The sequence below is a fragment of the Nycticebus coucang genome, chromosome 12 (assembly GCF_027406575.1).
Source record: "Nycticebus coucang isolate mNycCou1 chromosome 12, mNycCou1.pri, whole genome shotgun sequence".
Classification (NCBI taxonomy): Eukaryota; Metazoa; Chordata; class Mammalia; order Primates; family Lorisidae; genus Nycticebus; species Nycticebus coucang.
The window spans coordinates 64,205,294-64,349,472 of NC_069791.1; the positions used below are offsets into that span (position 1 = coordinate 64,205,294).

Below are 144,179 nucleotides of genomic sequence, written 5' to 3' on the forward strand. Positions count from 1 at the left end.
TAATTTGTCTTCTGAGGGTCAAAATGCCAGAAAAAGCTACGGGCCACACGGTATTGTTTTTTAGATTGGCTCTTTATTAATTGAGTTCTTTTATTAACGATTCATAACTTGCCTATGTGGCAGAAACCTAGCAGAGGATCAACCCATGCCCGTGATATTTGAAACTATTAAGAAAAGGGTTGCTCCTCTATCTGCTAGGAATTGCTTTAGGCTGAAAGTAACAGAGAACTAAAATACCAGCCACTTAACATAAGATAAAAATTTATGTCTCATGTAAAAAAAAAACCCAAGTAGTAGTCCTGGACTCCCAAGTGTCATCAGGGACTGTGTCCTCTTTCATCTTTCTGCTCCATGATCCTTCACCTGGGGCTTCCAACCTCACCATCACCTTGAGATCCAAGATCACTGCTAGAGCTCTAGACATTGCATCAGCATCCCAGGCAGAAAAGTGGAGGAAGTATTGTTTATCTGCTTTGTCTCTCCCTCAAACCTCCTATTCTATTTCCTCGATTACCCCAGCTATAAGGGAGGCTAAGAGATATGGCCTTTAAGCTATAAACACAGATGGCCAGAATTAAAACAGGATTCTGTAGGGAAGGAAGAGAGTGTGGATACTGAGCTGTTAACCAGCAGTTGCTCCCAACAAACCTGGCTTCTGCTCCCCACCAATTTCCTGCCTATGCAGTGTGGTGCTAGGCCTGGGGTGCTACCTGGCCTGGTTTGGCTGTGTCCATTAGGTTCACACTTGGCAAGGTTGCATTAAGGTAGTCAAGGAGAGGCATGGTTCTAGAACCAGTAGGGCCTTTGCTACCTGCTGTGGAGGAAGCCTTCTTCTGCACTGTCCTGGCTCCTGGGAGGTGAGGCACAGAGAAAAGCTATGGGTCTTACCTCATAGAGCCCCTCATGAACTGAAGGATGAAGCAAGGCTGCACAGCAGGGGCTATAAATGCATGGGGACAGGGACAACCATGTGCAGATAACAGAAGAGTAAGCAGGCCCAGCTTCAGGGCTGGGGTTGGGGGTACAGAGCATAAACAGCAAGACCTTCCCAGAACCCACAAAATGATGGTCCTTCCCAGGGTCATGGCATAATTTATTGTTGCATGTTTCAAATCTAGGTGTGAATCAGGCCTGTCCGGGGAAGCTGAGGTACATGGTCACTCCACCTTTACCCTACCCATGAATGTAGGGCTGGGTGTTAACTAAGCTTGCTGGGAGTAGTTTTCAGGTTTGGGAGGTGGTAAGAGCTGAAAACTGCTGCAAACTTTTAAGTAATAATAATTTTAAAAACAAAAAACAAATGGAGATAATTTAATGCAAAAGAAATAATAACACACCCCTTTCCCTGATCTGTCCTGCCTGGGAATGTGCTTATGGTGAGTTCCCAGGGCTGGCGGATGCCTGGCTGCCAGGGTCCTGTTCCTATAGGTAGCACCTGTCCCTTGCGTTACATTCAACTGTTGCTCCGCCTCTTGAGGGGCTGGAGGCCTCAGGGCTCTGGCTTACGTCCTCTGCTGCCCTGTCTCCCTGCTTAAGGCTAGACGGCTGGGCCAGCCCCGGGGTGGAACAAATGACGCCTGCTCCCCACAGGTATGTCTGTCTCCACGGGCTCTGAGGTGGGGCTCCACTGCCAGGTAAGACAGAGCCCTTGCCAGGCAGCTCTGCGGGTGCCTCTCAGACTTGAGGGCTTGCTCACAGCTGGTCCTCGTCCACCCAGACGGTCTTGCGCTGTTCCTCGCTGATCTTGTCCTTGATGACTCGGAGCAGCTCCTCCAGGCTGCCCCACATGTCAGCCTCCACCGTGGCATAAAGGCATGGCAGGGCCTCCAGCTCTTTCTCCCTTAGCCGGCACACACGCAACAGCTCCTCCTCCGTGTCTGGCCGGGGCAGCAGCTTCCTGCGGGAGACAGGCGGGGCTGTGGGGAGGCTGTGGGGCTGGGTGCTGGTGTGGTACCTGCCAGCCTGGTCATCACAATGCCAGAGCCACCCTGATTTCTCCACTGACTGCTTGGGGACCTGCCTAGCCCCCCGATTTCCCCACTGACTGCTTGGGGACCTGCCCTCTCTGCCTGGTGCCACTAGAGCACCAATGACCTCTTGGTACGTGCCCTTCTCTGCCTGGTGCCACTAGAGCACCAATGACCTCCTGGTACTGTGCCCTTCATGTTGTTCACTATGGAAATCCCAAGAGGTGGGCATCTAAACAAATTCTTATTGCTGATCACTACAAAATACACACAAAATGAAATTTATCATTTTAACTATTTTAAGCAGATAATTCAGTAGTGTTGGTAAATTCACATAGTTGTGCAACCAACCTCCAAGATGCTTTCATCTTCCCAAACTGAAACTCCATTAACCATTCCCTCTCCTCCCCCCCACCCCCACCCAGCCCTGGCACCCACCATTCTACCTTCTGTCTCTAGGAATCTGACTGCTCTAGGGACCTCATCTAAGCAGAGTTATACAGAATTTGTCTTCTGTGACTGGCTCATTTCATTGAGCACGATGTCCTCAAGGTTCATCATCTATGTTGTGGCAGGTGTTTGTTCATTCATTCCCCATTGACGGACCCTTAGATTGTTTCCACCTTTTGGCTACTGTAAATGATGCCACTATGAATTTGGATGTACAGGTATCTCTTAGAGACCCTGCTTTTAATTATTTTCGTTATATACCCACAAATAGACAGCTTGGTCATATGGTAATTCTGTTTTTAATTTTTTGAGGAATCATCACACTGTCTTCCACAGCAGCTGCATTTTGCACTGTCACAAGCCATGCACGAGGTTCCAGTTTCTCCATATCCCCCCAACACTTGTTAGTTTCCTTTTTTGGGGTAGGGGACATCCTGATGAGCATGAGGTAGCACGTTTGCTCACTGATGTCCCTGGCACTTAATGGATGCTCAGCAAATATTTGGTGAGAAAGAACAAAGTGGCCCAACCTGAGTCTTAGTTGCCCCACCTGTAAAATGGGGTTGCGATATTTATCTTGTAGTTGTGAGCAAGGAGAGGCCAGGATCTAAGATGATGCCACTTGTGGGCAAGTCTGTCCTTATTGCCCAGTGCCAGCCCCTCTTTCAAATCCCATAGCCCACCCTTTAACAAATCCCACAGGCTCAACCCTGACTGGGATCCAGAATCAGACTATTTATCATGCCCTTCCAGATAGCACCCCAGCCCCTGCCAGTCTCAACATGGAGGTGAGAGGTGCCTTTAAATTTGAAGCTGGATTGTGTCACTCATCTGGTAAGATCCTTCAGTGGCTTCCCATTGCATTTGGAAAGCTGAGTTGCATCTTTCCTATGGCTAGTGTGGCCTGACATGGTTTGGGTTCTTACCATGAACCCAAACCCTAGTTGGGGGTGTCCCTGCCCTGGGGTCTGGGCACCAACTATTCCTCTGTCCAGATGCTTCTCCTGTAGCATCTGCTGGGCTCACTCTGGCCATGTGGTGCCCTGCCTGTCCCTCCAGCACTCATCACACAAATGCACAGAACATGTGTGAGTTACTATTTCCGTAGCTGAGCTTGGTGTCAGTTCCACAAAGTAGGGGCCTTCCTTGCTCAGGCTGGGGTTCTATACTGAATGGGGACTTAAAGGAATGGGGGGATGGAGGGGGACAATGGCTTGAGAGCCCCAGGGCCTGGAAGGTGTGTGTGGGGAGGGGCAGTCTGGGGTCTGGGAGCCCTACCTGAATCTCTTGACATTCTTTTCCGACACCCGAACGAAGAGCACGATGGGGAAGATGTTGGACTTGATTAAGTCTCTAGTGCAGCCAATCCCAGCCTCCAGCAGACAGTGCTTGTTCTGTGAGCACAGTGGCTATAGTCAGTGGCCTCCCTCCTACCCTCCCCAAACAGTGTAGGCACCAGGACTGGGCTGGGACACAGGGCCAGGCTTCACAGGTGAGACTCGGCATCTATGAGAGAAGACCCTGGACACAGGCACCGCAGGACTCTGTCGGACACAGCAGTGCACCGTTGCCAGAGGCCAAGCCCCTGCCTGGGTGAATCAGGCAGTGAAAGTGTGTTTGAATAAAATACTGGCTACTTTTGTTGGCCTTGAAGGGCACCCTTGGTACTAGGCAAGAGGATGGAAAACACATGAAGGTGAGGCAGTTAGGCTGGCAGGTCCTGAGAGCACCTGAGAGGGTTCTTAACCATGAGCTCCTCTTCACTGAAGGCATTACTTTAAAAAGCCACCAAACTTTGCATTGAAATTAAACATAAACACAGCGTCCTAAGTATGCAATGAATTTCACAAGTTGCATACACCCAGGCCCAGAGGTGAAATGGCCGTCCCAGTGCCCCAGAGCCTCCTCCTGCTCCCCACTCCCGCTGCAGCCACTGCCCAGACTTTAACAGCACAGCTGCTGGACGGCATCACCTCAGCCAACACGCTCTCTCCACTCCAACCCTGCCAACTCATTCTAGACACTCCAGCTGTCAAAATTTCCTAAACTGCTACAGCCCAGACTTGAAAAAATAACAAACTGTCCTAGGATGGCTGATGGCTCTGCCTGTGCATTTTTCTGAATGTTTTAATGTGGGGAGGGTGTGGGAGTGATTATCGGCTGGACTGAACACTCAGAGTTCCTGGCTGGGTGCCTGCTCCTGCCCTCCCCAAGGTTCCTGTCCCCACAGAGCTGACCCTTACCCTCTTACCCCCCATCCTCCAGTCCAGAATGCTGGGGAAATACTGCCCTAACTTGGACTTTCCAAGTGCTTGAACAAGAGAGCTCTCACATGGCCTGGTTCTGGAAGACTTGACCTTGTGCACAGACAACTCCTCTGCCTTGCTGCCAGCAGCCCTCCTGATGCCCCCATCTTTCCCATTTGGTGAATGGGGTACCTGTCTCTTTCTCGTTCGTCCTGTCTCTCACCCTGACACACTTGCTGTCTATCTCTGGCCCTTGTTATCACAACCAGACACACACATCCCTAAACAATGTGAACTGGCATACCAGCGTCAGCAAGCCTTCAAAAATAGAAGGTCGTCCCAAAATATTAACCTACATCAAAGTCCCAAGAACAAGGGTACCGGGAAAGAAAGTTTATATGGGGCAGATGTGGAGAAAGTTTTTTGGGGAGAGTGAGAGCAACTCCTCATCCCACCCTTGCCTGGGGATGGGGGCCTCCCAAAGAGAAGAGGGCAATTATTCCAGCCCTGCTCAGCCCCACGGTGCCCACCTCACCTTGGCTGCCACAGCTTCAATGTTGGCGGGAACGATGCACTCGAAAGTGTTGGGGTTCTTCTCTCGGGAGTAGATGATGGTCTCCGTCTTCTGCTTTCTGAGGAACTCATCTCTTGTGACAATATCTGCAGACAGAGGGGCCAGTCCTGAGGTAGCACAAGGGGGTCATGGGATGATAGTCCCATCCAGGTCCTGCCCACCCCCAGTGGGCTCTGCAGAACTCCTTCCAGCCATGTTTAAATGAACCCTGTCTCTTCCACTAGATGTGCAGTCCCTTGAGGGCAGGGCTAAGGTCATACTTCCTCACACTCCCACAGCAGCCCACAGAGCAGGTGTTTAATAAATACTCACAGACTAAGTGGCTCAGGCAGTGGTGTAATGTTGATCACCAGTTGCCAACCAAAAAGAATCTCCTGTGCTACCCAACCAATTATCTGCCCACTCCCCCATCACCATCTTCCATCCATCCATCCATCCACTGACACATCCAGTCTCCCATCACCTATTCACCCATCTGTTTATTCACTCATCCATCTACCCGTTCACCCATCCATCCACCCATCATTCATTCATTTACCCATCTTGTTTATTCACTCATCCATGTATTCACCATCTATCCATCAAATCCATTTATCCACCCAACCATCACCTGCCCCCCCATTCTCCCATCCATTCATCAATCCATTCACCCATCTATCTATCCACCCATCATCCACCCACCCACTTGACCCTAGTAAGGGTAAGGCAGTAGGAATAGAAATATAATAAAAACACAGCTGCTGTACTCAAAATACTATAATCCAGCTGGGGAGAAGAAAGTAGGTTACAGATAATTACATAACTTAGTGGGTACAGTGATGGGGTACTTAATGTGGGAGCACCAAGGAGGTATGGGGGAGAGGAGTACAGGCAGGCTACTTGGAGGAGGGAGGAGGCTCCATCACTTGCTGGATGACCCTGAACATGCCTTTAGTCTCTGGGCCTCAGGGTCTCCATTTGCTAAGGAAGGAGTGTGGAGTAAGCTGAGGTCTGAAATTCTCTGCTTAGTCCAGGCTGGCCTGGGGAAGCCCACACCAACCCCCAGGTTCCAAGTGCAAACTCAGAGTGTGTGGGGAAGTGACTAGAGAGGAAGTATAGCAGCCAGTGGGTGGGGGAGGAACCACCCAGAGCTGTGAAGATACCAAGGGAAAGACAGGACATGCCTGCAGTGTTCAATGGGGCGAAGTGGGGTTTTCAATAAGGCTTTTTATCAAGCCTCCTATGGGCCAGGTGTCAGCTGAAAAGGGGTTGGGTCTCCAGGCAGAAGTGAAACTCTCTCCCCAGGCCTATCCCTGGAGGGGTGAGCAGCTCCCAGGGGTCAGGCAAGAGAAGGGCATCTGTGCACCCCCCCAAAGTATGTAGGTCTAGGGGACTGCTGGGCACTAGAGCCCTGTTAAGAGGGGAGGTGGGTCACAGCCACTGCTCAGAGAGGTGTGGAACCCATGTCTGTGCCCTGTCTGCTCTACCTGGGGGGTGAGAATCTGAGATCCAGGCTGGACCCTGCTGCTTGCCAGCCCCTGACCTCTATGAGAATAGGCTGCCAGGATCCTGATTTTACAGATGAAGACTCAGAGAGGTTGATGACTTACCCCCGGGCAGAGATAGAAATATAACTGTGGTTACCAGGGGTTGGGTGAGGGGGATGGAGACTGAGTGTTTAATGGGGAAGGAGTTTCAGTTCTGCAGGATGAAAAGAGTTCTGGAGATGGATGGTGGTGAGCCCTCAGGCTACCCAACAAAGTACATGTACTTAATGCCACTGAACACTTAAAATTGTTAAATTAGTAAATTTCCTGTTATATTTATTTTACCACAATTAAAAGAAAACCCCTAGATATCTGATGTTTAATTGGTCTGAGTGGGCATGGAGACACATCTTTTTTTTTCCTGAGATAGGGTCTCAGTCTGTCACCCAGGCTGGAGTATAGTGGTGCAATCATAGCTCACTGTAGGCTCAAATTCCTGGGCTCAAGAGATCCTTCTGCCTCAGCCCCCCACAGTGCTAGGATTACAGGTGTGTGTCACCCCACCTAGGTTGGCATCCATATGTTCAAACACTGATGATTCTGGTGGTGGATACGGCACAGCGGGGCTGGGTGTCTGTGCTCTGCCCACCTCACCTGAGCCTCTGGGGCGGGAGCTATCACCCCTGCCGAGCACATGGATATTGAGGCCTGAGGCCGAGAGTGATTCCTGGCTGGCTTTGAGCCTAGGGCCTAGAGTGGGAACCTGAACGCCTGGCTAACCCTGTGGTGAGGGGAGCAGCTGTCCCTGCTCCCTGGGCCACTGGGACAGTGTGGAAGTAGATTCACCCCCTCACCATTACACTTGGTGAGGAGGAAGCGCTGCCAGTGGAATCTACTGCTCCATCCTTAGGGATGGAAGAGGAGGAAAGAGGTGGGGGAAGGGGAATGGGTGGTCATCCATCCATGGCCTTCCTGTGGGGCTCCCCTGTAGGCTATCCCTGCTCACCTGACTTGCATATGGTGAACTCCATGGCGCCCCCTGAGTTGAGCAGCTTCTGGACCAGTGTCTTGGCCAGCACAGTGGGTGTGAAGAGCACGGGCCGGCGGCGCTCACAGTGGAAGGCATGCACCAGGCTGTAGGGGATGAGGCTGAGGTTCTTGCTGAGCTCGCTCTCTGGGTCCAGCTCTGGTGGGGGCAGGAGAGTGTGTCAGACCCTTCTTGCCCCTCTGTGGTACCCACTTGGTCCCAGGGCCTCGAAGGCCTTCAGGGAGGATGTGCCTCCTGAGGCTGGGTCCCAGAGGCTACTGCCCAGAAGGGCGCCCACACTCCACCAACAGCCCCATGCCACAGAGGCCTAGCCAGGAGCCCTGGGCATTCGGCCATGTCTTTGGGGGCCATGTCATTGGGGACCACATTGTGGGTGGCAGGTGGGGGGTGTAGGCAGACAAGGAGTATAGACTCTGGTGGGGCCTGGAAGGGAGGGGAGCTGCCTCTGTAACAGCCCGTCAAGGTCAATTTTCAGAGAGGCTACATGGCCTAGGACCTGCAGGCCCAGTTCAGCAGGTAAGGGGGAGGCACAGAAGCCAGGCTGTGGCAGGCTGTGGCACCTCAGTTCCACTTTTTCAAGTCCCCTCTGGCTGGTGTGTGGGGTGCTAGGCAGAAGCCTGGAGCTGAAGGTCTGCTCACACTGCCCAGAATCCAGCGCCTTGTCCCTTGACTTCATCCCTGACCCTTCTCTGACCATCCTGGGGTTGTGGCCTGCCTTCCCCTGAGCTCAGGCATCTGGCTGGCCATCAGCCAGGCCTTGCCACAGGGGATAGTGTACCTGGTGGCCCCTCACCAGCTGGATAATGGCAGGAAGTGCTCTATGGGTGAAGAAATCACCCTTGACACTTCACAGCAAACAGCCCAGTTAACATGGGCACCTGGGCTCAGAGTGACCATGATGCCACGAAGGTTGTACTTGACAGGATGATACCCCAGGAGGCTGCATGATCCTCCCAGTCAAGCAGAATTCCAGACCCGTAACAGGGAACCGATGTGCCCGTAAGTGGGGCTGTGTGGTGTGTGTTGGTGGGGAGGGGCCATGTGGTCATGGGGTACCTTCCTGCCTCTCGGTCAGGAGCTTGGTGGCATCCAGTGAGGTCCGGGCCAGGCTCCCCAGTGGGCTCCCAGAGATGATGCGGACCCGCTCGTTACTGTTCATCCGCTTGTACTTATTCTCAGACCTGCTGACGAACTGAAGGAACATAGGGAGGGTCCAGTTGGTTGAAGCCACCTTGATCTGGACAAAGCCAGACCTTTGTTCAAACCCCAGCTCTGCTTGTCAGGGTTCCTGGGCCAGTCACTTCCCAGCAGGTGGCATGAGTCCTTCAGCTCCTGGGTAGGTGTCATTAATGAATAAATGCCCGAGCTCTCAAGTTCTCTTCTCCAACCAGGCCCTTAATGGCCCCTTGGCCAAGTCTGCCTACATTGGGGAACTTTGGGTACAGTCCCTGTGGGCACATGGGACCTGATTTGTTCTGGATGGTGAAAACCTCTGGCTGGATGTCCTCTTTAGCAGGGATAGCTCACAGACTGTACACTTAGTGGTCATGCACCAGACAGCCTCACCATGGCCCAACCCCTGCCTCACTATCCCCAAGTCTTTCGGGGGGAGGGATCCACTTCCTTCCACAGATCATAGAGTTGAGTCCTAGAAGGCAGATATGGACACCCCAGCCGTGGGCACAGAGCCAAGTTCCCACCACATTCCCTGGGCTATGTGGGGTCTCTCCCCACCCTTCCTTCTGCAGGAAGGGAAATGCAGGTGAGTTGGGACCTCAGCCCAGTCCTGGTGCTAGCTGGTGGCATCCCTTTGGATGAGACTCTCAAGGTTTTCAGGCTTTTGCATGACATGTGGATTAGATAATGTGTCATCTCAGATATTCTCCCTTGAGGAACACCTCAGTCTTCGCCAGGGTTCCCTTTCGCCTTGTGTCTCTCTGCCACCTGTTTGTGTCTACCTGGGTTCTAGGTCACACCGCTAACCATTTCTCTAGGTTTCCTCTGTTACAGTGTTGGGATGGAGCAGTGCAGTGACACACTGGCTCTGCTGGGGTCTAATTAGTGTGGCAATTACAAAGGAACATGCTCATGGGGGCACATTTTAATATTACTCACTTAGCTTTTGTCAGCTGAAAATATAAGAAATGGTCACAAAGAATGCTCCTGTATTTATGTGAAATCACTTCTGAAAATAATACATACTGTGGCATCTTGTGTTTCTTACATAATGAATCCATGCAAATAATTTTTTTTTTCCTTTTAGAATTAAGTACAAGGAAAAAAATCTTTTTTGGTCCTGAAGAACCAAAATGTTTCCATAGACAGATAAGACTTAAAGAATCTGCTAGGTTTCCCTTTTTTCCTTGGCTGCCAGGATGCTCAGATAAATTTAATGGTTAACCTGAGGAACTACACTGGCCTAGATATTTGACATGCTTTCTTCTCCTGATACATTGTTTCTGATTTTTCTATTAATATTTGAATAGCCAACTTAAGTTTCTTTTAGTCACAAGTTTCCTAAACTCTTTTTTTTTTTGGTTTTTGGCCGGGGCTAGGTTTGAACCCGCCACCTCGGGCATATGGGACCGGCGCCCTACTCCTTGAGCCACAGGGGCCGCCCCCTAAACTCTTTTATGAAAGCAGAACTTGCTTCCAACAGGCACAGGGACTGTCTACTGACCTGTCACTGAGAGGATAAAATGGGACAGGAGATGTGAGGCACTGCGAAAAGTTGCAAGTGGTGTACAAACACAAAGCATTGTTATTTTCATACAGGCATTTCTTCTCAGCAGGGAGAAGGCAAAACCACAGCAAAATGTGATTGAAAGTCAGTAGGCACTCTGGAGAGCTTTACCTGAAGCAGTTGGCCGAAAAGGAAACTTGCTCGAGAGAGGCGGGGACTGACCCGGGGATCACTTGTTGAAAGCAGCTCTTCGGGTTGCAGGGTATTCTGAAATGAGTTTATCAATCAGTCAGACCCAGCTGGGCTTGGCGGGATTTGTGAGCACAATGATGCTGTTGAGAACCAGCGACCTGTTGTCAAGCCCCCTCTGTGCTGAAGCTTTAGTTGTGGAATCAAAGAGTTTCAGATGGAGAGAAGATGGGGAGGGGTGAGAGAAGTCCTGAGACTTGGGAAAGGTGACTTGTTTCAACAGAGGCCAACAGTCCAGCCAGAACTGGAAACTGTGGCTCAGACACTATCCTTTCCCTGCAAAATTGGGGCCTGGAGGAGGGCACAAGAGGATGGGGCTCTCCTGGGGTGGGGGCTTCCTTCTAGAAGGGGTGTCTACTTAGGAACTGAGTCCCCTATAATTAGTCATCTCAACAATATTTTTTTTTTTTGTAGAGACAGAGTTTCACTTTATGGCCCTCGGTAGAGTGCTGTGGCCTCACACAGCTCCCAGCAACCTCCAACTCCTGGGCTTAAGCGATTCTCTTGCCTCAGCCTCCCGAGTAGCTGGGACTACAGGCGCCCGCCACAACGCCCGGCTATTTTTTGGTTGCAGTTTGGCCGGGGCCGGGTTTGAACCCGCCACCCTCGGTATATGGGGCCGGCGCCTTACCGACTGAGCCACAGGCGCCGCCCCATCTCAACAATATTAATAGGTCCCACTCTTCACTCCCTCAAAAAAAAAAGACATGATGAGGTACTTTGGGGCTGGAGAGGTTTGCACCCTGCTACCCCAAAAGGGTACTGGGCACACCTACCCGCAGGGCCTTCAGGGTGTGGTGGGCAGGATCTGCTTCATCCCGGCCGCCTCGGTGCATCAGGCGCTGTAGCTTGACCAGGAGGAGTTGCTGGGCCCTGCAGAGAAAAAAGGGGCAGAACCTCAGGGCTGGGCCTAGGGAAGCAGCCCGCCACATGTGCCCACATCGGTGGCGTACATGCCTGGCTCTGCACAGGATGGCCCTGTAGCCAGTGTGAGCTCTTGAGCCCCTGGGGCATCCTGGGGAGAAGACGGTGCCTCAGCTGTGCATCTGAATCCTACCTCTAGCTCTGAGTCACCGTGGGGCTGTGGCAAAGTGGCTCAACTTCTCTGAGCCTCAGTTTCCTCACCTGGAGATCTGGTCTGATAATGCTTACCTGACAGGACTGGCCTGAGAAGCAATGTTTTAGTCTTACAGTCACTATATCCTTTAGGTCTCAGAGATGCTTCCTAGATGCCTGCCATGCTACCTGATACTACCTGTGCTTAATTCCTGGCGATTACCCCTGTTTTAATCACTTAACGTGGTTGGAACATGGCTTCTGGAAAAGAAATGACTAGTGAACATGTTAAGAGAGCATAAGATGGACTGCCAAGCGGTCTGGTCACCACCAGCCTGAGGAGGTGCAAGAATAGTGTCCCTGGGGAGGTGGGGAAGGCTTCTTGACAGGAGGGATTGGGGACCTCCTTGTTCAACAGGCAAAGGAGTGGACTTCTGTGCCCAGGCTCCTTTGCGAGCCCCTTTGCTGATGTTTGCAGCTTCCTCAGCCCCTGCGTGGTCCTCCGTGGGGTCAGAGTCTGGCCTCACCGGCTGTAGCTGGGAATGGTGCCCATGTCCAGGTCCTGGTCCGTGAAAAGGTCCACCCGTGCACACAGCCATTCATGCCTGTCCTGATACATGGTGTCTCGGACATGGACGACATCATCACACTTCAGGGACATGGTGCAGGCATCCAGCTGGCTAGAGATATTCAGGTTTAGCCGGATGTAGAATGAGTCCCCTGATGTGATCAGGCCTTCCTCCATGTCCTTCAGCAACTTCCGGTACCCTGTGGAGGGAGAGATGCTCAGTCCATCTACGGGCCCAGGGCTGCACCTGCCAGGCACCTCCCTGAGCAAAGTCACTCACTGGCACCCTCAGATAACGTGCCCATGTGAATTTTCCTCTTAGAGTTCATGGCTGGAAAAAGTTCTCCCTCCCTAGGGACTAGGTAGCCGTGTCATTTGCCATTTTCCCTTTTTGTCCTGGCTGCCAAAAGGTACAGAGCTAAGGTTTGTGCCAAGTTGCAACCAACACTTTTATAGCATTTTGGCTGCAACTCCATGCCTTTCCTACCACTACATGGTGCTAATTTTTGTTGTTGTTGTTATTGTTTTTTTGAGACAGAGTTCTACCCTATGCCCTGAGCAGAGTGCAATGGCGTCATAGCTCACTGCAACCTCAGACTTGGGCTGTGGTCATCCTGCTGCCTCAGCCTCCAAAGCTGCTGGGATTATAGGCGCTCACCACAGCGCCTGGCTGGGTTTTCAATTTTTTTCATGAGTCGGGGTCTCACTCTTGCTCAGACAAGCCTCAAACTCCTGAGTTCAAGCAATCCTCCTGCCTCAGCCTCCCACAGTGCTGAGATTATAGGCGTAAGCCACCATGTCCTGCACGGCACTTGCTTTTTAAAAAAATTTTTTTAAATTAGTATATAACTTATATACAGTTACCTGCATACATTCTTAAGTATAAAATACTTAAAGAATTTTCACAAATGCATGTGTGGGTAGCCACCACCTGGCACGCTCTCTGTCAATAATAGCTCTCCCCAAGTTAAGTTTTATCCTAAGTGTTGTCACTATGTGCGTACAAATAAATTGCCCCTACTTCATTCATATAAATGGAACCAAAGAGTACAGACATTCCCATTTGCTTCTGGCTTCTACTGTTCAACATTATGCGCCTCAGCTCTGTGAGGCCGCAGTGTAGCAGCAGTGTGTCTCTTAGCACTGCTGTCCCATAGTCCACACCAGGTGCATTTATCCATTTGCTTGTGTGCACACATGCATTTTTGCAGTTTTTGGCTATCGTGAATAACTCCACTATGAGTAATCTTATACACTGCTTTTGGTGGACATGCTCCTCTTCTTGGGTGCAGTGGTATTAGTAGGTCACTGAGTGTGTGTATATGTATGTGTACGTGTATATACCTATTCAGCTTTAGCAGATACTGTCAAATGGTTTTCCAAAGAGGTAGGGCCATGGTAGGCGTTGTTTTAACCTTAAATGTCATCATCCTTGCAAGTAAATTTTTGCAAATACTTTGGAAGGAACCGGGGCATAAACAATGAATACAACAAATACAGCAAACTCTAAGTGAACATCCATGATATGAATCCATAATATAAATCCCCAAATCATTCCCAAATGCAGAGGGCGCATAATACAGTGGAAGCTAACACAGTTCTAACAGCCAGACCTAGAATAACTCATCAGGTGTCTATGCCACACATTCTATTTTTTATTTATTTATTTTTTATTAAATCATAGCCGTGTACATTAGTATGATCATGGGGCACCACACACTTGGTTCATAGACCGTTTGACGCATTTTCATTCTAATGGTCAATATCCTCACTGGCTGGGGATAGAGGGACAGGGATTCCCTATTAGATCCTTCTGGGGATCTGAGTTTGTTTGGTGCATCTTAAGAATCCTTCCCACTCACCTTGCTGGGGTCAACAGCAATTTCTATCTGAGCTCTCTGTATCCTGTGGAAAAGGGCTTAAAAAGAGGTCCCTGCCAGAGTGAACCTTCTCTCCCTGGACTTCCAGACTGCAGAGCTTTGCTGCTGCACAACTCTGGGGGGTGCTGTGGCACTACCGACCAGTGGGCAGGGAGGGCACTGACTAGGGATTTTCTTCCTGGCCACAAAGCCAGGCCACAGGAGTGGGAGAGCAGCCGGTCCCGCGTGTGGGGACGACTCAGCCCGTGTTTGGGGTCAGCGTGTCATTATCATTTTCTGCATAGGCAGGGCACTGCTGGGAAGGAGTGGAGCGGGGACACTGGAGGGTGGCTAGAAAGAAACGGGCTATTTATGTTCTGCTGAAACATTCATGAGCCCTAGTGGTTAAAAATAAGTTCCAGCTGCAGAGATAATCATGCAGGAAGACCTAAAGGTGAGAATGAGAACTCAGACATCGGGAATACAGGAAATAGGAAACAAAACTCAGTGCTCCGTCCAGGAATCTCCGCTGAAAAAGAGGAGTTAACAGAGGTGATAAGGAGTCAAGGGTGCTGGGGCCAGGCGGGAAGGGAGAGCCAAAGGCTGGTTGGGAGGTGGCTCCATGGGCTTGCTTGGTGGTGAGGCCACCAGGAGTGAGCGCACCCCAGAGGTGCTGCCTACATCAGAGCCACCAGGAAGCCTGAGAGAGGAAGCAAACTTCAACCTGTTAGGGAGGACTGATCCTGGCAGGGCCAGGGCCATTACTTCCTCCTGCCTGGCTTTGACGTGTGTGCTTGAGGCTGGGGATGCTGTGTTTGTTGTGGCAGGGCATGCAGCCCAAGACATCTTGGGGCAGGTGTGTGGGGACTTGGCAAAGAGCTCAGCAGCATGAGACCGCAAAGCCTTGCATAGGTTGCCAGCCATCCCTGCCTGCTCTCCCATTCCTGCCCTTTGATGGAGATGGAAAGGTGGCGTTCCTCCCACTGAGCAGATGAGTGGAGATTCTGGGCTGTGTGGGGTTACTTGTCTATATCAGAAACCTCTTGTGCCGCCCCCTCCCCCCCCCCCCATTTCCCCCAGCCAGATCTGGAGTCTCATGCTGGCTGGGCCTCACCTTCCTGGTTGACCTTGTAGTGTAGCGTGACAGGGCCGCTGCACCTCTGGATGGTCCAGTGGGCCTCTTCCTTTGTGCACGTGTCCAAGGGAACACTCTGTCTCTCGCCTCTGATGCAGCCTTCCAGCTAGACAGTAAAGACAGGCCATTCTGCCCTAGCTCTGCAGGCAGCAGAGCCACGGGGCAAGACTGATCCACTTGGGGAATCAAAGCATCTCTTCCAAATAGTTGACCGGCTCAGTTCCACTGAGGGAAGAGAACATCCTGGGAGCTTGCATGTTCCCAGTGTATGTGTACATTGGCTCCAGAAATGGAGAGTTGGGAGAGAAGGGCCTAAAGGTGTTGACCCCTGGGCTTCTTCCAGCTCCCACCGAGGGTCTGCCATGAAATGCAAGGCTTAGGGCCCCCCCTACCCCTAGCAGCAGGGGCATGCCACGTGACCCTGCCCAGCCCCAGCCCCTTACCAGCAGCAGCTGGTGGCCCTTGTGGAGGCCTGCCTTCTCGGCCAGGGAACCCGGCTTGACCGAGTGCACGAAGCTGCCCCGAGCGTTGCCCCCCAGCAGGGTGAGCTGTGTGATGAGGTTGTCACCATTCAGCGTAGTTTGTTGCACTGAAGGCCCGGGGCCCCTCACATGTCCCACAGATGTGACTGAGGGCCGGAAAGGTCTGTGTGTGGAAATGAAGTGTTAATTAGGCAGCTAGGCAGAGAGAAGGCTCCACCAGGACACAGAGGGGTGGGAGGGGGCATGGGGATCCTGGCAGCACAGCCTCCCACGTCCATCAGAGGCTGGGGTGTCCTAGCCCCCTTACTGGTCATGTGATGTGATGTGTGGGTGAGCGAGGGTTGAGGGGCCTTTGTCCCACCACCGCCCCACCCGGCTTCCCCTGTGCAGTGATGGCGGAGGCACCTTTCCAGGGAGAACTTCCTGAACATGAGGTTGACCTGCTCCAGGTCGTAGGCATCCAGGCCCTCAGACTGGTGGGAGGAGGAGGAGGAATGGATAGAGGGGGGTCCGAAGGAGCAGCGTTCGTGACTGTCATCTGCAAGGGAGAGAGGTGCCTGTTAGACCTGGAACAGCCAAGGGAGGCTGGCCTGGGCATAGCCTTCAAGGCCCTCCTGCCCGTGCTCCTCCCTGAGTTCAGTCCCTGAGGGTCCCTGAGGAACCGGGGCACAGGTGGTCCAGCCCTGGGTCCTCTCCTCTCTCCCAGAGCCATTCCTGCTTCCAGGAGTGCCCATTTAGTAGGGATCTAGTTTTTAAGAATCCTGTTTTTCCTTTTTTTGTATCTGTTAAGGTGTGTGTGTGTGTGTGTGTGTGTGTGTGTGTGTGTGTGTGTTCATTAGCCCTTGCTAGGTCTGTGTTTGAATTGATTCCTCAGATTGTTCATTTGGGGGGCCACTCTAGGTCTTCCCACCACCCACCAGCTTCCTGGCCTCCAGGTCTGGGCTGGACACAGATGACCCTGGGGGAGAAACACCCACTCCACACACTCCGGACCTGAGTATCCTGCTTGCGGCTGATAATAAAGGCTTCTCTGCATAAGGATTTTTTCCCGACACTGCAAAATACCTTGGATAGTTGCCCAGGACTCTCTTCCAAGCTCCCCCCTTTCTAAAAGTCTTTCAATTCTTCTCATTACCCAGCCTCAATTAGGTGCTAACTTCTCTTTAACACTTGGTAGCTCTGATGGTCCCCCATTAATGAGGACCACTAATCTTTTCTTTCATCTGTTGGCAGCCTTAGCTGGCCCAGGGTGGAGGAGCCTGGACACGAGGGGGCCAACAGGGCATGCCCAGGGGCTTCTGAGGCATACCCGGAGTCATCTCTGGTGGGCTAAGTTTTTCCTACTTCTCTCCCTCCCATTGACCCATCCAGGTGTTCCTTGGGTCTATGAATCTATATCCATCTGCCCCACTAGTCCACAGCTATAACCACTGTCTCTGCCATGGCGGAAACTTGAGACATGAGTCTCTGTGTCTTGTGCTCATAATGTGAGGGCTGGCAAGACGAGCTGGGCCAAGCTGGACTTCCTCACTGCACACACACTTCCCCTTGGAAGCCAAGCCTATGGTTCTAGGCTAAGGGGATGCCCTTGCCCTCCTCCATGACACCGGCCCTGCCCTCAAGGCTATTTCAGAACCATCCCACAGCCTCAGCCCTTGTGTCACCTGCCTTACACCTCCAATTTCAGGGGGTGAGAAATAACTTTGTTTTCCCCAATCTATACTCATTTTGTGCAGTTGGTTAACAGCTTAACATATGAATTTCTTATGAGTACTCCCTGCTTCTCATCCACCCTTCACCCTGCTGTTCTCGTGTCCCCTCCTGTGTCCTCTCCTGTCTCCTCTCTTTCCTCATCTGTGAAATGGGGATAACAACGGTATTTCCAAAGGCAGCTGCTGAGGTTAAACTGGAGAAAGTGTGTGTGCCAAGCACCTCTGGGAGGCCTGGCTGCAATGCACAGGAGCATTTCTCTTAATTATGACCCCTGATCACAGCAGGGAGGGCATCCATTGCCTATGAGATAAAGAACATGTTTCCAGGGTGTCTCCTGGCCATAGGCAAGCCCATCAGAGGCAGAGACTCTCCTTTGCTGTGAGTTGTTCCACAAGCATTTCCTGAGAACCTACTATGCATAGGCCCCTTCCTAGGCAGGCCGTGCTGTTGGTCAGAGGTGCGTGCAAGGTGCTGTGTTCTTCAGAGACATACCTGTGACCCTCTCTGACCTGACAGACACCTACCGTCCAGGTCTAAGGCGTCAAACCCACCGCTGTCGTTGTCTTCTTCAACTGTGCTGCAAAACATAAGAGAGGGCCAAGGAGGGCGCTTGTGTCAGTATGTGGGCAGATGGGGGTGGGGGAAGCTTCTGAGCAGCTCTGGTTCTGAGAGTTTGTTTCTCACTCACTCTTCCCTGACCTGGCACATGCTGAATGCCTGTCTACACTTGGCCACATCTCAGAATGGCCCTAGAGCTGAGTGCTTCTCAGACAGGAGGGGACAGGAGCAGATTGGTGTGTTCTGGGGTTCTCAAGTATCTGCATGCAGACCTTGCAATAGTGTCACAAGGTGGAGATGGCCTCAGTACATGCGGCTTCCAAAAAGCACCTCTAACACCTGCCCAAGGGAGGGTAGCCGGCACAGATGGGGCTGGTGGGGGTACTCAGTGAGGGATGGGATGTGTATCCAGTTCCCTCAGCCACTCTTTGCTCATGAAACTTCTGAAAACTACCTAATAATCTCTGACTTCGAATATACCGAACACCTGCTGATTCAAAATGTCTGGATGCCAGGCAGATCTCTGCTGTGGCTCTCCATGCCAAGGACATGCATGGTTTTCAGGAGATGAGGAAGATGGTGGGTAAAGGGGTGGGGAGGCCCTTCATGGGCCTCTCGCTCTTTGGCAGAAAAAGCCAAGCTCTGGACCCATGATTTCTGGGTGATATGGGGTCATGTGGTGACCCCAGGGAGGCCACTTACCTTCTCCTGGACCCAGCTTCCTTATTTGCACACCCCACCTCCTTCTCAAGGTGGCTTCAAGGATGACTGAGTTCTTAAGCATGGGCTAGCCAAGCAAACTGGCAGATGGTGGGGCCTGGCAGATGTCCCATCTCCTGCCTCCACCTGCCACCCACCTGCGATGAGGCACATCTTCCTTATAGCGCCTGACAATGGAGTCATTTCCTGGGGGCTCAGCGGTGATTGACATGATGCTGTTCCGGCTCCGGTGGGGCTGCTGCAAACACACACGGATGTGTTACTGGAGCTGGATGTTTGTATGCCTGCACCTCCTTGGTCTTAAATATTATATACACAGGGACTAAATTTAACTTGGATTGCCTCTCCCCTCTGACTCAGGCAGGATGGGTGCAGAAGGTTGCTTCTCAGAGGTGACCTTGGCCAGAGAAAGCTTGAGCTCAGCCTGGGGTGCTGCAGCCACTGAGTTGGGAGCATATATGATCACATATCTGGTTGCAGGGAGGACACAGGTGGGAACCAGCCATGGCTCTGGAGGCCAAGGGGTGCCTTGCCACCCACACAGGCTGAGCTTGATGTCCCCTGGTTGCACTTGCTTTGGGTACCTGCTGTGGACACGATGGACAGTGTGGGCCTGAGATGTGGGGGGAGGACAGCAGAACTGCTAGAAGGTGACCTCTGAAACTAGACCTTGGCTCCTGGGGAGGGCTGCCTTAAATAAGAGCCTTGGATTTTGCCACCCAGAGCTGCCGTCAGATAGGAATCATTCATTATGAAATCTCTGCCTCCCCTAGGGCCTGATTTTGGAAGCTGAGCTGACAAGCTTCCTGGGGCTTCCCCCTCGGGGTTAGAATTTTCAATCCTGTGCCTTTTGCTGGCTGGCTGGGGTGAGCGGCACCAGATGTGGTGGCTGGGACCCTGCCCAGCTCTGCCTAGGTAGGCTGGAGCCAAGGAGTAGGGGGCATTGGGCCAGGAAGGGGCCAAGCTTTGCCTTCATGGTGGCTGCTGCATCCCAGGCCGATGGAGCTGCCGGGGGCAAAGCTGCACAGAATTTTCAGCCGCTGCATGATTTGCAACAGCCCCTCAGAGGCCTGGCTCCTCCTCCCACCAAGTGTTAAATTGGGAAAGGAGGTGGCAGGAAGGTGTAAATACATTGTGAGGCTGCAGAAATGTCTTTAAATAAACATAAGGAAGGTTGGGTTGCACCCCAGCAGTGGAAGGTGGGGGCCTGGGCAGACTCTGGGGGGCAGTGGGCGGGGCAAAGACGTACCATCTTGGAGAAGGAGCTGCTGACCGGCAGGGAGTTGGAGGAGCGGGGGCTGGTGTCAGTGCCTTCATCTTCAAGTCCTTTGACTGTCCTCAGAGATGCCCGAGGACAGGGAGCGGGGGAAGGACCAGGAGAGGTTGAGGTGGGAGAGAGAAAGGGAGCGAAAGGAAATCAGAGCCCATAGCACACAGGGCTCTTTTCTTGGCTGTCCGCCCCAAACCGCCTCCTCTCAGGTGGGTTGGGGACCCCTCTCTGGCATCTGCAGGAGGAAGAGCACTCAAACCTCTTCTCATCCCCACCCCAAATGTAGGCTCCCAGGAGCACTTTTGATTACCAACATGCTTCTACTCTCCCCCCCGCCCCCACCCTGGTCAGGGCCAGCCCAGCAGCCTAGGTCAAGGTGAATGATGTCATTTGTCTCTAGGGACATTCTGAGCATTATCTGGGAATAACGTATAGCTGGGGGCACAGGTCCTTCTGCCCAATTCTCCATCATTAAAACAGATTCGTTTTTTCCTGACAGGCAGGGTAGGCCAACATAGAACCAGGGCAAATGCGGTAGGGGCAGGTTGGTTCCCTCCTCAGTAAAGCTTCCCTTGGTGTCCCCCCGCTGCCTGGGAACTCCACGTATACTCCTCTTGGCCCTAGTCTGATGGCTTCACCATCTGTGTCCCCTCCTGGTCACTCCTTGCTGTGCTGTGCGTGCATGTGTGCATGTGCAGAGACACAGATAGATGCACACAGACGTCCCCATTGGTGGGGGCCTTATTGTCCTCCCGAGGCCCCCAGCACCTTCCGCTGAGAAGCCTGTCATGGTGTGGTGAGCAGCAATGAAACCCAATGACTTGGATGTACCCTTTCCCTTCCTTTTGGGGCAAACACCCTCTCTGCTTCCATTCTGATAAATAGGCCATTGAGATTGCTGACATAACCATGCAGGATAGACTGGGCCCCCAGCTCTCCAGGCCTGATGAGAACTGCCTGAAGCTTGAGTCTGGATTCCTCACTCTCCTGCCCTTCTCAAAGCCACCTGGAGGCCCTCGCCATGCAGAACGAGGTCCACATCTCCAGCGTGGCACCCCTAAATTTCATTCCCAATGTGCCACTACTCTGTGGTGCATGATGGCAGGGCAGCTTCCACTCTGTGCACTTCCTGGTCTCTACACCTCTATTTATGTGCCAAGATCTGTCCTAAGGAGTCTTTCCAGAGATCATGTCCATTGGTCAAAATGCTCCCTTTCCAGCCCCACGTTAAATGTCCCTTTCCTGAAGGTCCTTTTCCAACCTCCCTTGACATGCTTGCTTGGTGTCCCACATACTTTCTGCCTCCTGGCTATGGCCCTGCCTAAGTGCATGGACTCCATGGGTGACTACCAGGACCTTCTAGCACTTGGCACATAGTAGGTGCTTGATTTGCCTGGGCCACACCTTGGTAGCTGATCTGTCACTTCCAGAGACATAGGGAGGATGGAAGGGAGGATTCCGAAGGCAGCATGTCTCAGAGAACTGGAGGCTTAAGCGTGAACAGACAGCCCTTATAAATCTGGGGGAAGGGCATGCAACTCTCCAGCTAATAAGCTGTGAGCAGAGATGAACAGTTCAGTGGAAGAGTCAGGGGCTCTGGACAGACCCACCAAATGGGCAGGGCGGGATGATGTTTCTGCAGACCCGGCTCCTGCCCACTTCAGATGATAATGAACATTAGTTGCTATCTGGACAGATCCCATCACCTGGGGACCCCCAAGGCCTCAGCAGGTTTACCCTGTGGGGCTGATTGCTACAGTGGGAGAAACAGATGGGCCGAGAGAGTCAGAGTGACAGATGAGATGGTGAGAGGGATCCAGGCATCTCACTAACCTTGAAAATCTGATGTTCGCTTCAGGCTGATGGGGGATTTGGCTCTCTGCAGCTGAAGGAAAGGGGAGAGGAAGAAACAAGACGCAGGACACAAATCAAACAAGGCCCCAGACACGTGTCACTGGAGCTAAGGAAAAAAATGAAACGAGGCGCGCCATCCTGCCCCTCATCACGTGGCTGCCTGGGTTGGCACAGAATACACGCGGTACCATCTCCTGCGGCCGGGACGATGAGATGCAGTAGCTCCCCTGGGCTTGAGTCAGGCAGCTACTGGTGCAGACAAACAGCTTCCCAGAGAGGCTGTGCAACATGCCTCTTGGTAGAAGACAGGATGAGAGCCAAGAGCAGGAGAACAGAAGGGGGTAATGCATGGAGGCCTGAGGCTGAGCAGAGCTGGGTACACAGTGTAAAGAAATTCCAGGAAAAGATGAGGCTCTCTGGGAGCTGCCTGGGCTGCCCACGGTAAGAGGTGCTAAAGGTTCCCTGCTTGGGCTTCAGTGTGCTGATTCAGGTCCCTTGGCTCGTGTGTGCAAGGCTGGGAGATGCAAGGGCACTTTCAGGGCCTGGAAAGTGGTCTCATTTTCCCTCTCCTCATCGGGAGCCAGTCACGTGCCACAACTGTACAGGGTCCTGAGCAAAGCCATGGGATTATTGCTGTAACTCCAGCTCCCAGAATGGTTGTCTGGCACACGACAGGTACTCAATATTTATTTGGTGAATAAACAAATGAATGGAGAAATAATACTTATTTCATTTTTTTCCTCTCTTAACTCTGAGAGGGATTCAGCAAAAGCAAGTAAATGAGTAAAAAAGCATGAGTTGGCATGATTTATAGGGCTGAACAGGTGAAGTCACATCTGGGCCCCAGGCCCCACCCAGAACAGGATGGCCATGCTGCACCCTCACTTGCCTACAGGGCCGACTCCCTCTGCCCCTCATTCCTCCTGCCCAGGATCTGACAGGGCACCTGTGCCACCTGCCCTCTGCCACCAGTACCTGGATGCCCTTCAGGTTCATTCTGCGCCGTGGTGGGTGATAGGGCAGGAAGTACTTGCTGTCCTCAGGTGACTCCTCTGAAGTTGAAGAATCATCTGCTTCTTGGCCATTGGTCCTGGGGCTGACATCCCCAAAGTTCTGTGAGATGATGGTCACAGGCAGGTTCCTGGGCAGACTCTGGGGACAAAGAAAAGCTGATGCTGGTGATGTGGCTTGACAGGCAACCACTGGTTGGCAAAACAAAGAGGCTGACAGTGCCATCATCCCTTAGCCTCCCAAATTTGATAGGATGGCTGTCCTTTCGTGAGCCCGCTGTCCACCTGAGGCCTCTTGTCCTTGTCACCTGCCCACATAGCAGGGCCCTGGACCAAGCCTGCGTCATCTTTAACCACAGAAAGTGTACTGCCTCCTATTTTGTCTCAGTCCCTTACAACCACTATTATATTTCTAATTTCTAGCCCTATGCCTAAGCTAAAAATAGAGCAAATATTGCTGACTGACTGAATAATGATAAAACACAGTGTCGAGTATTGTCCTGAGGGCTTCACATTCATCATCTCCTTTAACCCTTCCTGACCAGTATACATAGTATTTAATAAGCACATTTTACAAAATAGGAAGCTGAGGTACAAGGGACTTAAGGAACTTCTGTGTGACCCTCCAAAACCATGCAATGCCCTCATGCTAGGCTGCCTCCAAATCTAACACTTTCTATCCTGTTTTCCTGCACAAAACCCTTCAGGGTCCCAGAATGGCATCAGAGCTCCCCAGCATGTGTACATCCCCTGACTTGTTCATAACTCTACCCCTGTCCCTGCTCCAGAGAGGCAGAAGTGTCAGCCTTGTGGCCAGGGATGCTGATCTTGTTCTCCTTCTCTAATCAGGCTCTTCCCCATGTGAACTTTGCTTGTACACCTGGAGGGCACCCCCGTGCCTGTCTCCGTCTTGGGTGTTGGAAACATTACCCTTCATGGAGCTAATGCACAATTACAAACTGTGGTACATACTCAAACAAGAGGTGAGAGCATGTCACAAGGACCCCTGGTTGGAGCTGGCCAAGGTCTTCTGGGAAAAGTGGCACTTCAGTCAATAGGAGGTGAGCGGACTTGGCCAGGTGAGGTGGGGGGAAGAGCACAGGTGGGGGTCTTGGGGCCAGTGAGAGCCTCTCCTGCTGCAGAGGATCTTTCCCAAAGCCTGGAGGGAAGGCAGGCCTCCTTTCCTGGGCTCTACAGCACTCCTTTAACCTGGAGTTTATAGCATCATGTTGAAATGTCGTGTTGCTGTATATGACCCCAGTGCTGGGGTCTGAGTTCTCTGTGCCCTCTGGCAAGCCTCCTCAGCTGCACATATCTGTTCCCCTTCCTTTGTAAATAAGGACAGTGCATGTCTTTCTTGAGAGAGGGTCTGTGGGTAAATGTGACAATGCATGGAAAGTGCTTTGTCGGCTCCTCTATGTGACGGTACTATATAAACCCACAGCTATGCTGCTGGCAAGAGCATCCTCATGGACAGCAGCTTTCATACATTTCTGAGCACCTGGGACCTGCTGGGAAGCACACATTGCAATTCACACTGTCTGTAAGTGAAAGTCTGCTCATGGGCACCAGCAACTCCAACAGAGCAGGGTGTCTTAAACCCAGTGACCGCTCAGTAAGTGGGGCAGTGCCGCAGGTGGTCAGCAGCTAGCTGTGGTCAGTTAGGAGTGCGCCGAAACCCCTCAGGGGGAAGTCACCCAGCTAGGAATTGGCCAGGACAGGCCTTTATCTGCAACTATCTTCAAAATGAGCAGACCCTACTTATCACCTCACAGAGGTGCACAGATTCAAGGATGTAGACTGCTCTGGTGTGGGAGGGAAGGGCATACTTCTGGCTTCCCATGTACAAAGAGCCACTGCATGGAGAGGTGGAGACTCTGGCCAGCTGTCTCCTGGGACGTGGGTACCGGCTTCAGTTTGGGGTACTCGGCCACCCTGGCCCACCTGGTCGAGGCAGCCGCTGTCCTTGGAGAGGCGCCGGAGCTTGCTCTCTAGGTTCACGATGCAGGCTTCTCGCCGCACCATCTCGATCCGCATCTCATCGTTCTTCTCCTCCAGCTCTCGGATCTGCTTCCTGTACTTGTCCTTTTCAATCAAGCACTGGGAGTACTGGGTTTGGGCTGCGTCTCGGGAGTGAAAGGCCTGAGGGGTGGAAGAAGGGTGAAGGCTGCTTTGGCAACCACCACTGACCCAAACGCACAGTGCCTGGGGGCAGCCAAATCTTCGTGGCTTCTACTTTGACCCAGACTACCTCCTTCACTAACACCATTGCAGAGCTGCTTGTGCAGCCCTGCCACACAGGGAGCACTATGTTGACAGCTTTGACGTGGCAACTCCAGGGGCCCACACCCTGCCCCCAAAGCACTGCAACTGTATTTACCCCCATTTTACTGATGAGAGCACTGAGGCATAGGGGGTGTGTGTGGCAGCTCCCTGGTGGGTATGCCTCACAGGGCTGGGGTCTGTAGCTGTCTCTCCCACTCCAGAGACCGGGCATTTCAGGACCATGCTTGGTTGTGGAAGCCGTCAGAGCCCAGCTAAGACGCTGCGATACCTAAGTGCCTGTGAATTCCAAAAATCTCTTAGGCTGGAATTTATCTTTGGAATAGAAATATGAAAGATGGACTCATGGGCAATCCCTGCATAGTCAGTGACTTTACACTGACAAGATACCCCCACCAGCCCTGTGGCCTGGGCCCTGGCTCCTCCTGCGTGGCCTCGTGTCCCTGTGCTCCAGCGATGCCCGCACCTGGTCCCGCTCCCGCTCCACCTCCTCCAGCTGCAGCATGACGGTGTTCATGCGGTGTTTGTACATCTCGCAGTCCTTCCCCAGGGTTGAGCACTTGAGCTCCAGGTCCTCCTTCTCCTCCAGGTACTGTGAGCAAAAAGGAGAAATCAATACATGCATTAGGCGATCGATAGGTCGAGGATAACAGCTGTTTTCTGGTCATGCCTTCCCGCTGGCTGGAGCTGGCTTGTCCTCCCAAAGCCATTACGGTCAGGATGTGGCCTGTCCCTCTGAGAGCCAGCTGGCTGAGTGAAGGGACTACAATAGTGGGACAACCACCTGAGCATTGTCACAGGCCTTGTATGAGCCAGGTCAGGAGGGGAGGACTGTGCTGGACTCCTGCGGCCTTTGGTGAGGAGGGGAGGACTGGTGCTAACATAGTTATTCATGCACAGCTGAAAGGAGGTTGGGTGCTGGGAAGGAGACGGAATTGATACTAGGGGTCAGACCTAGTCCCCTGAAAGGAGTACAGGTCAGGAGGTCCTGCTGACACACATCCGTCAGTGCCCGCTGATGCAAGGGGACCTGCACGAGGCACCGGCTGGGGCCACCACCACATGCACCTTGTCCCGCAGCTCCTCTGCCTGGCGGACCTCCTCCTGCAGGTTGTAGATCTTGTTGACCAGCTCCTGTCGGTCCTCCAGGGCCTCCTTGCGGTCGTGCTCCAGGATGTCCAGGATGGCCTTGTCTGAGTCAGGCAGGCTGCGCTTCCCGGCCTAGAAGGAGGTTTGACAGCGTCAGGGTGGGGAGTGGGGAGCAAGGTGGTTCTGGAAGGCAGGGGACAGAAGAGCCAGCAACAGACACTGACACAGCAGAGGGTTCTGTGCCAGAAAGGCAGAAGAAAAATAAAAATGTCCCTAGGGGTCTTTAAGCAGCTTATCATTTAAGAAGTTTATCACCTGGAAAGCAGCAGAAACCCCGCTTCTGCTCAGGAGCATCTGCTCAGGAATGTCTCAAGCCTATTGTTCTGCCCAGCTCTTATCGGAGCCCAGAGAAGCAGTTGCTGCTCCCCAACACACTGCACAGGTGACAACAAAGGGATGGCTGATTTACTTTCCAGCCATCCCTAAAATATCACCTAATCTGTTCCTATTAAACCAGGACTCATACTTTGTGCCAAAACAGAATCTGAAACCCCAGGCAGCCAATCCTAGGGGAAACGGCTTTAGAGGAATAGGGGAGGCGTTTTGTTTCCTTCCCTAAGATGTGTTTTGAGATGTTATTCCTCAGTGACTTCTTCCTCCACACCCACAAATGATCCTGTGCTGACAACTGTGGGGGCGTGTGTGAACAAGAGGCAAAGAATTAAAGTTGAGTTTAAAGTTGTCCTTAAAGTTTCCTCAAATCTTTAAGAGCAAGTTAGGTTTCCTGGATGGACTTTCGTCTTTTCACAGTGCTCAGGGCACTGATTTCCACGTGCATGGTGGAAATGGAAGGCTTCAAGTATTATCTCACAGAGTGTCACTTCTCAACAAGTGGGTGGTGTGGTTGCTTCTTTACAAACGAACAACTAAGGTACTCAGGGGTGATATGCATGTCTGTGGCCCTGCAGTCAGTGAGGTTTGAGGCGGGGCTCTGGGACACACACCTCCCAGGTATGTTTAGCCCCCTTCAGGCTCCCCCCACCACCTGCCCAGGCCCTCACCTGTATGATGGACTGCAGCTCCTGGTTTTTGGTTTTTAGCATCTCATTCTCTCTCTCCAGCTCCAGAACCTGCTCCTTCTTGGGCCGATTCTCGATGTCATTCTTCAGTTTCAGTGACTGGTTTCTTTCCAGCTTACATTCCTCCTCCATCTTATTCAATCGGTGCTTTAGTTGATCGATCTGAAACACCCCAAGGGTCCCCAGGGGAAAATGCAGCTGGCAAGGAACAGTCAGGAAACGCAATGTGTCCTCAGATCCCATCGGACTTCTAGCATAAGCTGTTGTGCCCCTCTCTCCTTCTAGCTGGTAGCAGAGAAGGGCTCAAAGAAACCTTCTCCAGTGAAACAAACCACTATTCCTCATTGATGGAGAGTCCCTGGTTAGTCAATTTGGAATAGTTTTAAAATGGTGATATGTCTAAGAGAAAATCCCCTCAGGTAACTTTTATGGGGTGGAACAGGTTATAGATTAGGAGAAAAGACACTCAACCTAATGTTTCTTCAAGGTATGTTACCCATGTCAATGCCTTTTTATAAACATGTTTCTAATTCTGATCCTCAGAACTCAAAGATTCTGTGAAGAAGCACAGGGTTATCAAAGGGAATGAAAAGAGGGTCGAGAAGTCAGGATTTTGGGCTCCCTTTCCTGCACCAAGTTTATTCTCCAGAGAAGCTGTTTGTATGTTTTATCTTCTTGGACTTCACACAAGATTTTATTTGAACAAATGGCATTGCTGCTAGAAACAAAACAAAACAAAACAAAAATATCCTCAGCCTGAAATCCATCAGACTCTAAGTTCATAGGATCTCTGGCCTAAAGGACCCGCCCAGATAAATGCCAGAAAGAGCGGCTTCCTGGAGCAGGGAGCTACTACATCTGGAAATGGGACAGACAAGTGAAGATGTGCTGATTTTCACCCTTAAAAGAAAAAACTAAGACTAGCAGAAAACTTTTTTTACCTTTATGACTAAGCCTGCCTGCTTTCCCAAACTAATTTGCTTTGGCAAAATATTCCAAAGAAGGCTGTGCTCAAGGGCTACAAAGGAGGCACCAAGGGGAAGTTATCTTTTTCAAATCTAGGCTTGTAGGGAGAATAGTTTCAGAAACCTGACAGGTAAAGGGCAGTGGCTTTAGCAAGGAAAGAACTGCCCCTATATCCAAGTGGCCTGAGACAAGGAAGGGGCATGTAGGGAAACTGCCTGGGGCTGAGACATGACCCAGGGACTTTGGCCAGATGTTCTTTCCAGTTCTACACAGGCTTTCTTACTATTAACATATCTCCAGGGAAACGTAAGACAGGAACAAGTTCTGGGAAATTGTAAGTCCCTGCCACAGTTTAACTTCTCCAAATACTAGGTAAAACAGTACAGAAACATCTCCTTCTGGGCATGCAAAAAAGAGATTAAAAAGAAAGAAACAAAACGCAAGAAAACCTCAGTATCAAAGACCAACTCAAATATCCTATGCTAGGATAGGATCCTGAGTTCCACACTAGAGGCCATGGAGTGTCAGCACTGTGGGGTGATTAACTGGGTCAGCCACTCTGCCAGACACTTATGGTTCACTATCTCAGCAATCCTAGGTAGAAGTATTAGTTTCATTATTGCCATTTACACATGATGAAACTGAGGCCAATAGCTAAGTAAGTGGTAAAGAGAGAAATCAGGATTCGAACTCAAAACTGTCAGACTTAAAAGCTCAGCTTTTTAAGAAAACACTCTGTTGCCTGCTATACTGCTGACTCAATTCACCTTAATTCTAGGTGATTGTTTACTGATCTGTCTGCTTCACTAAATTGTAAGTGACCTGAGCAGAGCTTAGGTTATTTATCCATGTGTCTCCCACAGCGCTTAGCACTGTGCCTTACACATGGCAGCTGCCTAATAAATACTCTGAGAGCTTATTTTCTACCCAGCAGCTAGAGTGATCCTTCTAAGATATAAATCAATTGCCACTCCTCAGCTTTCAATCCTTCAGTGGCTTCCCATCACAACTAGAATAAATTCCAAAGTTCTTACCATGCCTCCATATTCTGGACCCTGGCCATCTCTCACATCTCCTTTTGAACTATTCAGGGATTTGGCTCCAGCCTCACTGGCTGTCCTGCCATTTCTCAGAATAAAATAATAAAAACACTTGCCCTATACTTAGGGCCTTTGCATGTGCTTTCCCCTTGAGACTTGCACGGCTGCTTCCCCCCTTTCTTCAGATCTCTTTTCATGTGTTCTCTATTCAGAGACCCTTCCTGATCAACCTATTTAAAATAGAAGCCCTCATTCTCTGGCCTCATACCCTGTATTCTCTTCTTGACAGCACTTATTACTATCAGGCATTTATGTATTTGTTTTCTGTTTACAATGTGAGCTTCGTGACAGCATGGACTTGGCTTTGAGTTATATATCCCTGGAAAAGAGCCTGGTGCAAGGTGGTACTCAACACATAGAAAGAAAGAATGAATGAGTGAAGCAAATCCCCTTCCCTTTCTCCATTTCAGAGGTAAACTCATTAGTGAGGTCAATCATTTAGTGGGTGGGTCCTCCACAGGTAGATGTATCTACTATCCCACTGGGCCAGGAACCATGCTGAGCTTTGTGGATACAAAGATGAAGGTCAGAGTCCTGGCCCCAAGAAGTTCATGCTGCCATGTGGACAGCTGCTATGTCTATTTCCATGCTAATTTTCCCAAGTGCCAGTCCAGGTGACAAGGGCTGCCAAGGGTCCTGACACAATGCCTGTGCACGCATGTCTGCACACATGCATTGCTGATCTAGCTGGACTAAGCCAGAGGCTCTGCATGTGCATGGGCAGAGTGGATCTGGGCCTTGAGCACGGGTCCATGTGTGCTTGTCTGCACATGTGGATAGCAGCTCGAGGCAGCTGAGCTGGTGGTGCTGAGCACTATTAGGACTGCATGCATGTACAAGGTGGATCTAGGCCTCAGAGACCTGTAACCTCCATTTCCCCTCAGCTGGCTGGACACCAAGGTTGGATGGGTCTGTGAGTGTGTGTCTGCATGTGCTTGTGTGGGGATCTTGAGCCCCAGCGATGTTTGTTTCCCCCTTGCTCAGCTTGGCAGTGTAGCCCCCGGGTGCCCCTCACCTCGAGTTGGAGGTCGCGGCTCCTCATCACTGCCATGTTTTTTTCCTCGCTGAGCTGGGCGTAGCGCAGAGCTAGATTGTAGTTGTCGTCCTTCACTTTGACCAGCTCGTCATTGTAGCTGTCCCGTTCCTCCTTCATCTTGTAGTACCGCTCCTGGAAGGTCAGCAGCTCCACCCGGGTCAGCGTCAGCTGCTTCTTCTCGTCCTCCAGCTGCCGAGACTTGGCCAGCAGCTCGCACCGCTGCAGGTCCTTGGCCTTCATTTGCTGCTGCAGTTTGATGACCTCGTTCATCAGGAAGTGTGTGAGGCCCTCGTGGCCCTCCTCCACTGTGGAGAGGGGGCACCCAGTCAGGTCTGAGGGCTGGGAATGGGAAAAGGAGGTTCCAGCCGCAGGCAGGTGTCATTCGTTCACTCATTCACGCACCAGCATTTTTACTGAGCTCCTGCTACCCATTAGCGTGGGGATTCAGAGCAGAACAGCCCTGGTCCCCGTAGAGATTATGGTGTAGTGAGAGAGACGGACTTTAAAAAAATCAATGATCACCCACAAATTTAACAGGCTGAGGATTTCACAATGTAAAGGTGTAGAGACCTGCGAGGGTGTGTAGGAGTGAGAGAAAAAAGGGACTGGACGATGTATGGGCTTTGTGGGCCTCATTAAAGCCCAGAGTCTTTAAAAGTAAGTAATGGAAAACCACCTAAGGGTTTCAAACAGGGGAGGGGAATGAGAAGAATGGTGAAAACACTGGAACAGATCAGGAATTAATGTAGGGAGTTGATGGGTTGTGGGGGGTGGGCTTGGAGGTAGTGGTAAAGATGGAGAGAAGACTGAATATTGTTCAGGAGGGAAAATTAAGAAGACAAGATGCCCAAGGGCTTTGGCCCATAGGACACTGGCAAAAGAGCAGCCAAAGCAAGGACAAGATCCAGAGGGTAGAATCAAGTTTTGTTTTACTCTAGCACCATTCACTTTTTTTGTCCCCTGTTTGTTTGTCCCTCTGTTAACTGCATTTCATCATTAGGCAAAATAAGTGGTTGGCAGCCTCCAGGTCCAACAGGTCACAGGCTTGGAGCTGTCCCTCTGCTGAGGAGAAAGATACACACACACACCTCCTGTTAAGAGTGCATATGTTGCTGATGGCAAAGCCACTTACCCACAATGGTAGAGAATCTCCGGGTGGGCTCCTTCCCAGTCACCAGTTTGTACAGTTCTGGGTAGTAAAACTCCAAGCTCTCCAAGAAGACCACATAACCCCTTTGCCCTTTGGTATGTAGAATGTCCAACAATCGGCCTAGGGGAAAGACCAAATCTCTCTGTGAGAAAAATACATGTGTGAATGGATGCAAGTCTCTAAGTCTGGTCTTATCCTAAACTTAGAGCCCTCGATAAACTGTAATACAGTCTCACCACAGTCTATCACTCTTTAGTTGTATCTTGAAGTCCAGATAATGTAACTCAAGGTGCCAGGGCTTAGTAGTAGTTCAGTGAGTGTTCATTTCCTTTCTATAATAAATTGGTAGAACTAGGATAAATGGAATTGCAGCAAAGGAAACCAATTATTTCAAAGGGCTTCCTAATTGACCACAGCTAAAATGAACTATACAGGCACCAGCTCTTCTGTGACTGAGGGAGGCTGGAGGCACAATAACAGTTATAGGATAATATGTGGTTCTCTGGGATTCAGAGCAAGAAGGCAAATACTTGGTTGGGGAGGTAGGAAAAGTCAGGGGAAGCAGGCATACTCCATGTTCTTTGGGATTATTAGAGTCTGAAAACATCTTTAACCTAAATGTAATTTCCCTAGCAGTTTCCAGTGTTCATACTACTAGTTTCACTTATTGCTTATATTTCTTGGTCCTTCCTTAAACATTTTATTTTCAGATATATTTTTATTGAGGTCCTTAAACTCTACCTTTTTCTATATGACAGACATAATAAGTTTTATGTTATGTCAACCCTGATTGGTGAAGCTGTCTGGACTGTTTTAAGAAGGATTCCAAAGTTACATGGCAACCTCAGTGGGAATTCATACTGTGATTGATTAGTGATGTCTGCCACCGACACAAGAGTCTCAGCTTATGAGTGGTTTACCGCCAGCCATGTTGGGGGACAGTGATTCTCAAACCTTTTAAACTGTGATCCACAGTTTAGCTCAGTCTAGCTCACATTAACCTCAAAATCTTGGGCTCAAGTAATCCTCCTGCCTCAGTTTACCAAGTAGCTGAGAGTACAGGTGCCTGCAACCACACCCAGGTAATTCTTCTATTTTTAATAGAGATGGGGTCTTGTTTTACTCAGATGGGTCTAGAACCCTTGAGGTCAAGTGATCCTCCCAATAAGGCCTCCCAGAGTGCTAGGATTACAGGCATGAGCCACTATATCTGGCTAGAAATATACTTTACATTATGGCCTAGTGTCCATACATAAAGACTATAAACATACAGAGGGTGCCAAAAAAATGAATACACATTTTAAGAAAAGAAAAAGCTATTAAAATTATAATACTGGTCACATTTGACTTCTGCAATTATAAGAGATACAAGATACAATATACAAGATAACAAACGTTATTGGTATATATTGAGTATTACAAATTTAATATAGTTTTTCCCTTAAAATGTGTATACATTTTTTTGGCACACTCTGTATATGTGTGCATGCATATAAAACTAAAACAATTTTCACAAATCATACCTGTTTTCTTTACCGAATCTGATAAGGTGCCATACCCCCTAAGTCAGGTTAGAAAAGCCTAAGGACCCCTTCTTAGAACAATATTTTTAAGAAGATAAAATACATTAAATTACAGAGAAAACCAATTATAATAAAATACAGTTATTAAATATTAAATTTGTGATTCAGTAATAAATGTACTGCTTTATTAATACATTAAATAACAAGATCTCTTGGCAAGTCTAATAACTGCTGTAATTTCAAAGGAGAGATGTGCATAAATGGTATTTTGAGAGACTTGCAACAGCTGTAATGTGACATGAAGATATTTAGAATTTTTGTTGTTGACTAAATCACAGGATTACTAATTGCCAGTTGTAATTTGTTGCCTACTGACATTCTTAATTGAAAGCAATGCAAATTTCAGTTTAATTGTAAAATAAAGATGTGATTCCCACCAAGTTCATGGGTCCTCTAAGCTCTATGCACAGGAAGCTTGATGGGGGGGACAAGGGTAGACCGTGATCTATGGACCCCAGTTTAAGAATCCCTAACCTATGCACAGCTAATGGAAGGGTATGTCCTGAAGCTGCCACATGTGGTAACCACCCCTCCACCCCCTTCCCCCAAAGCACTTCTAAGGTTACCTGCCCGGTTGATCTTGGATGGCAGCATGGGAGCATTAAGCACTTCATCTTCATCTTGCTCATCAATGACCTTGCACTGGCGCAGGTAGGGGGTAAGCTTGGCGGGGTTGATGTAGCGACTTAGCATGTGCCGGTTGCACTCCACGTTCTCCCACAAGGCATCCTCCTCATCCTTCAGTGTTTCCATGTAGTCATCCATCTCTGGCCCTCCTCCTTTTAGACATAAACCCCAACAAGCTTAATGAAAGAACCTCACTGGGATGGCTCTAGAAACTCCTTTGGAGTGATCTGTACGATACATTGTTAAGTTAAAAAAAAGAATACCATACTGAAGAAATAGGTATATATGGCATTCTACCTCTTCTCTAAGAAAGGAAGGGCATATGAATATAAAAACTATACATTTCCATATATACTAAACATGGAAACTAACTTAATGGAAAGTTAAGCCATAAAAAATTTAGAAGATTATTTACAGGGCCGAGAAGGAAACCCCTACTGTTGGAGTATACCCTTTCCATCTGAGTTTTTATGTTTTCCTAAGAAAAAACTTAGTTTCCTAAGTTTTTATGTTTTATGTTTTCCTATTTCCTTCCCCAAATAATATATACCATTGCTTTTGTTTTAAAAATTCACATAAATGGGGTCATATTGTAGATTTCCTTTTTCAATGTGCTTTCTCCTCCTCCACATTTTTCAAGATTTATCTACATGGATACATATAGATTGAATTCATTCATTTTTAAAAACAGCTTTAATGAGATATAATTCACATACCATGTAATTACTGATTTAAAGTGTATAATTCATTGTCTTTTAATCTATTTGTGAGGTGTCAAATGGAACTTTACCCTGGAAGTGAGAACAATGAACCTAAGTATTGTACCCTTGTATTAATTTGAATAAAGTTTAAAAAAAAAAAAGACATTGTCAAGAAAATGAAAAGCCAAGCCACAAGCTGGAAGGAAAGTATCTGCAAAACACAAAACTGATAAAAGACTTGGTTCCTGAATTTATAAAGAGCTCTCAAAACTCAATAAAAACAAATCATCATCATCATCATCATAACAAAATACACAACTTAATAAAAAATGGCCAAAGATTTAAATAAACCATTCAAATGGCAAATAAGCCCATGAAAAGATGCTCCATGTCATTAATCATTTAAAAGATACAAATTGATGTGCTGGGCATGGTGGCATGTGCCTGCAGTCCGAGCTACTCCAGAGGCCAAGCAAGTTTGGATCTCTTGGGGCACAGTGAGCTATGTTAGTGCCACTGCACTCCATCTAGCCTACGCATGAGAGCAAGACACCATCTCTAAAAAAAGTAAAGAAGAAAAAGAAAATACAAGTTGAAACCACAGAAGAGATTACTACACACCTATAAGAATGGCTAAAAATTTTTTTAAATAAAACTCAAGTGCTAGCAAGGATATGGAGCAACTGGAACTCTTATACATTGCTAGTGATACAGTCACCTTGCAAAGTAGTGTAGCAGCAGCTGCTTCTTCTTTTTTTTTTTTTTTTTTGAGACAGCATGTTATTCTGTCACCCAGGCTGTAGTGCAGTGGTGCAATCACAGCTCATTATAAACCTTGAACTCCTGGACTCCAGTGGTCCTGCCTCAGCCTCCTGAGTAGATGGGACTGTAGGCATGCACTACGATGCTCCTTGTCTCACTACGTTGTCCAGACTGGTCTCAAATTTCTGCCCTCTAATAACCCTCCTCCTTAGGCCTCCCAAAGTGCTGGGTATGAGCCACCATGCCCAGACGGTTTCTTAAAAATTAAACATGCACTTACATAATTTAGGAATCCACTTTTTGGTATATATCCAAAAGAAATAAAAATTTGCATCCATACATCTGCAACACTAACATTCGCAGCAGCTTGATTAATAATAGCAAAAACTGGCAACAACCCAATTATCCTCCAGTAATGAGTGGATAAACTGTGGTGCCTCCTGACAATATACTACTCAGCAATAAAAAAGAATGAACTATTGCAGTGGCTCATGTTTAAAATCCCAGCAATTTGGGAGGCTGAGGTGGGAGTGTAGCTTGAGACCAGGAATTCAAGACCAGCCTGGGCAACACAGTGTGACTCCATCTCCACACACAAAAAAATTTTTTTAATTAGCCAGACATGGTGGCATGTGCCTGTAGTCCCAGCTACTTGGGAGGCTGAAGCAAGAGGATTGCTTGAAACCAGAAGTACGAGGCTGCATTGAGCTATGAGTACACCACTGTACTCTAGCTTGGGCAACAGATTGAGACTGTGTCTCCTAAAAAAAAGAGACAAGAATTACTGACACACAAAATAATGAATTTTAATGCATTATGCTAAAGAACACAAACTCAAAAGGCTACCTACTATATGCACAAGTCTTATCCATCCTTCAAGTCCCAGATTAAATGTTACTTCTTCTTTGCCGCTTTATCTAACTACCACCTCTCCACACCTACACAAAGACAAAAGTGATTTGATGTGCCTCTAAATTCCAAGGATTTTATGCATTTAAATATATATACATTATATATATTTATTATATATAATGTGTATATGTACATTATATTTATACACATTATATATATTAATGTGTATACATTATATATATATTTAAATGCCCAGGTGAATCAGATTTGGTGCTTTTGGTTGGTTGGGAAGACAGGATATTGGCACACACAGTTGTACAAAAGAAGGCAGTAAATGTAAGTATATACATATACGTATATATACACACGTACACGCTTGTGAGGTGCGCAATTCACCACAATCTAGTATTTCTGTCTTCCCTACAAGAAACCCCATTCCCATTGGTAGTCACTTTTCTTTAGAGATAGGGTCTCACTCTGTTGCCTGGGCTAGAGTGCAGTGGCATCATTATGGCTCACTCTAACCTCAAACTCCTGGGTTCAAGCCATCCTCTTGCTTCAGGCTCCCAAATAGCTGGGACAATAGGCATCCACCACCATGCCTGGCTGATTTTTTACTTTTTGTAGAGATGGAGATTTGCTGTTTCCCAGGTTGGTCTAGAAGTCTTGGCCTGAGGCCATCCTCTTCCTTTGGCCTCCCAACATACTAGGATTACAGGCTATCATGCCCTGTAGGTAGTCATCTTGACCTCCTTCTACCAGCTTCCTCATTTGCAACCACTGATCTATTTTCTGTCTGCTACAGATTTGTGTGGTCTTTCGTCACTAGCATCTTTTACTTAGCATAATGTTTCCAAGGTTCATGCAGATTGAAGCATGTGTCAATACTTCACTTTTCTTTAAAAAAACAATTTTATTGAGATATAATTCACTTTCAATGAGATACAATTCAATGGTTTTAGTATATTCACAGAGTTGTACAGCCATCATAATCAATTTTAAAACATTTTCATCAAGATACAATTCACTTTCAATGAGATACAATTCACTTTCAATGAGATACAATTCACCATAATCAATTTTAAAACATTTTCATCATTTCAAACAGAAACTCCATACCAAATTTCCCTCCAATACCTGTCCCCCTACCCCACCCCAGTCCTAAGGCAACCACTAATCTATTTTCTGTATCTATAGATTTGCCTTTTCTGGGCATGCAGTAATTATGTAATCATTCAATTTATGGTCTTTTGTGACTGGCTTCTTTCACTTAGTATAATGTTTTCAAAGTCTGTCCATGTTGTAGTACGTATCACTACTTCATTTATTTCAGATTGTCAAGTAAGCATAGGGACAGTGGCACAATGGACAATGTGCTGACTATGGATCAGAAGATTCAAATTGCCAAGTAATTTTTCATTGTATGGATATATCACTTTTAGTTTATCCATTCATCCATTGATGGACATTTGAGTTGTTTCTATCTTTTGTCTATTATGAATAATGGTGCTATGAACATTCATGTGCAAGTTTTTGTGTGACTGTATGTTTTTTTTGTTGTTGTTGGGGATTCATTGAGGGTACAATAAGCCAGGTTACACTGATTGCAATCGTTAGGTAAAGTCCCTCTTGCAATCATGTCTTGCCCCCATAAAGTGTGACACACACCAAGGCTCCACCCCCTCCCTCCATCCCTGTTTCTGCTTTTCCTCCCCCCCAACCTTAATTGTCATTAATTGTCCTCATATCAAAATTGAGTACATAGGATTCATGCTTCTCCATTCTTGTGATGCTTTACTAAGAATAATGTCTTCCACTTCCATCCAGGTTAATACAAAGGATGTAAAGTCTCCATTTGTTTTAATAGCTGAATAGTATTCCATGGTATACGTATACCACAGCTTGTTAATCCATTCCTGGGTTGGTGGGCATTTAGGCTGTTTCCACATTTTGGCGATTGTAAATTGAGCTGCAATAAAAGTCTAGTACAAGTGTCCTTATGATAAAAGGATTTTTTTCCTTCTGGATAGATGCCCAGTAATGGGATTGCAGGATCAAATGGGAGGTCTAGCTTGAGTGCTTTGAGGTTTCTCCATACTTCCTTCCAGAAAGGTTGTACTAGTTTGCAGTCCCACCAGCAGTGTAAAAGTGTTCCCTTCTCTCCACATCCACGCCAGCACCTGCAGTTTTGAGATTTTGTGATGTGGGCCATTCTTGCTGGGGTTGGATGGTATCTCAGGGTGGTTTTGATAAATAAAAAGGGATGATGAGCATTTTTTCATATGTTAGCCATTCGTCTGTCTTCTTTAGAGAAGGTTCTATTCATGTCTCTTGCCCATTGATATAAGGGATTGTTGGCTTTTTTCATGTGGATTAATTTGAGTTCTCTATAGATCCTAGTTATCAAGCTTTTGTCTGATTGAAAATATGCAAATATCCTTTCCCATTGTGTAGGCTGTCTCTTTGCTTTGGTTATTGTCTCCTTAGCTGTACAGAAGCTTTTCAGTTTAATGAAGTCCCATTTGTTTTTTTGTTGTTGTTGTTGCAATTGCCATGGCAGTCTTCTTCATGAAGTCTTTCCCCAGGCCAATATCTTCCAGTGTTTTTACTATGCTTTCTTGGAGGATATTTATTGTTTCCTGCCTTAAATTTAAGTCCTTTATTCATTTTGAATCAATTTTTGTGAGTGGGGAAAGGTGTGGGTCCAGTTTTAGTCTTTTACATGTAGACATTCAGTTCTCCCAACACCATTTATTGAATAGGGAGTCTTTTCCCCAAGGTATGTCCTTGTTTGGTTTCTCGAAGATTAGGTGGTTGTAAGATGTTAATTTCATTTCTTGGTTTTCAATTCGATTCCAAGTGTCTATGTCTCTGTTTTTGTGCCAGTACCATGCTGTCTTGACCACTATGGCTTTGTAGTACAGACTAAAATCTGGTATGCTGATGTCCCCAGCTTTATTTTTATTACTAAGAACTGTCTTAGCTATATGGGGTATTTTCTGGTTCCATACAAACGCAGAATCATTTTCTCCAAATCTTGAAAGTACGATGTTGATATTTTGATAGGAATGGCATTGAATAGGTAGATCGCTTTGGGAAGTATAGACATTTTAACAATGTTGATTCTTCCCATCCATGAGAATGGTATGTTCTTCCATTTGTTAATATCCTCTGCTATTTCCTTTCTGAGGATTTCATAATTTTCTTTATAGAGGCCCTTCACCTCCTTCGTTAGGTATATTCCTAGGTATTTCATTTTCTTTGAAACTATGGTGAAGGGAGTTGTGTCCTTAATTAGCTTCTCATCTTGACTGTTATTGGTGTATACAAAGGCTACTGACTTGTGGACATTGATTTTATATCCTGAAACATTACTGTATTTTTTGATGACTTCTAGGAGTTTTGTGATTGAGTCTTTGGGGTTCTTTAAGTATAAGATCATGTTGTCAGTAAAGAGGGAGAGTTTGACCTCCTCTGCTCCCATTTGGATTCCCTTTATTTCCTTGTCTTGCCTAATTGTATTGGCTAGAACTTCCAGCACTATGTTGAATAGTAAAGGTGACAGAGGGCAACCTTGTCTGGTTCCAGTTTTAAGAGGAAAAGCTTTCAGTTTTACTCCATTCAGTAAAATATTAGCTGTGGGTTTGTCATAGATAGCTTCAATCAGTTTTAGAAATGTGCCACCTATGCCTATACTCTTCAGTGTTCTAATTAGAAAAGGATGCTGGATTTTATCAAATGCTTTTTCTGCATCTATTGAGAGGATCATATGATCTTTATATTTGCCTCTGTTAATATGGTGGATAATGTTTATGGACTTGTGTATGTTAAACCAGCCTTGCATCCCTGGGATGAAGCCTACTTGATCATGATGAATGACTTTTTTGATGATAAGCTGTAATCTATTGGCTAGGATTTTGTTGAGAATTTTTCCATCTATATTCATGAGTGAGATTGGTCTGAAATTCTCCTTTTTGTTTGAGTCTTTTCCTGGTTTTGGTATCAGAATGATGTTTGCTTCATAGAATGTGTTGGGGAAGATTCCTTCTTCCTCAATTTTTTGGAATAATTTCTGCAGTACAGGAATAAGCTCTTCCTTGAAGGTTTGATATGATTTCAAAGAGAAATACATTAAAAATTATAAATAAATAAAAAAAAAAGAATTCTGGTGTGAAGCCATCTGGACCAGGGCATTTTTTGGTTGGATGATTTTTTATTGTTTCTTTGATCTCAGTGCTTGAAATTGGTCTGTTCAGGAGCTCTATTTCTTCCTGGCTAAGTCTAGGGAGAGGGTGTGATTCCAAATATTGATCCATTTCCTTCACATTGTCAAATTTCTGGGCATAGAGTTTCTGGTAGTATTTAGAGATGATCTCTTGTATCTCTGTGGGATCAGTTGTTATTTCCCCTTTATCATTTCTGATTGAGGTTACTAGAGATTTTACTTTTCTATTTCTCATTAGTCTGGCCAATGGTTTATTTATTTTATTTATTTTTTCAAAAAACCAACTCCTTGTTTCATTAATTTTCTGAATGATTCTTTTATTTTCAATTTCATTGATCTCTGATTTGATTTTGGATATTTCTTTTCTTCTACTGAGTTTAGGCTTAGATTGTTCTTCTTTTTCCAATTCCTTAAGATGGCTTGTGAGATTGTTGATGTACTCTCTTTCTGTTTTTTGAATGTAGGCATCTAAAGCGATAAATTTTCCTCTCAAAACTGCTTTTGCAGTATCCCACAGGTTTTGGTAGCTTGTGTCTTCATTGTTGTTATGCTCAAGGAAGTTAATGATTTCCTGTTTTATTTCCTCCTGCACCCATCTGTTATTCAACAGAAGATTGTTTAATTTCCATGCCTTTGGGTGGGGTCGAGCTTTTTTGTTAGAGTTGAGTTCCACCTTTAGTGCCTTATGGTCTGAGAAGATACAAGGTAAAATTTCCATTCTTTTGATTCTGTTGATGTTTGTTTTGTGTCCCGGGATATGATCAATTTTGGAGAATGTTCCATGGGGTGATGGTGATGAGAAGAATGTATATTCTTTATCTTTGGGATGGGGTGTTCTATATGTGTCTATCAAGCACAGTTGTTCTAGGGTCTCATTTAAATCTCTTATATCTTTGTTTAATCTCTGTTTAGAGGATCTGTCCTGCTTGGTAAGAGGAGTGTTAAAGTCCCCTGTTATTATGGTATTATCAGATATCATATTGCTCAGACTGAGTAAGGTCTGTTTCAAGAATCTGGGAGCATTTAAATTGGGTGCATAAATATTTAGAATTGAAACATCTTCTTGTTGTATGTATGTTTTTATTTCCCTTTGGTAGATACATAGAAGTGGAACTCCTAGGCCATATGGTAACTCTATGTTTAACATTTGAGCACCTGTCAACTGTTTTACAAAGGGCTGCATCATTTTTCTTTCCACTAGCATTGTATGAGGGTTTTAATTTCTCAGGGTATTAATTTAACCAGCACTTGTTGTTGTCCATCTTTTTATTATAGCTATTCTACTGGATGTAAAGTGGTATCTCATTGTGGCTTTGATTTGCATTTTCCGAAAGACTAACAATGCTGAACATCTTGTCATGTGCCTATTGGCCATTTGTTTATTAAGAAATGTCTATTCAAATCCTTTGTCCATTTTAAAATTGAGTTGTCTGTCTTTTTATTATTAAGTTGTAGGAGTTTGTTATGTATTCTGGATGCAAGTCCCTCATCAGATATATGACTTGCAAATATTTTTTTCCGTCTGTCCATTGTTTTTTCTACTTTCTTAAAGGTATTGTTCTTAGCACAAAAGTTTTAAATTTTGAGATAGTCCAATTTATTGCTTTTTTTACTTGTGCTTTTGGCATGAATCTAAAAAACTCAAGGTGATGAAAACATACTACATTTTTTTCTTAGAGTTTTCCATTTTAGCTTTTATGTTATGGCCTATGATCCATTTTGAGATAATTCTTATGAATGGTGTGAGGTAGGGGTGAACTGCATTATTTTATGTGTGGGTTATCCAGTTGTTCTAGCACAATTTGTTGAAAAGATTATTTTTCCCCATTGAATGATCTTGACACCCTTGTGGAAATCAATTTATCATAAATATAAATGTTTGCTTTTGCACTACCAATTCTATTCCATAGATTTGTATGTCTACCCTTATTTTAGTACCATATTGTCTTGATTATAGTAGATTTTTAGTAGGTTTCCAAATCATGAAGTATAAGTCCTCTAACCTTGTTCTTTTTTAAGATTGTTTTGGCTATTAGGTGCCCTTTACAATTCCATATGAGTTTTAGGATTAGTTTGTCAATTTCTGCAAAAAGGCAGCTGGTATTTTGATATTGAATCCACTGCATATATAGATCAATTTGGGAGAGTATTGCTTTCTAATAATACTAAGTCTTCCAATCCATAAGATGTTTTTTCATTTATTTAAATCTTCAGTTTCTTTCAGCAATATTTTATAGTTCTCAATGTACAGGTCTTGCACTTCTTTAGTTAAATTAATTCCTAAGTATCTGATTGTTCTTGATGACATTGTAAATGGGAGCTGTTTTCTTAATTTCATTTGTGGAATATTCATTGCTGGTCTGCAGATATATAATTGATTTTGCATATTGATATTTTACAATCTCGATGAAATAATTTATTAGTTCTAATAGTTTGTTAGTAGTCACCTTATGAAATCCTACATATAAGATCATGTCATCTGCAAAAAGAGATATAGTAGAACTTTTATAATTTGACCACCCAAGGGACTGTAACAAACTGGTCAACATACGGAGATGGTCAACATAAGGAACGAAGCCTTCTATACTGATATGTACATGTGGTGCATGTTCAGTCTATGATAATTAGGTCAATGTAAGGAGGTGGTCAATGATGGAGATTCTACTGTAGTTATATTTCTATTTTTCTAATCTAGATTCCTTTTATTTCTCTTTCTTGGCTAACTGCGCTGACTAGAACTTCTAGTACAATATTAGATGGAAGTGGTGAGAGTGGACATCCTTATCTTGTTCTTGATCCTAGGGGGAAAGCACCCAATTTTTTATTATGAAATATCACATTAGGTATATATTTTTGTGTTTGTTTTTTAAACAGATGTCTTTTATCAGATTGAGTAAATTTCATTACATTTTAAAAATGTTTTTGTCTTGAAAGGGTGCTTGATTTTTCTGTTATCTATTGAAATTGTCATGTAATTTTTGTATATTTTGACATGATATATTACCTTAACTGATTTTCAGATGGTAAACCAACTTTGTGTTCCTGGCATAAATACCACTTAGTCATGACTAAATCTCAGTTATCATTTTTATATGTTGCTGGACTCAATTAGCTGAGTGTTTTTTTCTTATTTTTGCATCCATATTCAAAACAGATATTGGCTTATAGTTTTCTTTCTCTGTGATGTCATTGTTTGGATTTGATATTATGGTAATACTGGTCTCACAGAATGAGTTAGGATGTGTTCCTTCCTCTTCCACTTTTTGGAAGAGTTTTTGAAGAATTGGTATTAATTATTCTTTTGTTAGGTAGAATTTACAAGTGAAGATATCCAGGGATGAGTTATTCTTTGTGGATCATGAGGATGGTGATGATGACAATGATTATTAGTTTTATAAATTGGTTTCCTTAGTTATTATAAATTTCTATTTTTTGTTTTTTCTGGGGCCAGTTTCAATAGTTTGTGTCTTTCTAGGAATTTGTCATTTTATCCAAGTTATCTTATTTATTGGAAGCAGTTGCTCATACTTCCTTTCATAATCCTTTTTATTTCTGTAATAACATGCCCTCTTTAGTTTCTGACTCCAGTAATTTGAATATATTCTCTTTTTTTTCCTTAGTCAGTCTAACTATAGATTTATCAATTTTGTTGTTATTTCAAAGAATCAACTTTTGGTTTCATTGATTATCTGTACATTTATTTCTGCACTAGTCTTTAATTATTTCTATTCTTTTTCTTGCTTTGAGTTTCGTTAGCTACTCTTCTTTTTCTACTTTTTGTAAGGTGAAAGGTTAGGTTATTTGTTTAAAATCTATATTTCTTCCCCTTTTTATTTCCTTTCTTCTCTTTCTTTCTTTGTTTCTTTTTTCGATGGGGTTTCACTTTATCACCTGTGGTAGAGTGCAGTGACGTGATCACAGCTTAGTGTAACTTTGAACTCATGGGCTCAAGTGATCCTCTTGCCTCAGCCTCTCAAGTAGCTAGAATGACATTATGCCCACATCATTACAAAAAATTATTTTTAGAGATGAGGTCTTGCTGTATTGTCCAGGCTGGTTGGGAATTCCTGGCCTTGATCCTCCTGCCTTGTCTTTTCTCAAAGTGCCAGGATTACAGGTGTGAGCCACTGAGCCTGGCCTTTTCTTCTTTGTCAATATAGGCAATTATAGCTATGACTTTTCCTTTGAGCATTGCTTTAGCTGCATCCCATGATATTTGGCATGTTGTGTTTTCACAAACAGATTTTCTAATTTCAAATTCCCTTGTGATTTTTAAATTCCCCTTGTGGATTTTTCTTTGATCTATTGGTTATTTAGTAGTAATGTGCTGTTTAATTTCTCCATATTTGTGAATTCCCTGAGTTTCTTTCTGTTACTGATGTTTAATTTAATTACATTGTGGTTGAAAAATGTACTTTATATCATCATAATCATTTCAGACTTCTTGAGGGTTGTTTTATGGCCTGGTATATAATCTGTTCAGGGATTTTTTAGGTGTGTGCTTGAGAAAAATGTATTATTCTGCTGCTGTTCAATGGAGTGTAGTACAATTATGTTATCTGTTAGGTCTAGTTTGTTTATAGTGTTGTTCAAGTCTCCTGTTTCTTGGTCTTCTGTCTAGTTGTTCTATCCTTTATTGAAAGTAGAGTAATAAAGTCTCCATTTATTATTGTTGAATTAGGTATTTCTCCCTCCAATTCTGTCAGTCCTTGCTTCATGCATTTGGGGCTCTGTTAGGTGCATATGTGTTTATAACTATTACATCTTGCTGGTGGATTGACCTTTTTATCATTAGGAAATGTTCTTCCTTAGTAATATTTTTGTTTTAAAATCTATTTTGTCTGATATTAGTCTGGCCACTCCAGCTCTCTTATATTGTTGTTAGCATGATATATTTTTCTGTCTTTTTTACTTTCAGTCTCTCTCTCTCTATATATATGTATATGTATGTATATATATATATAAACATCTATATAAATATAGTCTCTCTCTTCTGGTCCTTTTGTACTATATAGCATTTAAAAAGGATATGGTTATATGAAAACATCCCCAAGATACACTGTTTTTAAAAAAGTAAATTTCAGAATATATACCATACCCAATCATTTATATAATCCAACACAAAGCAAGACTATAATTATATAGATGTTTGTGTAAGTGTGTGGGTGTGTGAGAGAGAGTGAGGTTTGAAAGAATATTGTTACAATGGTTATATCTGGAAAGAGGGATGAGTTCAGAGGTTAGTGGTCAACACTGTTGCAGTATTTTACAAGTATGTTTGTATGTATTGTGTAGTTTGTAAAAAAGAAAAGAAAGTTTAACAGAGATGAAAGCTAAGTCTAGGGCAGTACCTATGCCAGTGTCTAATATTTGCCTTCCTACCACATCCCCTCTGAAGGCCAGAGCCCTGATACCTTGTTAATACCAAATAACCCCTCTGGCCACAGCCAACTGTCCTTCTCCAGGGAAGACCAGTTAACACTCTGGGTTCCCATAGTCATATTCCTGGATTTGAGGATTTCAGGTGCAGTGGGATGGATGAGTCTGATGTGGGGAATTGAGCTGGAAGATGTCATTAGGACAGCCATGGAGGCTGGAGCTGGGCCAGTGAAGACAGACACAGGCAGGTCAGGGATATGGGGGCAGAGGGGGACAAGTAGGGAGGACCAGAAGAGGGCCTACTGTGCAACGCCACAGAGGCCATGAGGCTGTGTGGGAAGTGGGTGGCTAGGTTTCCTCTCTTGGTGCAAAATTTGTTCTCCATCCCCATGAGTCTTGGCAAAATGTGGTTTCTGACCCACCTTGGCCTTCGATAACTTCTCATTAATTTGAGCTATTTAAAGTGGAAGTTTGTTAATATCTATTTGCTGTTATGAACAACAACCAGATTTAAAGTGGTTAAAAATGAGGATTTGGGTCCCCATTCAGCCCAATGAACTTTGGATAGACAGTAACAACTTTGCTTTGTAGACTTGTTTAATTTCTACAAGCCCTTTTGCTAGCACACAGCATTGGCTACGTGGATCACTTGGTGAGGGTTTGCAGTCCAGTGCAACATAAGTATACCCACTTTACTGGCTTGTTCTGACAATGTGTCAGCATGATCATTCTCATTCAGAAAGGAAATGTATTTGCCTTTATTATTTTTAAGGGGTCGATATCCTATGAATCTGATTCAATGAATTATTTATGGAGAAGGTGGCAGATACTGCTGGTGTCTCTCCACACCATCCTCCTACTCTTTCTGCTAATAGAATCCCATTTTTTTTTTTTTTCCAGGAATCGGCAACCTCATGCTTCAGGGAGGTCAGACATCTCAGTTGCAAGGAGTGGATCTCATTTGGTCTCTTCCAGTGGTTTAAGAGTAAGCACATGAAGTGCTTATGGACCATGTAACCTGCAGGGAAGTGCACTGGTGCAATTCCAGTGGTTTTCCTTGATCTTGAACAGGAACACCAAAGAGGGACACTCTTTTTTTTTTTTATTTTTTTATAGAGACAGAATCTCACTTTATCGCCCTTGGTAGAGTGCCGTGGCATCACAGCTCACAGCAACCTCCAACTCCTAGGCTTAGGTGATTCTCCTGCCTCAGCCTCCTGAGCAGCTGGGACTACAGGCGCCTGCCACAATGCCCAGCTATTTTTTTGTTGCAATTTGGCCGGGGCCAGGTTCGAACACACCACCCTTGGTATATGAGGCCGGCACCCTACCCACTGAGCCACAGGCGCCACCAAGAGGGACACTCTTCATTGAGCTTGTGGATGTTAGTGTGTGCAAAGGTATATGTGATGCTTTGGGTCACTGTGCTCAGCCTATGACCCGAGGACTCACCTGAGGGCAAATGCTAAAACCCTCAGAATGGCAGAGCTAAGAGATGGAGAGACTCTGGGTCCTTGATGTCACCTCCTGGGCCTGGAGTTTAACCAGCACTGGATGCTTCCTGCCTGTAGACTCTTTCATCTGTAAGATAATAAATTCCCTTTGCCCTAAGCCAGGCTTCCTCAAACTTTTTAAACAGGGGGCCAGTTCACTGTCCCTCAGACTGTTGGAGAGCCAGAATATAGTTTAAAACAAAAAAACTAGGAACAAATTCCTATGCATACTGCACATATCTTATTTTGAAGTAAAAAAACAAAGCGGGAACAAATACAATCACACCACCTCATGTGGCCTGCAGGCCGCAGTTTGAGGACCCCTGCCCTAAGCCATGTGAAGTTGGGTCTACTGTGAGCTGCAGCCCAAAGCCTCCTAACAGAAAATGCATCTACTTTGTGCAAAAGTTTTCCCAGTACTATGAATATGCACAGAAGAAGCCACAGTCTGGTGTTAAGAAGCTTCCACCTTTTGGAGAGTCAGAAGGCATGTGACTAGGAATTGTTTACATGGCAGCTCAAGGCAGGAAGACAGGTAGGTCTGAATGGACTGAGAAGCATTTCTTACTGGCCTTCATGGAGCAGGAAGTGGTAGCTGGCACATGGAAAGCCCCAGTTCCAAGAGTGCTCAGTGCCACAGAAACGCTCCCTCTGGGACTGAGGTGGCCAGGGCAGCTCCTGAATAGCCTGTCAGCCAAGCAGAAGTGACTAGGGAAAAACCTTATTTCCAGAACAGGGATGAAAGGAACCCTCCCATCTCAGATGCAATGAAATCATAGACCCCTTGATTTCATTGGCACCTGTGGCATCAGGAACAGCCCTGTGCAGCCAAGCTGCTTGGCATCCAGCAGTCAATTCAAACCTGGGCAAGGTGGCCAGTTCCCAGAGTCAACATGAGTGCCTGCCCTGTGCTGGGCTGTGCTAGGACACGGTCCCTGCCCTGCCAGGCACCCATTATGTGGTGGCCAGAGTTGGCTGCCCACTCCAGCCACTGCAGCACTCGCAGAGGCCTGTAGGGTGATAGCTGACAGAATGGGATGTGCTTCCTGCCTGGGCTGGCCCTGGATGCCAGGCACTATATCTGGTCCTTTCTAGAAATCATCTCACTTAATTATCACACCTGCTGTGACAGAGGGACCTGCTCATCCCTGTTTTGTAGACAAAGAACCCAAGAAACGGCCTACATGACTTGCTCAGGGGTGCGCAGCCAGTCTGACTGGAATCTCCGCCCAGACCTTCCCGAATGAGGACTCCCCCAGACTCCCCTTCTCCTCTAGCAGGTAGAATTTTGAGGGAGATATTCTGGATAGAAAAATAGGTAAAATAAAGCAGCTGAGTGAAGGATTAGAGTTCATATTACAAGAACCTAAGCTGTGAGGAGCAAAGATCTAAGCTCATCTGTTCCCACCTGGAGAGCAAAGAGTAAGACTGATACCTGATACTGCACTTTTCCCCTGCAGAGGCTCACCTGTAGACACCTGTTAGAGGTTGAAAAAACTTGAGGATTGGAAAACGAGTTGGTTTTACCTGGTGGGGTTGAACATGCATACTACACAACCCAGGTTTCCCTCCTGGGTATACCCCCTGGAGAAAACTCTACCCATGTGTACCAGGAGACCTGTGTGAGAATGATCAATGGTGGCATCGTGTATCTAAGAACCTGGAAACCACACTACCCTAAGGCAACCCTAAGAGTGGATAAAAACCTGGATATTCCATAAGGTATACTCGGTAGTAGTGAAAATGCAAAGAAATATAGCCACATGCATCAGCATGGAAAGACCACAAAACATGATGCTGAGTGAAAGAAACAAGTCACATACAAAAGGAAATGCTGCTGTTAAAGAAATGTAGTAAAAGCACACTGAGAGGCAAGGAACTGATACAAATCAGAATGGTGGCTCCCCTCAGTAGGGGCAGCCAGAGAGACATGACCTTAGAAGGATGCCCAGGGGACACAGGTGATAATAGAATTATGTCACTGCCTTAACTGGGCACTCAAGTGTCCATTTTGTTGTTCTTTGTTTCATAGGGACACATTACATATACATTTTTCTATGTATAAAGTATTTCATGGGAAAAATCTATGGAGAGTTTAGCCAGCTGCAAAAGAAAAAGAATGTCTCAGACACAATTTGAAATGTATTTCCCCTTCCAAACATTTCACTGTAACTCAGCCTGACTCAACCTCATCACCTGGGACAAACCCAGCGGCTTGTGTCAAGCTCTGGGCTGTTTCTTTGAAAGCAATTTTCCCATAAATGTACTCTGAGATGCTGGGGTTCTGAATTTTAACAGTCTTTAGGGCTGGATGGTCTGTCCCTATTCTCAGTCTTAACCGGAGCTGTGGCAACTCTGACCCAACCCTCAGCCGGGTTTGGCTTCCAGTCTGAGTCAAATCCTAGACCACACCAGTCTCTCTATAAACAGTTAGAAAGCAAGCTCAAGCCCCCCAGGCCAGGCTCTACTGGAAAGGCTGTGCTGCTCACCTTTACTTGGGAAGCATAGGACATAGAGATTACCCACCCAGGGATAAATTCTGTGATAACCAAAGGGCTCGTTTCCCTCACTTGTGCATTCAAGACATCAATGGTCTGGCTTCATCTTGCTGTTACACTGAAGTTCAACATCTTAATTTTGACCTACAGGCCCTTTGTGATTTGCCTCCTGCCAGCCCCACAATCTCATCATAGTTATATCCCAGGCATATCAGCTGCTTCTCTGTCTACCAAACTGGCTGGCGTCAGAGCCTGCTTCCTCTCCTCCTCCCCTCCCCACCTGGTGCCACATCTCAGGTGACTTTCATTTGCTATTTCATCAGGTAGAGGGCTAACACATTCAATGTACCTGGCATGGAGCTGGTGCTCAGGGCACAGTAGCTGCTATCCTGTCATTGGGTCTGACTTCTGCACTTTCTGGCTGGATCTTGTCTTCTCTTGAGCCAGGCTCCCACAGGATCTGGAGTGGAGATGGTCAGGATCTAAAAAGAAAACCATCATCAGCCTTGGAGCAGAGGACAGAGATTGGAGAGAAGGGGACCCATTCAAGTATCAAAGGGATGCTCTGCTTTGAAAGAAAAGGCCAGCAAGGACCAAGGTGCATGTGACCCTAAGTGACCTTGATGGGGTGGAATGCACATGCAATTCATGGGGGCTGCTGTGGGTAGAGGGCTTCTTGTCTGCCCAGTGGAGTGGACACTCAGAATGGCGTTGACTATTGGTCTTCAGGCCTCTGGGAATGGGGAGAAGGGCAGATGGTAGCCTTGAGGGCACTCATGGCAAGTGTGGAAGGTCTTCACAGAGCTTTGGGACAAGCATCTGCAGAGTGGAGTCTTCTAATCAGCCACTAATTCATTAGGTCAAAAGCAGCAAATCCTGTTTCCGAACCCTGAAGAGTTCCCTTCACTGTGAATTATGTTTTTAGCCTCCAGCCTGCCATGGGATTGGGCAGGGACGTGCCATCGTGTACACACGCTACAATTTCCCCAGGGGGACATTTGTTACGGACCATCAAGGCCACTGTTAATGCCCTGCTCAGCCACTCCCGGAGCCCAGCTATGCATGTGGTTTTCTGGGAAAGGGCCAGTTCTTCTGGAACAAGAAGGGTGGGCAGAGGGAAAGGTGTTCAAACCCTGGCCCAGTGAGGAGGCTGCAGTCAGAACCCTGTGGGGAGGCCGCAGGCTGCTGTTTCAGGACTGCCACATTCAGGAGCGATGGGGATGCTGGGACACTGCTGTTTAATCAGGAACTTGCTTGGTTTTGGCTTTAAGGACGAATCACAGGTGACATTAGATCTCCCAGGGCTGACAGAAGCTGCTCTTGTTGGGTGTCAGTTGAAGTGAGCTGTTAGAGGCCCTCGGCCCTGGGGTGGCGGTGCAACATAGATCTCTGGAGGACACCGTCTCCTTGGTCTCATGGACTCCTTGCTCTGTGGCTGGGACAGGAGCAGCTGTGTAACTACCCAGGGCTGGGGCCAGGGCTGGGGGAGGAGCTGGTCTGCAGGCCAAGGGCCCCGAGAACAGGAGAGCAGTTCATGAGTCAATGAACAAACAAAAAGGGAAATTAGACTTTTTTGCATTTGCAGTTTTCAAGTAGATCATGTGTTTCTTTTATCATTGGAAACAAAAAGCTTTTACAAAAAATACTGTAAGAAAGGGTTCAATTGGAAGAAAGAGAGAATAGATTTGCACTACTAGTCTTGCTATTCTGTCTTCCTGCCATGTCAACACAGGCTGGGAAACTGAGGCACAAGACAGGCAATAATAAAACTAAACTGTTTCTCTCCTTAGAATTTTGAGAACCTAGTCCTCAGGACAGGGAAGATTTCTAGGATTGAAAAGTCAATCTCTCATGGTGGTGCCTGTGGCTCAAAAGAGTAGGATACCGGCCCCATATGCTGGAGGTGGGAGGTTCAAGCCCAGCTCTGGGCCAAAAACTGCAAAAAAAAAAAAAAGTCAATCTCTTGATCCCTTGAGAGTCTGGCTTACAGGCCCAACATTCAGCTGAGCAAACATTATGCCCCGTACTGAGGGCCTTTGAACGGAATGCCAGGAACTTTGCTATGCATAACCGAGAAAACTCAAGAACGCTTTGAGGCAGATGGTGGTATCATCCGTCATCCATCATCATCATCATTACCATCTTATAACCAAAAAAGTAAGAGCCTAGAGAAGTTTAAGGTCATATAACTAGCATAAAAAGAATTTGGATGAAAGGTTCTCTGACCTTCTCTTAATTACTATCATATAGCACCTAGAACTGCTTTTAAAAATGATTACTTTCTTAAAGGGCTGTAATCAGAAAGTGTGTCTATGCAAGTTCCCTGAGATGTCACTTCAACATATACAAGGTCTGACAATTAAGTTCATGAACTCGTCCTAGAAAAAGTGCTACATACCTCGTTGATGAATAGCACTAAGGTCACCTTCGAAATACTCCCCTTGGCCATCCAGTGACCACACTGATATTCAGTAATGAGGCATGTAGCTCTTTTCTAGGACGAGTTCATGAACTTAATTGTTAGACCTCATAAACTTAAGATAGAATGAAAACCAAATTCTAAGATAGCAGATATTGGCTCAAGGTTAAAAAGAACAACTTTAGCTTCTCAAAAGAGGAATCAATTGCTTGGTAGACTGTAAGTTCTGTATCATTGGTGTTGTGGAGGTGTGGTCAGTGGCCATGCACCCTGCAGTGAACCCCTTAGTTGACAAACAGAATCCTGGTTTTTTATTGACTCCCATTTAAGAATAGATAATGAAAGGGACAAAATGATACAAGGGACAAAGGAACAAAGTGATACAAGGAACCTGCAGGAAGCAGACAATGCACAGAATCAGAGAAAACTTAAAAAAGATAACTTGAGAATTAAGATCTGTTGAAAAGTGAGATAAGACCTTGCATCTATGAAGTGATAGTAGATGTGAAGGGGACAACTGAAAAACAAGTTCTTGGCAATTAAAAATAAGGCAGCAGAAATTTAAAATCAATAGAAGATTTGGAAGGTAAATTTGAAGAAATTTTCCAAAAGTCAAATAAAAAGTTAAAGAGAAGGAATAAGATAAAGGGGGGGGGGGAGGGTATAAAAATGAGTCAGTTCAAAAGGTCTATTACACAATAAATAGAAACCTGAAAAGGAGATTTTAGAGATCATGTTTCTTTCCTTGTCTATCTTTTGGGGATATAATATAAATAAAGGAATAAATTATCAGAGAAATAATTTTAGAGAATTCTCTGAGTACAAGAACATGAGTCTTCAGATTTAAGAGGGCCTTTTGAATACTTAGTACAATAAGTGGAAAAGAATCTTCTCAGAGCACATCATTGTGAAATTTTAGGCCACTAGCAAATAAGAGAAGACCCCGGAAGCTTCCAGAAGGGAAAACCTCGGATTATATGCAGAGGAATGGCAGCAAGCATAGCATCAGACCTTTAATAGCAATACTGAGAGCTGAGAAATGGTGAGGAAATGCCTTCACATTTTTGACAGAAAATACTTTTAAACCTAGAATCCTGAACCCAACAAAACTATTATGTTTGAAAACAGAATAAAATTATTTTCAAAAATACAAGAACTCCAAATATTTACCTCTCTTTGGTAGCTACTAGAGGGTAAACTCCAGTGAAATGAGGGAGTAAAATTATAAAGAGGAAGATATGGAGCTCAGAATGTAAGGAATCTAACTGGAGAAAGCAGCAAGGAAAGTCCCAGGGTGAAAGTGAGGCAGCAAGGAGTCAAGATTATAGGAAGATCATGGAATGGGGTAGGGTTCACCAGCAAGAAGCTTCCAGGGGAAAAACATTGAATGGTTTTCTCATATACAGTAGAACCTCTGTAAGTTGACCATCCAAGGGACTGTAACAAACTGGTCAACATACAGAGGTAGTTAACATAAGAAAATAGGCCTGTTGTACTGATACATACATGTGGTGCATGTCCGGTCTATGAAAATTAGGTCAATGTAAGGAGGTGGTCATTGTAGGGGTATGGTCAACTATGGAGGCCACCATATTTGGAATTTTATGGAATAATATTGTTAAGCAAGAGACACAGTCCAATGGGGACAAATTAAGAATGGGTACATTAAAAAAAATGAGCTAATGAAAAATAATAGAGGCAATATTAACTCCAAGAAAAAACAAAAGTTCTGACAAAAGCAAACAATCACAGCACATAACCTGCCTCATCATGAACAATATTCACTTAGTCACAACAATGTAACCATCACAGATGATCTTACACAGATGATGAGAGAATGAAGGAACGTGAAGTGCTTAGACTGGATTAGTAAAAGACAGATAAATTCTCACCTACCTAACAATACATCAATCAATAATATCTTAAAACTAATATGAAGTATATCAGTAAGTAGTGATGGAAGCATATTGTTTAGTAATAGCAGGGAAATAATAGAAGAAAATAACACTTAAGAGTTAGAAGTGATTGTCTCTGGGGATCAGGACTGGGGGATGGTGATGGCCAGGTTGGGACTGCTGTTTTGATGTTATTCTTACAAGCCTGTTTTACTTTCTAACTTTGCATGACTCATATGTTACTTTGGTTAAAAAAACACTAATAAAAAATAACACATGTCAATCATTAGAAAAATGGACAATGCATTTTACTTTCTAACTTTGCATGACTCATATGTTACTTTGGTTAAAAAAACACTAATAAAAAATAACACATGTCAATCATTAGAAAAATGGACAATGCATTTAAGTATGAGAATCAAGACTTACTCTATTCTCTGTACACACATGTTCTATTCTTCATGGTGCTTGAAGGACAGCTCACTCCTTCATAAGCTGAAATGCTGGCTGTGTGCCTTGTTTAACCTTCACAGAAGCTCAGTAAGGTAGGTTTTATTATTCCCATTTTCTGGATGAGAAGGTACGACCAGAAAGTTAAATAATGGGGTGAGATCTCACAGGCAATAAATGGAAATACAGAGATTCCAGCACAGCCCTCCCAGACTCTATGCTGTCTGATCTTTATTAAGCTAGTAATCATCACAGCTAATATTTACTATGCATAGCATCTAATCTAACCAGTTAGATTCCATATCTTCCTCTATTAATTTAATCCCTCATTTTGCTGGAGTGTATACCCTATTAGCTGCCTAGAAAAGGTATATGGAGTTGTATATGCCAGATATGTGCTGAGTGCTCTAGGTGGATCTTCTCATTTAATACACATAGTGGCCTGTGAGTTAGATATGACTACTCTCCTCATTTTGTAGAAGAGGAAACTGAGGCACAGAGAGGTCCTACATCTTTCCATGCCTGTCTGCTCTCTATATCCCTGGTAGAACTTAGCATGCAACCTTGCTCTTGGTGGGTGTTCAATGTATATTTGTTGGGTGAATGAATAAAAATAAATACCAAATCTTTAATAAAATAAACAATAGTATTTGCTATTGCTTCAGATCCAGAAAGCTCTTTGGAAATGAGCTATCTTTGAGGGGCAAATACTTCTTCTCTCCAGGAACTGCCCCTGCACAAACACTTTGAAACCAGAAGGAAGTCAATAGTCAGTGAGATAAATGTGTCTCTGGTTAATTGATTTGCCTAGATGATTGGACCGAGTAGCCTAATGTTCAGGGTTTAATTATTCCAATGAAACCTCCACATAATTGAAAAGATTTCTGGCAAAAATAAAGGAAAAAAGATTATTTAAAAGATGATCTACTGCCCATGAGAAAGGACTGAAAAGATGCTGGTACACACCTGGTATCCAGCCTTCCACAGCTTTTTCAGCTCTGAAATGAAAGCTTTCTGGAAAGGACTACAATTGTCCCTTCATACACCCTCCCCCCTCAATCTCCTTCATTCCTACAAAAAGGGCACTTACAGAAACAGCTAGAAAATTCCCCCTGCTAGACTGTTCTCTCATATCCCAGTTAACTTTTTAACCTCCATCTATCCCAGCTCATTCAACCGAAATATTGAGATGATAACATTTCCCATCAATTAACATGTGTACAGCAATCAGTAGAGCTTCACTGATACATATTTTGAAAGCAGCAATTATCATTTTAAATTCAAAGTGGAGTGGCCAACACTGCCAGCTGCCGACCCAATAGCCATTCTCTTTTATTTATTAAAGAGCACTGAATTTGTTCAGGGCATTATTGTGCTCATCTAAGAAACTATTAATATTTACAGCCTCTCTTGCAGCTAGAGTTGGCCATAAGACACAGTTCTGGCCAAGGAGATTTAAGTTTCTGGCTGAGATGTCTATGAAGGCACTTTAAAGGGAGGGGGAAGATTCAAGTAAAAAGAGCTTTTAACTTGTCTTCCTACCTGGAATGTGGATGTGATGCTCAGAAGCAAAGCAGCTATTTTGTGACCATGAAGGTAAGGCCTCACTCTAAGGGTGGTCAATTAGGGTGCTACAAAAACCATGGGTCACTGGTGGCAGCCCAGGACAGGTAACCTCTGAGTTCTTGGTCCATGAAAAGAAAAAAATCCCTAATATACCGAAAACATAATGTATTTCTATTACTTGCAGCTAAAAACAGTCCTAACAAATACTCATGACAAATAAAACTCATATCTTCTAAGTCACATGGGTCCTAGCCACAGACATTTGAGCCCTAAAATCGGAGCAACTGCCCTATCTATCCATTCATTTTCTTTCCTTTCTTCTGGATGCAAAACAAGAGTCAGAAAGTGATCCAAAAGGACTAAGTAGTACTCGTGTATTAAGTGCTATGGGGGAGAGAAGCCAATGACTCTGGGGGTAGCAATGGCATGAGGAAATTGTAGCTAACAGGCAATACCACCATCTACTTGCTGAGTCAGTCCTGGCTTCTGGTACATAGGCACGATGATTTATTTCACATGCTGCTGTGTCAAGCCCTCAGTCATGCCCCTCATTGTTCAGTCAGTGTAGTCACTTCTCTAGCCTCTATGACACCCACTTCACTGCCCGGAGCACTGCTCACCACCCTCAGGCACCTCCATGGGCACAGGCTGCCTCTAATATTTATGCCCGAAACTCCTCAGGGGCTACATCCATCTACTTTAGGTGACCTGTGCAAAGGAACAATGATTTTTGTGGATAAAAATGCCTCAACTTGATGTCTTTTAGGAAGGGTTGGTGGGCTGGCATGCATATTTACTGAACCCTGAGACCAAGGGCATGACCAAACAACAACCCTCCCCCCCTCCCCCCTCCCCCCATCCAGGCCCTGACACACATCCAAACTTATTCCGTAGTGGCTCCAGATTTGTACCAGGAAGGGCATACATTTCCAGCATTACCAAAGGATATTGCTTTTCTTCCCCAACCTAACTCTCATTTGTTTTTAACACTACTGCTGAAAAGCTTTCAAAAAAAAAAAAAATCACAATTAGGAATGACAGATTTAAATTGTTCTGAAATGCGTATCAATTTATCACTTTGGCTCTTTATGAGCATTTGCTCCGCCTGGATCCCAGGACTGTGCACAGAGCAGACTGACAGCTCTGATGGCCATCAGCAGCCTTGGCTGGACCACTCTGCCAAACCCCAGCACAAGGCCACCCTCTCAGACTCCCATCTAGAGCAGCCTTGCTACAGGACTGCTGGGGGAAACACCGTCCTCTCCTGCTGCTGCCTTGAAATTCAGGTCAGCAAATTCTCCTTCACCATGTAGGGTTATGTACCTGAGACCACCAGCCGATTTCAACTCAGGGCCTCTCCAGGCTTTCAAAGGCAGGCCCTTTGCTTCATCTGTGGGCCTGATGCGTTTCCTTTTCACCAGCTAAATCTTCAATGTCTTGGCTATCAGTTTATTGTGTAGGTTGGAAGCAACTTGGGGAACTCACGATCACTCTTGCAATTGTTCATGTGACCATTTGACCTGGTTTGGAACCATGCTGTCTGGCATGTAGGGGGTTTTCAGTAAATGTTTTCAGTAAATGTTTGCTGAATTGAGTGCTCGGATGATCTAAGATTTTATGATAAAAACAGTCTGTTTTCACAGAATTATATTTGGTATTTGTCCACAAAGAATATAGTGCGCCTCTCTGTGAGGTCTCATGTCACAGGCCCAGGTGAGTGATGACTGCTCTCTTCACGCCACCTGTGTGCTGTGCACAGACCAATGTTCTTGTGCTTTTCACTGTCTTCTGCCACTGCTCATCCCCATCCCTGCTGTGAATTCCTCTGGAGGAGGCCTGAGGGCACCCATTGGTGTCCTCCTAGCATAATGCCCTGACACCTCTGCAGAGCAGGTGAATAAACCAGTCTCCCCTGCCAGAGTGCAGCTTGGAGACTTGATATAAAAACAACCCCAATGTGGGACACAAAGCAAGTGTTTTTTTAAAAATAACTTATAGAAAAAGTAATCTCTGCAAGGGGATCTGGAGGAAATTACAAGTTACTTTTTGATCTGAGGAACTGAGGAGACAGTTTGGAAGAAGCAAAATCAGACACAGGAAAGGTACTGCCCAAGATGCGCATTAAACAGCAGAATCCTGCTCTTGGGAGCTCTGGGGCTGGCGTGTGAGTTTGTGGGGAGGGCCCAGCAGTCCTGAGAACCTTTTAAGTGAAAGGCTTGGGCCCTTGAGTTTCATAGAAAAGGTCACTAGCATCATCAAATCAGAGTCCCACTCAGAGAGCAGCCAAGAACCAGAAGCAGGAAGATTCTGTGGGAGCCACAGCCAGACTTTAAATTTTTCCCTTCTATTTTCTTCCCTCACTTGGCTGCACTGGATTCCCACAAGGATAAAATGAGAACCAGGCCAGGGACCCAGATGTCTTCAGATGTCATCCCCAGAAATGTCTGCAAAGTGTGGCAATGAGGACATTCCAGGGTGGATTTGAGGCAGGGAAATGGGAGTCCCACTCATTCATTCATTCATTCATTCACTCAGTCACTCACCCATTAGTTTCAACGAGCATGACTAGATGTAGAAAGCAGAAGAATAAGAAAGGAAGGAAGGAACTTTGAATATAACAAAATGCAGAAGGCAAATAAGATAAAGACAAGTGACAAAAAGACATACATGACAAATGTCAGAATGTTCAGAGCCAAGGGAAGGAGGCAAGGGTGGAGAAACTTGAAGGCTTAATGGTAAGAAAGGCTTGGGAGGGGTGAGAGGAAAGGGGAAGGAAGAAGGGAGCCTGGAATTCAATACCATCTGGTCCATGTTGTGCAGGTGAGCATGAGCTCAGAGAATGCAAACCAGAGGCTCGGCACAGTGATTTAGCCGGGGAATGCAGAGTGATCCCTCAGGTCACTATCCGCAGCTCAGAGGATGTTATCTCCGGGGCCCAGCGCTGGCCCTGCCAGCATCAGACACTTCCTCTGAGGCCTCAGCCACCAGCGGCACACAGACCAAGAACCGCTGCTCATATCTGCATTTAATAAGGCACACTGAAAATATGCTTAGAATCAAGGCAGTGATCAATGTAAAATGCATTTCTTAGTTGTGGGGCATCTATTTTACGAAATATCGTGAGACCATGTAAATGCAGTAACATTTCCAAACACATTTCCATGTGTTTGAAAGTAGCTCTGCTAACTTTTTCTATCAACTAGAAGGTTAGTATCTTTAAGAAAAAAAAAAAGCAGATTTCAGATATTCTTATGTGGAACAGGGTGGTAAGGCTGTTTCCTGCCTCCAGCTTTCTACCCTTCCATTGTTATCCCGGGATCCAACAACCTGTGAGATTGGGGGAGTCTCCCGACCACAGTAAGAAAGCCCCAGGGAGGGGGCTCCAGCGCTGGCTGTCCCTGGGGCTGCACGGGGATCCAGCTGCCCATTCTCATAAGGCCTTCAGGTCTGGCCAAACCGCTGGTGCAGGAAGCAGCAGATCTGGGTTTTATTTAGGTCTCAGGCTTCCTTATTTTAACCCGTGGTGTTCGAGGCTTGAGACCAAAACTGCACTTTCATATATCGCATATATCAGTTCAGTGGGCAAATTTCCAGGCAGCAGAAAAAAAAAGAAGGAGGTGGTTTTTGAGGGCTAGGCTCGAGTGATTTTGTTAAAATGAGCGGTCTCTGAAGATGCCTTCTGTTTCAGATCTGAAGAGTTGGGTGGCTAGGGTACCAGGAGTACCATGAACAGAACATCCACAAATAAGGAAGAGATAACTCCTGCCCTTCAGAGGTTAAGATAAGTTGTGTGTTTTGGTATGGAGTGACGTTGTTTCTTCCCTCCCCAAAAGGGTAAAGGGGTTTGGGGAAGGATCCCAGGAATTCTAATCAAACAAAAAGTCAAACAAACAAACAAAATCTTTGAATAAAGAGATAAAACTACCTGCTCCCCTTTGGGTTCTAGTGGGTAAGAAAGCCCTGGGCTTAAACTCCCTTCTGCCATTTGTTGCTGTGTGGCCTTGGGCATGTTGCTTAACCTATCTGAGCTCCCTTTTACTGGTCTATAAAACTGGATGAGTAGCTGTAATACTTTAAGGCTGTTGTAGCATATAAGGTGAACACTTAACCAATATTGCATAGCCCACCTCTCTCAAAAGCCAGCAGTGAACTTGGGACAGAAAGTAGAAGTCACTACCTAGTCACTCTGTGTAATAGCCTTCACACTGAACAGTTCAGAGAAAAACTTCCAGACTTATCCTCAATGCTTCTGTCTGGGCTTCCGATTTGAAAATCACCCAATGAGTGGTGTCAGCATCTTTCTATACCACCCATGTTCCTTGCGATGTCAGCGCAGGGATCCACTTCCTATTTCCTTGTACATCCTGTGGTCTAATAAGTCCTTACATAAATAGGTATTTAGTATTTATTAACTGATTGATTTCCAATGGCTCAATGCCAGCTTTCTTTTACTTGTGGTTCTTCCTTTCAGCTGGTAAGGGCTTGAGCTCCGGGTGTGTGGTGAGAGCTTTCACCATGACAGCCTGTGGCAGGCTCAGGTGCGCTTGGTTTGCACCCAGGCGTTTTGCTGTGGCTGCTATCTGGAGCCCTGTGCCAGTCCGTCTCCATCTCTCTCTCCACCAGTCATGAGAAAGAAGTCTAGAAGAGATGGTTGTCCAATTTCTGACTGTCGGGGACACGGTTGTCTTGTCTTAGACTATCTTTACCGGGTGAGACATGGACAGGCCAGTGGGTTCTGTCTCCCCTCGGTGGAGCGCTCCATTTGCTGGTGTCACCAGAGAGGAGTGTCACGGCAACCATGGAAATCTGCAATGTGCCCCTTCCCTGGAGCATGACCAGAACCTATAGGACTTTCTGAACCTTCAAGAAAAGTCCATTCCACCCACTGCCGCATTCTCTAGTTCGGTTCTGTTTGTGGAATTCTCATTCTTTGAAAACCAATAACCTAATACTAGCCATCACATTGGGTATCATGCCTGACCTGTCACTCCCTCACTGTGTAAGGGAACAGGAGTGAATAGTAAGTTCTTTGCCAGGTGACATTCCTGAACAACCAGGCCCCAACACCTTTGTGCCACAGAGTCTGCAAACAGCGGGCCCTCCCTGGGTCTCAGCGTAGGAGAGCAAAATGACTCAGTGACCAAACCATAACAGACACGAAGGCAGAGGCTGGCTGGATAGGCCACCTTCCACTGTGCCATCAAGCTTAGGCAGCCTAGGACCTAACCTAGGATTTCTCTAGACTGTGGCCAGGCTTCCTGGGAAGAAAACAAAGAATCAAGATGCTGGGCATGGAAAACTGCAGGATACAACAGAGATTTTTAGTTTTTAATAAGATAGGAATATAGAAGTGTCTCAATCTTTAGCAAATCTGCTAATTTAGGAAAGGGCTCCCACGCAACCCACAAGGATCACTAACCACTGTCTCTAAATCCGCAGGGACTGGTGACCCTGTCTGTGGAGGTTCCAGAGTCCTGATTTGTCCACTTTCCCCTTCTTCTGGGTGTCTTATGGTAACATCGCTGTTTATGGGAGGTATTTCTAGAAGAATAAAGTGTGTTGCCCACATCTGGTGCTCTTATTAAAGCTATTATTATAACAATGAGCATTGCCATGGAGATTAGGCAGGCACAGACATGAAATTCAAACCAGTCAGTCTTTCTATCTTGGAGCGCTCTGCCAAAGAGATGCCAAGGGAGTGCGCTGGTTGAAGTACACTAATCGAGCATCCACTGGGTTGGGAGCAGAATAGGTTTATGCGTCCAATTAAATGTTAGGCTTCTGAGAGAGAGAAAAAGAGAGAGACAGAGAAAGAGAGGGATTCAGAAAAGGTCTATTTACTTAGAATTAACTACAAAATAAACAGCCCTCTCATGGAACAGGCCCCTCCATTCCTGCCACCCCTGCAGCCCCACATTTCAATTAGCTCTGTTATTCTGGTCCTCTATTACTTCAGATAATCAAGGGCTGGCTGTAATTAATTGTTATAATATACTCAGGAGCAGAGCCAGACTGCAGCTCTGAAGGGCTGGCTGTGGCTCTTCCTTCTTCCGACACGCCTTCTGGAAGGGCCGGCCTGGAGCTCAGCCTCCACCAAGACTCAACTGCCCTGTGGGATGAGGGAGAGAGGTGGGCAGGGAGGCTTGGAGCTGGCTCTGGCATCCTTGCTGCATGCAGTGCCAACCAAGTTCCTCCTGTCCCTCTGCCCAGTTCCCCTCATAGCCTGAAGCCCTGGATGCTTAATGCCAGGGACATATAAAATAGACATCTTACCCACGCACTGGAATATTACTCAGCGATGCAAAGGAATGACATTCTGCCATCTGCTACAACATATTGCAAACAATATGCTCCGTGAAAAAAAGCCAGTCACAAAAGCTCACATATTATAAGATTCCATTTATATGAAATGTCCAGAATAGGCAAATCCATAGAGAAAGAAGGTAGGTGGTTTGCCAAGGGCTAAAGGGAAGGGAGGAGTGGAGACAGTGACCACTAACAGGGATAGGATTTCATTTTGGGGGGATGAAGATGTTTTGGAACTACACAGAGCTTGTAGTTGCACGACACTGTGAACGTACTCAATGCCATTGTGTTGTTGATTATAAATTCGGTGAATTTTATGTCATGTGAACCTTCTCTCAATAACTGAATTAAATAAAAACAGCTACAATTTCTCGAGCACATGTGAGCAGGGCTAGGCTGACAGTAATGCCAACCCTTCAACAGCCCAGGCATGGGGGGTTGGAGAAGGGACATTTCTGGGTGACAGTAGGGATTTGAGCCCCAGGGTAAATCCATGTGCTTTTCATTGGAGGACTCCACAGCTTGTGGAACCTGAGGTCCCCAGAAGAGATGACAGTCCATGTGGGAACTGTAGGAATGACCTGACAGGGAAAAGGCAAGATTGAAGCAGAGGCAGGGGAAAGGAGGAGGGTGACTTAGAAGAGAGGATGGGACACGGGCTGGTGATAGAGAAAAAGGAACAAGAACTCAATGTTTTATTTAGTGTCCCCAGGTGCAGAGCTGAGAACAGGAAAGAGAAATGAAGACAGGCGATGCAGAGAGAGGAGCTGGAGGGGCAGCGTGGGCCGGGGCAGGGCAAGAAGGTGAGAGGGCGGGTCTAGTGTGTATGTGTGTGTGTGACTACCTCAGGCCACACCTCAACTCCTGAGCGTTCCTGAGACCACAAGCAACTTGCACATTTCCCATAGGCTAGCTCACTATTTCAAAGCCATCAGTGATCTTGAAACTTATTAATAAAAATACATAGACTCACACTTTCCGCATATCTGTGCAAGGTGAAAGGAATCAATCAGGAAGACAGTGCCACAAAACACCTCAAAGCACGTCCCTTTTTTTCTTCTTAGGGGATGGACTCCCTCAGTGTGCCCCTCCTTCCTGTCTCTTTTAATGATCTATTGTGTAGTGATGTCTTCAAATGAATTTGTTGAGGTTGGAGGCTTGTGGGTGTTTCTTTACATTGTCTCTGCTAAAATATGAGACTAGTAAACACCAGACTGCATTTTTCCACACCACAGCAGTGATGGAAATACGCTACCAGCAGCGGAGACATGAGCCTGGGACTGTGTAGGCTCAGAGATCATCTCTTGCTTCTTGCTGTGTAGGTGAACGACCATAAATCAGATGCAAACAGGGAAGCTTTTTTTTTTAGTGCTGGGAAGCCTTTTTTTTTATGTGTGTGTGCCAAATGATACAACCGCTAATAATGAAATAAGACCCCTGTCAAAGCTGCACCCAGAAACTGCCCATCTTTATGGGTGGAAGGCTGTTAGGAACATGTCTCCTCAGCAGGAAGGGGTGACCCAGCTGCTGTGTGACCAGCTGTGTGCCAGGGCTCCAGATGCACCCGCTTGGGAAGCAGGTGAGGAGGTGACATGGGTGTCACCCTGCAGACAGAGACAGAGACAGGTGGGGATCACCCTGAAATTTCTGCATCAAGGGATGTTATCTGTTCCATGACTTTGGGGCACCTTGAATGTGTCATTCTGTTTCTCACTTTAAAAGAGGCCTCTGAGACCTGGCTGACTTTTCAAATCAGCGAAGTCGGTTTAAACCCATAAAAGATCACAGTCTCTCATAAGCAAAAGATTCCAAGGGTTGTCAAAGTTTTTTCAACCCTGCAGGACTTAAAGAATTCCTGGGCCTGGTGCCGGGGCTCATGCCCTAACCCCATCACTTCCAGGGGCTGAGGCGGGAGGATCACTGGAGCCCGGGAGTTTGAGGCTGCAGTGAACTGTGACTGTGCCACTGCACTTTAGCCTGAGATACAAGAGCAAGACGCTGTCTCAAAAAAGGGAAAAAAAGGAATTTCTGAAGCATTTCATCAGAAATCCAGAAATCTTCAGACACTTTTAAACATTCAAGGGAATGTCCCACTTGGGGTCCACAGATCCGCTGACTCCCTGGGAAGCTCTGGGTCACCACAGTCACCTGGTTTGTCCTCAGTGTTTCTCTATCCCTTCTGCTGCTGTGTGGGACCCAGTGAGGCTCAAGCTCATGTCTTTCTGTCTGGAATCTCAAGAAACCCCAGAGGACCTGACTGAAGAGTGGTCTGGGGTGAGGGCAGGAACTCTTCCCTGACCCCAAGAGCGCCAGGCTCTAGGACCAGCTGCTTCCAACAAAGGTACGGCCAGGCTTCTGGAAACAAATACTGTGCACACTTCCTCTCCCTACACTGGGAGCCCCGGGCACTCAGTCCTTCCACAAGACACTGTGCATTGACCCCCCCCAGCCCCTAGTCCCTTGCATTGTCCTCAGTCAAGAGAAAATGAGACCCGGCCCATGAAGATGGAAGCACCCCTCCATGTGGGTCACCAGGCACTTATGGGGCTCCTTCTGCATACTCTGTCTGTGCTCTGTGCAATCCCAGTCACAGCATGAAACAGTTGCCCAACACCCACCGCTGAGATGACATGTTTAGGAAATTAAAAGAAGAAAAGGATCATGCATGAGGTTGGAGGAGCATGGGGGCCTGGGTGGCAGCAGCGGACCACGTGCAGGGAGAGGGGCCCATAGCAGCCCCTGGGATGGAGCTTAGCAGCTCTGCACATGCAGGCCTCTGCTGTGGACCAGCCAGTTGGGAAATATACTCACATGTATGGGTAACAAGCTCTGTCCTGGGGTCTGGCACTGCTCCTGTAGAATTCCCTTGCCTCCAGCCAGGGCCTGCGAGGCCCCAAGAAGACGCTGACACTTCAGAAGCTGCAAGCTTTCCCGGAAGCCCAAACCAACACCACACTCAGATGCTGCCTCTATTTTTAGCAGGGACAGGGGTGGGGGTTGGGGGGCTGCCTTACTTCCCCTCTTTTTTTTTTTTTTACTAAGCAGAGTCTGTGACTGTCCACTGCATGCAGCGGGAGGCTGGGAGGACAGAGGGCCCCATGCTATGCATGGCCGGAGGGTATAGCACCGAGCAGGCCGCATCTGTCATGGGAGGTAGGAGCCCAGCATTGCCATCACCGTCGCCCACCACAGGCAGTCCTGTTCTTCTTGCCGCCCCTGTGGTTCACCAGACCTCACTCAGGAGACCCCTCTGGCCTGCTCTGCCTATGAACCCCGTATAGGAGGAAGATTGGCCAGTGGGAAGTGTGGGGCCTAGAACTTCTACAAGCACACAGCATGTTATATCCTTCACCCCTCATGACTCTTCCATATTTGCAGTGGGCACACAGCCCGAAGTACATTAGATCCCCTGTGTGCAGCCACCACCGGTGTCCACCTTGGACCACTAACCATCTCTGACAGCCTGTGTCGCCACCCTCCACCAGGCCTCTTAGACCACAAACACCTGCATAGCCTCATTCCATTTGGAGGCCCTGGGGTATGGACACCCAAGGGGCAGATGGGCTGGAATGACCTATTTTTCACTAGGAACTGGGGGCCACAAGCGTCATTATGGGAAGGATGCACAGGGCCGAGTATCCTGCACGTTAGTGATCTGCAGTTGGCACTGTCCCCTCCCTAAAACTACCAGCACCACTCTTCCAATAGAACTGAATACAACTTTCCAACCCTTTGCTTCCCTGTTCCATGCAAGAATCCAAAGCTACCATGTTATCCTGTCTCCTCCACTTCCCAGCCTGTCCGGATTAGATTACTTGCTGTTCTCTTTTTTTTTTCCAAAAAAATTGGGGTATAAGCAGTAAGCTGCAAGCTCTGCAGTGCGTATGAGGTGTGAGGAGGGTCACAGTCCCTCCACGTCCCCGCAGATGCTTGCAGCATCAAGTCCCGTAATCACAGGCCTTATACTCAGGAGGGGTGATGTGGTTCCTGGACTCTGCATGCACCACACGTCTCTGCTTGCTTTCCACTCCTGTCTCCCTGGACTGCACATTTTTTCATGTCCCTCCTGTCCCAAACCCCACTTGGGGGTGGATAGTGTCCTCCAAACTCACGTCCTCTGGGAACCTCAGAATGTGATATTATTTGGAAATAGGGCCTTTGCAGATGCAATTAAAGTAAGATGGGATCCACCTGGATTGGGGAGAGCACAAAATCCAAGGAACGGTGTCATTCTAAGAGGAGATGACACATATAGACATAGAGAGGGACAAGTGGAGGCAGAGGCTGAGGTGGGCTGAAGGAGCCGCCAGCCAGGGAGCACCAAGGATGCGGCAAACACCGAGGCTGGGAGCAGCAGGAAGGATCCCCTTAGTCTTTGGAAGGAGTGCAGCCCTACTGATGTCTGGATTGCAGACTTCTGGCTTCCACAACTGTGAGAGAATAAATTTCTGTTGTTTTAAGCTGCCCAGGGGAAGGGGAGTATGGCGGAAGATGTAGCCCCCTGTTCTTCCCTGCTCTCTGGGACTCTGATTCTGGGGTCATTTGTTAAGGCAGCTTCAGGAAACTCATACATTCCATGACTCCTGCATGTCAGGCTCTTGTGCAGCCTCAGCCTCCTTGTCAGTGCTCCTCCTTCATGAAGGGGTCTCTGACTGCCTTCATCTCATACATCCCCCATCCCTGGGCACCCACAGTGGCTGGGGCAGGGCTCAGACCTTGGGTAAGATACTCCACACTGATTGACTCAGGTGCTGGTAGAAAATAGATGCTGTGTGAGCTGGGTCTGAGGGTAATTTAAACAAAGGGACAGTTTACAGAGGGTAGACGTGGGGTCATCAGGAGACCGTGCAGCACCCTGGGGCTGGCAACAAAGGCAGGGGTTTCAGCTGAGCCTGAAGGGCTGGAGGGAGAGAGTGGGCACAGAGGGACTGCCCACTGGGGCCAGGCCACCCACAGCCTCCCCCAAAGGGGACTGAGGACTCAATGCCCTCCCTGTGCTCTCCCATTGGCCAAGCCCAAGCAGAAGCCAAAGAGTGGAGGCCACAGATGCAGCTTACACAGAGCAGGACCTAGGCCCATCAGGTAGGTGGGTCTGGGGCACACGTGGGGACGATGACAGTATCCAAATAGAGCTCAGGCCTGAGAGCTGTGTGTTCCCCTCCAGGGGTAGCCTGGCTTGTGCTGCCTGACATCATGGCCCCTTCTTGAGGACAGAAAGGGACCACTCTTTCCTGACCGCACTCCCAAGTCTAGGTGCTCCAAGGGTACCTGCTGACCTGAACTGCCAGAACAAGTGGGAAGAAGGTGACCTGGCTCCTCTCTTGGGCAGGGGAGGGCATCCTCTTAGGAGACACAGCTCCCATTCTTCCCTGCTCTCTGGGACCCTGATTCTGGCAGCTGCTACCTTCAGGAACAACACAGCAGGAAGCCTGCTTAACCTGGTCTCCTTCCAACCTCCCCGTGGTCCTAACCAGGAAGCAGGCTCAGAAGCTGTAGGATTTGCTGAGGTTTCACTGTGGGTAGCAGGAGGCTCGTGGGGTAGCACCAGGTCCCGCTCCAAGTCTGGGACCATTGTTTGTGACCTGCTATGTGGGGGCATTACCCAGACATCATGGAGGGATGACACCCAGAGCAAATCAGGGGAAGGGGAGTATGGCGGAAGATGCAATCCTGTAGACTGAGATGAGGGAATCTCAGAGCTGGGAGAGGTCTTGGGCGACATTACACCCATCCAGCTACTGTTTCACAGCTGGTGGGGGGAAGCACTGAGAAGCTAAGATGTTCCTGACTCGTCCAATGTCACTGGGCCCCGCACACACGTGTTCTCACACTGTCCTTGCTGTCATGGCCCTGTGAACCAGGCCCTGTTGCCCTCTGCATTGTAAGAGGGTCTGGATGGGGAGGGCCTGGATTGAGCCCAGGGCTGCCAGAAGGGTTGGGAGAGGCAGGGACTGACCCTTTTCTCATGCCTTTGCTCCCCCATCTTCCCATCACTCACACTTGCTGCCCTGGGAGAGCTGATCCTTCCCAGCTCAGGTAGGAGACTCAGGAGTGATGATACCTGGAGGTTTAAAACCTTCAAAAGACACTGAGGGAGCTGCCTTGTCCTGGGGAGATTCCAGGGCAAGGGATGTCTGCCCACATTCAAAGGTGGGGCCAGACCCCACTGAAATTCCTTCCAACTCTGGGACTTTTGAGTACTCCCCGTCAGCAAGACCAAAACATAAATGGCAAAATTCAGACTTAATTCCCTTTTCCTCATAAGAGGGCAAGGGTACACCAGTGCTGCAGGATAGGAGGAGTTGGGCCACTGAGAACAGAAGGCCACTTGAGGCCACGGAGAAGAGGGTACTTTGGGGACCCCTTAGAGAAGGTGGCAGTAACTAAGCCACACACGAAAAGGAAGTGTTATCGGCGAGCTCTGCCACGCACACCCTGTGGGGTAGGTACCTGAGCCTGTGGGTGATGTATGATCTTCCTGACAGGTGAGAAAAAGAAAATAAAAAACAGCTGGCCCTGCGACAAAACAGCCCCCCAGGCCTGGTGACCCAGAGAAGGAGCACACCTGACTCGGCCTCGGGGGTTTCGGTGGATAAGCTCAACCCAGGGCCCCAAGCTCCCCATTTCTCAATGCCATTCCCACAGTGGGCCCAGGTCTGTCCTACTGAGGCCCCCAAACTAGTTCTAGCCAGGCCTTGTCCAAGGACTTAGGATTCAAGCTCCTCCCAGGCGGTATTTGTTTCCTTTATCTCTGCTTTGAAACTGTGGTTCTAAACAGTGCAGGCCCTTCACTGCTGATTCAGCGGCCTGAGCCAAAACTCATAAAATTCTATTTCAAAAAGGTCCAATGATTTTATTTTCTGATCATAAATATGAAATTTAATTAGCAGCTTGCTGCAAATGAAGTCACCATGGAAGCCAGCCTGGAGATGCAGAGAGGGAAAGTGAACATCTGCATAAAATAGAACCCACAGCCAGTTAACTCTTCCTGTCCCCACAGCCCTCCCTGGGTCCTTCCCACAGCCACAGGCCATGCCTTCAGTCAACGGGGGTGGGATGGGGTGGGGCACGGTCTGGCCTGGAAGGATGAGGAGAAGCTGCTTGCGCAGGCAGACTTGGATGTAGCTCAGGGGTTTCTGAAAGCTTCTGGGCGCGGCAGCCGCATACTCTGTGTGACGTTAATTCTATGTGTCAACCTGACTGGGCTAAGGGATATCTGGAAAGATGATAAAACCTCTGGATATGTCTGTGAGGGCATTTCTGGAAGAGGTAAACATTGAATCAGGTAAAAAAAAGCTGCCCTTCCCATCGTGGGCGGGCAGCATCCAGTCCGTTGAGGACCCAGAGGAAGGCACAGGAAGGACAAATTCTCTCTCGAGATGGGACATCCATCTTTCTCTGCCCTCCGACATTGGTGCTCTGGGTCCTTAGGTCTTGACCCTGGACTTACACTACTGGCTCCCCTGGTTCTCTGGTCTTTGAATGTGGAGTAAATGACACCACTGGCTTTCCTGACCCTTTAGCCTGCAGAAGATGTATCGTGGGACTGCTCAGCCTCCATAATTGCATGAGCCAATTCCCCAAATAAATTCCCATTAAATAGGTCTTTCTTTACCTTAGTGCTTCTGGTTTTCTGACAAATACACTCTGCTTCTCACCAGAGACTCAGCTTCTGTCTTCTCTCCAAAACCCTCAGATGGAACACTGTCCGTGGCAGAAGGGGGACACTGGGAATGGTGTGGGGTCACTGCAGGGGATGTCAGAAAGAGCCCAGCAGCTTCGTGTGATGCTGGACATGATGTGGTGAGCACCCACAGTGGACAGGGTGGCATGGAGCCCTTCCTACCACCAGCTGGCCTTCATGGTGAGGACTCAGTTCTCTTTTGCTCACAACCCAAAGGCTGCAGGATTTTTGTAGTGATTAGCCACATTTCTAAAGCACGTGCCTAGAATATATGAGTCAGTGCTCAATAATAAATAGGAGCTTTCATTATTATCACTTGTGTACAAGTTTATTCGTTAAATCCAAAGTCCAGAATTTGCAAAGTCTTATTGAGAAGAAATGGACTATTCCAAACATTATCTAAGAAGCTGAAGTTTAATGGTGATTGTTAATTTCCCAAACTTGCCGGGGAAAAACCTAGTCCCTACAGTCAGTGCTGACACAACGCTAACATCCACCAAGGCATGTCCACATGTGTGCACAGTCAGGGCCTAAAACCTCTTGTGTGTGCCTGGTGTGAAGATGTGTCATTTACCTGTGCAGAGGCCACGCCTAGGTGCTCACCCCTGCACAAGTAGGGGATTTATAAGCTGGTGTGGGCACTCCCCGAACACGAAAACCTGTGAGATGTGGGAGGGAGCCACGTTCCCTCCTGGTAGAGTCTGCAACATAAAAGTTTAGGCATAGTCTGTAGTCAAGGCACACAGAATTATACTCTAGTAAAAAGTTTATGATAGAAGGTAATGGAGTTTTGGAAGGCTTTTTTCTCGCTTGCTTTTTTTCCCTTTTAACTGGAGCATTTTGCAGTTCTGCAGGCATTTAGGTTCCCACTCTGGAGCAAGTAGGAACTGCTCATGTTGCAGCTCCTTGTGGCTCTGCAGGGAATTCTCTCAGGGTCATGACTAAGATTGTTGGGAAGCTGGAGCCAGAAACTCCTCCCCTCCCCCAGGTGTAACTGTCAGCTCCAACAAGTGCAGCCGGCTTCCAGGATTAAATGTTACAGGTACATCAGAGTTTCAAAGCCTTTTCTCTCATGTACTATGGGCTCCCCACACCAGGAGCTGCCCAGAGCAAGCCCTCACTCACAGGCTCAAATTCCTCACTGGTCAGAGTGTTGTCAGCACTAGCGTCACTGCAGCTCGTTAGACCTGCAGTGTTTCAAGCCTCACCTCCGGCCTTCTGCATGGAGTATGTGGTTTAACAAGTTTCCAGGTGACCGGGAGGACACTGACACATGTCACTCTAAGTCTCTCTTCGCCATGTGCAGAGACACAGTTTGCCTGCTTCCCCTTTCACTCCCTGCCTGCGTCTTTTAGGACTTTGGTTTAGATTGGTGCTAGCCCCTCCTGGCTCGCACCTCTACCTGGTCTATGATAGTCTTTCCGATGCCCCATCTTGGATCCACATGCTCAAAACTCTTTTGGGTATCCGAGCCGCCACATTGCCCAGGTGTCCACACTTCATGCTACGGTACCCTCACTTTCTTCTGGCCTTGCGAATGGGCCCTGAAACTGGGGGTGCTGCAACACATCATTCCTAACCAACAACTCCACCTGGAAACAACTTCCAGGACGTGGGGCTCTGATGCATGTTGGTCAGATCTGAGAGAAGATCTTGTTTATTTGTTGCTAGTTCTTTTGTAAAGTAAGGATTAAGCTCCACAATTACTTCTTGCAAAAATCTAATAATATTTCATAGAAGACTTTTCATCATATTTGAAGTCTTATTTGGGGACAGGATGCATAGGGAATCCTACCTACAGCAAATCCTATCTCATGGCCAATTTTTTATATGTGTAATGTCGTCTTTTCTGGCCTTATGAATTGAGGTCTATAAGGTATGTGAAAAGTAACATGTTACTACTGATGGTGAGAATATTAAGGAGTTATAGACGAGAAAAGATGTTTGAAACAACTGTTCACAGACAATGGATAGCAAGTAGCTCAGGACAGACCCTGACAAAAGGTGCACATGTGTGGTGCCAGCATGCTGGCTTCTTATTTGGATTCACTTTAAACATCCTGAGCAGAGCGGTGCAGCCCAGAACACAGCAGCTAATAGCTATCAGTGTTCAGGGCTGTTGAGGGGTCTAGAATTAGGGAATGACATGGAGAAAGACTGGGTTTAAATACTAAACTCTATGTGCACAGCAAGGATGAGCAGGCAGAGAACCACTAACAAGAGGCTACAAACTAAGACAATTTCAGATGACACATGAGACTGAGAGACACTGGGGTTCCAACTAGCCAGACTGGACAGACCTCTCTGAGTTTTCTGGGGATTCAAATACCCCCAAAGTCCACACTTCAGGAGTACAGCTACTGTAACTTTAGAATAAAGACTACCCTAGAAGCACCAACAAAGCTTAAAAACAAGTTTCAAAAGGACCAAGGCTGTTCACACATAAATTATTTGCCAGATTAAGATTTATCACAATTTAAGGAAAGAATAAAATCCAGAAACTCAATAATTGGGGACCTACAATGACCAGAACATAATAAAAAAATTTTACCAGACATGTGCATAAGCTGTCATATTTGACCCATAATTAGGAGAAAAACCACTCAATAGAAACAGACTCAGAAATACAGAAATGTTAGAATTTATACAAAAAAATTTTAAAGAGTTATTAAACATCAAAAACTTACACGACATAAATCTTTAACATATGCACACATGAATGTAAGGGAACAGAGATATAATAAAAATTACCAAATGAAAATCCAAGAACTAAAAATCAGAGTATCTGAGTTATGAATTCAATGGCTATATGTAACCACTGGCCATTGGAGAAGAACATATCAGTGAACTTGACAACAGGGCAACAGGAACTATATAACTAACGCACAGAAAGAAATAAAAGACTGAAATGAAGAGAATCAGCAAATTATGAAACAATATTCAGTGGTCTAAAATTCATGTAATTAGAATCCCAGAAGAGAACATACGGAGAGTTGTAGAAGAGAAACCATTTTAAAAATAATGACCTAGTTAAAAAAAAAGTAATGGCCAACCTTGATGAAAAATATTAACTCGCAGATCCAAGAAATTCAATGAATCCTAAGCAAAGTAAAAAATAAAACCATACATAGGCACATCTCCATCAAATTGCTGAAAACTAAACATAAGAAGAAAATCATAAAAGCAGGCAGAGGAAAAAAACACATTACTTTCGATGGAAAGTAGTAACAATCACTAGTCACTCTCAGTAAGAAACAATGCAAAGAAAAAGGTGGAACAACCACTTTAATGTGTTGGAACAAACATACACACAAGTCACTTGGGATTCTTTTTTTTTTTTTTAAGAGATGGAGTCTCACTATGTTGCCCAGGCTGGACTGGAACTTCTATACTGCTCAAGGGATCGTCCCACTTCAGCCTCCTGAGCAGCTGGGACCACAGGCATGTGCCACTGTGCCTGGCTAACTTGGGATTTTTTATCCAGTGAAATATCTTTCAAAAATAAGACGAATAAAGGCCCTTTCTTTGATAAGCCCAAAACTCAGAAGATTTATTGCCAGCAGACCTGCAATATGTAGCATGAGGAATGCTCTAACTAAAATAAAAACTATAAAGATGAACAACCCAATAAATAAAAAGTGAGCAGAAAACTGAAACAGATATTATACAAAGGAAGAAACATACATGGACTAATAAGCAGATGAAAAAATACTCAACATTGCTGTAATCAGGGCAATGCATAATAAAACCATAAGGTCATACCAGCTCCCTAAAATGAAAAAACCAAATGTGGTGAGAATGTGGAGGAACTGGAACTCTTCTACATAGCTGAAGGGGGTGTAAAATAGCACAACCACTTTAGAAAATGGCTTGGCAAATTAAACCACTACCTTTTGTTGTGACTCGGCAAATATCTAAGGTTCTATGACCTAAGATCCTATGTTGCACTCAAGAAAAATAAAAATGTGTCCACATAAGGACATGTACATGAATGTTTATGACAGATTTATTTACAATAGCCAAAGACTGGAAACCACCCAATATCCACCAACAGGAGGATGGATAAACAAATTGTGGTAATAAAAATAAATAAAGAGGAAAAACTACAGATACCTACAACATCATGGCAGAATCTCAAAAACACATTGAGTGAAAGAAGCCAGACACACAGCAAATACATCCTGTCTGATTCCAGTGATGTGAAGCCCTTAGACAAGCAGAGCTATTCAGTGAGAAAGCAATCGAACAGGGGTTGTTCTGGTGAACAGGATGGAAACTGACCTGGAGAGGGGCAGGAGGGACCTTTTTGGGGCATTGAAGATGCTCTGGATCTCGATGGAGTGTGGGTTATATTTGTCAAAAAGCATAAAACTGTACACTGTACACTTAAGATCTGTGCATTTCACAGTGTATAAATTGGGTCTCAATTTAGATAAGAAATTAGATTTGAAGTGATTCCTCTAATACTGTGCATACACACACCTGAAATCTGAAATGATATCTCAGTTCATGGGGCAAAAGGGGTACAATTTCAGCAGCTGCTGGAACACTCTGGGAATGATGTCAATTCCACCGCTGGCCTTGGTGGTTCGCATATGGGAGCACCACCCACCAACAGAAAATGACCGAGCACCAATAAATTAGACACCATCTGTATTTGTTTCCTAGAGCTGCACAAGCTGGGCAGCATGCCTCTCCCAAGTTCTGGTGGATTCTGACAATCCTCGGTGCTTCATGGCTCACACACACCTCAGTCCAGCCTTCGCCTGCACCGTCACATGCCTTCTTTCCTTGCTCTCCGTGAGGACTCTCCTTTTCACAAGGAGACCAATCGTTGGATTCAGAGCCCACCCTTATCCAGTATGACTTGATTTTAACTTAACTAATTATGTCCACAAAGATCCCATTTCCTAATAAGGTCATGCTCAGGTTCCAAGTGGACAGGACTTCTGGAGGACACTGTTCAACCCATGACAGACTGCCCTGAGGCCACCCAATTCAGGTGACTTTCAAGGAGGTGAAAACAGGCACCACATCTTCAGGGGGTAGCATGAGATTGAGGTACCAGGCCAGGCAATGGAGGTGCAGTTGCTGAATTAAAATTCTAAAGCGCCTGTGCAAGGCCACCATTCCATCAGATGTGACAGTATAGGAGGCGTTTCTATAGGTTCTCAGGAAGAAAGTACCCTCCTGATGGCCATGGATCTGGATTGGTACCCGGTCCACCCAGAGGCATCACTAGAATGTGAACATCCTGAGAAATTTTGAGAACACACCTGTGACTACTGTTTGGTCTACAGGAAAGAAAGGGATGGAGACTTGCCAGGGAAAAGCTCATATTCACGGAGAGCCAGAGATCAGGCCCTTTGCTCTGGGTCAGAGTCACTTTTAATTGTTTTTGCCCTTTTCCCAATGTGGCTGTTTTGCTTTCTCCATAGGACAATTAAGTTTGAGCAGGATGAATGAATCATCCTCAGCCAGGGGACCCTCCTGAAGGTTTTGATGCAGAGCTTGGCTCTCTGTAGGTCTGTCCCTGGCACACTCCATCAAGCTCCCTTTGTCACCCAACCCCCCATCTGGAGATGCTCCGATCCTACCACACCAAATGCTCAGCATCCTTCTGTCCTATACAGCTTTGCTCCCAGGAAAAGCACTAAGCTGAAATTCAGAAGGACCAGCTGCTCTCTCCAGAGGAAGCGTCCACAACTCACTGGGCTGCAGGTATTTCTGTTTGCAGTAAGCCTCAAAGGCCTGCATCCCCTGCCTGAGGTCACACAGTGGGGACTGGCTCATTCCTGCTCAGGTTTGTCTGACTCCAGGGCAGGGCTCGTGGTCTTGACATCTTCCTGCTAGGGTTTTGGCACCCGGCTGTGTTCAGTGAGTCACCTCTCATATGAACATCTGTTCTGAACAGTGAAAACAGCTATTCCTAACTGAAAGATTGCGAGCATCAGGGATTCGAGTGTGTATATGTGTAAGGGAAGAGCATTCTGGAAAAGGGGGCCGTGGGAAACATAGCACCATTTATAAATGAGAAAAGATGCGTTGAGAGGGTTGAACTGGAACTGATCCTACACGTGAATGCCTTGTTGGACAGCAGCTGGGAAGTCTGCAAAGACGTCTAAAGATTCCCTATTAGAAATGTTCAGTTATCTGTGCTAAATGTATCAGTGTGCTTGGGCTTCTGGGCGGGCTTCAACATGAGGAATTTCTTTTCCCACAGTTCTGGAGACTTGAAGTCCAACGCCTGCAGAGTTGTTTTCCGGTGAAGCCTCTCTTCCTTGCAGATGGTCACCATCTCACTGTGTCCTCACGTGGCCTTTTCTCTGTGCCTGTGAACCTGGTGCCTCTTCCTCTGCCTATGAGGACAATGGCGCTGTGGGGTCAGGGCCCTCCCTTTATGGTTTTATTTAAAATTGCCTCCTTACCCCTGAGGCCTTCGTGTCTCCTCTCTCTCACCTTTTCTCCCTCCTGAGAAGGATCCTCTTCCAACTCTCTTTGGAAGTGCTCTAAACTTTCTCTTTGTTCTTCCTAAATAAAAATCTCTCTTTGTTACCCTGAAAAAACTAAAATAAAATAGCCTCCTTAAAGGCTGTCTCCCCAAATACAGTCAATCACATTGGGAGTCAGGGCCTCATCATACCAATTTTGGGGGGATGCAATTCAGTCTATAACGGTAACTGAGTATGTTACTTTTTCCCCCTCATGTTGGGACATATGAGCCAAAATGGACGTTTTTAAAAAAGAGATTTCACTTGATAATGCCCAAATGAACAGTCCTTTGAGAGAATCTTTCCAACAATGCTGCAATCACTCCATATATTTTATGGAATTTTCTTCTCGCAATTGCTATAGCTCCGAAGCCTGAGAAACAATGGCTATGGGCAAGGAACTGCATCCTTCTGTGTGCAGTGATGCCATCCTGGGGACAGATGGAGCAGCAGCCATGCCCTATGACCATTCATTCTCCATGCCTCTGCATATTTGCCCACACTGTGCCTGGAGTGCCCTTCCCCACATGTCCACTTCATGTAGCGGACTCCTACACACTCCTCGGCACCCAGTGCAACCACTGCCTGAACTTGCCAGCGTTTCCTGGCTCTTTTCTCCATGGCTCCCAAGCCCCAAATTCCAGAATAGACACACTTGCTCGTGTGTCTCCTCCACTCAGCAACTTGCCCTTGAAGCCGGGAGACCTGTCTTATCACCAGAAGAATAAGGGCCTCAGAGACAGCAGGTGCTCTGCAGACATTTGTCAAATCTTGCCCAAGTGATGTTCTAGCGAGCTCCCCTGACCCCACCCAAACACAAAGCTGCCACAGCCTGATTTTGTCCCAAAGATAAATAGGAAACAAAGTGGACCTAATGCTGCTGTTTGTATCTCTGTGGCCAAAGCCTTTCTTTCAGAGGTATCTTTGACCAGCAAGCCCAGTTGTGCAACAAGCTGGACATGACAACAGGACCCTCAGTGAAGCTGTGCAGGTGCTGGTCAATAAGACCTTAGGCCTCCTGATTCTCAGGTAGAGTATCCCTGGGGCATCTGTTGAAATTCCCCACAGAACAAAGTTCCTGCTTCTCCTGGTGGCAACAGGCTTCTTAATATCCTTTATCTCCTGTCCTTCCTTCTTTGTCCCACCTCCCTATTCTGCAATCTTTGTCCCTTACAACTCCCAGATGAACTAGTTGCTTGCAAATTCTTTTTTCACAGACTGTTTTAGGGAGACAGCCACTGTCTGGATTAGCAGATAGCTCCAAGCAGGGGAAGCTCAGCTCAAACCCCGGTTCTGATAAAGTCTTGTCAGAGGTAATGGGTTTAAACCAAACAAGCAAAATGGCCTGACCCCCAAACTCAAACTAGAGCCTTGGGCAGGTGGACATGCACCATTTCTCAGGAGAGGGTAGGCCAGAGGTTGGCCTGCAGCTCCCTCTCCTTTGCGTGGGAGGGCGACAGTGCCTGGGTTGGCAGTTATGTGTGAACAGCCCTAGGCATGGCTCAGACCAAGGCTCATGGTGTTTTGTGTCCTGAGATACTCAGGACCACTCCAGGGACAGCAGCAGTTGCCATATGTCCCATTCTGTAAAAAAGCAAGCTGCCCAAAGCTGAGACATCCCACCTGGCTGATCCCAGGGACCCTGGCCTCTCAGCTAATACCATAAAGTGAAAATACAAGGTTCTTTTTATTTTTTTTTTTACATGAAATCAAACTGACAGAGTCTAAGTTTTCCCCCAAGGAAAGATCCAGGGGGGAAGTTTGAGCTTGACATGGCAAAAAGAAATCTGTGCTGGAAAATCTATGTTTCAATCCTGGTTCTCCAAAAGGCAACCTGTAGCAGTTTTAAAACATGACACCCAAACTCTCTGCCATTCTTCCCATGGCTGAGTTGGACTTCTGTCTTCTCCCCTTGAATCTGGGCTCTGAAACTGCTTGACCTGCAGAAAAAGCTAGAAGGCTGGGTCTAGGCCTTAAGAAACTGGCAGCTTCCACTGCTTATGTCTTGGGACATGCACTCTTAAATTCCAGACACTATGCTTTTGAAGAAGCTCAAGCAGCCGGTGGAGAGGCCCTCATGGAGAGGAACTGAGGTCCCAGACCTCAACCCCAGCTGAGTGCCCAGCCAACAGCCAGCAGCAACTTGCCAGCATGTGCAGACCCCAGATGAGCTGCCCAGATGTCTCTGCCCACATCACAGATTAATGAGCTCAATCAATTGTGATTTGAAGTCACTAAGTTTTGGGGTGGTTTTTATACAACCCACAAGCAGTACACCACCTCTGTGGCCTTGGTCAAACACTTAACCTCTGGACCTGTTTCCTCATTTGTAAAGAGAATAGGATTCAAAGACTTCCAAAGTACATTTCAGCTCCAAGTTTTCGTGAATTCTTTCAACATTAACGAATCTCTTCCATGATTTTATCATAACACCTTATACCCTTTCCTCAATTCACTAAAAAATACCCTGCAAGTATAATAACATTTTATGTCAGTGCTTTTCTTTTCTTTCTTTCTTTTTTTTTTTTTTTTGAGCCCAAGTCTTACTCTGTCACTCTGAGTAGAGTGCCATAGCTTTGTCATAGCTTACAGCACCTCAAACACTTGGGTTCAAGTGATCCTCTTGTTCAGCCTCCTGAGTAGCTGTGACTATAGGCATGTGCCACCATGCCCGGCTAGCTAGTGGAGATGTGGGTCTCACCCTTGATCACATTGGTCTCGAACTCCTGAGCTCAAGCATTTTGCCCACCTCAGCCTCTCAGAGTGGTAGGATTACAGGCATGAGCCACAGCACCCAGCCTTATATCAGTGCTTTTTAAACACTAATGTCCATGTGATTCACCTGGGGATCTTGTAGAATGTAGATTTTAATGCAGAAGGTTGGGGGGCTCAGAACCTGCATTTTCTTTGTGAGGCCCACTAATAGCACTTTGCATAACAAGGCCCCTTGATCTGTCACCAATAGCTGCCTTTGCCCAGACTAAACACATAAAGGTGGTCCCTCATTTAATCCTAGGACAAATTTATGGGGAAGGTTCTAGAATCACCTGCACTATACAGATTGGAGACCCATCATCTGGAGAGGTCAGGTGACTTGTATGAGGTCCTAGTCTGTGAGTGCTGTGGCCTGGATTTGGACTGAAGTCAGATCCTTGATGCTGTATCCCTTGCCGCCCTCTTCTGAATACTGGGTGATATGAGATTATCCATTAAAAAAAAATCTCATCCCTTCATGCCTGCAGCAAGGCAGCGGGGGATGAAAATCCATCACAGAAGGACAGAAGTGGGGCCTCAGAAACACATCAGGAATAACAAAACAGAGTTAACAAAGATAGAGGTGACTTTTTTGGGTTTCCTAGCACCAGCAGTGATTAATTTACAGCTTTTTACATGCTAATGTTTTCCTACCTTCTGCCAGTAATAAATAACCAATATGCTTTAATACCTAGTTATTATTCATCCCTTTCAGATATTTGGATTTTGATTTGTCGCTGTAGTTCAATCACGTTGAATTTCTTTAACCAGGACAGCTCCATTAAGAGTTCCCTGCAAGGACATCCTGGAGGGTGGTGACAGTAATGGATAATGGGTGACGAGAGAGTGGGGAGCTGCCACACGAAATATTGGCAGCCGTGGGGAAGGGAAGGGGAAACTGTAATAAAAAACACCACCAAACTGCATTTAAGTAACGAGGTTATGACCACAGACCAATAAAACCAGGAAACTCACAGTTAAGGCTGACATGCCATCCTTAACGTGCCTCCTTCGCCTGTTTCTGCAACAGAAACGCGGATCCATTTAGCCACCTTCCTGACACTGAGCACTTCCTTCTCGCACTGGGATGAGTTAGGAATGGCTCACCCACCCCGACTGTGTATTTCAGAAAGTTACATACAACTTTCTCCATCTTAACTTCCTCAAAATGTTTTTCAAGCAAAGAAGGCCAACCCCACAAGAAAGGCTGGTTAATGGGACCGTTTCCTTCCTAATAAGTTGTTCCTTCTTCTACAATCCAAGAATTTTCTGTTCATCCTGCTCTCCAGGGCAACTCTTCCGGGCCTGCTGAGGACTGAATGTGACAATTCTTATTCTGCCCTGGAGCTGCTCAGAGAAAGGGAGCATCACCTCTGTGGCCTCAAGGCAGTCACCTTTGCTTAGCTACCTGAGGACTCCTTGGCCAGTCTGCTGCCTTGCAGGCCTGGCCACTTTTGCCACTGCAGGAACTATCTGGGATGTTTCCAACATAAGAAGGCCTTTCTTAGAGGCAGCACTTAGTAACTTTCTTGAATCCATCTATTCCATCTGAGATCACTTCCAGGGTAATTTTGTTTTTTTTCTAGAGATGGGGTCTTGCTATGTTGACCAGGCTGTGGCTTTTCACGGTTGCCATTATAGCACACTATAGACTCGAGCTCCTGGGCTCAAGTGATCCTCCTACCTCGGTCTCTCAAATAGCTGGGACTACAGGTGCATGCCACTGTGCCTGGCTCAGAGTAATGTTTTTAAATATATATAGTAAGATATGGAAGATTACAAAGGAAAATAATGATACTGAAATACAGTTATCAGATATCTTTAAAATTGCAACATTCTAATACATGTGCCTCTTTAACATCAAATAACTTCTAGCACTAAGGTCTAACGACTATCCTAACTTTGAAATAAGGACCTGTAAACAATATTTTGAGGTATCTGCAAAAACCGTAATGGGATATGAAAATATTTGTGATTTCTGTTTGTGACAAAGTCATGGGTATTGCTGACACCACTGTGGCTTACTACTTCCACTCAGAATTGAAGGAAATGATGCATTTGAATTAACAGTGTTAACAAAAATAAAAATGTAATTTCTCCTACCGAAGTTCATAGGTCTCTGGGCCCCAGGGTCACATTTCCCTGCAAGCACTTGCAGAACCACTGTCTTCCCTGCTGGACCTCAGAGGACAGAATCTGTCTGTTTTATGCATTATGGCAACACAGTGCCTGGCAAAGTGCCCAGCATATTTGCAGATGCAGGAGAATATTTGATGAATGAACGACCAGGGTGCAACTTTACCTTGTATCTGTGCATAGCATTTCTGGATGGCTCTTTGAGAAAGTTGCTGAATGCTGGGTTTTCACGTCTGCCTCTCTGCTAATTTATTTAATCTACACAACATCTATGCATTTATTTACTTAAATTGAGATATAATTCACATATTATACAATCTTCCATTTAAATTGTAAAATTTAGTGGTTTTTAGTATATTCATAGTATTGTGCAACCATTGTCACTGTCTCATTCCAGAACATTTCTCTCACCCCAGAAAATAATCCCCTATCTCTTAGTAGTCACACCCCATTCCCTCTCTTCTCCAGCCCCTGGCAACTACTAGCCTACTTTCTGTTTCTGTGGATTTCCCTATTTGGACATTTCATATATATATATATATGGAATCCTATACTGTATAGTCTTTTGTGTCTGGCTCTTATTTAACATAATGTGTTTTGAAGGTTTATCATATGGTAGCATGCATTAGTGCTTCATTCCTTTTTATGGCTGATTATTATTTCATGTATGGATACATCCCATTTTATTATCAATTGATGATAACTTGGTGTTCACAAATATTTTTGTTTTTTGAGACAGAGTCTCCCTGTGTCGCCCCAGGTAGAGTGAAGTGGCATCATCATAACACACTGCAACCTCCAACTCTTGGGCTCAAGCGATTCTCCTGTCTCAGCCTTTTGAGTAGCTGGGATTATAGGTATGCACATCCGGCTATTTTTTTCTATTTTTGGTAGAGACAGGGTTTGGCTCTTCTTGTTTAGGCTGGTCTCGAATTCCAGACCTCAAGTGAGCCTCCCACCTAGGCCTCCCAGAGTGCTGGGATTACAGGTGTGAGCCACCACACCCAGCCAAGGAAGTGTTCACGATATTTATGTGGCATCAACATGGGCCAAATGGGAATACAAGGAGCTTATTTTGGGTCAGAACAGCAGTCTCTGAGGCCAGTTAGGTTAGAATGCCTCATTTCTTATCTGTAACATGGGGGAAGCATGTATCTATCAAAGTTATGGTGGGGCTTCAAAAAGTTAATCTGTGAGAAAGGCCTGTCACATTATGAGAAGCAAGTCACTAAGTAAACAATGATAGAGTAGAAATGGACACTTAGACAAAGCAGTCAGTGAAGGCCCAAATGATGAGAGGGAACCACCTGAGTCAGGGGACCAGGGACCCTGGCAGAGGGAACAGCAAACAGACAGGAAGGAAAAGGCTTAAAGGATTCTGGACTATGCAATCTAGTAGGAAGATTGCCAGAGCCACAGACACAGCGTGATTTTAAGTTTTCCGGCAGCCACATTAAAGAAAAGTCAAAAGAAATAGATAAAATTAATTTTACTAAGATGTATTTCATGTACTACATCCAAAATGTGACATGTGATCCACGTAAAAACTGTTAATGAGACTTCCTGTGTTCTACTTTTTCATCCTAACACTTTGAAACCTGGAGTATATTTTACAAGTCCCCTCTCAGTTTGGATCTACCACAATAGGGACCTGGGAGAAGGTGCAGGGGGCTGGAGTTGTAGAGACCATGGGGAGAAAAGATGAGTGGCAGGACCAGATCCTGGAGGGGAAATCACAGGTTCTGAGAGAGACATAACGTGGTTTGTACTTTAAACAGACTGGGGACTGATTAGACAGATTTAAACTTCTCTGTGACAATAGAGTCAGGGGAGGCATGAGTGAAAGCCGGGAACAACTTTGAAGGCAACAGCTCAGGCCAGGCAAGAGATCACGGTGACCTTAGACATCAGAGTGGACAGTGGAAATGGAAGAGCTGACCATTTCCACCTCATGGACAAACTAAAGTACTCTTTAAGGCACAAACAGCATGTGCATATAAGATAGCATTGTTGCCACCCTGCATGTTTCTTGACATTAGGGACCGTGTCCGTATGTCTGTCTTATTCAGCCTTCGAAAATTCACCAGAGGAATTGAGTCATTCTTGTCACACTCAACTGAAAGAGAGTTGAGAGGTTGGGGGTGGGGTGGGGGTGGGGAAGGCACTCAGGGTATGTAACTTTGCTCCAAAAATGTTTGGAGTTTTGGTTTGCTGCAACCCTGGCTGCCAAAACTGCCCCTTGTAACCTGAAACCAGTTTGGTTGAAGGGCCAGTGAAACAACCCACTGCAACTCTAAGGCCAGTTTTGCCAACCACTGTCACTCACCGGTCAGAGGTTGACCCCAAAATCTGGCTAATGCCAGTGAACTTTCTCAAAGAGCAACACAAAACCTCCTCTTTGTTCTTTAGACATACCAAAAACGTGAAAATGCAAACCCCAAACCAGCTTGTGTGGATGCCCCCTGTTGTGAGTCAGCCTTCCCAAATAAAACGTTTTCCTTTCAGAGATTCATCTTGGCATATTTGATTTAGACAACTCTTATTTCCTCAGTACTTGGCCCAGAGTTCAATAAACAGTCACCAACTGGGTGTCAGAGTCTTACTTGATTCTTCCCCCATGGGAAAAGAGCTGCACGGTCATCTGGAGGCCGTGAGTATAAAAGCAGATGGCACAAGTTTTCATAAAGGGGTTTGCTATCCTCCTGGCTAACCAGTCATCACAGGCCAGAAGGGCCTCTCACTAGACTTAATCCATAGTCTCATCAGTGTAGTGATATGCTTTGGCATGAACCCAAAATCAAGAAGGGCACAGAAATTTTTCCATGTAAGACCAGCCCTAGAAGATTCTGTGACCTCTCCTTCCCCACCCTGCAGATCATTTCTTGCCCACCTGGACTCCCTCTGTGAGAAGAGACAGCATCCAAGGACTGCAATAGGTTCCATACCAGACCCCAATCCATCATGAGCTTCCTGCAGGTTACCATGGAGATGGGATGTCAGAGTCCCCAGGTGAAGGGGAATTGTAACAGGGTGAGGATCTCAGAGCTCCAAGCAGGCGAGGAAAGAAACTGCGAGAGGCCAAAAGGGGTGAAAGCAGCTTCACGTGCTTCAATGAGAGCAACTGCTTCCCCTGCATGGAAGGATGGGTAGCAGACTTGAGAGTGTGGAGGCTAATAATTGACAGTGGGACTCTGGTGAGCTACAGAAACCAGACCCTGACTGTGACACAAAAGTTTGGGCCAGGACAGAAGTCAGCACTCCCCACAGCCACAGTCCACCACAAAAACCGGCATGTCTTCCTAGGTAGAGACATATTATGCTAATCTCAATTGTCATTTATGAGGCTATCTAAGCATGCCTTTGATGGGCTAGCAGCATGTGAGGTTTCTTCTGACAACAGAGAAAGGTAAATGAAGTGTCCAGAAAGACCAAGAAGCTGGCTATACTGTTGTAGTGTCACCCTACACTCAGGATGTGGGTCTCAGTTTTACAAGCTTGAGGAATCGAATATTTCCCCTTTCATTCTCAAACATCTCTGTTCATTGAAAGATTAAGAGGCTGACTCATAAGCCCAATGCCAATCTATTTTTATTATTGTATAAATAGCCATCATCCTCTGGGTGTGCGTGGTAAAGTGGACCTGGAGGGAGGCGGGCCAGGTGTGAACCTGGCTCTGCCTCCTCTTAGTTGAGTGAGCAAGGAAAAGGCTTCAACTCTCCAATTCTTGAATTCTTAGTCTTTAATGTGGGAATGATGACAATATATAAACTTTGAGGGTTGCTTCAGGGGTAAGCGAAATCCTTTATAAGAAGAGCTAAGTTCAGGGCCTGTCCCATAGAAACTTAATAAATATTTCCTATTAACTACACAGAACTCTATCTGCAAGAAACAGTGTGTTTAGCCAAAAGAAAAAAAAATGGTGAGGAGTGGAGTATACAACATGGTCAAACTTATTGGTAAGCCTGTTTATTGCAGGACTTCTCAGAGCCTTAGCACACGAATCTTCCCAAGGGCAGGGTAGAATGTGGCATTGCCAAGCTTCTCTGACCTTGAGATCCTTGCCTTGTGGAGTGACTCATGTGCTAGTGTTCTGTGGCATACACTTTGAAAAACACCATCATGGGCCATACATCCACCCACCGGGAGAAGCCCTATGAGCTTTGTGTACACTCTAGGGATATGTCTGCTCAGGCAACAGGGAATGGCAGTGGCATTGGGCCATACCCTCCATAGGACAAGAGAGGTAAAAAGCACATAGACAATTTTTACTCACAGGCAAGAACACATCCCACCTCACAGCCCCAAGTCAGAGCACCAATAACCCTCCTGGACAAGGTTAGTGAATGAGCTCACTGTACTCTCAGTTATATTCTGCCTTAGAGTCCACAGATGGGTTTGGGAAGGAGCCATTCCCCAAGCACACCTGTTTAATTAATCCTTTAGGGTGGATAATCCCTGTTGGGAATCACCTCATTCATTTTTCTTCCATTTCTATTTGGTAGAATTTCAGAGCATGATGTTTCCTGAACCTGCTTCCAAATTCAGGAACAGAGAGGGTGTATGTGTAATGCAAAGGTCCTGGGCTTAGGATCAGACAAATAAATTTCACTGAAACCAGCTGGCTGACTTACTCAGCGTGCTTTCTTGTCTTTAAAATTGAAACCATAACATCTCAACTGTGGTGTCACGAGTGAGTTAATATTTATAAAGTGAAGAACACAATGGCTTCCACATCAGAGTACCTGCGTACCCTACACAGTAGGTCCTCACCAACGTCGCTGGCTGACAGGTTCTTGGAAACCGTGACTTTAAGTGAAATGACATACGATGAAAAGAACTGACTACAGGCTAATTGATATAAACAAGAGTTAAGTTCCCACGGCACATTTCTGGTCACAAAAATGTCACCAAGCTTCTTAGTAAAAACCAAAATGCTTCTAATGTGAAACATGGAAATAAATGTGAGCTACGCATATATTGAAGAAGTATTAATAAAAACCAGTAATATAATTATTTACCTATTTATTCCAATTCAGGGTCATGGGTGGCTGGAGCCCATCCCAGAAGCTCTGGGTGTGAGGCAGGAACCCAGGCTGGCGAGGATGCTGCCCCACTTCAGGGCAGCTCGCACGCACACTCAGCCTGGGACGATGCAGACACACACCGAGGAACCTAACCTGCACATCTTTGTGATGTGGGAGGAACCAGAGTACTGATAGAAAACCCATGCAAACTCCACACAGACAGTGGCCCTGTCTGGGAATCAACTTTTTTTTTCTCATCTCCATTATAACAAAATGCTGTTGGACTACATGATGTTATTTGAGGACCTGTAGCACATTCCTCTCAAGGAAATGACATCAATAACCTTCTCTGAGAAACTCAGGCTTCATCTAGGAAGACAAACCAAATACAACAGCAATCAGGAAACAATAAGATAATTACACACTGATTTGCTAGGACTAACAGTACATCCTAATATCAGCTTCTAACTGATTTCCTATGATAACCTTGAGAATAAGATAACAGAATTTAGACTGACTGGTTTTCCTGACAGGTGAACTCACAGGTTGTTGGCATTACCTAAACAGTATTAATTGATAACAGCATTATCTTTATGTTTGCTGAATACATTTAAAAAACCCTGGAGAAGGTCTGAAGTGGTGAGACAAAAGATCTCTGTTGTTCAACACTTTTGGCAATGATGTGAGTGACACTATAAAGGAGAATCTTATCAGATTTGCAGGTCACACCAAGTTGGGAAAGATAGTTAATATGATAAATGCACTCATCAATATTCAAAAAGACTTGACAGGCAAGAATAGAAGGCTCAAACCACACGATGGAATTCAGTAGAAATAAATGTAAAGTGCTGAATTTTGTCTTAAATAAGTGTACAGGGACAGGATAGGGGAGAATTGGCACAGCACAGGCCTGGCCAAAAAGAAGAAGGAAGGCAAGAAGAAAGGAAGGAAGTGGGGTGGGAGATTAATTGGGCTTTTGGTTAACTAAATGTTCACTGTGACCCAATAATGTAGTATGTATACTTAAACAGTAAGGTAACATTATATGAAGAAGGCAAACTCTGTACATGCTGCAATTTCTCCCTTCTCTTCCACTCCCAACCCACCCAGTGGACTAGAAATAATAAGAAGTCTTTTTATTTATTTATTTTTTTGATAGAAAAATGATGATGTCTCGGCACTCTTGCTTTGTAACCCAGGCTAGAGTGCAGTGACGTTTTACTGCAACCTTCAACTCCTGGCCTCAAGCAATCCTCCTGCCTTAGCCTCCTAAGTAGGTGGTACTACAGGTACCCATCGTAACACCCAGCTAATTTTTTCTATTTTTGGTAGAGACAGGGTCTTGCTCTTGCTCAGGCTGGTCTTGATCTCCTGACCTCAAGCAATCCTTCTATCTCTGCTTCCCAGAGTGCTGGCATTACAGGAATGAGCCACCACACCTGGACTGAGAAATCTTTTGATAGCCAATAGACAGGATGAGTCTGAAAGAGAAAACACACATCCAGATAGCTATAGGAAAGAAAGAACAACCCCAAAATAAGAGATGCCAGATGCAAAGGATTAGGGCAGCAGTTCTCAACCTACGGGTTGCGACCCCTTTGGGGGTCGAATGACCCTTTCATAGGGATTGCCTAAATACATCCTGCATAACAGATATTTACATTATGATTCATAACAGTAGCAAAATTACAGTTATGAAGTAGCAACGAAAATGATTTTATGGTTGGGGGTCACCACAACATAAGGAACTGTATTGAAGGGTCATAGCATTAGGAAGGTTGAGAACCACTGCTCTAGGGTGATGAGTTAGATTCCTGCCTAAGACGGGAGCAGCCATGCTGGTTGACACTTCTGCAAACTCCTCTCACCCCTCACCATGGCAGCAAACCATGAAGCTGTCTTCCCACAGGCAGACTGACTGTAGGCCTGGTGGTTAGGGAGGGAGGGAAGTCCTTAGAGGGAAGGTTGGGTTATGCAGACAAGAGCCAGGAAGAATGGGAAGTGGCCGATCCAGGAAAATGAACTCCTAAAGCATCTTCCGTACAACACAGCTGGGATCATTGCACTGTCACTAAAAGGCTGTAGGGAGAAGGTGTAGTCACAGCTGATGGATCATACAGAGAATATCTGATGTGTAATGCCAGGGAACACTAGACCTCTAGAAAAGTGAACACCATAAAAGAAATACTCAAGTGCAACAAATGGAACCTCCACCAAGGAAAGTGTTCACAGAGCCAGCAGAACAAGCCATTGAACATGAACACTCAATGTCCTCAGAGAAGCTGCAAGAGAATATTGACTCAATCGAAAATTGAAACATCACTGAAACAAACAAACAAAAGAACTGCAGGTGGACTGAATTTACAGAAAGGATACAGCTCATGACCAAATTACCAAGCTAGAAGGTGGAATTGAGGAATTCTCCCAGAATCCAGGAAAAAACGGTGTGTGGAGGAGCAGGGGTTAGACAGCATGAAAGAAAAGTTAAGAGAAGTGGCAGATAAAGCCAGAAGTTTCAACATTTGTCTTACAGGTGATCCAGCAGGAGAAAATTTCAAAAATGGAGAAAGAAATTCTAGAAAAAATAAATTCCCAGAATTGAGATAAGATATAAACCCTAAGCTTGAAAAAACACACAAAGTACCAGGAAGGATAAAGGAGGAAAAATCACATCCATTCACATTGTGATGAAGTCTCAGAACACCAGGCTCCCGTGGAAAAATCCTAAAAGCTCACGGAGAGACAGCACTGATGAAGACATAAACTCAGATGGATCAACTGGCAATAACCGATGTAAGAAGACAAAACCTTTAATGTTCTAAGAAAAAATAATTTTAAAACTAGAATCCTATGTTCAGCTACATAATAACTCAGATTCCTGCCTAAGACAGGAGCAGCCACACTGGTTGACACTCAAGTGTAAAAAAAAATTTTTTTTTTTCCATATACAACAGTGGTTCTCAACCTGAGGGTCGTGACCCATAGGAACTGTGTTAAAAGGCCGTGGCATTAGGAAGGTTGTGAACCACTGATATACAAGGACTCCAAAAGTTTCCCATCCACAGACCTTCAATGACACAATCACCAAGCATCACACTTGCTGATATACATCAGGAAGGGAGAAAAAAGAGACTCCTGGGGAAGAAATGGAATATAAGGAACAATGATGGCTGCCTACTGTGTGCCCCCAAATGTACATGTTGTCCCAGTCCCTGATACCTCAGAATGTGACTATATTTGGAGACAAAGTCTTTAAAGAGGTGATTTAAGCTAAAATGAGCCTAAGGGGGGCCCTAATCCAGTAGCCTGCTGTCCTTCTATGAGCAAATAGACTTTATGAGAAAAAATATTAAAAGGGACAAATAAGACTTTTATGCTATTAAAAGAAAATATCAACAACCATGAGGATTTGCCTGTCTTACAAGCTGGCTTTGAAGCACAAAGAGCAAAACTGATAGAAATACAAGGGGAAATTCGTAAAGATATTGCCACAGTACAAGACTCCACATAACCCCCTGAGAAGGGAACAGAGTACAGTTACAGACGATTAAAAATAATTAATATGTTTGCTCTAACAGGGCTACAGCACTCTCTACCCATCAATTAGGGGAGACAAACTCTTTTCAATTACACATGGAAACTTCACAAAAATTCAACATATATTAGCCACAAAGGAAATTTCAAGCCCATAATGAAAAGCAGAAATAACATATGGCATATTTGCTGGTGAAGACATAATGAAATTTTTTAAATTGCAAAAGAATACCTGCTCTCATCTAAATACCAGAAAATCTAAAAACACAAATTAAGTATTATTTTAAGGTGAATAATAATGAGAGCAGAAACTGCTGGAACCAATATGAGAAGCTCAGCAAAGTGGCTACATACAAGGTCAAATTATATCTCTTCAGTTATTAAAACATATTATAACACAACAGGCCGCAGTTGTACAGAGATGGGGGCCTCATTCTTGCTCAGGCTGGTCTTGAACTCTTGAGCTTAAGCAATCCATCCGCCCCAGTCTCCCAGAATGCTAGGATTACAGGCATAAGCCTTTGCACCTGGCACTGGGGTGACATTTCAAACCAATGTAGAAAATAAAAATAATATTCAATACCTGTTGGATAATTTGCTAACAATTTGGAAAGTATTATGTTCCCACTCATTCCTTTGCAAAAATATTTAACGCATAGATGAAATGACTTAGAAATGAAATAATACATGCAAAAAGGCATTAGAAGAAAAAAAATTTTAAATATGCTTATAAAACCTTGGGATAGGAAAGGCCTTCCTAAACAGGCATTATATACTAATGTCATTTAAGAAAAGATGGATGCATTTGAGTACATCACAACTTAAAACTTCTGTATGGTGAAAAACAGCACAGCAAAGTTAAAGTGTTCAGTTATAGTCCAGGAAAACATATGTAATATATGAGATTAGATCAATGAACAAAAGTCTAGTAAACGACCCATACATATAAAAATTCAGTGTATGATTGGGCTGACATTTGAAACCAATGTAGAAAATAAAAGAAGTATTCAATAACCTTTGGATAAGAGATTAATGTGCAGATCATCGATAAGAAAAAGACAAGGTTCCTGGTAGGAAAGGAAAGAAAGAAAATGAGTTTATGTGACCAATAAACATGAAATGATAATCAGGCTCACTAATAATCAAGGAAATAAGTTGAAACAAGAAGATTCCATTCTGCACTTGAGTTTCCTCAACTATGAAATGGGAACCACCTCGCAGGCTTGTGGTGGGATTCAGTGAACCAGATTAAGTGAAGTTTTTGGAACGGTGCCTGGAACTGAATCTGCGGCTGGTAGGCATAAGTAATTGTTATTATTATCATCTGCTTATTTCATTCATGTGAGTGGCAAAAATTTCAAGCTACATGACATAAAGAGTCAGCAAGGGTACAAAGAAGAAAGTACTCTCACAATTGTTTTGCTGGGAAAATAAATTGGTCTGGCCAGCTTTGCAAGCAATTTGGCAACACCCATTAACACACACAGTCACACTCACCCTACACGAGGTGCTATGATGTGAGTGTTTGTGCTTCCCCAGTCCATACTAACCCCAAGGTAATGGTATTAGAAGGTGAGGTATTCTACTTCCCCTTTGGGAGTGGATTAGGTCATGAGGGCAGAACCGTCATGATGGGGTTATAAATAATAATATATTATGTTAAAAAAGAGGTGTCAGAAAGATGTCCCTAAGAGGCCCCTTGACCCTTCTACTGTGGGAAGACATAGCCACACGGCCTCATCTCTGACAAAGTGGGCACTCGTCAGACACTTGGTCTTGAACTTCTCAGCCTCCAGAACTGTGAGAAATAAATGTTTGTTGTTTATAGCTGCCCAGTTTGTGATATTTTGTTATAGCAGCACCAATAGACTAAGACACCTAGCAATCCCATGTTGGCGCCTAACCCGGAGAAACATTCACCCCTCTGCACCAGGAACCAAACAAAGGAGAACAGAAGACTGGCAGCCAGCCCAAGTGTCCGTCAACAGGGAACACGGAAGGTGTTTTTACACAGCGGGATACTTCACAGCTGTTCCTAAGAATGAAGCAGAGCTTGTATGAACATGGAAAGATCTCTAAGACGTATTTTTAAGTGAAGAAAACAAGTTGCAGAACAGTAAGTATGGAATGATGCTACTTAGGAAAACAATAACCACAAAACTCAAGCCGTGTTTCTGTAGTTACATACACATGCCTGGGAAGAGCTCTGGGAAGCAACACACCAAACTGACAGCATTGGTGGGGCTTAAGGGGAACACACTGGGATCACTGCTATGTGTGTAAAGGAAGACTTAACAGCTTTGTCTGTATCATTTGAAAATTTTAAAAAATGTTTTCATGTATGATTTTTAGAACAAAACAAACAAAATATAAAACAAATCCCCAATCTCCGGCTACTTCATAGTCCTGAGAGTAAAGTGTCCAGGTCATATGCTACCCTGTTTGACCGAAAATAAGACATCCTCCGAAAATAAGACCTACTTACAGGAAAAATAAGACGTCCCCTGAAAATAAGACCTAGCGCATCTTTGGGAGCACACCTTAAAATAAGATACTGTCTTATTTTCGGGAAAACAGGGTATGTGTTAGGAGAGGAAGGCCACATCTCAGCTTTGCATCCACTCTGCCTGGCAGGTTTTCAGATAGATATTCACACCAGAGCACAAAATCCATAGGATCCTTTCCAATTTACCCAGGACAACTCTAGTGTATGCTATTACCTTGGTTTAATTATTGATAGAGACTCTCAAGAGTTCCTTTAATTGATTTAAAGGAGCTCCCCTGCACCCACCAAAAGAAAACCCCCAAACCAACTTAAGTATAAATCTCACATAACAGGTACAAGATCTGTTTACTGAAAACTATAAAACACTAATGAAAGAAATCAAAGAAGATCTAAATAAATTCTTGCCAACCAATCTATAGATTTAACTCAATTACAATGAAAGTCACAGCAGGATTTGTTTTCTTACAGATATAGACAAGGTGATTTCAAAACTTATGTGGAAAGGCAAAACAAGTAGGCTAGTCAAAACAACTTTGAAAATCTGATTTTAAGATTTACTGTAAAGCTAAAGTAGTCAACAGAGTGTGGCATTGGGGAAGGGATAGACACACAGGCCAAAGGAATGGTACAGAATGCAGAAATAAGCCACAGAAACAGCCAACTGACAAAGCTTCAAAGGCAACCCAGTGGAGGAAGCATCGTCTTTTCAATGAATGTTGCTAAAGCAATTGGGTCTTCTAATTCACAAAAAGGACCTCAACAAATACCTGCACCTTGTACAAAAGTGAGTTCAAGATAGATCACGTGCTTAAATAGAAAACAGAGTTACAAAACTTTTAGAAGACAACATAAGAGAAAATGTTTGTGATAATGGGTTTCACAAGAAGATCATAGATACAACACCAAAAGCATAGTCCACGAAAGCAAAAAAAATCAAGTTAGAAATGAAAATTAAAAACTTTGCTCTGCAAAAGACACTGTTAAAAGAATGGAAAGACAAGCTACAGATTGGGAGAAAATATGTGCATCTCACAAATCTGACAAAAGACGTGTAACCAGAATATATAAAGAGCTCTCAAAAGTCAGTAATAGGCCTGGTGTGGTGGTTTACACCTGTGATACTAGCACTTTGGGAAGCTGAGGGAGGAGGATCTCTTGAGCCCCGAAGGTTGAGGTTGCAGTGAACTATGATTATGGGACTGCCCTTCAAGCCTGGGTGATAGAGTGCGATATTGTCTCAAAAAAAAAAAAAAAAATCCAGTACTAAGAAAACAACTAATGTGAAAATAAAGAAATGACTTGAACAAAAAGGCTATGTGGATAATAAGTAAGCACATGAGAAGACATTATATACCATTAGCTATTAGGGAAATGCAAATTAAACCCATGATGAGATGCCACAACACAACTATTAGCATGGTTAAAATAAAGACAAAATATGGACAAAACCAAGTACTGGGGAAGATATAAGCCTCTTCCAGCATCTCCTAATAGCACCTGCTAGTAGACTGCAAAATGGTACCTATGTCCTCCATGGAAAAAAGTTTGGCAGTTTTATAAAATTAAGCAATCCCACTCCTGGGTATTTGCCCTAGAGAAACGAAAACATCTTCACACAAAAGCCCGTACCCTAATGTTTATAACAGCTCTATACATAATCTTTCAAACTGGAAGCAACCCAGATGTCCACTAACAGGTGAATAGACAGAAATGGTACATCCATACAATAGAATATTAATCAATAATATAAAGGAACAAACTGCTGAAAAATAACAAGGTTGAATGTCAAAGGCATTATGCTGAATGCAGTCTTGAAAGGCTGCATACTGTGTGACTCCACTGATATCACATCCTTGAAAAGAGAAAACTATAGTCAGAGCACAACAGCAGTTGCCAGGGTTGAGGTGAAAGGTGGATGTACCGCAAACAACTCCCTGGTAATGAAGCTATTCTGAATCCGGATTGTGGGGACAATTAAATGAATCCATATATATGTTAAAATTCATAGAACTATACACCACAGGGAGCTAATTTTCTGAATGTTGATTAAAATAGAAAGTGTACTGGTTTGGACAATAAATTGTATGGTCACCCAACTTATGCAGGGAGAAGGCCAAGTCGGTGATTAATATGAAAACCCAAAAAAGGACAGTGGAGGGAAATGGAATTGCAAATACCAATAATGACTAGCCTTGTCAGCTGACACTGTGCTAGGCGTGGCCCTAAGTGTCTCACTACCTATATCTTATTTAAACCCATCAGAGAGATACCAGCATTATACACATTTCACAGACAAGGAACTGGACTCTAGAGAAGTTGGTGATTTGCCACCAGCACAGAGCTCCTCTTGGTAGAGGCCAGATTTAAACCCAAACTGTCCAGCTCCAAAGTCCAAAGATGTAACCACTAAGTTAGGCTGCTTCTGTCCACTGCTATGCTGGAAAGCGAAAGACTGAAATAAGACATAAGGGAAGGACTGCTGAACAAAGGAGGGAAGGAGGCTTAGAGTCTGGCCTTCCACACCTGAACAGCTATCGCCTGGGAGCAGGTGTCATCTGCCTGGGCCACTTGTCCCTGTCAGGTGCCACTTGTCATACATCAAGGTTCTCAAGTAGGGGACTGTCAGGGACACTCTATAGAGGATTCTTGCATCTCCTCCTGATCTGGATTAGAGTCCCTTCTGGCTTTAAGAGCCCACGATTTCTTACTTTTTATCAAAATGAAAGTCTCATAACACCACATTAACCCTTTCAAGTGTAGACCTTGAGTACCTTTAAATGTACTAACTAAACCATCACCTTTACCCAAGACATTTTCACCACCCCAAAGAAGACTCACTAAGTAGTCACTCCTCAGTCTGGCCCCCTCCCCCAGGACGGCTCATATGGAATCAGACGCCATATGCCTTAGAGGCCTGACTTCTCTCACTGAGCATAAATAAGGTTTACAAGGGCAAGTCTCCCTACCCCCAGAGGGTGCATGTGTCAGTATTTCATTCCCTCTGACGACTGAATAATAGTCCACTGTTTGGATTCACCACATTTTGTTCATCCGTTCACCTGTTGCCTAGTTACTTCCAGCTTTTGGTTATTGTGAATGTTGCTGCTGGGAACACTCATGTGCAAGGATTTATTAGAACCCCTGGTTTCAATCCTCATGGGCGCACACCCAGGGGGGCTCCCTGGGTCACATGGCCATTCTCTGTTTAACTTTTTTGGAGCTGACAGGACTGTTTTCCACAGTGGCTACACTATTTTTTATTCACCTGATGATTTCTTTTTAAATCACAAAACACAACAGAAATTCAGAGAAGGGAGCAAGGGTGACAGAGAAAACAGCCAGAAAAGGCTTCCCTGGACTTTAACAGGCGTGAAGAAGTGTGGGATTTGCCAGGTATGCAAGGAACAGGACAGACCAGGCCTGTGGCTGGTCAATAGAGCTGGGCTAGCGCTTGTATGTTTGGTCTGCTTGGTGTGGGGGATGTGAAGACCTTTATCTAGAGGCTGGCCCTGCGTGCAGAGCCTGATCTACTTCTCTATCACCTGCACGAGGCTCCTTCTCCCATAGCTGTGTCCTGGGGAATGTACTGTCAGATGTAAAGGGTGAAAGGGCCTGTCAGCCTGGCAATGAGGTCACTCTGTTCCTGACCCTCTGGTGTCGAGGCAAGGCACCTGGCGCCATTGTTGTCATCCACTTCTGACTGTCATAAAAGAGATGTGCCGAGTGGGGAAGATACCAAACTAGATTTAACATGCAATTGAAGCAGGGAACCAGCCAGCTCCTGCTTCTTCTCTCTCTGACTTTAAAATGAACTCCCAGAAGCTCCCATGGTGGGTCGGGCAGAGCTAATTTAAAAAAAATTAACTCAGCACTGTGCCCACAAAGGTGCTCAATAATGGCAGGGAATGACAGCAGCGGTGGTGAGGGCACAGACTTAACTGCAAACCCTCCAGTGCGGCTCTGGAGACCCGAGGCTGTATGTGCCAAAGAAAAATCTCCGCTAAGCCCCAGAAGCCTGCACTGCAGGCAGCAGGGAAACTGAGTGTCATGCACACAGGGTTTCTGCCAGCCAGGGGAGGGTCTGGCTCTTGTCCTGTGGATTTGGGACATGGAAGCAGGGAGTCACATGGGAGAAGGGTGGAGTGGTCAGGAAGCCCCCCCACCCCCTCAGCATTGGTGTCCTGGGGCTGCAGATGGGGTGGTTGGGAGAGTGACATTACTCCTCACAGTCCTGGAAAGGGGAAGTCCAAGGTCCGGGCGTCAGCAGGGCTAGCTTCTCCTGAGACTTCTCTCCTTGGCTTGTAGATGGCCACCTTCCCCCGTGTCCTCATCCCTCTGCATGTGTCCATGTCCATAAGGACACCAGACACATGGGATTAGGACTCATCCTAAAGATTTCATTTAACTTAATCACCTCTTTAAATACCCTGTCTCCAAATATGGTCACATTCTGATGGGCTAGGGATTAAGAGTTAAATATATGGATTGAAGAGGGGGACACAATTCTGTCTGTAACACCCCTGCAGGAGCTTTGGCCATGGAGTGGCCATCAGGCCTGCCCTCTCCTCACCCAGGTAACTCGGGCCCGCAGCACTTCCAGGCTCTCATTCCAGTAAGAAAATGTGTTGAGACCCTTAAGACTGCAGCAGTAGGCACTTGCCCACTGCAGGTAGCATCCAAGAATCCCACAGCACCTCAGTGGAAATATAGGAGATGCGTCCAGTTGGCAGGTAAGTGGTGGTCCTGGAGAACCGAGTGCTGAGTGAGTATCTCCATCTTCCACTGGTAAAAACAGGATGCAGCATCAGCGGGATGTGGCAAGCCAGGCAGTGAAGTGCTGCTCTGCCTCTCAGGGATGGGCCGCCCAGCTCACGCTGCCTGAGATTGAGAGGAACACCTCAACCTGTGGAGCTGTGAGTGCCTTGGAGGAAGGCAGCTTCGTGGTGCCCTTGTTCTACATTTCTTCCTACATCAGTCCTGGGTCCCACTGCAGTTCCTGGGGCTTTGTCTGACATTGTCATCACCAGGACCAAGGCTGGCAGTGAGGGTGGCCAAGTGAGAGCCCCAATGGACATGTGTGGCCAGCAGAGACTCATGGCCAAGAAAGAATACAGCAGAGCCATCACCAGACACATGAAGAGAGAGGGAGGGCAGGGGATGCCTACTCCTCTCCAACCATCACCACGTCTCTGGCAACCATGAGATGACCCCAAACACTGAGAGCTTTAACTGAATCCCAGGTCCCGGTGAAACAAAGTTCTGGGATTTTCACCAGAAGTCCATGTATTTGACCTGAAAATAATTCTATGCTCCTGTAACTATATATATTTTACATTGGATGCTCAGAAATCTACTTTTTGCCCTCAAAGGCTGTGTCCTGCTCTCCAGAATGTTCTCCCAGATCCAGACCGGGAACCTCTTAAGGGCAGGGACTATTTTGTACTATTTTTGCATTTCTTTGGAACACATTAGGATCACTTTGGAGCTTTAAAAAAAAAAAAAAAAAAAAAAACATGCTCAGGGTCCCGTCCCAAATAATGAAGTAATTATCTGTGGTGGGGCAGGGCAGTGGTCATGCTAACCTGCAGCCAGGCTGTAAACCAATTCCCCAAGAAGGGTCCAAATGAGGGGAGCAAGAATGTGAGGAGATGCAGGGGAAGAAGATAGGGGCCCTGTGAAACTTATATACTGAGCAGACCCTTTCCACATGGCCTGGGCATGGGCTCTTCTAAAAGTGATGGGAAAGTCCGGATGGGGCATTTCTAATGCATGGCTTAAGGAGGTCAGTGCTGTGGGTCTGAGGACACACTTGGAGGAGTAATAAAAAGGGCACCAGCAGCAAAGGGTTCAGCAAATACAGAGAGGATGAAAACTTACATACAATGCTTTTGGCTGGATTTCTAGTTACGTGCACACACAAATTTCTCCCTACTCACTCCTGAAACGGCACCAATTTACCAGTTAAAGAATGAAACACATGTGTGGATGTGTGTGTCTTCACACAGAAATAAAGAATGGAGAAGACTTCAATATATGAGAGATGGCAACAATATTTTGGAAGATGAAAAGCAAACAGAGACCACCATGTCTGGGGAGACTCTTGCTATGATCTGAATGTTTATATCCTCCCCAAATTCATATGCTGAAATCTTCACCCCTAAGGTGATGATTTTTGGAGGTGGGGTCTTTGGGAGATGATGAGGGTGGAGCCCTTACAAATGGGATTAGTGTCCTTATAATGAGTCCCAGAGAGCCTCTTTCCCCTCTGCTATGTGTAGACAAGCCAGGTAGTGGCCCTCACCAGACACTGAATCTTGATTTTGGACTTCTTAGCCTCCAGAACTGTAAGAAGTAAGTGTTTGTTGTTTGCAAGTCACTCTGTCCACAGCATTTTGATACAGCTGCGTGAATGGCATAAGACAACTACACAGTCTCAAAAACACTTTCACCATCACATATCATATCTAAAATGCTAGATGAAATATTTTGTCATAAAACAGTTACTAAAGATTCCCTTAGAGCCTAAAAGTGAAACTGAGCAGGAGCTAGAAAAATCAGGGAGTGATCACTGAGACTGCAGCTGCCCTGAAGACTTCCTGATGCAGAAGGGGGAGTTAGACCAGAGACTCACACATAGCATATGGAACTCCTCCAGAGCCAGACCCTCAAAGAAATGACAAACTATGAAACCCACACATGGAGATAGTGAGGAGTCTTGTCTGTCTTGGTTTCAGCTCTGAGCAGAAGGGAAAGTATCTGCTCTTAACTTGTGGCCACCAGTTTCCTGCAGTTTTAGAATCTTAGTTCATCCAACTTCATGGGCCAAAAAGCACTAAGCTAAGCATGTAGTTTAAATCACCTTGCACTCTTGTACCACTGGTGGGAATATAATTTAGACGATGATATTGGAAAAGTTTTTGTCATCATTATAGAAGAACATGCCAATATCCTGTGGTCCCTGATTCCCTTCCCAGGTAGGAGACTGAACAGCAAAGCATAACATGTTCACATAGGACATGTCCAAGAAGGTCCCAGAAGCACTGCTCATAATCATCACTCCCAAGTGGAAACCATCCAAGTGCTCAGCAGCCATAGAACAGATAAACAAATTGAATACTAGGCAGCAAGGCAAATGGACACTACAGCTACATGCAGCTACGTGGATGGATCTCACAGATGTATGTCACGTGAAAGAGAACAGAGACAAAGAAAGAACACAGACTAGATGATTCTATTTATGTGAAAACAGGCAAAACTACTCTATGTCCCAGTTAGTGGTAATTTCTAAAATTCCATTCTTTTTCTCTTTATGTGCACACTTAGAGTATACTTCCTTTGCAGTCAGGCTGTGGCCATAGTTATGACTAAGTTTGTTTCAAGGCAGCGTGTGCAAAAGTGATCTGTTTTGCTTCTAGGCCTGGTCCATGATAAATCTCCCATGTGTGTGCCTTTGCACACTTTCTCCTTCTGCTGCCTGGATGCAAACAGCACCATGGCCTGAGGATATGCTGAAGAGCATGATGAAAAGAAACTGGGTTCCATCCTGAATGAGTGGAGGGGAGCCATCCTTCTGACCTAGAAATCCATCTTGGAAATTACATGAGAAAAAAATACACACTGGCTGTTCTTAAGACATTGCTATTTTGGTGTGTATTTGTTATATAGTATAGCCTACCCTAACTAATATGCAATGGAATTAAAATAGCTTGATACTGACCTCTGGTTTTAGCTAGGATATCACCCTTACAAAAAAAAATTAGACAAACTGAAAAATAACAATTTACAAGTTCTTTCTGACCAGAGAACTAAGATCACAGGGCAAGCTGCCACCTTTAAAAACTTGAAAGTCTGGGACATGTAGAGAGCTGTGTATGTGGAGCAGAAACCACTAGCACCATAAACTGGCAAGAACACTTATGTGCTAATTTTGATCAATTGCTGGAGGCTGAGTGTGGACTGGTGCGAGAGGGAAAAACTCAGGGTGGGAGACACAATCTTAGGGGCCACTGCACTTCTGTAGGCTTGCCCTCCAGGAGCCCCACTAGCTTCGCACTGTGAGAATCCCAGAAAAGGCCTCTGGTGGCTCTTGCAGAGTGAGGGGAACATTCACAATTCTGAAATACGCCCAGAGCCTTTTCTATAACAAAGTCTTATTCTCCAAGGGGGAGGACTTTGCCAGAACTCTATCAGAAGCCCTATTCTACCTGAAGTGGGTGTGTGTGGGGGGGAAATCCTCCCCTCTACTGACCCTTCTAGCCTTCTTGTCTCACTTGGGGGTGGGGAGACAGAGTCAATAGGGGTCAAGGTCAAGGAAATATATCCAGAATATTGCAGCAGGAAAGAGAGTAGGGGGTGGGGAGAGCTTCATTACTAGAAAATGTTTTTTTTTTTTTTTTTTTTTTTTGTAGAGACAGAGTTTCACTTTATGGCCCTCGGTAGAGTGCCATGGCATCACACAGCTCACAGCAACCTCCAACTCCTGGGCTTAAGCGATTCTCTTGCCACAGCCAGGCCCACCAAAAGACTGAAATTTAATCATAGATTATAGAGTATTTCCCCTCCCCACACTTGACCTCTACACCAACAGGGCTGCAGTATAATACCAAGGGATAATAGTTGTAAGAGCTGCAACACAGACTTGCGGTAGGGAGGAGTACACAGGGGAGCCCAAGGTTAAGGGAGAAGACAAAAACAAGAATACTGAATACTAGAGGAATTTGAAGCTTCTAGTGCCTCTAAATACAACAGACATCAATTAGAACCTAAATCTTAGCAAGGTTAACATAAATCCTCACACTAAAGGCCTATTTACTTCAGTTCCTATTACCCAATACAGCATGTATGGCTAGCAACAAAAATGTACAAGGTTTACTAAAAGGCAAAAAAACCCCACACTCTGAAAAGACAGTGATTTTTAGAACCAGATTCAGATATGACACAGACGCTGAATATGTTGAGGACTCTAATGGTAAAACAGGTAAATAGTATATAAGAACAGGTGAGTAAAACAAGCAGATAAATGGGAACTCTAAGAAGGAATCAAAAGGACATGATAGAAATAAAACAGAATAGAAATGAAGAATGCCTTACATGAGTTCATCAGTAGCCTGAACATGCTAAGGAAAGAATCAGTGAATCTGAATACAGTCAACGTGACTTCCCAAATTGAAATGCAGAGAAAAGAGAACAACAACAACAAAAAAATCAGAATATAACATCCAAGAAGTATCAGATAAGAGGGAAATTGTAGTATATACATACTTGAATGTAGAGTACACAGAGGGAAAAGGAAAAGAAAAACAAGCAAAAGAAATGTTTGAAGTAATAATGGCCAAGAATGTTCCAAAGTCAGTGACACAGATCCAAGAAGTTCAGAGAACACCAAAAGCAGGATAAATATCAAAAATACACATGGGCATATTATATCCAAACTGCAGAAAAGCAAAGATGAAGAGCAAATCTTGAAAGAAGCCACGGGGGAAAAACACCTTCCCTATAAAGGAATAATGATAAGAATTACTGCAGACTTCTCATTGCAAACAGTGGACTTCTTGCTGCAAACTTCTCACTGCAAATTAAAGAAGAACCCCACCAACTTACAACAGAATTCAGTTCTTGATGGATAAATAAAAACCTTAAATAAACAAAAAACTAAGGGATTTCATAACCAGCAAACTTGCTCTGTAAGAGCAAGGCAGAAGGTAAATGTTATAAAGAAAGGAAGAATATTAGAGAAAGAATAAATAAAAGTAAAATAAGACCTTCTACTTTTCTTATTCTTAATTGATCCAAAGATAACTGCTTTTTTAAAGTAATAATGGCACATGGCTAAGTGGAATGATTGGCAGGCATCTCACAGGGTCAAGCCTGAGGGATTGGAAAAGCTGTCACGAGGCACCTTCACCACATGTGAAACAGTAGAGTGTTATCTGAAGGTGAATTTTAGTTAAAAATGTATTTTCTTAACTCTAGGGCAACCACTAAAAAAATTTAAAAAGAAGTATAATTGATATTCTAAGAGAGAACATAAAATGAAATCATAAAATGCTCTATTAAAACCCTAGAAGGCAGAAAATGGCTCAGGTGGGGGGATAGTTTGGTATTTGTTTAAAGAAAGGCAGGTAGATTTAGGAACAAAACAGAACTCAGATTTAAAACCATGGTTATTTAAAAATCTGCTATGTAAAGAGACTTGGAATTGCAGGTCAGTGGAGAGAGGATGGTGCAGGATGTCCCTTTGGAAGTAAGTTTAATTAGATGTCTTCCACAAACTTTTAGCATAAATAAATTCCATGTACTATAATGTGAAATCTTATTGCTAGTCTTCTTTATTATGTAATATGTAGATACACATGCACACACAGAGAGAGATGGCACCTAATTTATGATGGTTCCACTTACAAATTTTTCACTTTATAATGGTGCGAAAGCCATAGGCACTCAATGGAAACTGTACTCCATGTCCTCACTCGCACAGCCATTCTGCATTTCACTTTCAGTACAGTATTCAATAACTTGGATGAGATATCCAACACTTTATTATAAAAGAAGCTTGTGTTAGACGATATTGCCCAGCTTAGGCTAATGTAAGTGTTCTGAGCACATTTAAGGTAGGCCAGGCTAAGCTGCAATGTTTGGCAGGTTAGGGACATTAAGTGCATTTTTGACTTAGGATATTTTTAACTTATAATGGGTTTACCAGGGATGATGCCCTATTGTAAGTCGAGAAGTATTTGCATATTCTTTTGTTTGAAAATTTTAAGAAATTTAATTTGTAGTTTAATATATTTACAGACTTAAGAGTAGATGTTAAGGATGAACCCTGAGTGCCTAACTGGAAGCACCCGGCAATGCAGGAGGTTGGTGTGCAGGGTAGGGCTAAGACCGGATGATCCGTGGAGGATGTGTCAAAGGAACAGTTAAGCCCTCAGATTCCTTCCCCGGCCCTGGCAGGAGAAGGAATGTTTATTTTCTAGAAAATACTGAGGGTGGGGCCATGCCTGTGGCTCAAAGGGCTAGTGCTCTGGCTCCATATGCCAGAGGTGGCAGGTTCAAACCCAGCTCTGGCCAAAATCTGATAAAAAAAAAAAAAAGAAAATACTGAGGGTGGGTGGGAGGGGCAGGGGACAACTGTTACGATGATTAAGGCGCCATCCAGAAGGGCAGCTGATTAAAATGTGGGATGGCTGGCTCATCAGTGGAAGGGGCTAAATGGGGGACTGCTGTGTTTCATTAGAAGGTGTGTGGTAGTATGTGACACTTTAAACCAATCACATATATTATTTAGATAAAAATAAAAGTTAAACTTAAAAAGAAAAAGAAAACAACTTCCATGACAACCCCAAATTAAGGTCTCTTCTGGGCTTGGTCATTGGGCTGGCTTTCTTCATTGTGGTCCAGAACACAGGCCAGAAAGCAGCCTCCCCAGAAGTTCCCAGTCTTGCCAGGAGCAAACTTTGCCCCTGAAATTCACAGGTCATAATGCCCTGCTATGACATCAGTGGGGCCAGGCCTCACAAAGAAAAAGTGTTTGGTCCAGGGAATGAAGGGTGTTCCTGTAATGACTTCACAATTTCTTTCCAACTTAGCCCTTCTCTTTTTTTCCCCCTCTAAACTCAATAATCTATCATTTACCTTGGACTTGCTTCAGGCTATGCTATTTATAACAATAGAAACGGTATTTTTGGCTTGTCATCTTTCTCCAAAGGAGCTCTGTCTCTAAATCTTTAATGTGCTTACACAGTATCTGGAAACATTTTTAAAATGCAGATTCTAATTCATTAGGTCTGGGGGAGGGGCCTGAGAGTCTGCATTTCCAGCCAGCTCCCAGTTGAGAATGCTACTGCTGATCTATGGACCACACTCAGAGTAGCAAAGGGACATGTGGAAAGTTTCTGTGGTGATGAAAGCACTCTATATCTTGATTGTGGTTACATGGGTAAATACATTAATCAAAACTCACTGAGAAAAAAAAGAAAAAAAAAACTGAGTTTACTGTATGTAAATTATGCCTCAATAAGTTTATTTTAAAGGAAAAAATCCATTCTGGATGAATTATAGAAGTAATTGTGAAAGATGAAACAATAAAGCTTTATTTTTAAAAAATTTTTTGTAGACATAGGGTCTTGCTATTGCCCAGGCTAGTTTTGAACTCCTGGTCTCAAGCAGTCCTCCTGCCTTGGCCTCCCCAAATGCTGGGATTATAGGTGTGAGCCATCATGGCCAGCATAATAAAACTTTTGGAAGGAAACATAAACTTTGGGATAGGCAAATCTTTCTTAAACAGGACCCAAAGGAAAAACAAACAAACATGCACGTGTGGATTGGACTACGTTGAAATTAAAAACTTAATTAATAGATTATTAAGAGAATGACAAAGCAAGCTACAAACTGAAGAAAGATATCTATAGTATATATATCTCACAAAGGACTCATATCTATCATATAAAAATACTATTACAATTCAATAAGACAAAGACAAATCAATAGAAAAAATGGGCAAAACATCTGAACAGCACTTTGCAGAGGAGGCTATCCAAAATGGCCAATAAACACATGAAAAGGCTTTTGACTTAGTCCTAAGTGAAATGCAAATTAAAGCCACAATTTATTTGTTTTGACTAAACACCCACCAGAATGGCTAAAATAGAGACAGACAATATTGTGTGTGAGCCAGGATGTGGAGCAACTAGAACTCTCATCCATCACTAATGGGAACATAGATTGGAACATCTTTAGAAAACTATTTGGCGGCACAGTAGAATTTCCTTAGTTGACCTCCTCCCTACACTGACTACCTCCTTTAGTTGACCTTATTTTCATAGACCAGACCTGCACTGTATGTACTAAGGCCTAGCTCCATACGTTGACCACTGTTGTTTGTCACAGTCCCTTGGGTGGTCATCTTAAAGAGGTCCTACTGTATTTATTAAGGTAGAACATAAACATATTCTAGGATCCAGCAAATTCACTTTTGGGTAGAAAAAGACATGCTTCCAAAAGAAATGTGTGAGAATGCTCATAGCAGCGTTATTCATAACAGCCCCAAATTGGAAACAACTCAAATGTTCATCAGTAGTAGTATATATAAAATGTGGAATGTTCATAAAACGATTATTGGCAATAAATGAGATACTGCTACATGCAACAACATGGATGAAGATAGGGTTGCCAGATAAAATATAGGACACCCAATTAAATTTGTATTTTGAATAAAAAACAAGTAATTTCCTATGCAATATTTGGAGCAAGTTCCATTAAAAATTCCTATGATATTAGAAGTTATTATTACTAAATGACAATATCATTTTTTACCTGGTCATGTTCTGTTTCTAGAGCTGGCTGTCCCTGGGTGACATGAGTGAGCTCAATTTGTGAAAATCCACTGAGCATCACACTTAGGACTTGTGTGTGTCTCTTATATGTATGCTATACTTCAATGTAAAGTTTATCTAAAATAACAAAACTGTCTCTGGCTCGTGTCCCATTAAATGAAGACCTGCCTCTTGCCTTGAGGGTCCCATCTGTTGTCCTTGCTGCTGTCTGTGATCTCTGTAACCTGTACATACAACCTGGCTGGTAGCCCCGGCTCCGAACACCCACAGGACAGCATCTGCCCTCCTTGGCACAGCATCCCAGGGCTCTTGGGGCCCCTCCTATCCCCTACCATGTCCCCACATCTTTTTTTGGCACAGACACTAACCACACCTCACCAGCTTGGCACATGCTATTTCCTTTACTTCTCTGTCAGGCAAAAATCTATTTCTTTTCCCAGTCTCATCTCAGCTTCCCTGCTCTGGGAGGTCTTTTCTGACACCTTTAGGCAGACCTGTCTGTTTCTCTCCCTAAGGCCCGTCTTCATTTTATGCCTCCTTTATAGCGACTGCATCATCTGGCAACTGACTATTTATATGTCTGTCTCCTCCCCGGATGGCAGGCTTGTTGAGCAGGGGCCCTGTCTTTTTGTCTTTTTATCCCTAGCACCTAGCAGAGTATCTGCACAAGGTAGATGCGGCTAATGTGTTAAAGGAATGAAAGGTAATGATAGTAATGGGTGTTAATGGATGGAGATCAGACAAAAGAATAGAAAAAAGGGTTTTGCAAAGGGTCTACATTAAATTTTATCTACGTCACTCTGCTAATGAGAAGCAGGCAGCAACAACGCGGTGGGGCACTGATCACTAGCTTGTTGTGATGCCCACCCTGAGGGATGTGCTTGCTGGCGCTGGTAGGTAGTGTCTCATTTAATGACCTTCAAGAAGGATGCTGGTCTTATCTCCATGTCATAGAGGGGAAGAGAGGTGCAAAGAAGTTCAATGACTTGTCCAAAGCAGAATACACACTCATTACACTCTTTCTTCTGTGAATAACATGAGGTGTTGAATCACTAAATGCCTTCATGGAACAGCCAGGTCAACAGGGGAAGTGCCAGGTGCCCACTCTGCCCTGGGAAGCATTTTGACTCAGGCGACCTTCCTGGTATCTCAAATCAGTCTCCGTGGGTGGCCACCCCTTCTCCTCTGGAATGGCCCACTGGGAAGGAGTGACACCTTAAACACCTCAACATAGCATTCAGCCTGAGCCAGAGACTCTCAACTCCCATCTGAGATTTTCAGGTTTTAAACAAAACAAAAATCTGATTCACTATTTCCAGTCCTACAGGAAACTCAAGTCCTTTATTTATCTGCCACTAAAAGACAGAGAAAAAAAAAAAGGAAGAAAAGAAAAAAAACATCAAACTAGAAAAAACAAAAACCGCTTTATATCTTAGAAGGGTTTTGAATGCATCTCATTTCACACAGCACCAAACATCGTTCATGACAGAGGCTGCGGAATGAAGCCCAAAAGTAAAAGACAGAAGGAAATGAAATGCATTACAATAAAACACACACACTAATAAATAAGAGCCCAGGCAATGAATCCAACTCAGAATATACTACTGGTAAGAAGAAATGCCCCCAAAGCTTTGCTTAAACCAAATAATAGAAGAACAGATGGCTCCCCTGGGTCTCTGGGAAAAGTTAATACATACAGGAGGCTGCAAATAGAGGCTCTGTTAGGGATTTTGGCAGAAAACACAGGGCATTAACAATATTCAAGGTGAAAGAAAGAGGGCTTGTAGATTTAGGGACAGGGACATTTTCATCAGATAACAAAAACTGATATATCTGCAGGGCAAGCTGCAGGCATGTGCCCACTACAGAAATCAACCAGAGCTGTACCCGTGGCATTCCAGGGAGACCAACCACTCCCAACTGCCCAACTGGAGAATTAATTTAACTCCAGAGATTTGGATAATAGAGATAAATTCTTAACAGAGATAAAAATTTACTTTGGGAAGATTCTCCCCACCCCCCGTCCCATGGTGCCGAAGCATCATTACCCGGTGAGGACCATGGGTAGGAACTGGGAGCTCTGGGTTCCATTACGCAAGACCCACACTACTCATTAGCCGAGTGACCCTGAAAAAGACCTCCTGAATGCCACCTGCCCAGGGACCGTTAAAGATGCTGAGATCTTCCAAGCACAGAGGATCACATTCCATATGCAACATCTGTACCAATTCCCTTTCTCATCATCACCAGGGAAATCCAAATGGCTTTGTCTGCCACGGACACACAAAGCATACATTAATGGGAAGGCAGGGGCTCTCACCCAACCAGGAATCACAGCTAGAGAGGGCACTTAATAAAAATTAAACCTCCCCTATATATATAAAACGCAGTGTTATTTACAGCTCTGTTTTTCATCCACTTATCTCATATGCTCCTCAGAGCCGTGCTGTGCAGTAGCAAGGCAGGCATTATTTATCTCCATCTTGTTGGTGAAGAAACAAAATCTTGAGACAGTGAAGTGATTTGCTCAAGGTCATCAGGTCATCATGGATTTTTAAAGCTGAAGGGGCTCTTAGTCATGCCAGGCAAGGGTGGGGGGATGACAGACGGGAGCCGCCAGGCTTCAGTGGTCCGTTTCACACCCACAGCAAACATGGGCATCGATCACAGAAGCCTCTTCCTTGGACCCCAGATCCCCACATGTGCAAGCCACTGAGCTGATCTGAATGGCCCATATGATGAAATCCTTTACCATCCCAGTCCCATCTAATCTTCTCCCTGGACATGTCGGGAAACTGAATCCCAGGTGGGAAAGGGAACTTGTCCAAGACTGCACATTGGGTTAGTGGCCCCAGACCCAAATTGTCCCTTGCTGGACGGAATGGATTTTCCAGAGCACCCTGCTGTGCCCCGCCTGCTGCATGAAGAATCCCCATCAAAAGACACATCTGCAAGGCACAAGAATGACGCTCTTTGTGACCCAGCCAGAGCAAATAAGATTTTCTGTGTTGAACAAGTGGGCAAATTACCAAGAGAGAAGATACAGCTAGAGCCAGGTTCTTAAGTCTGAGCCACTAGCAGGATGGAAGAGGGGAGTTAGGGCTTCAACAATCATCAGTTTGATTTTGGATCCGTTATTATGTCCCGGTGGACATATCAAGACAGCTAGATATTAAAGCTGAAGATCAGGCAGGGAGTCTGGGCAGGAGGTATGAGCTTGGGAGTCATTGCCATATAGATGACCTTAAGCAAGGAGGCTTGATGAGACCACCCAGGGGAAGAGGCCCAGGGACTGAGCTCCACAGCCTGACCACTGCAACTTCAGAAGACAGGGATGCAGAGAAGAGAGGCTGGGAAGGAATGGCCAGTGAGGTGGGAGGAAAGCTAAGAGAGGAGTTGCCCCAAAGACAAACGAACCCGTATTTCAGAGGAGAGAACAACGGAGTGTATTAGATGCTGCTGAGAGGTCAAGGGCTGTAAGGAGAGACCAGACCACTGAACAAGGGGCATTAGGATCCTTGCTAAGCACTGTTTAAATTGAGAGCCAGAACAAAAGCCTGACTGAAAGGGTTTAAGATGAAAGGGGAGAAGAGGAACTGGGCAGCAAGTGTAGACAATGCTTCTCTGTAAAGGTGTCTCCCCAAATTCATATATTGAAGTCCTCACTCACAGTACCTGAGAATGTGACTATATTCGGAGACAGAGTCTTTAAAGAGGCAATTAAGGTAAAATTATACCATTGGGATGGGCCCTAATCTAATCCTTATAAAAAGAGGAAACTGGACACAGGAACAGAAGGAATACAGGGGAAGAAACCGGGTGAGGATTCAGTGAGAAGACAGCTGTCTGCAAACCAAAGAGAGAGTCTCATGTCTGCTGTTGAAGCCTCCTCGTCTGCAACGTTTTGTTGTCGTCTGGCAACCTTAGCAAATTAGTACAAAAGGGTGCAGAGAAATGCAGCAATAGCTAGAGGGGGATGTAAAATCCAGACAGGTTTGTTTGTTGGTTTTAAAAAGGGGTGAAATTGCAGTTTATCTGATGGGAATGATCCCTGTGGAGAGGCAATAAAAAATCAGTGATGCTGCAGAGAAAGGAAGCAATTGTTGCAGAAGTGTCTTTGGTTGAGGAGGCGAGGGGGGCTCTGGTTCCTGGCAGGGTGGGCATGGGCAGGTGGACAGAGTACTGTCTCAGGGACAGGGCAGGGGTGAAGGAGGCTGGGCCACTTTCCAGAGCTTCTCAGGCCCAGTGAGTCTGACTGCCACGAGACATATGAGGTTGGGTTCACAAAAAGTATTTTAAAATTACAAAATTATATAAAATTTGGGAAAACAGATTGACCTGTTCCTCGCAAACAGCCTTCTAATTGTGCTGGGGCTGTACTGTGGCCTTTCCTAGCTGGAACAGTCAGAGAAAAGCACCCTGTCTTTACTGGGCCACATTCCTCACCAATCTGACACCTCCTCAAACTCAGAACCGTCAGAACAGGGCTTTGTAAAAGAATGTCACTTCAAAAGACTTTTCAAAGATCAAGAAGTCTCACAAGGGATCAGGGATCCCACCACACCTCTATTTACCTGCAAACAGGGATCACTGTCGCTTCCAGAGGTGCTGAGGAGGTTAACAAGTTGGTTTTTCAAAAGCATTTGAGACCTGAAGACAGGAGGGTTGGGGAGAATGATGAGGGATCATTATTATTCAACTGAGCGTTTCCCCCTTAACAAACTATACTCGAAGCCATTTAAAAATCGGCCATTTCTACTCAGAAGACTTCAGTGGCTCACATAATCCTTATGAAGAAGCTGGACAAGGGCACTAATGTCAATAAAACAAAGTTTTACTTCGCACCAACATGCATTCACCAAAATAACAATTTACTAAGCCCCAAATAACACTGGCACACGGCTTCTGGTAGCCCTTGGATTTAAATAAAGGGGCCATCACCACATGAGTTGTACAAGAATGTTCACAGCACTTTTCTTCAAAATAGCTCTAAACTGCAACCAACACAAATACCTACCAAATGGCAGAGTGGACAAATAAATGCTGGTAAATGGGTATGACCCAATACAAGTGGGGCGCCGCTACCAACAAATGTAATTACCTACAGCTGCAGACGACACGGGTGCGTTTCGCAGGCGAAGCTGAGTAACAGAAGCTGGAGATGAAAAAGAACAGATGACCCACTCCGGAAGTCCCAGGACAGGTGATGCTGACAGATGCTGGAAGAGTTCTTGGGGGGAAGACATGAGACCCCCAGGGACCTACAAAAGACCAACACCGTGACCCGGGTGATTGGCTCCAGGGGTGTATGTGAAAACTCATCGAAGTGTACTCTTAAGACTGTACTCTGTGTGTGTTACAGTGTCATAAAAAAATCCTTCAACGGGAGCAGGGAGGCCTGTGATTTCTAACACTGCCCTCTCCCTGGGATGCAGCTGAGATTGGAACTCACTACAAAAAGAGGCAAATGTATTTCAAGTCGGGATTAGGACTCCATTACACATGCACAGAGGGTGCCCCAAATATGTATTCACATTTTAAGAAAGGAAAAAACTGTATTAAAATTGTGATTTTCCAGTCACGTTTCACTTCTGCAATTATAAGAGATACAAGATACAATACAGAAGATAACAAAAGTTATTGGTATATATTGAGTATTACACTTTTAATAGTTTTCTTCCTTTCTTAAAATGTGTATACATTTTGGGGGCACTCTCTGCATATATTTCAATTCTTCCCCTTCAACCACTGAGCTCCCCCTTCCCAGAGGTCACTACTATGAAGTATTTACTTATGGGCACTAGAGTTTTCTTCCTCAAACTCTCCGTGTGCCCACATAGACACCCTCATTCTCAGCAAGGGCTTCACAGAACCCCATCTCAAGGACAGACCTTGCTCTTGAGGGTCATTTACACCCTTTTGAGCATCTTTCTATAACAAATAATAGACATTCCTACAATGAACATCTGTGTGCAAAAATGTTTGCACACTTTCACAAGTATATATATATATACGCTTATATATAAGATTGTTTCTTAGAAGCAGAATTCTCATACCAGAGAGTTTATTCATTATAATGCTGGCAAATATTGTAAAACTGACAGCATGTAAGAATCCCTGATTCCCCCTCCCTTGCTGCTGTTAGGTTTTATCAGACCTTTTGATCTTTGCCAAAAAATAACGACTTTGTTGTATTACTTTACATTGATTTAATTCTAAATAAAACATATTGATTGTCCTGTTCATAGTCTGTGTGCTTGTAACCATTTTTCCACTGGGGTGAATTCTCTAATTTTGGGGTCTGAAAATTCTTAGCAAGGGCCTAGTCTTGCACTGGACACTCATTCCTGGACAGAGCTGAATAGCTTCGACACAGACCATCTAGCTCCAAATATGTACTATTTGGACCATTCAAGAAAAGACTTCCTTATTCCTGTGTCTGATTGGTTTACAAGAGTTTTTTGTAAATCAGGGAAATAGCTCTTTGCCACATATATTCTGTTTTGCATTTAACTCATCACTCTCTGCTCTCCCACCTTCAAAATAACCAAGTCAGAAGTAAAATTTAAAGAGCAGATGCCCTCAGAGCTCTTGAACACATGCAGGATGCCTGGAAACACTTTGGCCTACCTTAATTTAGGGGTGATACTTTTGTACCCATTTTACATATGTGTCTATTGAGGCTCAAAGCCATCAGGGGACTTTGCTGAGGTCACACAGAGAGGAACTGGACAGTGCCCAGTTGTCAGAGAGGACAGTTGTCAGAATCAGGACAGTCACCCTGTCTACTTGGCTCCAAGTCTGTAGATCTTTTCAACAGAGCATCTTGTCTCTTAATGAAGGAGAGTCGTCCCAGGGGAAAGTAAAGTCCTGGTGGGTATCGCCTATGACACCACCAGGGTCAGTCAGGTTCATGGGAGAGAGTATGCGGCAGCCCCGTCCCTGCTGCTGCCACATTTGTGACTAAAGACTGCACCTTCCCAAGTCTGACAGGGACAGGAAAGAAGATTACATGCTAGAAACAGAAACCACACAGAGGAGGCTGGAGCTTTCTTTGGGGGTACTGCACCCCCTTTGGCTCCCACACTGTGAGGAACCCACAGAAGTATGGCTCCAGCTGAGCCAAGAGGACCAGAACATTTTGGTGGAAGGGATGTCTTGGGGGAGCCAGAGAGAAAGGAGTGAGAGCCGAGCACAGGACCAGGAGGAGATCTTTTATTACCCCCTGGCACCAGGCCACAGATGCCTATTACACAAATGTGACAGAGACCATTATAATCTCTGAGCCCTTGAACAAATCACAACCCAAAAGGTTACCCTCCTGAAAATAATCACCTCATTAAACCACTGACCCGGAGAGAAGAATTTCCTCAAGGACAGCATGGGGCCAAGGTGTGGGGTGCGTGTTCTTTGTATGCAACATGCACTAGCCATGTGTTCCTCCTGTGTGGCCCGGCACAGGCAGAGGCTGGCATCTGGGATTTGCTCCTTATAATTTTCCTTTAGCAGAAGAGTATTTTGAAAGGGGCCTCCTTGAAAGTCATTTCCTTTTCTTTCAGTTCCCCTATTTCAATCAATCCAAATATTTCCCAGACTGATGGGATAATGTAACGAACACGAGCAAGAGAGGTTTATCTAGAGTGGATTTACTGAGCATCTGCTCTATGATCTCCTGGAAGCCTCATAATCCCCCTGTATGACTGGGACTGCAGATAAGGAAACTGAGGCTGAACCAGAAAAATAAGGCAGGCCCCCAGATGGCCTGCGCGGGAAGCCCCATCTGGACTCCAAAGTCCAACTCTGATCTGCACCAGATCTCGGTAATAACGCAAAGGTAATAACATGTCAGATGTCGTCTTTTCTCATTTTATGCTTGATGTAATAGGCAATACTGAAAATAATCAGTATTAATATCCTGAGTGCATTGGAGAAATGGCTCTCAGAGAGTTCCAGAAATTACAAGCCTACCCAAGGTCATACTGGTAGCACAGGTGGGCAGCAGGGCAGTCAGGCCTCAGACCTCTGTCTTCGTGGCCTCTGCCCCAGAAGACGGACACTCCCAGGGCACTCTGCAGAGTGCAGGGGCCAGGCAAGAAGGAATTGAAAGCAATTTTAAAACGAATTTGAGGAGGCTCCATTTTTCAGCATCTGACACTCCTTTCCATCATAATTATTTGGAAATTGGGGCTCCATTTGGCCTTTCATGCGTGAGGTTCTGTGAGGAGCTGTAATCATGGAGCCTCTTCATCTCACCACCACCAAACCACAGACACACCTCCCTTTAGTCCCAGGAAGCAGGTCTTATTGGAAGGGTGGGGACAGGTACCTAGGGTATGGGGAAAGAAGTCCCAACATTGCCCTTCCCATACAATCTCGGCTTGGATCCTTCTATAAATCCCCGGTCCTACCCCTTCGTCCACTGTTGTCCTCTCTCCCAATTCCCTCCCTTCTGGTGGCCATCTCAGCCACACACAGACTGTACAGCAGGACCCACTTGAGGCAGGGCTGTACCTCCTGTTCCTTCTGTGTATTCCTGATGGTGCCAACTACAAAGTGACCACTGATGGATTCTAACAAACTCCATCATCTTTAGAAGAAGAGTTAGGTTTAGAAATCAGTTCCGAAAGTCACAAAGAGGATGAGTGGATAAACAAAATGTGGTCTATTCAGACAATGGAGTATTATTCAGCTTTAAAAAGGAAGGACATTCTGACACCTGCTGCAACACGGATGAACCGTGAGGAGATACAAACCAGCAACACAAGGACAAATGCTGTGTGGTTCCACGCACAGGAGGTCCCAGTGTAGTTAGACCCACAGAGACAGAAATTAAGAGGAGGATGGGGAGTGAGAGTTTAATCGGTCTGGAATTCCAGTTTTCAAAGACGGAAGGAGTTCTGGAGATGGATGGTAGTGATGCTGTGTGACAGTGTGAGGCACTTAATGCCACTGACTGTGTGCTTAAAAATGGTATGAAGATGGTACATGTGACATTCTGTGTATTGTACCACAGTTTTAAAAATCACATAAATGACCCTTCTTGCACTGATTCAAGAGTGGTTGAACTGGCAGGGCCCCCAGCCTGCCTTTCTGACACCCATATAATGAAATCCACACAGGTCCACACCATTTCACCAGGACACAACCAGGCTGAGCCTACATCTCCCTCACCATCAGAGCATCCCAGACTCCTGGCAGAACCATCATCCCTTTACAGATGTCTCAGGGGTGGAGGGAACCCGTGCTTCAGGGAAGGCACGAAAGTGGACAATTTGAGTAAAATTCCTGTCCTGGAATTAATTCATAGCTCACAGGATTTCCGGCACACATTATGCATGGGGTAAGCTCTCAGTAAATGCTGAGTGACCAACCAATGTATTTTTCCCCTTTCTGGTAGGCTGGTAACCTTTTACTTTCAAGAGAAGTCATAAATGTCAGGACAAACTTTTTTGAACTACAAATCAAAGGCTTTGAGAGCAGGCTGGGCACAGAAAGTCAGTTTGGTCCAAGACCAAGTTTGCACGGGCAGGTGACCTGAAGCTTCAGCTTAGACCACGGTTTCTGGCTGACCCAGCTGAAGGCTGAGCCCTACAGTATAAACCTGTGTCCCTGTGACTCCCTCCAGCTCTGCTCAGAACAGGGAAAGGACAGAACAGCCCTCTCTGCCTCTCCTTGCAGGATAACTCAGCACTTCTCCTGTGGCCCATCAGTCTGGGGGAGGGTTCTTCAGGCCTGAGGCCAGGAGGGCCCCAGTCCCTGCCACCAGCTCCACACACCCCCGTCAAAGGGGCTATCCTCTCCTGTCTTGGCCTGATCCAGGCCCCACCTTCTCAGAAGTCTCTGAGTCAGGCCGGGCTGTGGTCTGCAAACTTCCGGGCTTTTCAGGTGTCAGAAAAGTTTCTCTTCCTCCATCTGGGGCAGGTGCACTCACGGGGGCCCTGGTGGTTCATCCCTGCCCTGAAGAGCAGGGACTTTGCCAGGCGGTGACAGTTAGAGAGCAGGTCAGAGAGACCGGGAAGAGAGACCCAAGGAGGAGAAAAATGAGAAAGAAAAGGTTTGGAAAGGACAGGAGGAGGGACAGAGAGTTAAGGAGGATGGAGTTGGTGAAGGAGAAACGTGGCCCCAGCTTCGCCCCCGCTCAACCCCAGCACCGGCCGCGCCCCTGCCCCGCGCTATCCCCGAACTGCCCCAGGCGCGTCCGCTCCACCAGCCCGGCCGAACCTACCTGGGGTGTTTATGCTCCGCCCGCCGCGCCGGGCGCCTCCTCCACGCAGCCGGCCGGCTTCCTTCGGGCGCCGGGCCCGCTGTCCCCGCGGCCCGCACCCGTCCAGGGGCGCCGCCCGCCCAGGGGCTGCAGGGCCGGCAGGAGAGCAAAGGCCTGGGCAGGCCAAAGAGAAAAAAGGAGAGAAAGTGTGTCATAGGCTGGGAGGGGCGGCGGGGGAGGGAAATGCAAAACCCGACAGGAAATGAGACGAAAAATGCAAAAGGTTAGAAAAGAAGATAAGGAAGAGGGGAAGGGGCGGAGTCTGGTGCCAGGCTGCTGGAGGAGCGCCCCAAAGGGGGCGTCAGGGCAGGGGGCAAATGGTAAGTGGGTGAGGCCGGACCACCTGCTCCGTGGGACGCCCCCCAGCTCTGACCCCAAGTCTGGATTCCGGTGTGGCTTGGGAGGGGGATGCCTCCAGTCTAGGCTCCCAGGGCTGTGGAGAGGAAAAAATTCCAGACCATGACATTACACAGAGTGTAGGAGGTCACAACTCAGTGAGAGGTGATAAATATTGCAACACCTCACACCCTCAGCCTGTGTTCTGGAAGTTTCCTGGAGCATGTCTGGTGGTCAGCACCCCCACCTCCTAGGACCTTCCTCATCCCAGTGCCTGGGCCCCAATACACTCTCACTTCACTTGTGCTTTCCCAAGTTCTGGTGAACAATACTTGTAAGAAATTGTGATTTGGATGTAATCATTTTAATCATTTACTGCCAGTGGCCATGGTGGTTGGTCTGGCTGCTGTCCTTTGCAACTGCCTGGGTCCCAAGGGTTGACCTGAACACAGACTCAGAGATCTGGGGAGCCATGCACACCCAGAGAATCTAGCCTTCTTACCATGCACCGCCCCCCCACCCCAGTGTTTTCCAGCCTCTGCACTGGTTTCCCTCACTGTACTCTGCCTCAGTTTACCTTTCCCTTTTCTCCTTTCTCCCTCTTTTCGGGTTTCCCCTATTACGCCTAGAGAATGTGCCCTTCTGTTTCATGTTTTAAGTGTTCTGAAGAGAGTTCCTGAGCTCCTAGAGAGAAAGGCATTCAATAAATTAAACAACTAGGCAAGAAGATAAATAAAACATGAGATTGTGCTCCAAGCACGGAAGGATTTGAAATCTTGACAGTTTTGAGGCCCATGCTTTGTGCTGATGAACCTGGGTCAGGGACTAAGGAAGACGAGAGTTTGCCTTCTGCAAAGTATGTTCAGAAATATAATCAAAAGCCTTAAAGGGAGAAAGTTCCTAAATAAATATCAAAGCCCACAGCATCCACGTCCTCAGGCCCCAATGACACATCTCACTGCCCACCGGGGACCAGGGAAGTACACTGCATCCTGTTTAAACCAGAGAGTGCCAATTTACAGGAGAGCACAAGTTTCCCTCATGCAAGATATGAAAGGTAGGCATGCCCTAAGACAACAAAGTATTCACAAAATGTGTTTACTGTAAAGAACACAAATTCAGCATAGTGGTATGAATTTTCACTAAGTGAACACAGTCATATAACCTACATCCCCATGTATATTCTACCAAAATGTAGACATTCATCCGCTGCCCTCAAGCCCCACTATGTTTCCTGTTCCAGTCACTCCCTAGCAAGGGCAGCTATACTCAGACCTTTGACAGCATCAGTCAGTTTTGCCTCTTGGTGAACTTTATGTAAATAGAAGGGGGTGTAGGCTCTCTTTTGACTCTAGCTTCTTTCACTGATTGTTATGTTTTTGAGCTTGATCCATAGGATCAAGTATAGTTCCTTAAGAGAAATTTCTTTCTCCTCCAACATCTCATCAAGAATTTTAAACATTCAGAAGAGTTAGAAGAATTGTGTCATGAATACCCATGTACCTTACCACCTGATTCTACAATGATTAATATCTTGCTATATTTGTTTGGTCACAAATCTACCCATCTATCCCTCCACCATCCTCCTTTCTTTTTGGATGCATTTCCAAGAAAGTTGCAGACATTAGTATACATCACTGTATCACTCCACCATGCATATCATTAAGTGGAGAGGTTTTCTGGTGAAATTTGCACAGATTTTAACTGTATGATGCAATGAGTTTGGATGAATGTACCAAACTCTTATGAAGATACAAAACTGTGTGGTCCAAAATGGTAACCACCAGCTACGATAGACTGTGGAGGCCTTGACAGGAGGCTATTGTGAATAGGTACTAAATTTTTAATCCTATTTAATTTTAATACATTTTAATATAAATATAAAAACTCATATTTGATTCTATTATTGAAAACACTTTAAGTGTGTCTAGAGCAATTTGAGTGTGCTAACCTAATTTTTAATTTTTATTTATTTTTTTGGAGGTAGATTCTCTTTCTGTTGCCCAGGCATTAACCTAGCTCACAGTAACCTCAAACTTCTAAGTTTAAGCAATCCACCTGCCTCAGCCTCCCAAGTTCCTGGGACTACAGGTGTCTGCCACCATGCTTGGCTAATTTTTCTATTTTTTGTAGAGATGGGGTCTAGCTCTTGCTCAGGATGATCTCCAATTCCTGGCCTCAAGCAATTCTCCTGCCTTGGCTTCTCAAAGTATTGAGATTACAAGTGTAAGCCACCATGCCCAGCCTACACTTTGAACTGTAAATTTTATAAAACCCTGAGTATAGAAAAATTTAGTGACTGCCTTGATGTATTGTAATTGTTAAAGATACTGGACACTGGATTTTGAAGAATTTGCCTATAAAAAAGAATCCAAGCAAATCAATAATTTTTATGTTGATTACATGTTGAAATAATAATATTTTGGATGAGTTGGATTAAGTAATATATATTCTTAAAGTGAATTTCACCTGTTCCTTTTTTAGCGTTGCCACTAGGAAATATTAACTTGCCCATTTTGTTTCCACTGGGCAGTGCTGGTGTGATATAGATAGAACTTTACCATCCTCCCACCGAGTTCCCTCATGCACCTGGAAACAACCGTTTTGGATCTTAATTCCTCTGTGATCCCAGAAAGAAGTTAATTCCAAAGTTGTTGAATGAGGATGTCTGGTTCAAGGCAGTGAACTAAACACAAAATTTACCTCCTCTTTTGAAAACCTGCCGAAATAACAGCAAAGAACCGTGAGGGGTAGATTTAAAGCAGATCAGCAGCGCCCAGCATTTCTGGGAAGCAGGTGGACAGGAGCCCCCACTGAGAGCCTGCAGGGCTTACAGTAGCCCAGCTGGGGGTCTTTGTTCCACTTCAGGGGACACTTGTCAGGAAGGGCAGACACTGAGTAGAGGATGGAAGCCTGGCTGTGTGTATTGGTGGACAGGCAAGTCTGTCTCTGTCCCCTTCACCAACCCACCACTGTGAATCTTCTGCTTCTTCTCAGGCTGAAACCAGAGAAATCTTTGTAATGAAAACTGCTCGGAGGGGTTGAGTGCTCTTGGAATAAGGGGCATCAGCCCGTGGAGCCCCTTCTCATGTGACATTTCACAGAAGGCCAGGCTGTGTAGCACTCCCTGCCTGGGCTCCCTAAAGCAGTGCTTCCAGAACCATCTGTAGTGAAAGACATCTCCCCACCACCTGCCTTTTGGAAAAATTTCTAATCTGTTACGGATTGATACTTTCATAAGATATATAATAAAAATTAATTACTAGAAAATAGAATTAAAAAAAAGATACTCAAGATATAAGCCAGCTGATCATGCTTGGTAATTGTGGCAATGTCAAACGTGCTATAAAAGTTTCTAAATGCTTAGTCTCAATTTCTGCTCTTGTCGTGGACTGATGCGTGGAAGGACATGGATCCACAGGCCAGATTTTACGGAGCACTGCCCTGGACCACTGCCTATTGACACACCATGGCTGCCCCCAGACAGCCCAGCCTGCTTTGCCTCTGGGGGGAGTTGGAAAAGGCCAGAGGAACTTCATATTAGTGGATGGGACCTTTGGAAACACAGATAGAAGTCAGCAGCTTGAAGGAGGAGGACTAGGATGCACAAATAGGACAACTGCCTCCCAGGGGTGGGACAGAAACAGTAATGCTGAGAAGGGAATGAAGCATAATGATCTACAAAGTCTAACGAGTGTCCTCAGAAGAGATTCCAGCAGGAATCACATCCATAAAACAAGACCAAATGACTATGAAATAGGCTGCCTGAATAAAGGAACAGTTTATGGAAATTTAAAACATGATTACTAACATAATAAATTTTAAACTTCAATAGGAGAGCTGGAAGATGTCTGTCAAGTATTCTAGGCCAGAATGCCAAACCAAAAGAAAACTCCAAAAAGAAATGAAAAGTTTGAGAGAAAAGTTGAGACCCAAATGATCAATTTGGAGTGACCAATGTCCACTTAGAAATAATTCCAGCAGGAAGCGAGAAAATAGAAGGAGGAATTAATCATGAAATGAGATAATCATATTTGTCAGGGCTAAAGAATGACATGATTCTTCACAATGAGCAGGCCTGATGAGAACCAAATAGGATGAATGAAAAAAGATCTTCACCTAGATATATTCTCATGAAATTATAGGAAAGGAAAAGAAGATGGATAATGAGAAGATTCTAAAGTTGTTTAGAGAGGAAAAAAAAACACGATTACCGATGCCAAGGAGAAAATGGGATTCAGAGCTCTCATCTGCAACACGGGATGCTAAGAAACAAAGAAAAGCTTCCACATTCTTGGGGACATTTACTTCAAAATTAGAATTCTGTATGCAACCGAATTATCAATCACGTGTGAGAGCAAAATAAACATTCTTAGACACATGGGGAGCTTGGGATTTTTATTCTCCAAGCATTCCTCAAGAGGAAGTTACTTGAGAATAGACTAGAATGAAATGGAAAAAAAAAAAAAAAACCTAAAAGGAAGACATAGGATTTAACAAAGACTGATGTAGATGAAAAGAATTTTTATAAATATAAAAAAATAGATAAAATAACATTAAATTAAATTTAAAATATAAATAAAGAAACAAAAATATAGGCTCAGTGCCCATAGCTCAGTGGTTAGGGCCCTGGCCACATGCACCAAGTCTGGTGGGTTCAAACCAACCCAGGCCCACTAAACAACAATGACAACTACAACCAAAAAATAGCTGGGTGTTGTGGAGGGCTACTTGGGAGGCTGAAGCAAGAGAATCACTTAAGCCCAAGAATTTGAGGTTGCTGTGAGGTGTGATGCCATGGCACTCTACCAAGGGCAACATAGTAAGACTCTGTCTCAAAAAAAAATAATAAATAAATAAATGAAATAAATAAATAGGAAAGTTAAAAAATAGAAATTGTGCAGAGGCCTAGGAAAAAAGTCATCATGTATCTGAGCTCAGTGGAGACCCTCTCTAGCTAGTGGAAAGAGCCTAGCTACCAAAAGAAATGAGAGGAACTGCTGAAGTACTAGACTGGATTATGCTTTAAGTCAAAATCATCTAGAAGACTTATTAAGTCAAAAGTGGTCCTTTCTAAAGAATTTAACTAGGAAGGATGAGAGCAGGGTCCAAATGAGTATATCAGGTCTTTGCTATGCATCCTTCTGTCCTTACAATCTTTATTTTCAGTCTTTCTGAATAGAAAGAAATAATTTCTACAAGAAGCATGTATCAGCATGTATGCTTGTGTGTGTTGGTTTGTGTATGTGTGTGCGTGCACCCTGCTGAATAATAAAATCCAAGGCCAGAGCAGATCTGTTTCATTTCCCACCTCCCTACATCCCGGTGGTCAAGTGATCAGAGCATGGGTCTGTGCTTGGGTAACAGGGTCATTCACAAAACCACACATAAGTTTAGAGAAGACCCCTACCTTATCTGGAACTAATCTCATCTTTCTTCTGGGGTCCTACTCCATGTTAGTAGGAAAAATGAAACGTTGAGCACTCTCTGGCTCAAATATAATCAAATCCAGTAATTTAGCAGCCTTTTAAAATGGTTCTCAGTCTTTTTGCAATAAAAATGTTTAGTCTCTCTTATAGCTGTCCCCTTCCTCTGCTTTGCCTTAGGCTGCCATATGAGTGTGTGGGAGGAGAGTGGCCTAGGGGACCCCAGGGCCAGGAGGAAGCATGAGGTCCTGAACCTCTGATCTCCCACTCTTGAGTCTTCAGGCATTGCCCTTCCTTGCCTGGCTGCTGCCCAGCCTGCTGGAATTCATGGTTGCCTTTGGGCTTTTGTAACTCACCATCTGCTCTCTCTGTGTGGTTGAGTATCTGCTACATTCTTATCCAGCCCAAAGTCGACCTGCTGCCTCTGATGAGGGGTCACCTGATGTGCCTTAGCTGGCTCTCAGCTCATCATTCACAGTGCCAGGGTCTTAAAAGCAGCTAGGGACAGCCTGTACCCCAGGCTTCTCTGCAGGACATGAAGTGGCACTCAGTGTTTGCAAGAGCAGCCCAAGACTTCTGTCTGGCCCTTGCACTATCCCCTCTCTGCTCTGTCTGCCCACTGGGGGAGTCCCAGTAGACCCCATCTCTCCCCCTGGGGAAACCAAGAAAGGAAAGCAGCATTTCCCCCAGTGCAGACATCTGCATATTCTTTTCCCATCTGAACAGAAGCAGCTAGAACAGCCATGAGATGGGGATTCTCATGTGAGTGATTTGCTGTGGGTACTCTCAGGAAAAAGGGAGTGGAAGGGCAGAGGGGAAGTTGGATAGGCAGGTGATGTCATTTGGCATCCATCCCCAGGGAGCTGAGGGCATGGATTGCCCTGAGAGGTGGCTCCCTGATAGCTCCACTATCAGTAGTAGGTCATGGGCTGTGGGCTGCCTGGAGGAGGTGTGCGCAAGACGGGGTCACTCTGAGCTGAGATCTCAACAATGGAAAGAATGGCAGCAGGGATCAGCACTGTGGCTGCAGGATCGGATGCGGTTCATTACATTAGTTCCATTTCTGGAATTCTCAGCCAGGTTTGTTTGCTGCACTCCTCTTTCCTCGCTATTGTTTCTTATAGATCTCAAAATGTCCAGCCACATCTTCCATCTTCACCTGTTCTCCCCGATAAACTTCACCATACAGAGTGGTGTAAGAGTTGGCCCCTATAAGAGATCAGAAATGCTGGGGGAGCTAGGGCAAGACTGAGGCTGTACTTAGAGCTGAGCCTTGGCCCCAGTGCTGTGTTTGGAGACATTCCTGTATAGTGTTGACAGCAAAATGGGATGAGAGGGGAACCAGGGGCAGATGAGATTCTGTCTCTTAAATGACCCCGCTTTTGTCCATGCCTCCCCTCCTCTAGAGAGTAATTTCATCTTGCCACAACTGCCTTTAACTCCAGGAAAATCATTCCTTATCAGTGGAACAGTCACACTCTTGGGACAGAAAAAAAGCATTTCATAAACTATTGATCTGAGAATTAATATATTGCTTTTTTCCCAGATGCCACACCTCACTGCCATTATATATATATTAATACCTCCCAAAATAGCATCCAGAGCAAAACAGAACCTTCAAGGCCTATAATTATATTTTACGTGCTTTATATTCTTATGCTGTTACTGTTCTCTCTGCCCCTGTAAGCTCATGCTTCTTAATTTCAGATTGTTTCTATGCCATCTCCCTATCCAGAGATGATTCTGGAAAGGCATCAATGTGTCTACATTGCCCCACACTGATAAAAAATAAAAATAACCCCCCCCAAAAAAAATAAAAAATAAAAATAAAAATAACCCACTGAAAGGTCCATTTACTTTTCTATATGCTGAGTACCTGAAATGACCCTTGACTTGTTTGTTGTTTTTATTTATTTTTTTAATTCTTGCAGAAAGCATGGCTTATATCCAGGAGGAAAATATTTTCATCTGTAGACTGGTAATGTACATTCAACAGTTTTCAGTTGCTTGAACTATGATATATGATGATAGCCATCTATGTATCTCCTGGGGAGAAAGATACCTTGAAATTCTCTCCACCATAGGACTGGTGTGAAGGCATTTCTGCCTGAAATGTGCAAAATGACTGTAAGCTCATGATACTACTACTACAGAAACGAACTTGGGGCTTTTTGGTCCATGCGCCGGAGAAGGGCTCCACGTTGGCCCATGGAGGTGCTATCTTTTGCACATGGCAGTTATCCAGAAAACATAGAATCATCTCATTTGCCGCACACTGCTCTGCTCTGCTCCGTGCGTTTTTTTCTTTCCAAGGGGAGAAATGCTAGTCCTGGAAACTTGACCACCATTTTCTTCCTCCGTTAATCAACATTAGGGTAATTGTCACGTTACATCCATTTTACACTGTGGTGTGTGTGCTTGCGGCTCTATATAAATAATGAAAACTCACAGTAATGACCAGAAATGTGTGGGAGCCGTTGCAGCGAGCACATAACGGATGCCTTGTTTGTCTTCAGGAACTGCATTACCAGCATGTAACTGATTAGGCTTTGAAACGCTCTGGGTTACCTGAAGCCCAAAGGGTGCTCCATCAAATCTGACTCTGTCCCCCTCCTCTCGGAACTTAACTGAGGTCCAATATTGCTTTTGGTCTCCCCTGTTTAAAAATGGAAAATATTTAGCCCTGCTCATCAATCATTGTGCCTACCAATTGCTTTTTTCTCCTCCTTTTGCTGTAGAGAAAGCAACTGCAAACACCCAAGCCATGTAAATGGCTCTGAGTTATGTCTGTTTTTAGCACACGATGTTTGAGTACCGAAGTCAGGGCTCATTAAAAATACGAATGTTGTAGCTTATAGAATTGGCCACTTTAAACACAGTCGTCTACACCCCAGTGGTTCTCAAACTGTTTTATAGTAGTCTAGGTTTTATGAGGCATCTTTCCAGTACCTATGTGCATAACACACTCTGGTGTATTTCCCTGAGGTTCAGTGGGGCACGGTGATATTCATAAGATCACTCCAGCCAGCAAAGAAGTAAGCATACCAGGATTAGCGTGAAAACCACCTGTCACTTCGTCTGTGTTAACACCAATGCCTGACAGTTTTGTTGCGGCTATTTAGAATAATTATATGAATTTCTGAGCATGCATTCACTTATACTTTTTAACTTTAGCCTTAGAATATTTAACATCCTGTAAAATTAAGTGTATGGTTAGTTCTTTTGACCTTCACCCTGCATAGAATGTTTGAAAATGTTTCTGATTTTTTATTTTCTCGGAGAATTGTGATCGTGTGAAATGTTTGTGTTGAAATGGCTGAGTAAGAACACAGAAACTGCATGGCTGCCAAGGATTAACTGAGGAAAGGAAACTTTAAAAGGAGGAAGTAAGACAGGGAGATTGGAGGAAGAAAAGAATGTTTCAAAGAGTGGGAGGAAGAACAAATTGCTGTGATCAGATAGAAGCAAATGCTGGGGCTATTCATAAGGGTCAATAATACTCAGCACAAAATACCAGGCCACGAGATGAACACACTGAGTAAATACACTGACCATTGTGAAGGTGGAGAGGTTTCATTTGGCACATAGTCTAAGACTCCCATCCCAAGCCCTACCAACAAAATACTTGCAAAGCAAAATCAAAGCAAAACTAAAGCAACCAAACACACCCACTACACACACACATGCGCGCGCGCACACACACACACACACACACACACATGCCCCACTGGTTTCAGCACTGGCTTTTGTATCAGGGACGCTAAGATTAAATTACTGTGTGAAAATGGCCCATACAATTTTAGAGTACTTGACCAGAGAAATGAAATATATCAATATTTTATTAATAACTCTTAAAATCCACGGGGCCTGCATATATATTGGGCCAGATACACCTAGTTTCTAAAGGAAGTGTGGATTCCCACCCTTGGGGACATGACCTACCTGGGGTAGCACTGCCAGCATATTCGACCCCTGGAACAGATCATTTGGAGGAACTTCCTCTATACTTCAAAATTATTTCCAGTACTAAGTATATAGTAATAAGTAATCAGCATCATTTTTTAATTTTTCTATAGTTTTAAAATAATTGTCAGTTATAAAAAGAACAGTTTTTTTTTCAATTTTAAAGATATTATTCAAATTCAGGAAAATATTACAAGTACGCCCTGAAATTTGTACCTACCAAAAACAAAACTATCACAGCTTGTGATTCACCTTCTATTCCACCGTTTTAAATTTTAAACATAAGGAAAAACTCTCAGAGGTCACAAACGTGGCAGAAAAGAAATAACTCAAGTTGTGTTTTGTTGTCTTTATAATCGCTGTGCAAAGATTGTTTATTTGGAGTCTACTGTTTAAACACAGGAACGGGAGTGCTGCAGGGGCTGGGGGTGAGTGTCAGCCTGAGAGGAGCTCAGACAGTTCTGAACCTTCAGGAACCTCCACTTTTATCTTAGGTAGCTTTATGGAGAAGCAATTTACATAAAGTTCACCCATTTAAAGTGTGTAATTCAATGGTTTTTAGTCTGTCTACAGGGTTGTGTAATCATACCATTACCTCATTTCAGAACATTTTCATCATCCTCAAAACAAACCTTGTATTCATCAGCGCTCTCCATTCTCCCTCAAATCTCCTCCTCCCATCTCTCCCCAGTCCTAGTCCGCGTTTAATTTTCTCTTTCTGTGGAGTTGCCTAATCTTGACAACTCCAGATTCTTTTACTTCTTCTACTTAGTGAATGTTTTCAAGGCTCATGCACATGGTAGCATGTAACAGTAATTCATTTCTTTTATTGTCAAAAATTACTCCTTTATAAAAATATGCTGCATTTTGCTTACTTGTTTAATAACTGATGGGCATCTGTGTTATTTCTACTTCTTGGCTATTATGGAATAATACAGTGAAGGCTTGTGTACAAGTTTTGTGTGACATATGTTTTCATTTCTCTTGGGTAGATACCTAGAAGTCAAACTTCTGGGTCATATGGTAACTCTATGTTTAACCTTTTGAGGAACTGCCAAACTGCTTTCCAAAGCAGCTGCACCATTTTCCATTCCCACCCTGTGTGAGGGTTCTAATGTCCACATACTCACCAGCACAGACCTGCCTGTCTTTGATTATAGCCATCTTAGTGGGTGTGATGTGGTATCTCACTGAGGTTTTGATTTACTTTTACCCAGGTGTCCTCAAACTTTTTAAACAGGGGGCCAATTCACTGTTCCTCAGACTGTTGAAGGGCCGGACTATAGTTTAAAAACAAACAACTATGAACAAATTCCTATGCACACTGCACATATCTTATTTTGAAGTAAAAAACAAAACGGGAACAAATACAATTCACACCGCTTCATGTGGCCTGCGGGCCACAGTTTGAGGACACCTGCTTTTACCTAACGCCTAATGGTGTTGAGAATTTTCTTACATGTGTTTATTGGTCATTTTTCTATCTTCCTTAGAGAAATGTTGATTATTGTAAAAGTTCTTCGTATATTCTAGATACAAGTCCCTTTACAGATTTATGATTTTCATGTATTTTCTCCCATTCTGTAGGTTGTCTTTTCACTTTCTTGAAGGTATTGTTTATGGCACAGAAATTTTTATTCCGATGTAGTCCAATTTATCTTTTCTTTTGTCACTCTTCATTTGGTGAAATAACTAAGAAATCATTGACTAACTCAAAGTCACAAATAACAACTCCCACGTTTTCTTGGGAGACTTTTATAGTTTTAACCCTTATGTTTAAGTCTATGATCCACTTTTTTTTCTTTGAGACAATGTCTCAAGCTGTCACCTTGAGTATGTGGCATCATAGCTCACAGCAACTTCCAACTCTTGGGCTCAAGCCATCCTCTTGCCTCAGTTTTTCTATTTTTAGTAGAGATAGGGGTCTCACTCTTTGCTCAGGCTCGTGAGCTCAAGCAATCCACCTGCCTCGGCCTATCAGAGTGCTAGGATTACAGGTGTCAGGCTACTGTGTCTGGCCTCTATGATCCACTTTGATGTAATTTTTATGAGGTAGAGATCCAAATCCATTCTTTTGCATGTGGATATCCACTTGTTCCAGCACTGTAATCCACTATGTGGGCCATTATGAAAGTTTTGAGATACACAAAATTCAAGAAACATAAAATCTGTGTGAACAGAAGCAAATGAAGCCCTCCCAGCATCACCAATAAGACGAAACTTGCACAGGTGAATAAGAAAGGATACAGCTGACAGTGTTTCTTAGACATGAAATAAAGGACCATGACACAGTCAGTCTCAAACTTTCATAGTTACCTATGTACTCTTTCCTCAATGAATTGTTTTGACCCCATTGCCAAAAATTTATTATTTTTGGACTCTGAATTTTATCCCATTATCTCTATATCTATTCTTATGCTGGTTCCATATTATTTTGATTTCTGTCAGTTTTGAAATCAGAAGATGTGAATCCTTCATCTTTGTTCTTCATTTTTGAGATTATCTCAGATATGCTGTGTCCCTTAAATTTCCATATAAATTTTAGGGTCAGCTTGTCAATTTTTGCAAAAATTCTAGTTGGGATTTTGGATCTATAGATCAATTTGGGGAATATGAACATGGAGTGCCTTTCCATTTATTTAGATTTTCTTCAATTGCTTCCAACAATGCTTTGTCATTTTCAGTGTACAAGTCCTGTACTACTTATTTTTATTTTATTGTTATTCTTGTTTTAGAGACAGTGTCTTGCTCTGTTGCCCAGGCTGGAGTGCAATGGTGTGATCATAGCCTCAATCCCACCATGTCTGGGATTACAGATGTGAGCCTCCCTTCCCCCCCACCAAGTCCTACACTTCTTAAATTTATCCCTAAATATTTTATTCCTTTTGACGCTATGGTAAATGAATTAACTTCTTAATTTTATTTTTGGATTGTTTGTTGCTAGTATCTAGATACGCAACTGATTTTTGTACATTGATCTCATATCCTTCAACCTTGCTGAACTCACTTAATAGTTTCAATAATTTTTAGTGGGCTCCTTGAGATTTTCTACAAAATCATGTCATCTTCTTCTTTTCTAATCTGGATGCCTTTTATTTCTTTTTCTTTCCTAATCGCCCTGGCTAGACCCTGCAAGAGAAGTGGCTGGAGTAGATAAACTTGTCTTGTTGCCATGGGAGCTGAAGTGGCGTGTTGGGGGCACGCTGTAGAACTAGGAGTTCTCTGAATTAACTCCCATGCAGAACATACTATTTAAGTGTAAGCGATAAAAGACATGCTAATCTGAGGCACACACATGTGTTATTAAAACTCAACAGTCATTGCAGCAGTTGTTTGGAACTTAGACCAATCAAAGATTTTTTTTTTTTCAGAAAGGAATAGCTGATCACAGGTATTATGTAGAATCGCTGGTGCACTCTGATAATAGAAACAGACTGTCAATTGGCTTCATTGTTCATTTTAAATTCTCTGCAGACTGTGTACCTTCTTTTGCCTGCACCCAGAGAAGATAGTTCTCAGCACCCCGTCCTTGGGGGACCAGTGCCCACCTCAATTTCTGGCACTCTCTGAGAACTGCTTGGACATCCAGCTTTCTCTGATATGCCCCCTGGCTCAACCACAGGCATGGTCTGGGTCGTCTCCACTTCTGCCTCCCTCAGGACACTGTGCACATGAGTCTCAGCATGGAACGGACCAGCTGAGTGGCACTCTGGACTCTGCCTCACACCACCCAGGGCCCTAGGGCTGCCTTATTTGGGTCTGAGAGCCTCATGTGGAGCCAACATAAGAGAGAACAACCCCCCACCCCCACCCTGGGTCTCTTAGTTCTACTATATGCGTACCAGAGGATCCTGGGCCCATGCAGCAGCTCTTTCAGTTTCTCTTCTGTAAAATGGGGACAGTGGTGCTGTCTCCCTGGCTGCTGCCACCCCAGTTTTCCCCCTTCCTCTCCACCCCCTTCACTCCCACCTTGGAGTGGAAAGTTTTGCTCACATGGCTGTGTTATGGAGCCCCTGGGAGGAGTGAGGTGTTAAGAATAAAAAGGGAGAGAAACAACCTGCTTACATCATCTCTACACTCTAGGGGCTCACGTTCTTGAGCTTGTCACACATATGTTTTAAAATGTGTTTCATTTTTTACGTGAATTAGGAGGAAACAGAATATAGTTTCCTTACATGAGCCCACTGAAGTCTGCTGTTTCAGGGAGAAAAAAAGAGATGGCAAATTATCTTGAATAAGGAAGTGCAAACTCCTGAGGAAGCTTTAAACAGATGCTACCAGACCCCACCCAAGTGCCCTGGCACTTGCCATCTCTGGGTGAGAAGGCCCCGCCTGTACTAGCTGCAACCAGGACTCCCGGCCTGGTTTCTAGGAGTGGCTCCGGAAGCAGTTCTCAGCCAATAACCAGTGCAGAGCTGGGGAATAAATACCCCAAGTCTCTCACCTGTCTGATAGGGCAGCTCCGAGGTGTGTTCAGTCCTGCCTATGGAGGTTCCTACAATAGTGACAGATCCAGAACTAATGCTGAATTGGTAGCCCACCCTTTCCTGTGTCACTTCCTCCCTCCCCCACGGGTAGTTTCTGGGACCATCTCCCATATAAACAGCCTGACCTCAAACTTTTGTTTCAGGGTCTGCTTCTGGGTTCTCCAACACAAGGCAGAATAAAAGGCAAAGAGATGAAGTCTAGAAAACGCAGAGGCAGAGCCACCTCCATTTTTTAAGGTCCTTGCAATTCTTAGCATGTGACAACAGGCCAAAATAGTTACAAAGCTGCATGTTATTTAGAATATATGGCTTGAGCCCAAGAGTTTGAGGTTGTTGTGAGCTATGACTCCAGGGCACTCTATCGAGGGTGACAAAGTGAGCCTCTGTCTCAAAAAAAAAAAAAAAAGAATGTATTTCTGAAAAAAATGTGCTCTTTTAACACACAATGCAATATAATTGTGCCTTTCACAAGTTGAATAGAGGATTTAGTTTTAAAATATTTTGATTAGCTATGTATGAGAATGGTGTGGGCCAATGAGGGGGCACCACCACAGTTACATGAAGAAAGTTGGCTTCTTCCAAATGTGCCAGTGTGTCTCCTCGACCTATACATGACCTCGCTTGGACATAATGTCACAAATCCATGTAGGATACCCTTTGGGAATGGAGGCTCTGAGTCAAATGGCCTTGAGTGAAGAAACCAGGGAATTCACTTTGGGGAAACTCTTTTCCACATCTATGAAATGGGAATAGTAATTCCTACCATACTAGTTTGTTGTGAGAAGTCAGTGAAACAGCACTGGTGGGTGCTTAGCTCAGGGTGTGGCCCTGAGGATGGTGTGTGTGTGTGTGTGTGAGCTGCTTCCTCCCTCCCCCCACACTTGCCTTTGAGATTAAGGTGGAGAAAAGTAGAACTTGAAGTGTGTGGCTTCTTTAAAGTTTCCAGAGTCTATGGTGAGTGTCAGAGTCAGATGAAAGGAGGCTTATAAATACAAAACACTGCTCTGATTACAATAACGCTTTATGTGAAAGTGATATAAACAACAGTGACAACAATAAAGGAAGGAAAACAGAACAGGTTATGTGAACGAGTCCACCTTTCCTGCCTGAACTGTCTCAGGGGATAAAGAGCCACGGGGGTGGTGGTGATGGTGGGGCAAACCTTGATATGGGAAGGACCCCAGAGCTAGGGACCAGGGGCACAGCTTTTGTGGAATTAAGCCCATTCCTGCTGGGCACAAGGCATTTAGGAGAGTAACCTCAGCCAGCCCTCTACCCCTGGCTCCTTTCCTCTCACCCTGGGTGGGGCTCTTTCCTCCTGCCTTCCTGCCCTCTCCTGGCAACCTCCTGGACCCTTGTGGTCCAGGTGTCTCTTCTACCTGCACAATTATCAACTCTGTCTTCCAGGCCACCCCCAAATGACATCTCTATGAAGCCCTTTCAAAGCCCACCACCCCAAGATGGAATCGCATAATTGCATCTGATATTTAAGGAGGTTTCTTATATGCTAGTGCTGTGCGCAACCCTTTGTATAGCATCTCAATTATTCCTCTTAATGGCTTACAGTCTTAGCTGGGGATTCCCCAGAAGCTGACCCTGAGACAAAGATTTCTATGCAAGTGGTTTATTTGGGAGATATTTCCAAGAAACACAGGTGAGAGAAGGGAAATGAGATGGTGAGGCAACCAACACAGGGCACATTGAGGAGAAGGGAACAGTGGGTCACAGGGTGTTTGAAAGGCATATCTTAGGAAGGAACCCATTTTAATTTCTTCTGACTGTGGATCTGCACTTTTAAATATCTTCTCCCTGCGGAGAATGGACTGATCCTTAATGAGCAAAGGCGGGAGCTGGAGTGTTTACATCATAGTTCTGTGCATGTCTAGAGGACACCCCCTAGGCACAGAAGTACAGATCCTGCTAAGAGAAGACAGCAGGTGCTACCTAAAATGTTTGGCTCCTGGAGAGAACACCAGCTGAGTCTGCCCTACTCTGGGTGAGTCAACCCCTACTTTGCGGATCAGGAAAATGACCCTGAGTGAGAGTTCAATAATTAGCCCAGGAGCACTGACTCAGAGAAGAACTGAGATTCAAAGCCAGGTCTGTCAGATTTTATGTACTCTCTGTTGTTTCTCTTGGAGATTCCCATTATCCTCTTGATATGGTCCCTCCCTTCCATCCCATGCCTCGTGCCTAGCACGAAGGGGAACCAAAGTATAAAGGAAAGAGTAAGAATAACATTCACTACCAAACCTCCGCCTCGAAGCCCCAGGGCCTTGGTTTTCTCACCTGTGTGCTAGCACCTGCCTTCCTGAAGGCTAGCACTAGAAGGCCACACCCGCCTTACTGGCCTGCACTTTAAGCTTGAAGCACATGTCATACATGAATTGGCATCTACTTGCAATGTGAGGATGATGTGTAATAAAAAAAAAAATAAGAACAACATATGGATAAAATAATGAAATATTCCTGGGAGATGAACTTCCCAGCTCAGTCTCTGCAAGGAGATGACATTTAAAAGCACAGGTACACTATTAAAAGAAATTAAAATGAATTTCATCCTTAAGCCATGTCTTTCCAAACATGTTACAACTTAAAACCCTCATGAACATTTCTTAAATGTTCTCCCTCCTCTGGCTCCCAAGCCCCTCCTGTGTCACTCCCCACCCTCCTTCCCAAATCCTAGCTCTCAGGCCCCTTTCAACTTTTCCCAGTCTGTTTCATAAACTAGATCCCAGCAAGCAAAAATTTCTTCTTTTTATAGCTTAAAAAAATGGGTCAAGTGACAAAAGATTTTTATTAATGGGAGAAGAGAAAAAATGCTTTATTAGTCTCAGTCCCATCAGTTGTGTGTATGTATGTTGTATAATAAAGAATTTGGCTAACCTTTGTTTCTTGTTCCTGGGAGGGAGCTTCTAAATCCTTGAAATTTCCCAAGAAATAGTATTTTCTTTGTTATTCATGGTGGGCCCCTCAGACCACACCTGAGTTTATGCTAACAAAATGACTTTGTAGCCGCCCCAGAAAAACCAACCTTGTGATTAGAGGGTTGAGATATTGAGTCAGGTATTATCAGCCTGACCTTTGGGGAATGGAGGAGCTGAGTTCGATCAGGTGGTCAATAATTTACACAATCATGCCTATGTAATAAAACCACAATAAAAACTCTGAACACTGAGGCTCAGTTAAACCTCCCTTGTTGGGAATTATATATCTGTGTGCTGGGAGGGTGATGCATCTTGAGTACACACAGAAGCTTGTGTTTGGGAGCCTCCCAGACCTCATCCTATGGGTCTCTCTCTCTATCTTTCTTTGCTGATCCTATTTGGGTCCTTTTTATAGAAAGTACGGTGCTTTCCTGAGTTCTGGGAGGAGCCTATAAGTTACTGAACCTGGGGAAGTACTGAGAGCCTCCAAATTTGTGGTTAGTTGGTTAGAAGTAAAGGTGATCTGGGAGCCCCGGAGCTTGAGGCTGGTGTCAGAGGGAGGGCCAATCAAGGGAGGACTATTCCTTTACTCTGTGAAATTTGTCCTAACTCCAGGTATCAGAATTAAATTTCAACATGTTTACCCCTTATACTGTGGTTGTAGATAATATGACAAAGATAAGAATTTGTCATTTTTGCTTGGGATGTGACTAATTTTTGCTCTGGGATGCAGATTCTCCCCTAGAGTTTAGAGTTCTGTCCTTGTGTTTTGTTTTCTACTTTTGACTAAAGGTGAGAACAAGGGTGGAAAATCAGGCCATGATGAAGTTTATCCCCAAATCCCAAGTCTTGTCTGGGTTTCTCTCTTACTATGAGATTGGCAGTTGAGGTCAGAAGCCACATTCATAAAGAATCTCAAATTTCTTCTACAGTTTGTGCTACTTAATGGCTCTGCATAAATACTTCCACAAGAGCCAACAAATTAATGACTCATCAGACCCTTTAAAGCCTTGTAAGCAGCAAAGAAGCTAAAAAGAAGACCCAATTTGTCTGGTTTAGAGTTTCTGAGATTAAGCTAGGTTTGATTTCTTTTGTTTACTCATTTGTTTCCAAAAATAAATTTTGGGAAAACAGACCATTAAGGATAAAAGATGCTATAGTGTACTTGAAACTGTTTGGGAAACAGGTAAAAGGGCAATAAAATATAAAATTATCACAACTGAGCATTTTTCTAATGCCAAGCACAGCACCAATAGACAGAGCACAAATTGTGGACAATTGACCTTGGCCAGATCATGCCTTTCTCCCAGTTTTCCAGTGCAAAAAGTCCCATAAGAAATGAAAGAGAAATATATTATTTGTGTTGAGAGCCTGAAATTTGGAGTCCTTTTGGGGATATTTATTTCAGTGATACAACAAATACTTATTGAGCCTGGATTGTGCCTGCCCCACCTTCAGCTAATTTTGCTAGGAGCCTTTTCTCAAATGCTTCAAATATCTCTACAACTCACATACAGTAGGTCAGTAGGTGAGGAAAAAGCTCCAACATTTTGATGTCACACAATTCTGGACTGAAGTCATCAATCCTTCACCCATCAGCTCTGTGACTTTGGACAATGTCAGTTTCCTCATTTGTAAAAATAAATTGTAGTCGGTTAGATAATATCCTCCCCAAATTCATGTTCAGTGGAACTTCTGAGTGTGATCTTATTTGGAAGTAGGATCTTTGCAGATGTAATTAGTTAAGGATCTCAAAATAAAATCATCCTGGATTTGGGGTTGGCCCTAAATCCAGTTATGGGTTTCCTTATAGAAGGGGAGAGGGTACAGAGAGACACATGGAGGGGAAGTCCATGTGAAGATGGAGGCAGAGATTGGAATGATTCAACACCAATGCCTACCAGAAGCTAGAAGAGAGGCATGGAACAGATTCTCCCTCAGAACCAGAAGGAATTAATCCTACCAACACCTCAGTGTCACACTTCTGGCCTCCAGACCTATGCAAGAATATACTTCTGTTGTTTTGAGGCACGCAGTTTGTGGTTATTTGTTATATCAGGCCTAGGAAACTAATACACTACTCAGGTAGAATTATGGCATGGTACATGAAAAGATGGATGCAAGTGTTTGACCGATGTAGACATTCCACCAATGCTAATCCTTCTTTCCTTTTGAGGCTGATTTCATAGGTAACATTAGAGCTGTGGGTTAGTATTCAGCCACATCTATCATTTTCCTGATTTATTCACTGAAAAAGGTCTTAATACAGGTTCAACCTTTTGACCCACTTTGGGTATGCACTTTTGAACTTTTCCATTTATTTTCATATGTGTAGCAGACATCACAGGTGCCCTGCCCACATGCCCTGGGCACTCCTCATTTCCGTGTACATTGACTTTGACTCACTGAGTACCTTGTAACTGCAAAAGCTACAGCTCTTTCTAAAAGCAGGCCATGTGGTCTAGCCTCTCTTGCCTCTCCTGCTTCCTCCAAATGCCTTGCTGCCTCTCCGTTGTTCAGGGCAATCTCCAAGCCATAAAAGTGGCTTTTCCCACAGACTTGCCTGCCAGAGATAAATTCCATCCTCTGAAAATGCTTTTGGCTCTCTGGCATCTGCTGCCTTCATCCTAGAATTATTATGCATAGACTCTTTCTAGATAAACTCGCTCAAAAATTCTGAACTGCCCCTCATTGCCCCAAGTCGCCTACACACTTACAGCAATTCCCCAACCAAATGAATGTCCCTTTTACGTTATGCAGACAGACAAAATTAGCATTTAGCAGAGAAAGGGGCTTCTTCTTCTTTTTTCCCCCCTGCAAATCATATAACTCTAAATTACCTTCAATTTCCAAATGGAATTTGGCTTGAGATTCACTCTGGTATGGAGTAGTCTGTAATGAGATTATATTATGTTTGGGGGAAAACATTCAAATGACCGACATAATTAATTTTGCATAACAACCAACATACAGCAAGATCCAGAGCTGGAACTCAAGATCTGGACCTTGCAGGGATAATGTTTCTTTCAAAATATAGCAATAAAGGCAATTGTGGGGATCCATACAATGCTAAGATTTTAAAGCTGGAAATGTTGGGTTCTTTCTGTTCTGTTAACAATCACATTTTTTCAGCAGCTGTCATTTATAATAGGGTCTCTCCTGGGTTTGAGAAGATGAAAGAAGCCCTCAAGCCCAAAAGAGCATCATAGAGGGGTTCTGCTGAGAGAACCATCCCCATGTCTTCAAAGTGTTTGATGCCATTTGGGGGCCTCGCTGATGGTAGGATGATGTGAGTGTGTATGAGTATGTGTTTGTCTTTAAAAGGAAAGAATAAGATCAAATACTCTTTGATTCTCTGAATCCTCATTGCCAGATGGCTTTATTTGTATGGTATTAGCCTTGTCTGAACATCTGGGAAGGACTCAATATAGAAGTAATTTTCTAATTTATTGTTAAAACCACCTCAGAAATAGCCAGGACTTGGCACACTGCCCAACTCCAAAACTTGTACCTCTTGGCTGTGTCCAATTCTAACACAGGCTAGGAATGTACATTAGCTTGGGAGCCAGAGAACCTAGGCTTCCATGTAAGATCTGCCTCTTGCTGCCTGCTTGATCTCAAAGATAAATTCCTGTATACTAAAACTTGGATACAAATGTTCATGGCAGCACTATTAACAATAACCAAAAGGTGGGAAAAACCCAAATGTCCACCAGTGGATGAATGGGTGAATAAGTTGTGAAACATCCATGCAATGAAACATGACTCAGCCATGAAAAGAAAGGAAACACTAGTACCTGCTACAGCATGGAAGAGGTCTGAAAACATTCTCAGTGAGAGAATCCAGACCCAAAGGTCGCACATTACATGCTTTTCCTATGTGAAATATCCAGAGGAGGTAAATTCATGGTAAATTCAGAAACAGATTAGTGCATGCCAGGAGCTGAGAAAGGAGGAATTGGAGAGTTTTGGAGAGTTACAGCTTAATAAATGTAAGGCTTCCTTTTGGACTGACAAAATATTTAGGAATTTTATAGAGGTGGTAGTTGCCCAACATTGTGGATATGCTAAATGCCATCAAGCTGTTCTCTTCAAATTTTATAGTGAATTGTGCACTTACAATGATTAATTATATGTTATGTGAATTTCACCCCAAAGAAAATTCCTTTTATCCCCATTTGTGACCAGATATTGGGGTCTTCATATGGGAAAATTATGGTGTTAGATCAGAAACAGATTTTAAAAATTTTAGTATGTAGGTCAAATTTGGCAAGCAGATGTTTAATAAGTCTTCACAATGTTTTAAAAAATTCTAAATCTGAATTTGCTTTTGAGCCCTGCTCTCTGAGGAACTATCCCTCTTGGTACTCACACCCTGGGGTATTCCCTTCCCACACTGAATCCAGAATGACCTGTGATTGGCTTTGACCAATATAGAATGCTTCAAAAGTGACACTATATAGCTTTCAAAGATGAGCCTTGAGATATCTCCTGCTTTCACCTCATGGGATGCTCCCTCTCAGCACACAGAGGCCCTGCTGTGAGCCAGCCCAAACTGCAGGAGAGACCACATGGAGGTGCTCCAGGCAGCAGTCCATGCCAACTGCCAGCCATGTGAGTGAGATAATGCAGCTATATCTGGCATTTATGAAACAGAAGAACCAGCCAACTGAGCCTAGGCAACCCACAGAATTGTGAGAGATAATACAATGATTATTGTCTGAGCCACTAAGTTTTGGGGGTGATTTGTCACATAGCAACAGATGACAAGAATGGCTCTGACTGCTGCTTTGCCTTCCCCATCCCCTATACTTGGGCCCTTCATACATCTGTACTATCTGCCTGGCCCCTGGAGGCATCTGGCTTTGCAGCGCTGGATGCAGTGTTGATCTCTAAGCTCTCATCCAGATTTGGCATTCATATTCTCCATGTCCCAATCTGAGCACACTGAGAGTTTATGGCTAAGACCTTTTATGGGGTGTATTAGTCTAGGTTCACTAGAGAGACAGAACCAATAAGTTATATATATGTGTATATATAAATGTATATGTGTACTGTGTATAGACATATCTTTATGTGAGACCAACACACACACAGAGGGGGGAGAGAGAGATTTTAAGAAGTTGATACATGCATTTGTGGAGGCTGGTAAGTCTAAAATCTCCAAAACAGACCAGTAGGTTTGAGTCTTAGGGAACAGTTGATGTTGTATCAATAGTTCAGATAGTCTGAAGACAGTATTCCCTTTTTCTTGGGAAATACCATTCTTTTTTCTCTTAAGACCACCCATTGATAGGGTGAGGCCCACTCGCATTATGGGATATAATCTGCTTAACTCAAAGTCTACTGATTTAAATATTTATCTCATCTAAAAGATACTTTTACAGCAACATCCAGACTGGTTCTGGACTACTAATTTGTGTATCATGGCCTTGCCAAGTTGACACGTAAAATTAACCATCCTGTCGGTAATGAACCAATCTTGAGTTTCTCCCATTTGGCATATAAATGCTCAGATTAAACTTATGCCCAGATCCCTTCTGATCCCTTTTGCATTTCTGGGCACCTCTCTCCCAGCTTCAGTGTGAATTTGTCTCTTGCAGGCCTGCACCTCACCTCTTCCTTGGGGGCCCATCCTCTGGAGATGCTGCACCTGAAGGTGCACAAGAGCACCTGGGTGTGGTGGTCACCTGCGTGGCACTTGGCCACTGAGTTCAGAGGTCAGGAGTGGGAAGTCAGCTCCCTCACCTCGTGTCAGGACAGCTCAGAGGCCTCATTTTCACCCCGGGGCTCCCCCATGAGATATGCTGAAGCATCCTCCACAGTGCCTCCCTGGCAGCCTCACTGAGCTCCTTTCTGTTTCCTGCCTGCTCCCCTGTCACCCCTCTGCCTCACCAGCTTCTCTTGGGATCCCTGAGCCCTTATTTCAGGATCTGTGTCTGGAAAACCCACCCTAAGACACACCCTACTGTGAAGAGAGGAGCAAAGTGTGATGTATATAGCAAGCACAGGCGCTCATTAAGCAAACTGCTCCATGCTACATATCACCTATGGGCACCAGAGATAGAGACAGAACTCCCTGAACTCTGGAGGCTGACATCCTTCCCTGCGGCTGGTACTGGGAGGTTTCCCCAGGCAAGGAGCAGAATGCATGCATCTGTTCTGGAGTGCTGGCCCTACTTGGGGATTGTCAGTCCAGCCTATCCCTACAAGGCCTTGGTTAGAAGATGACCCCCTGCCCAATCCCCGTTTCAGTTTGATTTGATTGTCAATTCAATTTGATTTGATCTCTGTTACTACTCCCTTCTCTTACTTTTACAAATAAAGGAATAAAGTGCACATTATACACAGCTGCCAGTTCCATGTGGCTGTCACTCTTTATGTGGCATAACTGAGCCACAAAGTCCTCCTGTGCTCTTCCTGCTGGGAGGGCAGAATCACGGTGCCCACTTGACTTTCTTTGTCTTGTCCCGTGTCCTGAATGCAGCCCCCACCCTGGTCACACCTGTGCGGGATCAAAACTCTATTAACTCCCAATGTAGGCATGCTGGTCCTCCCTGTGATCAAGGTCACACGTGACCCAGAGCACCATGCTAGGCCATCACTGACTTTATAGACAACACGTAAAGGAGCGCTAATGTTTGGTGTCGAATATGGAAATTCAATAAAAGGCAAGTTAATTAAAACAGAACAAGCTGTTGCCTGGGGCTCCAAAATGTAACTGCTTATTACGTGATTGAAAGTTAAGATAAAGGGAGTGCAATGCTTCTCTCCTCTCTGTGTTCTTTGCGGTCTGTTGGCAAAGGCAGAGCACTTTGGTGAGGGCTAAGGGGTGAATGAATCATTCCAGGCTGGGATGTGTGCGTGTTGTGCACATGCGTGTGGCTGGTCCTGGTACAGGGCTCTGTATGGAGAGAAATCCACAGACAGGGAGCTCCTTGGTGAGCCAGGATCCTGGTGTGTCCTTGCTTATAATCAAAGTGCAAATGTAGTGCCTGATATTTCCTACTTATTGCCACAGTAATGCTGTGAAACAAAACACCCTGGTATGGGTTGAATTGTGCCACAGCCCCCCATTTGTTTGTTCATATCCTAAGCCCCAGGACCACAGAACGTAACTGTAAGAATTAAGGTGAAGAGAGGTCATGAGTTTGGGCTGTGATCCAATATAATTGGGGTCCTTCTATACAGATTGACGACTCTGTGAGGACCAAGGAGAAGGCAGCCACCTCTAAGACAAGGACAGAGGCCTCAGGAGAAATCAACCCTGTAACGCCTTTGTCTTGGACTTCCAGCCTCTAGAACTGTGAGAAGATACATCTCTGTACTTTAAACTGCCTGGTCTGTGGTGTGTTGTTATGGTGGCTCCAGCAGATTAATTCACATCCAAATCATTTATCACCACCTGGGGTCTTCCCGGGTGGGTGGTCCTGCTAACCTTGGCTGGGTTAGGTGATTGTTGGTAGCTCCTCAGTGGCAATGGCTGTGTTCCACATGGACTTTCATGCTCCAGCAGGGAGCCTGGGCTTGTTGTCATGGTGATGTAGGGTTACTATGAGGCCTAGTCTCCCAGCAGGCATCCTATTGGCCAAAGCAAATCACATGACCAGCCCAGATTGGGAAATAGACCCCCCCAACCCCTTCAAGGGAGATGCTACAGAGTCATGAGGCAAAGGGTGTAGGTTTAGAGAGAGGTGGAGAAATGGGGTCATTTTTTGCAATCAGTCTAGATAGGATTACTAAACATTTTGTTTTGAATGTAAAAATCTGAATTTAAAGTGTGAATAATCTGAAAACCACATTAAAAAATGATTCTTTGCTTTACAGAGGATTCACTGCAGGATCTCTTGATTCCAGAACCATGCAGTGTGTTAACTGGATTGCTGGCAGCTTGGTCACGCCTGGCTGGGAAAGAGGAGATTGGAGGTACTTAAGAGGGACAGAAACGCTTACATCCTGCCAAGCACCCGCACATCAAAGAGGAAGGTAAGGCTCTCTGAAATTAAGTCCAAAGGAAGACTCAAAATCGATCCACGAAATTTCTACTGACAGGGCTTTTAAGGTTTATGGTGTATCCCAGGAAATCTATACATGTTAAATAATAGAGGTGGTGATAATCTCTGGTTTGGGCCCAACAGAAAAAGTTCCGCCTTGGCTGCTAGAGTCAAAATTTCAGGCCACAGTAGAACGACCACTTCCTCAGAAAATCCTTGTCCAGATCCCCAGACTAAGAAAGGTGATCCTGCTCTTGTTTCTTGGAGACTCCTGAACTTTTCTCCAAAGTAGCACTTCTCACAGCTAGTCATTGTGTGTGCACCTGTTGGCTCCCTTCTTTGGTAGATTGCAAACTGCGGGAGGGCAGGAACCATGCCTGGATTGCTCTCCGGCACATGGTAAGCCCACCATAAATGTCTGTTGATTGACATCGCAGGCCCCCTTCCCCAGAGTATGGTGCTTTATTGCTTTCTGTGGAGAAACTGAAAATAACTTTGTTGAGCAAAGTACAAAGTCTCTCACTGGCAGCTCCATTCCTTTTGGGAAGCCTTGAAAAGAAGCAGAGATTCATTTATAAGGAAATAAAAAGGTTTGCATTTCTAATGGTGTAGGAACCATTAAATTGATGCCATCCTCAGCCTGCCTTCCAGGCATTTGAGAGAGGCAGATGGTAAAACGGTGACCAGCTTTAGAAGCTAAAACAATTGTGCTGCCTCCCTCCCCAAGTCCTATGGCAGCACCAAGTAGCTCACTCTCTGGGGGGTCCTAAAGCTAACCGTGGTATGGTTTATAGCTTTGTTTGAACTTGCTTCTGTCCAGCAAGATGTTTCTCAACAGCTCTGAAACATGTGAGTACATTCCTTGAACGTTTGTAATTTAGTTCCAATTGCTACTGGCTGGTTGAACACTACGAATGAAAATAAACAAGATTCATACTTATTTTCAAGCACATTGCAATATGAGCAGAATTAACTTTGGTGAATAAGACCCTCCTGAAAAAATATTGAGTTGGTCGAAACTGCTCTGTACCCTGAAAACTAATTCTGAGGCTGAAAAGACCCAGTAATCAAGGCAAGAATAGCAATTTTCAGGATGGTAATACGGCGGGCAAATAGGAGCTGGGCCAGGGAGTGAGGCGCTCTCTCAAGAGTACAATACAATACGATGCAATTTATTTTTCTCTAGCATCTTTCATGTAGAAGTTTAACAAAATGCTCTACAGCTAATTACCAGCTTCCTATGCAAATACAAGCAGAGCATGTAGTTTGCAATTCATCAAATGAATGGAGTCAGAAGACATCATAGGACAAATGCAGAGACGGAGAGATGGCCTGACGAGAGTGCCGATGGAGCCATGAACCGGGAGCTGAGTGGTCACTTGGAGGGGGATGTGCAGGCCAGAGGGGTTTGGGTATCACTGGGAAGCTGAGCACACACAGGCAGAGACATCCTGGAGAGAACCAGGAATCGGGCATCTAATGGACACGAGGAATGCCTGTCCTACTGGAACAGCGGTTCTCAACCTGTGGGTCATGATCCACAGGAACTGTATTAAAGGGTCGCGACTTTAGGAAGGTTGAGAACCACTGCTCTAGAGGGAGGCATGAGATACCAGGCAAATCCTGGAGGGGATGTTTTGGTTGAAATTCTGACATGACAAGAAAAAGGTTTGTGGTGACGGCATATAGAATACACACATGTGTTCAGCTGAAGATGGAAGTGAATAGGTAGTGGTGTCCTGACATGGGGGCATTGCTGAGAGAGGGACAAAGGTCAGCTCAAGAGATATGGCAAAGGGACCCCCCGTGCAGGTGGCATCAGTGACAGGTGGGTATGGGACACTCAGGGTTGGGAGAGGCCCAGTTCAAGTTCCCGATGTTGGAGAAAGACACAATTCGGGAGAAGAGGGCCAAGAGTGAGGTGTAGAGTTTTAGGTGACAAGAGTCTATTGACATATCGGGGTAACATGGGTGGGATCCTGAAGTCACCAAGTGCTAGGTGGGGACAGAGATTACAGCCTTCCTTGCAGTTTACAAAGGACTTTTTCAGTATTTAGGAGGCAGGCAGGCATGGAGTGCTATTGTCCCTGTGTTATCTCCAAATGAGGAAATTGGGCTCAGAAGAGGGGACTTGCTGAAAGACATTCACAAAGCTGCTCCAGGAATTCAGGCCCCTGACTGTAAGTCCCGTCTTCTCAGGGTGGAAACAACTTCCAGCATAAGTCTGACAAATTGATCTGAAATGAACCCAGGGAAAACCAAAATAGAAATTAATATATGAAAACCCCAAAGTGTTCAGAATGCTAAGCATTCTGGAAATAATGGAGGGAATCAGTCAAATCAGTTGTTGGCATCTTATAGATCAAAAAGAAAGAAAGAAAGCAAACTAAAACAGAAGCCAATTTTCCCATTGTGTCTGCTGTTTTGGTGTTACTGTTTTAGAGCCCTTCATCAGGAGAGCACAGTTCTGACTAATGGAAGTTTTTAGACCATTTTCATCTTAGAGAATGAAAAGGGGCACTCAGAGATTTGCATTCACAAGCCTGGAGGACTATCTATTCACCCGCAGACCAGCATAGGGATGATGCAGGATCCCACTGTAACACATCAAAGCCTCTCTTCTTTGAAATGGCTGGAAGACAGAGCCAAGAACACTGGAGAGTCAAGGTCAAAGTTAGATAATATCCTCAAGGTAATGTTTTTTACCTTCATAAGGAGAAGAATTATGATGCTCTTTTCCCTCTTGTCCTCCTGATGGCCAGAGAAGAGGGAGATAATATTTACTATTTTGTCCTTACAACATGCGGACAGAGATGCCAACCATATATTTGAAAAGCAAGGACTTCATATTTTGAGATGGGATGTGGGGCCAGAAGAAAGTGGACAATCTCACCTTATTAATGTGTTTAAATGTGACTGTGGAACCTTCTCCCAAGGAGCTCAATGTCATGC

General features: G+C 45.0%; 1 protein-coding gene across 3 annotated transcripts; it reads right to left on the minus strand.

Annotated features, from left to right (window-relative positions):
* Positions 1 to 1,076: 1,076 nt before the first annotated feature.
* CARD11 (caspase recruitment domain family member 11) lies at positions 1,077 to 116,203 on the minus strand. 3 transcript variants are annotated; one of them, XM_053557159.1, is made up of 25 exons: positions 116,056 to 116,203; positions 50,081 to 50,213; positions 33,761 to 33,973; positions 31,594 to 31,731; positions 30,441 to 30,766; positions 27,342 to 27,521; positions 26,260 to 26,412; positions 25,658 to 25,783; positions 24,853 to 25,050; positions 22,874 to 23,050; positions 21,878 to 21,929; positions 20,024 to 20,106; positions 18,912 to 19,012; positions 18,021 to 18,073; positions 16,189 to 16,321; positions 15,745 to 15,946; positions 15,281 to 15,407; positions 12,267 to 12,507; positions 11,460 to 11,556; positions 10,606 to 10,701; positions 8,808 to 8,943; positions 7,710 to 7,889; positions 5,199 to 5,323; positions 3,696 to 3,811; positions 1,077 to 1,897 (listed from the first exon to the last, which is right to left on the minus strand). In XM_053557159.1, the coding sequence occupies exons 2-25, from the start codon at positions 50,085 to 50,087 to the stop codon at positions 1,693 to 1,695; spliced, it is 3,465 nt and encodes a 1,154-aa protein (XP_053413134.1). In that variant the 5' UTR covers positions 50,088 to 50,213; positions 116,056 to 116,203; the 3' UTR covers positions 1,077 to 1,692. The 3 variants fall into 3 exon arrangements, with proteins under 3 accessions (XP_053413134.1, XP_053413137.1, XP_053413136.1); XM_053557162.1 differs by lacking the exon at positions 116,056 to 116,203 and adding an exon at positions 110,932 to 111,026; XM_053557161.1 differs by lacking the exon at positions 116,056 to 116,203 and adding an exon at positions 65,179 to 65,265.
* Positions 116,204 to 144,179: the final 27,976 nt, after the last annotated feature.

Excerpts from the sequence above, each read along its gene's own strand:
- CARD11 (XM_053557159.1), bottom strand. Across the intron at positions 21,930-22,873 it reads TGAACCTGAAGGGCATCCAG|CTGCAGAGAGCCAAATCCCC; the intron begins GTACTGGTGGCA and ends CCTTTCCTTCAG. Across the intron at positions 7,890-8,807 it reads CCTGACCGAGAGGCAGGAAG|AGCTGGACCCAGAGAGCGAG; the intron begins GTACCCCATGAC and ends TGCCCCCACCAG.